Source organism: Nelumbo nucifera, chromosome 5 (assembly GCF_055504915.1).
Source record: "Nelumbo nucifera cultivar China Antique chromosome 5, China Antique-T2T, whole genome shotgun sequence".
In the NCBI taxonomy this organism is placed as follows: Eukaryota; Viridiplantae; Streptophyta; class Magnoliopsida; order Proteales; family Nelumbonaceae; genus Nelumbo; species Nelumbo nucifera.
The window spans coordinates 31,776,171-31,893,472 of record NC_142653.1 but is presented as its reverse complement, the minus strand read 5'-3'; the positions used below and the strand labels follow the sequence as shown (position 1 = coordinate 31,893,472).

Below are 117,302 nucleotides of genomic sequence, written 5' to 3'. Positions count from 1 at the left end.
ATTATAAATGTATTCAATTTTTTCTATAATTTTTAATTTCTATGTGTGTAAAAATAATTTTGTTATTTATACTAGTTTTTTTTGTAAAACTTATGTACTTTTTTCATTTGTGTGTTTTGTATTTTATTAATTGTTATTAATTAATTTTGACATTAAAGGTTAATGCATTTGACCCAAAAGTTGAACTATTGATTTCCACCAAACAGGAAAACAATTTCATTTTTTGTTAGTTTTAGATTATGTATTTCATTTTCATCATTAATAAAAACAATTCTTGTTTATTACACTTATTTTTTTAATTTGATTAATAAAAATATCGTTAATATGTCTAATTTTCTTTACATTTTTGCAATTTTATATATTTATTTCTATTTACAAATTTTATTATCTAACTATGATTTCATGCGTTGATCAAGCTAATTCGGATAGTTGAATTGTTTAGTCATCACTTTGATAAAGCATGGTTTTGTTTTTGAGTGTGGGTTTATATCATTAAAAGCAAAGCATTTGACATAGATCTAATTAGTAGCATTTATTAGTAAAAAATAACTTAGTAGGATTTAATAAGAGAGAATAGGAGTTAATATCTTAAATATAAGGCTTAATGACATGACATTAAATGAGGTGAAAATCATTAATTGAAATTGCATTTTCAACCCTTATAATTAGAGATGGAATAAATACATAAATATGGGCATTTTAGTCAAAAAAAGTTCTACACCCTATTCGTACTTTTAATAATAGATGTTTGCCTTTGTTAAATGTTTGAAATTTGCTATCTATAATGGTTAAAAGCAAATAATAGTGGAGTTGGACCCTAAGATAGCTGTATGTGCAATTAATGGAAAGTGTTCTAATGTGTCATGAGGTTGTTTAGACCATATTGCTATCCATTTATACAAGTTTGACTTCTTAGAATTTACATATGTGAGTATGTAAGGGAATAGGGCTGCGCATGTTATATTTATATCTAATCATGAGATGTAGACCTATTCATTGGCTGTGTTGAATTAGGATCACCTACCAACAAAACAAATTTCTATACCCTACCAACTTGATTTGACACCATACATCTCCCTACAAAATTGGGGCCTACCATAAAAGTGGGGCCCTTCATGTATGAAATGGGCGGTGTCAGATATTGTTGGTAGGGTGTTGGAACATATTTTGTTGGACTCATCTGTGTTTGGGCTTAACTTTTACGAGAATTTGAATGGTATAGTCTAAAGACCTAGCCCCAAGTTCGCCCTTGAAGATAGTTGAGTAACATTTGGCACCATGACAATTTTTTTCTGATTTTTCATTGAGTTTTAATTATTTTTTATTTGCTGATCCAAAGGAAAAAATAATAAACATTGCAGGCTCCTTAATAACTAAAGTGTGTTGGGTTGATTAATATCTATACTCATTTAAAAAGAATGAGACTTTGAAGATTGGAATGAATACCAATACAACTAAGTAGAGTGCAAAGCCTTGTATTTTATATCATTTTGTATGTATTTGTACTGTATATTTTTGCATTTGTATTCTTTCCAAACTGAGCCTTAGGAAGGAGTATAAATACAAATATGTAGAGTACAAAATTTTGTATTTTGTATTATTTTGTATGCTTTTGCACTACACATATTTGTATTTGTACTCCTTCCAAAATAGAAGAAAAAGGATTTGGGTGGAAGTAATAAGAAATGATTTAAGTGTTCATAATTTAACAATGGATATGACAATTAATAAAATAGAATGGCGAAACAGGGTTCATGTAACCAACCCCATATGGTTGAAACGATGCTTAGATGATGATTTAATCATGTATATACAAGTAATAATAAATATGAAAAGATATTGTCTATAATTGTTTTTGTGATTGAAGTTTTACCCTATTTGGTAATTTGTCCTCGTTGTATGGTGAGGACAAAATCTTTATTAACAAATCTCTAGTGGTTGGCATTTTTATCTTTGTTCAAAATAAGCAAATTTTAGTTTTAATTTGTTAAAACACATTTTTGTAACAAGCCACTTACTAATAATGGGTTGGACGATCTCTTGCCTCTTGACCTTCTATTTTATGATGATGACTCAAGTGGTATTAAGCCACTGAAATTCAAGGCTATAAGAAAAAAATTTGCTAGGTCAACGAATCAACTGATTGAATACAATAATAAGAGATTGTAATGTTGCTAGGTTTAGCCACATCAGCAACCTAGATCTGTTGTGAACACATGGGACCCGGCCACATCAGTAAATTTGGCATGTTCACCCATGATCGATTATGTAACCCATTATATGTGACTTTTTTCAGCCAGTGCATGAGAGTTCTACCAATAAAGGGTCTAGGGAGGGAAATATATACGCAACATTAGTCATTTGTAGAAAGGCTATTTCCAAAATTTAAACCTTAGTCACTTACGTTGCAGTGGAGCAATCCCCAAGCAGGTTATAGTGCCACATTAGCCAGAACAAAATGGTGCGAGTCTGGATCTGCTCCTGACAGAGTGCTTCTCACACTGACCTCACAACATGTACCGGCCTCACATTGAGAACATCTCTTGTACTTGCATGTTATGGTGGGATGTGGCTATGAGGTGTTGTAATTTTATTTGAAGTGTGATTCAAAAGTTTAATAAGGTTAGTTTTGTCATTTTAACTTTCTACCTTTTGTCTTTTGTCCTTATTTGCACACACCCACATAAGTTACATGCTGACATAAGCTTTGACAGTTTTACCTTTGCCAAAAATTTGAAAAGTTTGTTTCCCTCCTTTTTTGAGCATAACTTTTGAATCTCCTAGTTTGCTTTTGCTTGAATCCCACATTGGAAAATTACCAGGGAAGTGTTAAGCTTATTACTAGGAGTTGGCACTTCTCTTATGGGGACCCAAATGGGGTACATATACATATGGTCTCATGGCTTGGGGTAGTTGGGGATTTTATTTCACATGCGTGTGCCAAGCTAAGCCAGGCTTGAGAGTGGGTGTGGGTTACCAGCCTACTTTTTTTACTGGCTTTTTTTTTAATTCAAACAGTTGTGTCTTTTATTTTAAACTTGTTTTAATTTCAAATTCAAACAAGTGACTATTCATTTTGTTCTTTCTAATCAAAACTGTTGGTCTTGACTTAGCATTTATTTGTCACAACCTTTAATGGTGTCTCTCAAAAGAACCACCACCTCTTTCTATTGCATTAGAAAATCTATGTATACTCTGCATGTTTTACTCTCAGCATTCATTCATTCTCTATATACTACATTCATTTTACGAGTTGAGAAATTGTTGCAGTTCATGTTACTCAGTATTCCGAGTGCACGGTTATTGAGTGCCTTGAAGGCTATTGAATCCTAGAGTAGAATGTTGAGTTTGTTGTACTGCACCGGACATTATCTAGAGGAGGCAAAATTCTGCTTAATGACAGTGTTACAGACACGCCTCAGCCGATAAGTCTTCGAACTCCATTTACCTTTATATCCTCTACACATTCATAGTAGCATCCACTTTCATGCACAACATCTTAAGCATAATTAGTTCTTTCTTTTTTGTCTATGTTTGCTCTAATTTTACAATGGATGCTACTAGAATTGTAATTCTTGATGTCTCAAAAAGTTGAACCTTTTGATTGGACTCAGTTTATACGTTGGCAACACAACTTTTACTCTCTGTTAGACATCCATGGTGTTCCTTACGTACTTGATGACTCTCCACTACAGGACCTATATGAACCTGCAAAATCCGCATTAACTCAAACCTGGACCCTCACTGATAAGATTTGTTGGCATGCACTTTTGAATTCTATCACAAACCAATTGTTTAATGCTTACTGAATGTACCCCACCGTTGTTGAAATTTGGAATGCCCTTAAAACTAAATTTATTGAGGATGTTGGGGACAAAAAAATATGTCATTAGCAATTTCTTGTCCTTTGCCATGTCTGAGGAGAAATCTATCTCATCACAAATTCATGACTACCATATGATCATAAATGACTTTCAGAATGAAGGAATCACACTCCAAGAACAATTTATTATTGGGGCTCTCATTTAGAAGCTCCCTACATCTTGGAAGCACTACAAAAATAATATGAAAAATAAGCGGAGGAAATGTCACTACAAGAATTGGTAGTTCACATTAGAATTGAAGAAAAGAGTAGGGAAAAGGAATGGGCTGATGTACTTAGTGATATATCCTTGAAGACTAATCTAATTGAAGATAAAGCAGGCAAGAAGCATGAAAGAACCGAAGGGAAAAATGGAGGATAACACCACCAAAACAAGAAATTTGAGCAAAACTTCAATCCCAACTTCAAGAAGAAAGGTGCCTGTCATAGATGCAGAAAGCAGGGACATTGGGCACCACAGTGCAAATTCAATAAGAAAAACTCGAGTAGTGGCAACAATAACAAAAGCTCAGTAAATTTGACTGAATCAAATGTCATTGTTGCAATTATTGTTTTTGAGGTTAACATGGTAGCAGATTCTAAGGAATGGGTCTTGGATACAAGAACCACAAGACATATTTGCAGCAACAGAAGCTATTTCCAATCCTATACGCCCATTGGGGAAGGTGAACAGGTGTTCTTGGGTGATTCTAGGTCTGCTCTTGTTATTGGCAAAGGAAATGTTTTCTTAAAACTGACTTCTGGGAAAATTCTATCCCTTTCTATTGTCCTTCATGTTCCCAACATCCGTAGAAATCTGATCTCGGGCTCCTTACTAAATAAGGTAGGGATAAGACTGTCATTTGAATCAGATAAACTTATACTCAACAAAAATAGGGGCTTCATCGAGAAAGGTTATTGCAATAATGGTTTGTTTGTTCTGAATGTACTTGAAATTATGAATGAAAATGATTCTACTTCCTTTTATATGGTTGACATTTGGCATGGTAGATTAGGACATGTTAGTGTTCCTTACTTAAAGAAAATGAAATAAATAGGGTTAATTTCGGATTTAAAAAAAACAATCTTGGCAAATGTCAAATATGTGTAGAATCAAAGTTCATTAAGAAAAGTTACAAACCAATACAATGGAAAAATGAGTTATTTGGCTTGATACATAGTGATTTAGGGGATATGACAAGCACTTTGTCTAGAAGAGGAAAATCATATTACATAATTTTTATTGATGATTTTTCTCAATTTACCAAAATTTATCTTCTTAGAAATAAAGATGAAGCAGAAGAAATGTTCTACAAGTACAAAAATGAAGTTGAATTGCAATTAGGAAAGAAAATTAAAAGACTTGGAATTGATCGATGAGGAGAATATGATTCTTTTTTCAAGAATTTTTGTGAAAATACAGGAATAATACATGAGACAACCGCTCCCTACTTTCCTAAGTCAAATGGAATTGCAGAAATGAAAAATAGAACTTTAAAGGAAATGATGAATTGCCTGCTAATAAGTTCTAGTCTGTCACAAAATATGTGGGGGGAAGCCATAATAAGTTCTTGTTATCTATAAAATAGGATTCCTCATAAGAAAACAAGAAAAACACCTTTTGAACTATAGAAGGGTTATAAACCAAACCTAAAATTCCTGAAAGTGTGGGGGTGCCTAGAAAAAATTGGAATCCCATAACCTAAAAGGAGGAAAATTTGACCAAGAATAGTAAATTGTACTTTTATTGGATATGCACAAAGTAATGCAGCTTATAGGTTTTTAGTCTTAAAATCTAAAGGCAATATTATAGAGCTTAATACTATCAAGATGTAGAATTCTTTGAAACCATCTTTCCCCATAAAAGGGATGAAACCAATTTTGAAAATAGAATTGATAGACTAATTGAAACACCTAACATCCAAGTACCTAATAACAATTATTAATCAACTTTTGACCTTAGAAGAAGCAAAAGAGCAAGAAAAGAGACTAACTTGGGTGATGGTATGTTTGCATACCTAGTTGATGAAGATCCTAAAACTTATAAGGAAGCCTTAACTTCTTTTGATGCAACCTTTTGGAAAGAGACAACTAATATTGAATTATAGTCTATATTATCAAATCATACTTGGGAATTAGTAGACCTACCAAAAGGAGTTAAACCAATTCAATGTAAATGAATCTTCAAGGAAAAGCTTAAGGCTGATGGAACCATTGATAATTCAAAGCAAGGTTGGTTGCTAAAGGATACAAACAAAGAGAATGTGAAGACTATTGTGATACTTGCTCACCAGTAACCAAAATCTCCAATATTAGAGTACTCCTAGCCATAGCTTCTATACATAATTTGATGATACATCAAATTAATGTAAAAACTACATGAACCAACCTGAAGGTTTTCAGGCTCCAAGACAAGAACATAAGGTATGAAAATTAGTAAAATTCTGACAACTCTGGGGTTATAATATGCCTATATGTTGATGATATGTTAATCATGGGAATTGATTTGTCTATTGTAAAAGATATTAAAAATTTCTTAATGTCTAAATTTGATATGAAAGATTTGGGTGAAGCCGATGTTATTTTAGGGATGAAAATTTATAAAACCAATAAAAATATTTTGTTATCTCAATCACATTATGTTGAGAAAATACTTAGAAGATTTGGTCAGTTTGATAGTATTCCAGTTAAAACTCCTTATGATCCAAGTATTCATTTAATTAAGAACAAAGGGAATGTTGTGTCTCAAGTAGAATACTCTAGGATTGCTGGAAATTTGATATATTTAAAAAATTGCATTCGTCCTGATATTGCATATGTGGTTTGCAGATTAAATAGGTATACTCATTGTCCTAGTAATGATCATTGGCATGCTATTATTAGACTTCTAAAATATCTTAAAAGAACTATGGATTATGGCTTGTTTTATAGTGGGTATCCTTTAGTATTAGAAGGATATAGTGATGCAAATTGAATCTCTAATGTGGAATCCAACTCAACCAATGGTTATATTTTTACATTTGGTGGGGGTGTTGTGTCATGGAACTCATCTAAATAAACCTGCATAGCCAAATCCACCATGGAATCATAATTTATGGCCTTAGAAAAGGATGGGACTAAAGTTGAATGGCTAAAAAATCTCTTAGGTGATATTCCTTTATGTAAAAAACTAGTTCCCTCTATCTCACTACATTGTGATTGCCAGAATACTATTGCTCGAGCAAAAAATAGAACCTATAATGGTAAAAACAAACATATCAGATTGAGACATAATGTAGTGAAAAGATTAATTTCTGATTGGATAATATCCCTTGGTTTTGTATGATCAAAAAAGAACCTAGTAGATCCCCTAACCAAAGCTCTTCCTAGGAAGCTTGTGTTTGAATTTTCGGGAGGTATGGGACTTAGGTCTATTTCAGAGGTTATTAGTGATGGAAACCCAACTTATGCAAGTGGAGATCCCATGAGCTAGGTTCATATGAAAAAAATGAAGTCACCAGATGACCCATTGAGCACAGTTAATTTATTTGTCCCTATATCACTTTAAAGTGCTCGTTGCTTTTAGGTTGAGTTACATACTCTTAATGAATCCTTGCTACTTTCATGATTGTTTATTGTGTGGTTAAGCAGTTCACACTTGTACTTTACTTTTTGGATTCACCTATGTGAGCTTGGAGGTGAGGCTACGTCCTATGAAAACTTAGGCCGGTTTTCTAGTAAGCTCATGAAACCAGGATGGCGTAGGGCTGATTTAGCGCCACAACAATTATAAGATAGTTCTATGGGAAGCGAATCAACATATCTACGACAAAGAAAATTGGTTCATAGGCTTAGTCTACCAGATCTCTATAGATCCTGGCCGTATACCCTAATGTAAGTTCATAGTCCAAAAGACACTTACATCATTGCATTTTTGTCTTAGCATCTCAACTCAGTAATCTCATCATCACATTAAACTTTTGAATCATGTGGGGGATTGTTGAAATTTGTTTGAAGTGTGATTCAAAAGTTTAGTAAGGTTACTTTTGTCATTTTAAATTTTTGTCTTTTGTCTTTATTTGCACACACCCACATAAGTCACATGCTCACATAAGCTTTGACCATTACCAAAATTTTGTTTCCCTCTATTCTTGAGCCTAACTTTTCAATCTCCTTGTTTGCTTGAATCCCACATTGGAAAATTACAAGGAAAGTGTTAAGCTTATTATTGAGAGTTGGCCTTTCCCTTATGGGGACCCAAATGGAGTACATATACATATGGTCTCATGGCTCGGGGTGGTTAAGGATTCTATTTCACACGTGTGCATCGAATCGACCTTTTTTTACTAGGTGTGGGTTACCCGCCTACTTTTTTTATTGGCTTTTTTTTTTAATTTGAACAATTGTGCCTTTCATTTTTAACTTGTTTTAATTTCAAATTCAAACAAGTGACTGTTCATTTTCTTCTTTTTAATCAAAACTTTTGGTCTTGACTTAGCATCTCTTCACCGCAACCTTTAATGGCATCTCTCAGAAGAATCGCCACATCTTTCTCTTGCATTAGAAATTCTATTTATACTCTTCACATTTTACTCTCAACATTCAATCATTATATGCATACTGCATTCATTTTACTCTCAGTATTCCGAGTGCACGACTATTGAGTGCCTTAAAGGTTGTTGAATCCTAGAACAGAACACTGGGTTTCCTATACTGCACCGGACATTATCCAGAGGAGGTGAAATGGGGTTTGATTGATCAATTACATGAAAAACATACCTGCACACGACTTGGAAAATAGTTTTTCTCTTACTAAAACCAATTTTCAACTTGTCCCACATTGGAAAATTACAAAACTTATTATGAGTTTTTAAATGGAGCTTATTTACACTCCTTAGAAATAAAGATGAGAGTATGGAGGCTTGCTACAGCTCAACGCGCATACATGCGCATTTGTGCGGTGCAATGAGGGGCACTTTGCTCGCACCCGCATGGCTAGCGAATGGCAATTTTGACTTTTGGTGTGAGGCTGACTGTTGATGTTTCAATGGTCACAATTCGATCAAGTGTGATCAAGAGGCAGTATTCAAAGTTAACAATCATTAATTGTTAGCTACCTTTTTAATAGTCGAAGTCTGAAAAATCGTAACTATTGAATGAGCCTTTTTTGAACCAACACCTTCCTCTGCTCCATGACTCTTCAAAAATTATTTAAGGAGCGCGAATCAAGCAAATGCACACAGAAGGTTTCTTCGAAAACTCTTCAAATTTGCTGATTGCAGATTCTTGCCCAAGGCTCTGTTGTATCATAGGAACGGATTTTAGTGACCTCAATTTTCCAACAACAACATCCACTTTCACACACAACATGAGTTCAGTGTGAGGAGTGATCTATAAAGAGCATATCCCAATTCTCCCAATTCAAATAGTACATGAACATAACAGCTAAAATGACTTAAGTAAATGACTTATTGCTTCTTATTTTGCAGTTGGATGAAATTGAAATCGGGTCAATTACCATATTCATGCATATTTTACTATTTAATTAGTTTATGCACTAAACAACATGAAAAAAGTTAGGGTAAATTACAAAGACCCCCCTGTACTATGGGGTCTATGACAAAGACCCCCTTGTACTTTGTTTTGCGATAAAGACCCCCCTATACTATGACCGTGAGACAAAGACCCCCTTTTGTTAGCCTTCTGTCCAAAAAAGCCATTACAATATTTTTAATCCCCATACTACCCTTATAATAACTAGGAGAAAAACATTGTTCATCTTCCCCATCCTTCTGATACCACCCTTCTGTTCCTTCACATTTCTCTCTTTTCCTCTCTCTCCTCTCTCTCCCGTGATCTCTCTTCTTGCCCTTCCCCTTAACAGTGTCAGGATTGAACCCATTTAATTCAATCCCGATCTCTCTCTCCATTGAGCTGGGGACAACGTTCCAACGCCTTGTGGAGCCTCTAAAAACCAATGAACAAAATACATCTTTTCATTGCTTCTCTTATGTGAAACCATTTACAGAAGATACATGTTTTTGGCGTATGTAGTCCACGAGTCCAACCACGACGTGATGCCGGCTCCGGCTCGTGGAGTCAACTGATCATTGTAGCCTCAGCTGATCGTTGAATTCCCCCATATTGAATTGTTAAGAGAAAGATTTGCCAAGTTTGTCGATTGTAGCCTCAGCTAATCGCTGAATTGCTAGAATGACTACTGATTGTTCTCCATTTTTCTCCTTTGATGATTCAAAGATATTTGAGCAGAGAGGGAAAGGGAGTCCTGAGATGGAGATAAATAAAAAAAAAAAGAAGAAAAGAGGAACAAAGTAAATGAGGCCGATAATCTAATGAATGTTGGAAGAAGTGAGGATATATAGGAAAGGATAAGAGGATTGAGATGGGAAGGGGAGAGAAATTTCAAGGGTAGAGAGAGGGGGGAGGGAGGAAATAGGTTTTGTTCCGTGTAGATTTGTCAAATCGGATAAAATCAAAAGCTTGGAAAGGAAATCAGCATAGTCTACAGATTTGGTAGTTAGTAAGTAGTCGATGGGCATGATGACGCCAAAACCGCGCATCTTCTGTAAATGGTTTTGGTAATTAGTAACTAGTCGATGGGCGTGATGATGCCAAAACTGCATATCTTCTGTGAATGGTTTTGGTAGTTAATAAGTAGTCCCCGAGTCCAACCACAATGAACACATTTAGATCGGGATGTGATGTTGGCTCCGGTTCCAGCTCCACAAGTGCTACAAGAGGAGTCTTCGATTCCGTTTTGGGAGAGTTGGGAGAGAGAAAGAATGAGAGAGGATGGTGAAAGAGGGGAAAATAAGAGAAGAAAGGGAAAACAATAGGTTTTAAGAGAAAATGGCAAAAAAAGAAAATAGAAAAAGTTTAGTAGGGTATTTTGGTAATTTAACACATCCTGTCATCTGACTTAGCAGTCAATGGGGGTCTTTGTTATAGACCCCATAGTACAAGGGGGGGGGGGTCTTTGTAATTTACCTAAAAAGTTATTCAGTTCACCCACTTCAGTAGTTATCGAACACCTAGATGACCCAACCAGTAGTAAACCTGACTCATTTTAAATTTTCTTCCCCATTTCAACATCTTAAAACTAGGGGTGGCAACGAATCGAGCTTTTCACGAGCTATTCAAGCTCGGCTCGGCTCGGCTCGGCTCGTGAGGCGAATATATATATATTAAATAAAATATTACAATTTTTAATTTTTTATATATAATTTTTATTTTTATAAAGTATTTTTTCTCAAAATCAAATTTGAACCGAACTCGAATTTATGCATTTTTTACTCAAACCACACTCAAGCTCAAGGTTTTGGCTCAAACCAAGCTCAAATTTAAGCTCGAGCCTGGTACTATTCGACTCGACTCGACTTGAATCCACTACTATTAAAACAGAAAGAAACCGCCCGGCAAATCTATACCGTCAAACCAACGCAGTTACGCAGATCTCCCACCCAAAATCCAACCGGACGAAAAACCCAAAGCCCTTCCCCGAAAGATGTAGACGGGGTTCTGTCAATCTATGAAAACAATGAGGGTATTTAGGTAAATGAGATCCCACTTACCACAACTTTTCCGTCAAAATTAATGGAAGCAAAAGACGCGCCTCTTCGTGGGAAACTATAAAATGATTTACCACGTCATCCGACCGCACGTGCGGGGTCCTTCAAAAGAACCAGCTTGAGGCGTCGTCTCCTTTCAGTTCCCTTTCCCTCCTGCTTAAGGGTTCTCTACTTCTCTCCCCCCTCTCTCTCTCCCCTTCCTTCCTCTTTAATTTATTCCTGCAAAAAAGAAAAAAAAAACCAAAAAATATAATAAAAAGGAAAAAAACCGAAAAAAGAAAGCCAGAAGAAACCCTAGTTTTCTATCACCTTTAGTGAGTCATCGTCAATCAAAACTCAAACCTTGAAACCAGATATCTCTGTATCGGTTTGTGTTTGTATCGACTCTTTTTTTGTTTTTTGTTTTCAATCGTATTGTTCAATCTCCGATACTGCAATGGCGTCTGTTCCTCCACCAACGGCGCAGCCAATCCAGCAGCAGTCTCAGCAGCAGCAGCAGCAACCACCGCAAGTACAGACGCCTGTGGCGTTCACCAACGCTTCTCTGTACGTTGGAGATCTCGACCCTTCGGTTGGTGAAGCCCAGCTCTATGATCTGTTCAGTCAGGTTGCCCCAGTTGTTTCGGTTCGTGTTTGCCGAGACCAGATCAGGAGGGTCTCACTTGGCTATGGTTATGTTAATTATAACAACCATCAGGATGGTTAGAACTTCTTGATCCTTCGTTGTATTGTCTTTTGCTTTACCTAGTTTTCTTCTGTTGTGATGATCGTAGCATAGTTTGTATGCTGTTCATGTTGCATGTCTGTATGTTAGGGTTGCAGATTAATCTAGGTTTCCGTGTTGATCGAAATGTGGAATCATCATGATTCATGTTTATACTATTTAGAGATTGTTACATACATTGGGATTTCGCTGGATTATTTGTATTTGTTTGGCCCGTTTTTATGAATTTATTTTCACCGGTTGGTTTATTGTTACTAATAATCTGCAAATTTGCCTATTGTCAATTGATTTTATTCAATCAATCGTTTACTCTTGGATACTTATTATGATTTGAAAGAAAGTTGGTTATTTCTTATTGATAAAAGAGAAATTTATGGCTACTAGTAATTTTGGAACTATTTTCTTGTGATCTCTCATGATTGTGGTCATGGAATGAAGCTGAGCTATTATGACCTGATAATTGGAGTCTTCCTCATAAGTGTCTTATAATGTATTATTTTTCATCACTAAATGGGAAAAATATTATTTTTCATCACTGAATGGGAAATAAGACCAGTGGGTTTCTCACATTCTGAATGTTATCAATTAATTGGTTCATAGAACATTTTGGTTTAGGGCTTTTCTGATTTGTTCTGGTTTTCTTACATGTGTTTGATAGCCATGAGTAATGTGTTTGCGTTTCATTTTAGTTTTGAGCTCATAAAATTATCATAAGGGAGACATCACCGAATAAATAAAGAAAAAAAAAGATTTTATATTTTGAGATTCCAAAATTACTTCATTTCTATTTTTTTCTAATACTTTCCTGTGATAACTTATTTTTAGATATAGATTTATCAATTTGGTGATGATTTAGAAACTGAAATGATCATGTCTTCCCTTTGCGAGTGATGTCCAACGACCAATCTATGTCTGTGATATACTAGTAGATTATTAACCCTTTTATTGCTGAAATTCCTCTGTAATATATACTTTTCTTTTCTTCTTTTCCTAGGACAAAAATAGAGGCTTCACCCCTCTATTCTCTGAAGTTCCTTTTCTTTCTTCCATGTTTTTCATGAATATGTTGATTTTCTATGTTTTAAATGAAGTTTATACATTTTTTTGAATATTATAGGCAAATTAATAGTGAAAGATGGTTGTTGCTGTTATGGAACCTAAGGAATTACCTTAGGATTCATGTTTTTTCTTCCAAATAAAAAAAAAAAGAATCACCTAGGTGACAATTAACAATGAAAAATGGGTTTTGTTCCAAAAAAAAAAATCACCAAGCCTTTGCCTCAACGCCTTGAAGACTATGCCTCTAAGGTCCACTCCCTTGATCAAGGAATACAAAGACAGCTTAACATATGGAGCAATGAGTTCACATGGCCACATCATTCTTTTGATCCTCCTATAAAACATGACATGCAATCAACCAAATGAAAAACCAAACCACCCATCACCCAATGTGTGCTTGCTTGGGTCATTTGGTTTTGATGTGTTCACATGGCACACTAACAAAAAATCAAGTTATCTAATGAGTGCATCTTGTTGTTGCTACCCCAAATGGCACACAAACAACCCACTAATATATGAAAAAATAGAGATTGCCTCTAGGGCCTACTACCTTACTATGACAATTTAGAAACACCAAGGTAGCTTAACATGTTGAACAATGAGTTCACAAAACACAAGCAAGCTATCAATCAAATGAAAAACCAAATCATTGAATGAGTACATGCTTGGGTGATTTGGTTTCAATGAACTTGCATGGTCATAACACTTTCTTGTAACTCTATAAGAAAAATAGAAATATTAACAATCAAATGAAAAATCAAATCACCTAATGACTGCATACCTTTTTCTTACATTAAACGATACAAAACAACCCACTAATATATGAAAAAATAGGGACCTCTAAGGTCTACTACCTTACTATGACAATCAAGAAATGCCAAAGTTGCCTAACATGTGTTGTACATGTTTACATGATTTCTTGTGACCTTCCAATAAAACACTTAACATTTTATCAATTAAAAGAAATACCAAATCACCCATTGAGTGCATGCCTAGGTGACATGCTAATAATCAAATTTAAAACCAAATCACCTTGTGAGTGCATGCCTATGTGATTTGGTTTTGATTAGTCTACATGGTCACAACACTTTTTTGTTGTCTCTACCTCAAGTAGGGGTTTGAATTGGACCGGATTTGGTCCAATCCGATCTGGTCCAATATGAGTCCATTACAATTGGATGAGTTCCAATCCAATCCAATGAACACTTGACCAGTCTGTTCAAATTGGTTTTAACCATCAATGCACTCAATGTTGGTCCAATCTGACCCAATCCAAATATCCAATATAAATCCATTGCTCCATCCAATCCGTCCAAATTGATTTTGTTTTGACTGGGATCCAACCCAAAGCTATTACAGTGAACACCCCTAACCCCAAGTGGTATATGGACTACCCACTATCCTATGATCCACTACCTTACTATAAATCAAGAGATTACTACCTAATTTTGACAATCAGGTGGTACCAAGGTAGCTTAACATGTAGAGTGACACCTAGGCAATAAAGCACTCATGGAGTGTCGTCTCACTTAATCGCCAAACTATTCATTTTGAGTTAAAATACTAGTTTCTTTTTATTATTTTTCTTACTTGTTAGGATTCAGTCAATACGTATACTGTCTTAAACCCTTGAAGAGCTCAAAACCTGAACTGATAAGCATGGATGCACTTAAAACCCCCTCTATCGTAGGTGATGCCTAGGTGCCTGACCAGGCAACTAGGTTACAAGGTGCCCCCCTATCACTAGGCCTGTTCATGGGCTAGGCTTGTTCTTCGCTTTTGCCAAAATTCTAATGGGCCCAGCCTGAAGCCTGAGCCCAAAACAGTGTAAAGTCGACCCCGAAGCCCTGCCTGTGAACATGTCTACCCTTTGCCTAGCCTCACCTCGGCACCTTGAAAACTATGGGTGGTTTGGCCTATTGTGACAATCAGATCTCTCTTCTCCTATAACATCTTTTTTTTTTTTTTTTTTTCAAAAATAGGAAGTCGTTTTGGCAAACTAACATATTGTCTTGTCCACTTCAAGATGGTTGTAACATCAGCATCATTAGAGTTCTTTTTCTTTTTAGTTTTTCTTGTGGCATCTAATAAATCCAAATTTCTTCTTTTTTCCTTTGTGCCCTGAATGGTAAGTTATGCTTAATTTTTCTGAATAAAGTTAGTTGAGCAGTTTGGAACATGATGGTTGCAATTCCTGTTTATTGATTTTTAAGCTATTTTCTATCATTTAGTATCTTCGTCTTGATTTTTTCCAATTATTTATTGCAGCTACTAATGCTTTGGAGCTCTTGAATTTTACACCCATTAATGGGAAGCCTATAAGGATTATGTTCTCACATCGAGATCCTAGTATTCGAAAAAGTGGATATGCCAATGTTTTTATCAAGAACCTTGATACATCAATAGATAACAAAGCATTGCATGATATTTTTGCTTCTTTTGGCACTGTCCTTTCTTGCAAGGTGGCCACTGATAACAATGCTCAATCAAAAGGATATGGATTTGTACAGTTTGACCAGGAGGAGGCTGCACAGAAGGCCATTAAACAGTTAAATGGAATGCTGATAAATGATAAACAAGTATATGTTGGTCTTTTTGTTCGCCGTCAGGAAAGGGATAGAACAAATGGATCATCAAGGTTCACTAATGTATATGTAAAAAATTTATCTGAAGCTATTACAGATGAGGACCTTAAGAAAGTTTTTGGCGCTTATGGTCCTATTACTAGTGCGCTTGTTATGAAGGATTCAAATGGAAAATCGAGAAGCTTTGGTTTTGTGAATTTTCAGAACCCAGATGATGCTGCTTCTGCAGTTGAGAAGCTAAACGGAACTACTTATGATGACAAGGTTTGGTATGTTGGGAAGGCTCAGAAAAAATCCGAGAGAGAAGCTGAGTTAAAGGCTAAATATGAACAGGAAAGAAATGGTAGGCTGGAAAAGCTACAAGGTGCTAACTTGTATCTAAAAAATCTTGATGATACCATTGACGATGAGAAATTGAAGGAGTTATTTTCTGAATTTGGCACAATAACATCCTGCAAGGTATCACGCTTAATGAAGCATTTGGATTTCTTTTGTTGCTGTTTAAAATTCATGTATTTATGGTGTTCTTTTCCATTCAGGTCATGCTTGATCCTCAAGGACTGAGCAAGGGATCAGGTTTTGTGGCATTCTCTACCCCAGAGGAAGCTACCAGAGCTGTAAGCTTCTATTCCCTTTTCTATGCACTTCTTTTAATTAATATATCGGTACATGCACCCTTCTTCCATATATTTGATGTCATTGAAATTTATGCAGGTAAATGAAATGAATGGGAAGATGATTGGACGGAAGCCTCTGTATGTTGCTGTGGCCCAAAGGAAAGAAGAAAGAAAGGCACGGCTTCAGGTGATCTATTGCAAATCTTTGGTGGAAAATAGTTTATTTTAGTTATTGCTCTGTCTCTTGCCTTGCAGAAATCATATTCATGTTTGGTGAGAGAAAATAGTTGGGTAAATAAACCATTTATTACAAGGATGATACTTTCTAATTCTTTGGTGTATTTTATATATGGAAGAATCTATATGCTTCCAGAGAGACATTATTACAAGGTCTTGTGACACCAATTACTTTTGCATATGTTTGATGTATTTGATTCCTGGTTCCAGCTTCTTGTATTCTTAACTACTCATTGAACATGGGATTCTCTTGGTTGATTGAAGTGAACACATCCCTGTATTTAATGCTAATGGAGGTTCAGCTATTTGTTATATTCTATTACAGGCTCACTTTGCTCAAATCCGAGCACCTGGTGGAATGGCACCTGTGCCGTCAGGTATGCCTGGGTTTCATCCTGGTGGCCCTAGGCTAACTCCTCAGCAGCTGTATTTTGGTCAAGGTACTGGTCTGATCCCACCTCAGCCGGCAGGGTATGGGTTCCAGCAACAACTCTTGCCTGGAATCCGACCTGGTGTTGCTCCAAATTTTATTATGCCATACCACCTCCAGAGGCAAGGACAGCCTGGACAACGAATGGGATTAAGGCGAGGCGGAACCCCACAACAGATGCAGCAGCAGGTGCATTATTGTTGTTCTTCACCTTTCATTTGTAGTAAAGATAATTGAGAACGTACTTAGCCCCATGCCCCCAAAAAACAATCTGGTGATTGTGTAATGCATACACCATCTACTGTGTCTGTGTTTGTGCAGGCATCAGTTATTGTCTAAATTGGTGATTTTTTTACTTTTAGTTGATACAGCGTAATGCAAATCAAAGCTTTAGATTCATGCCAAATGCACGGAATGGAGTTGAGCCATCTATGGTACCTCAGGGCCTTATGGGTCCAATGATGCCTTTGCCACTTGATGTTTCTGGGATGCCTGTGTCTCCAATGGATGTGTCACGTCCTGGACCAGTGCCGATAACAACTCTTGCTTCTGCTCTAGCTTCTGCAAGCCCAGAACATCAACGCTTGGTATGTAAATTTTCCATTATAATGCATTGATTGATCTTGTGCTCTTTTGTATTGCTGAAACATATATTTTTTGTTTTTATTTTGCAAAAATTTTAGATGCTTGGTGAACAACTGTTTCCTCTTGTGGAACGTATTGAACACGACCTTGCTGGGAAAGTCACTGGGATGCTGCTGGAGATGGATCAGACGGAGGTCCTCCATCTCATAGAGTCTCCAGATGCACTGAAGAAAAAGGTTGCTGAGGCGTTGGATGTCCTCCGGTTAGCTGCAACTGGCTCGGATGCCTCTGACCAGCTTGGTTCACTGTCATTAAATGACTAAATCAATTTGTTTCTATTGGTGTGTGCATTCCTTTTTGTGTGCTCGGGGCCCAATTTTTTTAAACAGGGCATGGTGAGTTGTCTTTGTTTGGGATTTCCTCCGAACTAATTTTATATATAGGTCTATGGGATTCTTTTTGGTGAGTTTGAGACTGTTCTCCGACATTTGTCAGCGACTTTTAGGATTTTATGGTAATTTGCGATGGATACTTGTTATTATATTATTCCTCTCCCTCCCCGTCTGTTTTTGTGGTAGTTCAAAACTTATGTTTACCTTTATTCAATAAATTGAGTAATTAAATCTATAAATTATCATAATATATTAATATATAGTTTAAAATTCTTATTATAATTTCAACCAAGGTTCAAAATATTGATATGCGGTAGTCGATGTATCGAGCAGTTTTGATAGTATTTTATTTTTTCAGTTTTTTTTTAATCTGGTTTAAAGGGGCTGGTTTAAGGTTTGTTTACCCTCTGAACCGGTTGAGACCTTGAAACACCCCCTGTATCGGGAAGCTCCTGATACGATACGTATTTGAACCTTGATTTAAATTTAATAAATATTACCTTTTAGATTAGTTATTATACACATTAAATTGAAGAAAAGTGACCAAATCACCTAAGGGCCCATTTGGTTCATAAGAATAGGGGTCTAGAATCGAAATCCAAATGGGCTATTCCAATTCCAATTGTTTGGTTGGGTGAAATCAGAATCACATTCCCATTCTTGGTAGAATGGTATTCCAACATTTGAAGGATCCCTTTCTCTTTTGAATGAAATCCCATTCCAATTGATTCTGATTCATGTCTAAACCCAGTAGATTATGGGAGTAGATCATTTTGATTTTAATTCCTAAGGATTTTGATTCCAATTCTAAAACCAAACGGGACCCTTGGCTCCAATTGAAATGGAATCATCTTCCCAAGGGAGGGGGAGGGATTGGCCCATTCCCTCGAATTGGGGAATGCCATTCCACTGAGATTGGCTTCTATTAGGGCACACAAGTACGGAGATATTCTCAATGTAAGGTAGTGAAGGCTGCTCGAACAGGCTTTGCCCTAATTGAAGCCGAACTCCATTCCACTAAGAATGGGAATGGGATTCCAGTTCCACCTAACCAAAATTGGCCTAGGTGGAAGTTAGTTGCTTCTGTACAAGACTGCTTAGGAAACTTTACATATTTCTTTATTGATCAAAAAAATCTACTTCAAGGGCATATAGCCTTATAATTGAGTAGGGATGGCAACTTCCACCCAATCTAGTGGGTAACAACTCCGGGAGGTGGGTTTTGTTTGAAAAATTGATTTTGAGATTTTACAACCCATATGGGTACAAGTAGGATGCAATGTTAGGATAAGCCTGATGCTCCTGATAAATAAATAAATAAATATATATATACATACATATTTGCATGACCAAATTACCCTCAAAGGGCCTATTAATCTTAATAAATATGTTTAGGACAAAATTATCCCTGGCCTGGGCACGGGCCTGCACTAGGCCTACACATTTTAGAGTTGGGCCTGAGCCTAATATTTCAAGCCCAGCCCTGGCCTGACCCATCCCACATATTTAAAATATATGCATAATTGTTAAATATAAGCTATCAGGGGTGATTTTATCATAAAAATATTTAATAAGATTGACTGGCCACTTTAGGGGAGTTTGGTCATATAAAATACTTAAGTGCTTACATGGAAAACTTCTATTAATGCTCACTAAATGGAAATCTAGTAGAATGTGAATTTTGGACAATAAAACTCACTGACAGGGGACTCTCTAGAAGTGGTAAGTTTAAGAGAAATGTGAAAAAGTCATGATGAATTTTAGATAATACCCTTAGTGCTTATAATTAAATTACTAATATACCAAAGGATATTACAAGTTTTAAATTGAAAACCCAAAGCCTTTCTCACCCACCTAGATTTTATGCATTATAAACTTACAATATCGAAATGTTCCAGATGTGTGGCTGAAAGTGGTGTGATCATCCTGTGACTAAATCTGAACTCTATTAACTTATGCATTATGTGTCAAATTTAATAATGTTTTGAATCTTATCACGGATAATTGACAATTTGCATTTTCTACATTTTTCGATCAAATATTTGAAAGATTTGATGTTTGTTCATAGCATCTTGCTTGTTTATTACTTAACAAAAAAAATTGGTGTTAATTCTGAACCTGACCTACGAAGTACCAACCCAACCTGCCCCACCTTCAAATGCAGACACGGTGGGGATCAGGAATGGTTTGGATTTTAAAAATCCAATCTGCTGTGGGTTTCAAGAGGGTATGGGTTGGGAGGTTTGGGGAGATGAGGAGAGTAACATTTACAAAACTCTATCCAAACCCGCCCCATTGTCATTTCTAGGTTTAGGTGATGAAAAAACAAGTATACTTGTGGCTTGTGGCAGGCAATACAATGACTAAACCACTACTTCAAGAAATGCTCATAGTAATGGTGCATGTGACATTTCGCATCAACATTGCACTATAGTACACGCGCATCTGGACTTTAATTCTGGGATTAGGGATTGTCATCATTTCTATTTACCGTGGAACAAACTTACACCTATAAGATTGATTACTAGCTTACTGCGACTAGTCAGTAATTACTGCTCACTTAGTTGTGAATCGCATGTCAGGATTCTATTTAAGTTACTAACGTTGAACTCTTTGGAACAAATGATAAAAGTCCCGATCTGCTTCAACATGGCTGTTTCTCCAGTAGTATACAAGCTGGACAATCACTCAGCTGATGGAAAAAACAGTAAAGCTAAGCAAAACTGTATATATAGAGCAGATCCTGACTCAAAACAATAAACCTGTTCCAACATCTCACCTTCCATGAGCCACAGCAATACAAGGGTAATGGAGAAAATGAACATCAGTCTATAACTCACAATTCACCCATGCCAACTGGTTGATTGCTAAATTTATTTTTATCTATTTAACCCTCTCATTTGGAGGCCAAGCATTCTTTTCTAGCAAACTCCAATCAAACTGAGATGCAGAACATTTCTTACAGGAATTGTTAGTTCTGAAATGAGATTGTGCAAATGGTGCCCTCAGTCAACTCCTGTATCAGATGAAGTTTCGGATGTCCAATGACTTGACGTCAACCATTTCCTCGTCCTTGAACTCCTCCCTGGAATAGGACAAAAATCAATTTATAAATAACAAATCTACAAACATCGTGGTAAATGTAAACATAGCATGATTTGAAATCCAAGCCAAATATGGCTTTTAGTCATTCAAGAAAAGAGGGTGGGCAGTTACGTAAAATATCTTAATTGTTTCTAAGCTATCATGTAACTATGTAAGCATTCAATTGAAATCAATCTATCAGGATAATATGGGGCTTATAAAAGTAAAGTGGATTGTGAATGTACTAGCAAGTGGCATCATACCGTTTCTTCTGAGTTTCCATGGCTTCAAGGGCATCTTTCTTCAGCTCTTCCAACTGGGCTTTAGCAATTTTGAGCTCCAACTGTTCCTCATACTTTGGCAAATCTTCCCTCCGAATGCCAAGCCTAATTATATTGACAAGTAGAGAAAGAGCAGTAAAACTATGTACAGTCATTCTGTTCTATATCCCAGAAACTAGGGAAGCAACAACAAGGACAACAGATGTGATCATTAGTAGTATGGCACCTTTTTTTTTGACAAGTTAGGTGCCTTTCTTGTCATCTAAGTAATTGGACATTAGGCAATGGTAATTTATTGGATATGATTTATGTTGACATGTGCCATATTTTTAATGTATAATTATTTTTGTATTTTGTAATGAAAAACTAAAGAAAGCTTTGTAACTTTTCAAAGACTTTTCTTATACTGACTTCACTAGAGGATGGAGTGCCATAGCTGGTTCCTCATCCTTTTCTCCTATGGTACAGGAAAGTTGGACCCCGCCACGTTGCTTTAGAGTGAAACTGAATTTTGATGGAAGCTTTCCAGGAAACCCAGGCCCCTCAGGTATAGGGGGTGTCTTCAGAGATGAGTGTAGAGTGTTGGCCCTTTACTCAGGTCCTTTAGGGGTTGGAGATTCCTTAAGGGCAAAAGTTTTCGCCTTACCCCAAGGTCTCAGGTTGGCAAAACAATAGGGAATGCAACAGTTAGAAGTGGAGGGAGATTCCAAACTGGTAATAGGCTGGATGCAAGGAAGAAGCTTGGGCATGTGGCTTTTCAGACAACAGATTAGAGAAATCTTGAGATTAGCAAGAGAGATTGGGGTGCAGTTTAAATGGGCAAGAAGTTCAGCAAATGGAATGGCTGATGCTTTAGCTAAGCAAGGAGTTAATAAGCACAGCGAGTTGTTTTGGGCTTGTTTGTAAGTCTGATTTTGTCAAAGGGCTGTCCATCCAGCCTTTGGATGGTGACAGTTGTATCCTATAACTAAAGAAAAGAAAGCTAATAATAATGAATTTTGCATATCACATGTAAGACATTATGTTATTGATTTTTTACTTGGAAAAATCACTTTTAATCATGCCTTTCTGCCTTGCTAAAAGAACAGCCAACCTACTGATATGTACTCAATTGTAAACTGTTATTAGCTCCCCAAAATTTTACTTCCTTCATAATGTCTATATTTCCAAGCACCTAAAATGTTTAGAGGTTCCCTTGGAACCTAATGTAAGATTTATTGGGGTAGATATATGCCACTTTACCATCTTTTGTAAATTTGTAAATTCTGTTTAATATGCTCAATAAAATTTGATTATTACCGATTTAAAAACAAAATTATCCAGGATCATTATCAGTGCATAAGGCATGCCTTGTACTAATGTAAACCTTTCCTTTAAAACATGTGGGGAAGAAATTCACGACAGTATCAAATTCACTACAGGTGCATTTATCCAAAAAAATTCACTATAGGTGCAACAAGTTAAATTATGTCACAAGAACCAAGAAAAAGGGTCAACCAGTAGGATTCAAATTCTGGAGTGAAACTTACTTCTTATTGATTGTATCAAATTCGTTCATAAGAAGAGCCATCCCCTTCTTGTCAGACCTCAGAAGTGGCTTCTTGATCTCTTTCTCAACTTTCTCCAATGCATCCATCATCATAGCCTCTGCACCAAGGTCATCAGTGAGGCCTCTCCTGCAAAAGATGTTAAATAATACATTAGGTGTAACCTTTTTTGTCCCCCTTTTCTTTTTGTGGATCAATTACATGACACAAAACCAGTAATATAAGAAGTCATGAGTTAAGTTTCATTGCAAGCCATATATAGATGTGAAATGCATAATCAAGTCATTCCTTCACTAGTAAATGCAACATCAAATAGAAAAGTAGAAATCGATGGTCTATCCCCAACTTTCAAAAACATTCATAAACAAAAATCTGGTTGGAGAAAGATCATGGTAATAAGAAGAATAATCTAAATAGAAAGTTAATAAACATTAAAAGTCAGATGGATGAGCAAAAACAAAAGTCAGGGGGATATAACAGCACATACTTGATTCGTATCTCCTTCAATGTCAACAGATACGTTCGAGCATCTTGAATACCTTGTGTGCGTGTCTGAATTGTGTGCTGAATCCGTTGGGATTCTGAGAACAAGTCTGCCCTGCAAGTTGGACATGGAAAGGCACGCAAATGTATCACTCAATGGCACAATATTATTGTGACAATAGAAAAGTGCAAATTGTCTAATGCATTGATGCTGAAGTGCCAAGATAAGTGAGTTGACTTGCAGGACATTAGATGAGAAGACACCTATGAACAATTTGCTAATCATAAAAAAAGCCGTGAGAAGACACCTCTGACAAGTCAGCATTTTTTTGTGAAAATTATGGTCTACCCCACCTCACAAATTTCCATTTATTTATTTATTTTTAGTTTATTTTGCAAAATGCCCACTTATCACCCACCTCTGTTTGTAACAGTGAAATTTGGGAGGTGGGGGAATCAATATTTGCCCTATTTTTTTTATCAGCAATAATGATTAATTTATTAAGTAAATATATGTGAGATTACTACAAATTGATGACCAAAGTGTCATCCCCAAAAAACATAACCAATATGACAAAGAGGCCAAGTACAGATGCTGCCTTGCAGCCCCTTGTTTAGCTAAAGTATCTCTGCTAACCCATTTGCACTCCTAATCCACCTGAAATCAACATTTGTATCCTTCGCTAACCTTTCAACTTCCCTGAAAATATGTTTAGAAGTTCATGGAATATGTCTTTACATTTTGCCCAATAAATAAGTACTTTTGAATCCCCTTCCACTTCCACCTGTCAAAAACTCAATTGCTTTGCTAACCAGTCCTTGTAGTAAAGCCAGTAACTCAGCCTTCACTGAGTTTGTAATGCCAATTGGTCCTGTGCATAGAGCCAAAATCTTACTCTCCAAGTTCCTGATTGCTCCACCTATTCCTACCATTCCCGGGTTGCCCAAGGAGCTTCCATCAAAGTTCAACTTTACTTTGCTAACCTCTGGCAGTTTCCACTCTGCTCTTAGTTTATCTTTTTCTCTAGATGACTGTGCTATTTGCTTATTTCCTTCTATGCCCTTGGAATGTCAGTAACTGAGAAAAGCTGAAAGCTGTCTAATGTTTTTATCCACAAGGCAACCCTCGCTTTTATACTGTCAATTACCTCCTCCAAAGTCCTACTCTTTCCAGCAAAAATTCTGTTATTCCTTTTCTCCCACACCACCCAAGCAATAGCTGCCTTAGTGACTCTCCGATTTATTCTTCCTCTCTTCTTTTGTTGCCTCAAGAAGTTTGGATTGAAAATGTCCGTCACCTCTTGGGGAGAGTCCCACATTATTCTTATCCCTACCTATATTCATGGAAAAAATTTTGGCCTAAAAGATGTTGCTACATTTCAAAATAAGCCCTTTCTATGGACAAGTGCAAAATTAAAAAATATAAGTTCAAGTGGCTAATATTAGTTAGGAAACCCACCAATACAAGGTGGGATAATAGAAATGATGTGGAATGTAGGATGAAACTTGTGGCCAATACATAAAGGTCCCTTGCAGGAGAGGACAGTTTGGATCAGAAATTTTATCCACCCACATAGCACTAGTAGTCTAGGCTGTATAGGGAAGCTCCTTACTTGAGCCAGAGATCAAATCTTTTTCCATTTATGCCACATCTATGAGACCCATAATTTAACAATGGATATGGCGCTGAACAGAATGGAATGGTGAAACAGGATGCAAGCTAACCCACATAGTTGGGACAAGGCTTACGTGATGATACCACGTCTCTCAAAGAACCATTCAACCTAAAGGCTTAAGCTATTAGGTGAGGTCCTTGAATAGGTTGATATTATTTAACATGCCCCCTCACACGAAAGCCCATTGGGCTTGAAGAGTGAACAAGCACCAGCCCACCCATACCTTGTGCCGAAACTTAATTAATTATAATAGGGGTAATGAGGATCGAACACTAGACCACTTGGCCAAAGTGGCTCTGATACCATCTCCAAGAACCATTCAACCTAAAGGCTTAAGCTATTAGGTGAGGATAGGTTGATATTTTTTAACAACGTCCAAATCAAGGAAGAAGATGTAACAAAGAAAAAGAATAATGACATATATAAACTATAAAGCAGATAAAATAATGACATGTAAACAGAAGCTTTCATTCCCTCATTTTCGGTCAAACTGAGGCATTTGATGCATAAATGTGGACCAACAGGGGTTAAACATATTCCCCAGGAATTCCTTTTTTATGGTCAAAAAGAATTTATGAACTGATAAGAAAAACTGGTTCATTGGCACCAAGAAAATTGCTGATACCAGTTGCATGATAACTTTGTACGCTGTAGATAACCCATGCTCTGGGATAAATGGTCAAAGCTCTGGATCAATGTGACCGACCAACATGAAATATAGAGACATTTACGAGCACAATGTCAAGTTGTCAACTATATCAAATGAAGATCTACAGCATTTATGTTCACAAAAGATCCCAAGTTCAAATGAAAATGCTTACTTTTCTCTCACAGTCTTCATGACCTTTGCATACTGAGCAACTGCAGCTGGATCATCTGGATCTATTGTGATCTTCTCCTTCCGTAGTACACCCAGGGCTGTATCGAACTTCTTCTTAACCTCCAAGAAGATGTTCTTCAACATCTCTTTTACCCCAAGTGCATGTATAAAAGTCAGGAAAATAGATCATAGAGAAGCTGACATGTAAACAGAAAACCAAAAATGCCACTCACCATCTCCCTTGAGAGCAGGAGGTGCTGCTGGTGCTGCTTGTTTGGCAAAGAAACGGGCTGGAACAATATGGTCCTGTTGTAGAACTATCTGACCAGCATACAACTGTGAAGGCATAATAATCAGACGAGACAGAGCTAGTAACTAGTAAAAGAAAAAAAAGAAGAAGCACAAATTCAAAGAATTAAGCGGAATAGAGTATAAAATGGGACACCGGATACTGGCTATGGACAAATTGAAAGTTGCATCTGAGGCTTAATGCTGCTTAAGAAAATGTTAACCTTTCAATAGAAAAAGGACAAAAAGAAGATAAGAAAAATCAGAAATCAGTAATTCCTTCAGGATTGCAGATATTGACATCAGTATGACATGTTTACTGGCTATTTATAGGCCTTTATATGGTGGAATGGAAAACCAGGATTTATGCAGTTGAGCTATTGTTAGGACTTAGAACCACTTTGGAGTTAAATAATTTTAAGACATAATGAGGCATCATCTGGTAAAATGAAAAAATAATGCCTAAATCCACTCAAATAATCAACCAAGTTGAAGTTTCACAAGTTTATCTTCTTACTACATGTTTTTCTTAAGGGACCATATTTCTTCCAAGTGCTAATATCATTGTTCCTTCTATTTGGACTTGATATTTCCATCTGAAGACTTTTAAGCATTTTAAATTGGATGTAACGAGGTGTTTTAAACATATGGTGCTCAGATGATAAAATCATTGTAATCATCTTTACAATTTTTTTCTATCATACCAGAGACAAGAGAACTTTCATAGGTTAAAGGGCTAAAAGGACTAGGAGAAGGTCAAGTAGGCGAGTTGAAGTTGTAGGAAAAGACCAAAGGACTATGAGTTAACAGCAGCTTTTCTTTCTCTTTCAGTTTTTGATAGGTAAAAATTAATTGTGTTAGCATATAATAGGGGTAAATTGCTAAAACATCCCCTTAGGTTTTGGACCATTTCTGAAACCTCCCCTGAAGTTTGGTAATTGCAAATTTGCAATCACCTCACCTAAACTTTTTGACACAGTTGCAAGTGGACACCCTCTGTTAGAATCCTCTAACAAGAAACATGAAAACGTCCAAAATACCCATGTAGTTACTTTGACCAAAGTGTTTATTTTCCTAATTTTCTATTCATATCAATTGCTACCCCAAGCACTTCCAATCTCTTTTCCAAAATTGATTTAATTTCCAATTTTGCCCTTCATATCAATTGCTCAAAGGTAAAGCTGCAACTTTAAACTCTCTTTTTTTGTTGTTGTTCATAAAGTTTGTATTGTTTTTTACTGTAGAAACCAACCTCAATAGTAATTGCATGGGTATTTTGGACATTTCCATGTCTCTTGTAAGAGGATTTTAACAAAGGGGGTCTACTTGCAACAATGTCAAAAAGTTCAGGGGGTTTCAGCAATGGTGAGAAACTTCAGAGGAGGTTTCAGCAATTTACCCTATAATAGGGGAACATGATTTGTTTAGTAACCCCTGAATAAGGCTCAATTAAGTTATACTGCATCCACGATCCACCATCATTATACTCTTCAAATACTGAAACAAGTGGACTTGTCATGTAGGCCATGAAGAGAAGAGTATCTTAATTGAAAGAAACACATGGAACTATTGAAAACAAAGTACCATGGCTTTCAGACCAAGAGGCTGATCAAGGCAACAATAAAAATCAATTGCCAGCCAAAGTCAATGAATTAATGCAGGAAAAGGTCCTGGATCTTTAAACCCATGGGGAGAGCAATGCAGTGGACCATGAAAACCATAAAGGCTAAAAACTTTTCTCCAAAGGCCCAACTAGATATCATCAAGATGTACCAGCAATCTCTTTTCCAAAATCCACAACAGCTATGCCTAAAACTTTGTACACGATCTCATTGCTTTGGGGTAAAAAGAATGTATAAATAACTTGATTAGTACCCTTGTAGCAAAACAATTCTTAACTTTTTTATGGGTAAAAGTTCATAGTTCCTTTTAGTTGTTAGTACTTAATGGTATTGCATACAATGAGAGTGAAAATTCTGAGTTTAGATTTGTTAGCTTCCATTAGTTTCCATCTATGTTACCTAGATGTGGTTAGGACATGGATGAACGGGGTTTCAGATGATGAGAGTAGGACCCAAGCAGAAATCCTCGAGTTAGTTAAGCTGAAGGCTGCACATTGGGAGAAAACTTTGGATGATTTCAAAGTCTTTTCACTGAATGATATCTTGAAAACTTGGAAAGAGGTGGCACTATCGACTATAGACAAGGCAAGAACAATGTTGGAATGGAAGCCCCCAGCCCCCAATTTTATAAAACTCAACTTTGATGGAAGCTTCATTGGTAATAGGGGATTGGCAGGGGTAAGGAGAGTCTTCAGAGATAAAGAAGGCAGAGTGGAGGCTCTATATTCAGGTCCCTTGGAGCATAGTGACACATTGACAGCTGAACTGGTTAGTGTACTGCAGGGGTTAAGGCTTGCAAAACAAATGGGCTTCCACAACCTACAGGTGGAAGGGGATTCCCAAGTAGTCATCTCATGGACCAGAAATAGCTCCCAGATTCCTTGGGTATTCAGGCATAAATTCAGGGAGGTCGTAAGCCTAACAAGGGAACTAAATGCTTCCTTTAAGTGGGTAAGAAGAATAACAAATGGAATGGCAGATTCTCTGGCTAAACAAGGGGCTGTGAGAAGGCAAATATTTTGGGAAAATCTGTAATCGTTGTCAATTTCGGGTGGAAATCACACCCCAGACCTTGTGATTCCTAATCTTTCATTAATAAAATTCCTTTTCTGCTGATCACAAACAAAAAAGGTTTCAGATAGATGACACCCATGTACAGGTTTATGGGTATCATATATATAGGTTTCCATGACCATGAGACCTTCAGGTATTTGTGTAAAGCCTTATAAGAGGTTTTAAGAAAACTCGATTATAAAGATGAAGATGGTTTTATAATCTTACTTATCTTTTGCCACCAATTCTTTGGCTACAAATCAATGGATTGCTTTCCATTTCAAAGACTGTATTCTAAGGCATCAAGTATGATTTAATAACATGGGCATCTACCATGAAACTGTTCGTTGCATCTCAAGGTGTATGATTTGTGAAATACTTGCTCCTTATGCAATGTAAGTGTAGAATCAGTCTCTCATCTCTTCCTACATTGTCTTTACTCAGCTAAAATCTGGGAGCACTTAAGCTACCTGGTGGTGCCCATTGCCTTAAATTGATTTTCCAGTTTGACTGCATCTTGGCTGTTGAAGGGCCTCGACAAACAAAGCACATTCTTTGAAAACCTTATTTTATTTGCTAAATGTTGGTGTATTTGGAAGGGAAGAAGCAACCTAATCTTTGGAGGAATGGAATGCATGGTGAACCCAAGTAATAGGGATGAAAGAATGTATCAATGTACTATAAGCATCTGTTTTATCTGATACTCAGGAGCTATAGAAGAATTCCCAAATCTTTATAATGACGAGTATGATCTTTGATGGACTCTATAGTTACATCATCATCCAAGCCTTATCCCAAGTTCCCAACTATAATGGGATCGGCTACACAAGTCCTGTTTCGCTATTCTGTTCTGTTGAATGCCATATTCATTGTTAAATTATGGACCCTATAGTTACATAGTTCTATATTTTTGTAGGGAGAGGGGATCTTCCCAAATACATTTGGTGAGATGGAACTATACTTCATTCTATTATAAACCATTTCAATTGGGTGCAATTTTCTATCAACCTCCTCTTTTTTTTTTTTTTGAATATGTGAGGTATTTAGCCTCCATTTTTTTACCAGCTTCCATTTGAATGGGAATTGGAGGAACATTTCAAGATGGAGGAGGAGATCAGTATCAGTTGAATGAATTGATCTTGGTTATTCAAATGGAGAAGGGATAATAGGAAATGAAGGAATATTTAGAAATGGCTAAGTCAAACAATATAGGTGGTTTAATCTAATTCAAGTGTAGGCTATCCAGTCATTCAATGAGATGACAATCGGAGCACTTAAAAAATTGGGTGAAACAAGATTAATTTCGATTGGAGTACTCAATGTGCTTTGAAGGAGCGTATTGAAACAATAAACAAAGAATGCCAAGTTCTTTTCAAACCTTCAAGGGGAAACAGCAGCCAACAAGGGAAATTTTGATCAATTTAGGAAAAATAGAATAGTTTCAGCCTAACATTTTGGCTCATTAGACGGGAAAAAAGAGCATTAAGGACATCACTGAAAGTGGAGGAGCTTCAGTCCATTTCAAGTGGCTTTATAACGCAATACTTATCTTATGATGATAACTGGAGTTTATGGAAATGTTATCATGCAGGATACTAATGCCTCGTGCAAATAATAGAATAAAATAAAAATAAAAATAATATTTTGATACCCATCCGCAGATTTTAGAACTGCAAGTTACTCCATCGATCTCAAACCCAATTACAATCTATAATTAAATAGAAACACAAAGAAGTTTCTCCCATGTATCACCATCTTACCAGAAGTATGAAATTAGAACTGGATTTTTTTCCATAAATTTTAATCAAGTTCCATTTTATTTGCACTAGACGAATCTATCAGCAGAATTTTCCGCCGAAGCTCATCATCATTTTCCAAGTAAACGTAATCCAACAATTGTTTGGTTCACCAAATCAGGAGAAAAACATAATCCATCATCCAGAAAATGGATCTCAAACCCTAAAAAGCAATTGTTGACCATCCACATTTTCTAGTCTCAACCAACAGCATAGACGACAAAATCTTCTGCGGTTAAATACCCTAGCTCTATGTTTTCCTCATGGGGTAATCTTTCGATTTACGCTCAGAGTCTCGTAAACAAAAACCAAAACAAGAAACAAGAAAAAGAGGAAGAAATTAAAACAATGAATGCGTAATCACTTGATGTGGATTGAAGTGGATCACCTGTTTAGATCTCGATAGAATACGAGAAGTGAATGCCATGACCGGAGCTTCTGTTCTCTCGGCTGAACTTCTGTTAGGATCCTAGGTCCGTGCAAGCGAGGAGGTATCTCTCCCGCTGAAGCCCACGGTTTTACAAATTCTTCAATTCGCTGATAGAACGCGCTGTCAATTTCTAAGATCGGCCGTTTGAAAAGTACTACTGAAATGGCTGAATACGACTTAATGACTTATTGCTTTAAAGCTGTGAGCTCCTCAATCAATGGCTGTATCTGAACATGGGTTAATTACTAGAGCCAAGCGGGGGGAGATAGCAATTTCTGACACCGGATCTCCCGCCCACGAGAACATGTATAGTTGAAATAAACGTGGGAAGATTATAGTGGACAGGTTTTGGGAATTAGGGTACGGTATTAAGCTAAATTCAATCATCCTCGCCCACATTGGAAAGCATGTATTAGATGTCAAATTTAATAATATTTTGAATTTGATGTAAATGATCATTGATAGTTTATTATCAAAAAAAATTGTGTTTTTTATATTTTTAATTAAAATAATTGGAAATTTGGTTGTTTGTTTGTGTTATTTTACTTATTTATTGTTTTTATATAACGAGAAATAAAAGAAAATTAGATACGAGTTTTAAACCCAACCCATTTATATGCAGAGAGGAGATCAAATCAGCCCCCCACAAGACTTTGCCCCACAACAACTCCTGACATGTATTGGGAACATCTCCTAATGATGACATCATCATTCCTAGTACTATTATCGGGAGATGTTTCCAATACAGGGGATGTGTTGTGGGGGGCTGATTTGAAGGGTAGGGTCAGGGAGTGTTTTGCATTTGCATGTGCAATGGAGGGTTTGGATTCTCAAAATCCAACACACTACGGGATTTAATGCGAGTACGGGTTGAGAGATTTAAAAAGGTAGATAGCATCTAAAATTTACAAAACCCTCCCCAAACCTGCTTTGTTGTCATCCCTAGAGCCAAGACATGAACAACAAAAACAAAATAAATAAATGAAAAGTCTAATGTAGGAAAATAGATTTATCAAGTAAGAGAAAATAGAAGAGAGATTGGAGAATTTGGGAGTGAAAAAGGAAAAGTTTTGGGAATTATATATTTATATTATAAAAATTAAAGAGAGGTTAGCTCGATTGATCATGTGGTAGAAAAATATATGAGGTTGAAAAAACAAAATTATGAAAAATATTATCATTTTCGGTCTGCCCCCAAAATTCTAGGATTGGGCTAAGGATGGTAAGGGTGGATTGGATGCGACTATTTGCAAGACATGGCTTGAATGGCTCAATTGCTAATCGAACCAAGCTCAAATAATATAAATCTCAGCTACGAAGCTTGCAAGTTTATATATAATATTTTTTATTTTTATATGTATAATAAGAAATAACTTTTATATGTATAATTTTATTTTTCATGTATACAATAAGAAATTATTTTTATATGTCTAATTTTTAATTTTTTATATAAAGCTTGGTTCATTGTCAAGTTCAAGCCAAGCTTAAACTTGAACATATGAGCTTTTTAGTAGAATCGATTTTTAGCTCATTGAGCTCGAACAATATAATTTTTTATTGAGCCAAGCTTGAATAATCTAATATTCGTGTTGGCTCAATTGGAATCCACCCCTAGCTTGGGCCTAGGCTTTAGGCTTAAGCCTAAAAACATGTTAGCTTAGCCTAGTCTAACCTGCTTTGCCACATATTTATACATATATTATATGTGAAAAAGTATATTACAGCCAATTGCAGAATTCTAAATTTCATTGTAACTCTACATAATTTAAAATGACAAACACCCCCACCTTATAAGACTAGTACCTCCCCATGAATTGGTATCAATTCCAAGCTGACACCTACCCCAACTATACGATGGGGCTAAGAATTCTTAGGGTGTGCTAAACAATCATTCTTCCATATTATATGGCATCATCATCATCATCATCATCAAGTCTTATCCCAACCACAGCCAATCAAGAGGCTAAACCATTTTTGTCTCCATATAGTGAGTAAGTGGTTCAATCATAGGTGAAACAAGTTAGACCATGACACATCAGCATTTATGTATTATATATTTGAATAATGTATAATTACATTCTATATACACACACGTACATATATATATATATATATAATAATTTTATATTTAGTTTATACTTATATTTATAAAAAATGCTAAAATGTTGGATTTGAAGCTAAAATAGATTTTTTTTTTGGCAAAAATAATTCAATACATTGCAATGCATATGATCTAAAAAATTACTTAAGAAAAACAACCCAATTGCACAATCAAGCACGAAGTTATGGCCTCCAAAATTATGTGTTGTAAGTTGTAACCCTTAATTGGATGAGCAGATCAAATGGATCAATGGTTCAACCGCTTGAGTTGAATGAATTTTATCCATGGAAAATCTATGATGTGGGAAAGACATAGTATCGAATGAGTTTTGACCAATCAAAACTCACTCATGAATTTTGATAAATAACACCTGATTGACTATCACGTTTATGATTCCAATTGATTGGCCAGACATTTTTCAGATATCATATCTTTTCCATATCATAGTTGAACCCATGACGAGTTGGAAACATTGATCAACTATATGGGATCGGCTACATGAATCATGTTTTGTCATAGTATCCAGAAACGGCCTGGCCCATCATCACTCTATAATGTATCACATGCTTAATTTCACGTCTAAATTGAGTTTTGCATTATTCTAAAACCATGCTGACGATGATTGCGCAGTGGTTATTTGGAATTCCCTCTCTTCAGCAGAAGGCTTGTAATGGTATTATTATTTTGGATTCGGATTCGGATTTGGGGTCCATATTGAAGAGGGCACAAAGAACTAAGGATTCTTGTGTAAACATTGTAGTTTTTTTTTCAACTGCAATAATAAGAAACATTGTAATTCCTTTTTTTTTTTTCAATGAACATTGTAGCTCATTTGCAAGGAAAATTCATCTCAAAAACAGGGATGGCTTCTTTTGGGCTTTCTGACTTGAAAAATGTACATCTGGGTCCAACATAATTAAGATAGCGTTTGTTAATGTTCCATTGGATGTTATGCATAAACATTACAGTGATCCATCACAAAGAGGAGGGAGGGGCATGAATGAGGAAATCTGCATAACAGATGCAGAAGCACATATACTACCTTATAAGGCTATGTTGGTCTCTCTCTGCCTCTCTCTCTCTCTCTCACACACACACACACACACGAGGCTAGAGCTGCAACTCAATAGCTACTTTAACAGAAAGGAATGGATTCCATTGAGCGTCTAATATGGTAATAGAACCGCCAAAGTATACGCATGAGCAATTAAGTAAGAGTTGACCACCACTGAACTCTGTAGTGTATGCATAAGCATGTTCAGTGCAGCTACAAGCATAATGTCCTGGCAAGTGGCAACACTGGAAGTTTCGTAATACAATCATTTGTAAGGATGTTTTAGTTCTACATGTAATTGCCAACCAATCTTTAAACAGTTGATAGGCACTCACCTGATAATTCAATCTAATTTACACAAGTATATCCATCCTATTTTCATTTAATTTTGTTCTTAACATGAGCTTACATCTCAGCAGCAAAGGATTTGCCACAACCACAAGTCTGTGTAGCATTAGGGTTCTTGAATGAGAAACCTCCACCTATAAGTGCATCGCTAAAGTCCAACTGCATTCCATATAGGAAGAGAAGGCTCTTGGGGTCGCAAACTGCAAAATAGAAAGAAGTCACGGGGGAATAACCACATAAAAGAGATGATGCTAGAGATTGAAGTCAAATCTTGCATTAATATGAAAATTGTTATACTTTTAATGAGCAAGGACTACAAAATGATGACTCCATGTTTGAAATCTGGCCATCTCATGATGTTGCATTGATGTGTTAGGCACAAGTCGATACTACCATGTAGATAAACATTGGTTTACCATAAAACACATATTTCCAATTAATATTTGTACATAGTTCTATTTTTTTACAATTTTAAATAAAATCAAAGTATCCTTGATTTCTCTTACTTATATTGAGAAATGATGTATTTACCAGGGTAATTATTTTTTATGAGTATAATTCTTATTTAGTTGATTTAGTGCTTGTAGAGGATTTTTATCTCATTTCCGCTTTCTATTTTTCATTCAGAAACAGCAGAGGGGCTTGATTCCAGAGCACCTTATTAGAGAGGTGAGAGATTAGGCATCTATGATGAATTAAGTAGGAGTTGGGAATCAAGATTCCCTAGCAAAGGTAGCTGGGTAGGGGAGGAGTGGGGAAATCTGAATTGTAGACTCATTCTTCCCTGAGTAGTTTACGTCTATTGTTGTTTATTGCAATTTCTTTTCTCTGGTGAGTTTCCATTTCTGTCTTGCCCAGCTTGCACTGACTACTGCTGCACTTTTACTTTCAACTTAGTGACAAAAAAAGCCACCCCACCCTCAACTTACAATGCAAAACAAATTAAATAAAATCCCCCAACTTCTTGCTGGCTTCTCTCTAAACTGAATAAAGCATCTCCTGACCTATTTTGGTTCTGGATCAGGGAACAAGGGAACAAGATCAACAGAAACTTTGGCCCCATTTGGCGTGTCTTTCTGCATGGGCTACTGGGCTGTCGTCTGTTTAGAAGCCCGGCAGCCCGCGTTTTCATCTTTTCCCATTTGGTTGGGGAAAAATCTAGCCACCAAAAGACTCCACCCCAAAAAGACGCGAGAAACTCGATTTGATCTTATTTCGGGAAGCTAGAAATGAAGCTTCTCACCTTTTATTGTCTCATCTTCGCGCAGAAAGACATGCCTCCAACCAAATGGTCTGTGGGCTGCCAAGATCTTTATGTAAAAGCCCACTATGTCTTTTGGCTGTCAGATCTTTCAAAAAGGACTTGCCAAATGGCACCTTCATTAAAACCAGAAAAGGCAGAGACAGGAAGTATATATAATGGTGACTCTCAAAGGGGAAAAAATGGAACCCCATGCACCAAAAGAATCCTACTACATTAAGATCTGGCCACAGTACATATCACACCTCTGTTACACCACTTCTAGCAAGGTAATCAACTAGCTTATTAGTAGACCTCTGGAGATAGTGGAACAAGATTTTCACCCTTGCAGCCAGAGATCCCAGCTCTAATACAATGGTAATGATAACAAGGACCAGTTTCAGGATTTTTCAGTTTATCTATCTTGTATGCTACATGTACTAGTTTTTTGGAGTATAAGTTGTACAGTTGCCCTGTTAACAATTTTCAATTTCCTGGGCAAGCAATTTAGGTAGGAAATTTCTTTCATCAGTACTCAAATAGAAAATTATTAATATGAACGAAACTGTTCTTTATTTGATATCTAAATTCAGTTTCTAGCAGGACTACTGTATGTTGCTGTTTGGTGGAAAAATTTTGGCATGCCACATTGAGGTACTATATGTCAGTCTTGACAAAGTTGCCTGCCCAAATTTTATAAATGCCTTGTTCAACGATAAAGAGATCCTGGTATTTCAGTACTTATTCCACTCATTCATAGCAGAAAGAAAGTGAAAAAATAAAGAAGATAAAGAGGCATACCAATCACAAAACCATTGTATTCAATGACTGAGTCATCAGGTCTTGTGTTTTCTCTGCTCTCAAACTCCATTGTGTAAGACATGCCAGAGCATCCACCCTGCTTAACACCAATTCTTAGGCACAAGTCCTCATTCCTCTCAGACCTCATCTTATTCAAATGTTTCAATGCATTCTCCGTCAGAGAAATTGCAGGTGCAAAACCCCCAGAGGTTGGTGGTGCTGAAAAATTGAATCCCTTGTAAGCATTATTATGATTATGCACTTACAAACTTAATATCAAGGAAAGTTATCAGGTTTTTCTTTTTCTTTTGAAAGGTGGTAAAGATTTCATTAAGAAGAACAAAGAAGGGGGGAAAGAGAGGATTACAAAGGGAACTACAATAACCACTATCATATCAGATTACAAAATAATCATCCCAAATAACTTTTTCCCAATGCGCATTGTTATGAAATAAATGTGTATTATCACCAGAAACTTGTAGGAAAAATAACAGACATGTTGCACCCTGAATCAAGAATCCAATCTTAGAGCTTGGAAGCTTGATCTAAGGAACTACTAGAAACGAGAAAGGAATATACATAATAACTGAACTTCTGCATTGTCCCAGTGAATCATTTTAAAACAGCTAAACAAGAAATCAAAAGATGCCTAATCTCATTAAACAAATAGGAATGCCTTGAAGGACCTGTCCCAAAGCCCTTGCCCATTATATATTTCTAATTGTTATCATCAATATTTATTGCGTAGATTATTTTTCTATGGCCTAACCATAAAAGAAAAACTATCACAAATTCATCAGAAGTTGATAAGGATATCGGCAAAAGAATAATTATAAATATAAAAATGAACTCTCTCTTTATTGATTTGAAATTTCAAATAGCAAAAGAAAAGTTCTATTTATATAACCATTGCCTACAGAACAAGGATGTGTGACATGTTAAATATACATGGCCAATGACCCATCTCAACATAACCTATTCCAGCCTTCATATGTTATCATGGTGCACCATCCCATTGACATGTATTAGCTATATGGTGCAGCTCTAAAAGAACAGTTTCCCGTATGGTTATGCTTCACCTTCCTCAAAGATCACCCTTTAAGCTAATAATATAAAGCCTAAAAATTGAATGTTCCAAAGAAGAGTATCTTCATCATGTGATAAAAGAAAACCCAGTAAAGATCATTATAGTCGATATCAATTGGTCTTGAAAACTAGAACTGCCGGTCTTCCACCATACATAACCAATATCGGTAAGGATACTTGATTCTGATTTTCCAATTTCTTTCTTTCTTTCTTCTTTTGATTTTATCAACCATGGCATCCTCTTATCTTCAGCTACTTCTAGCAAAAGCAGCACCACTGTGGTTCTGACATCTTAAATAAAGATGACTGATAAGCCATACTCTTAGGGTCTTTGACATTACCATCAGTGATTGTTATTATCTCCTAGGGGTGTGCACCTAAATGATTCTTATTTCCCAACTTCATTCTAGATATATTGAGGGAAAGTAGACTAATGGTTTGGGCACGCTTAGAGAAGACCATCTTTAGCAACAATGAGAAGAAGTTACCTGGTACAAATTGAAGGAGGAAGGGGCTAGAAGAACTAGGGCAGACCAAATAGGGCATGGACTGACATAGTGAGAAATGATTTAAGGACCTATAATTTAACAATGGATAGCTATGGTATTGAACAGAATGAAATGATGGAACAGGACTCGATGTAGCCAATTCCAATATAGATGGGACAAGATAGCTCTTGAACCATCGCTTTAAGTCCATATTATCAATTTAAAAACGGTAAGCAAGATGATTGCCTCCCCCGCTTGAAACTTTTTCCGATAGCTTTTTAATTCTCAGTAGTCTACGTGCGAAAAGAAATTAACAGAGCTACAGTCCTACTACTAGAAATGTTATATAGGAAAACCAAGATGCAAGTAAAATTTTTTCCTTGGAGAATCATTTAATAAAACTAAAGAATTGTGACACGAACTGACCAACCGTCGAAAACACGAATACATGAGGTCTCAAAAACATCAAGAAACTGACAAATTCAATATTTCAAACACAAAAATAAGAGAACATAATTAGAGTCAACAACCCAGAAAAAAAGGGAAAGAAAAGAAAAAGGTACCTGTAACTAAACTTGATCGAATCGAGATTGGTTTCCTATTGAGATTTGAAGGCGAATATCGAAAATAAACGGAATTAGAAGTTCTGGGCACGGGCGAGTATATGGGCAAACGGCAAAAAGATGGACTCTGAATGTTCGCAGAGAACGCCATTAGAGAGATCGCAACAGAAAACAGAAAAAGAGAGTTAGGCAAAGTTCTAAACGAAGAAATGGAGCGAATCGTCAAGTTTTCCTTTTTCTTTTCTTTTCCTCGTTGTTATTTATTTGTTAGTTGTTGTTGTCTGGTTAAGACTTATATAAACAAGAAAATTTGTATGAGATCGGAGAGGCCCACTAATCTACTCCATCTTAAGTACGGGCCCAGTGAATGAAGAATCTGATGGTTAGACCATTATCAGTAGAGACTGTTGTGTGTATTGTTTCGTATTGTAAATAATCTTTTCTGTTTTCTCATCCTCCAGAAAATTTTGAGGTCTACGGCTGCTTAGTAGAAGATACTTTTGTCAGGGGCACAGACGATCTCCACGTGGCTCTTGTCCGTATGTTACACCGTGACACACACGGAATCGTTTTGTTCGAGACTTGAGGAATGTACGATTACTATTAAGGATAAATTGCTGAAGAACCCCCTGAAGTTTATTATCGTTTTTGAAACCTCCCTAAAATTTGGAAGTTGCAATCTTTCCCTATTGTTATTGGAATCCCCATGCATGAAAATGTTCAAAATGGATAGATTGGAAGGATTTGAGGTCAGGTAACAATTAATGTGAAGAGAAATTTAGAAAATAATGAACATTTTTTGTACCTTTTGTTAAAAGATTCTAACAGAAACGTCTACTTGCAAATGTGTTAGAAATTTTAGGAGAGGTAATTGTAATTATCAAATTTTAGGGAGGTTTCAGCAATATATATATAAGAAACCAGCCTCACTTGACCCAGATTAACATGTATCAGCCCCTTCCCTCAAATAAATCCCACAAATACATTAATAATATTAAATAGGTTAAAATAATTATAAATATGGTATAAATAAAAAATGCATATATATATATTTTTTTATAATTTATACAAAGAGAATAAGAGATGCATCACAGTCAACAAATATTAAAAGTCTAAAACATGTAGATACCTGAAATGCTATAGTACTAGAAAGGGACTGACTAAGATACGAGAAAGATATGATATTCTAAAAACTTGTGGTCAATCAACTAGTATCATAAATGAGTTAACCAATCAACTGGTATTTATTAAAATTCATGAGGTGGGCTTTGATTGGTTAAAGCCCTTTCGATACCATATCTTTCCGTAATTATAGATTCTCTCCATATAAAAACTTTATTAATAATACATCAAACTATGTTGGAGCTTCCAATAATATATTAAAAATTCATTACAAAACACATTGAATTGTCGTTAGAGCAATGAGTTTAATAGATCATGGATAGATCCATCTTATAGTTCTCTTAGCATGAGAATCAATTAGTTTATTTTTTCTAAAAAATTAAGAAAAAAGTGCCACGTGCACTTGGAATCCTGAACCTGACCTTTTTCTTTTTTTCTTTTTTTTGTTCAAAGCGGTTGCTCTAGAACTCGACTACAGGGGTGGCAATTTTCCCTACCACCGATGGGTACCCGGGCTCCCCGACCCGATGGGGTTGGGTATGGGGGTACTTTGGCTGGTCAAGGTCAGGGATGGGGCGATCCCTAAATCCCCGATCGGGTTTGGGGATGGGAATGGGGAATGCAATCCCCACCCCGACCTAGTCCCGATTTATATATATATATATATATATATATATATATATATATATATATATATATATATATATATATATATATATATATATATATATAACATATTATATATAACATAATATTATAAATTTATATATAATATTATTCATTTTTAAAATTTTAATTATTAAAACTTAAAAAACAATAAAAGTGAAACACTAAACTAAAACCCTCGATAGAGGGAAGAGAGAAGTCGAGAACTCTCAACTCTGTCTCTAGAATAGCTAAACTAGTGAACCCTAGCTTCGTGCCTTCTCAAGTGATAGAGAAGAGATACTCAAAGAAGAGTTCCAATTGTCAATCCTTCTAACCTTTGTTTATCGTCGTTGACCGCCGTTGTCGTGACACCATTGCCCGTCAGACTCTCTCTCGTCGCCGACCTCAACTCTCCAAACAGTCCTCTCTCTCTCTCTCTCTCAACCTCTCGGTCCGTTGGGGATTCAGATCTCCAATGGGGAATTCATCCCTGTCGGGGTCAAGGATGGAGGGGGGATTCCTTTCCCCGCCGGGGATTAGGGACAGGGACAGAGGGTGATTTGGGGGTTGGGATCGGGGATGGGGAATGTAATCCCTTCCCCAAACCCGTCTCGTTGCCATTCCTACTCGACTATGCATTCTGATGCTCATCAAGATTTACTGCAAAAGACATCCATTTTGATTCAACCTTGACTGGTTAGAGGTCTCAGTCGTCTAATCCTTCGGAATTTGATTTCGTTGGCATTATGTTAGGACTTCTACAAGGGGATTTGCCAATAAAGATTTCGTAAAGAGGTAGTGATCATCAGAAGATTGAGAGCTCTGGTTCGGTGGTCCCCAAGCTTGAATGGTTTAAGTTTCATCATTTTTAGGCAGAGGAGGAGAAAGATAAATTTAAAATTTCCTTTGATGTATAAAGTAGGGATCGAATTTGGGCCATCCATAATCAGATTGGGCATCAAAATATGATAAAGAGGAGGAATATGCGTTGATCCTGGAAAGATCATTCCCATCTACTACTTGTTGGCAACTTGGAATCTAAGTTTCCAAGTTGCCTCTTGCATAAATCCACAACAGAATCAAGATCGAATGAGCCCTTAGCTTCGGGCTTCTAATTCTGTGGCTAAAATGTATGCTTGCAGCAGATGGCTACCATCATTCAATTCTAGTTGTTGACTGGTTGGTGTAGGTATCCATAATAATAATAACAACAACAATAATTAGAAAAATGCATCAAAGTTTATTCTGCAAATTGTTCATACAAAATGGTCCAAGATCAATGTTGATCTGCTAAAACCCTAACATGTAACCACTCTGTACAAGTAATACATCCATTGGAACACTGGGATATATATGATCAATGTTGGGTATCATTCGATGCATAACAGATCAGCGTAATGTTCTCCTTCTGACTCAATACTCCTTTTATCTTCTGTCAAGCCTGTTTTCTGTCCTACCATAAACAATTATGGACTTTAATGCCTCCAAGGCTGCAGAATGTTTGAGCAAAGAAATAGAAATATGGAAGGATATAAAAAAAATGCTTCACTAGTCAATAGGAGATATTTTACCGAAGATTTCCTTGAGACAAATTCCTATAGAAATACATATTTCTGTCAAGCCCAATTAAAGATTGAATTAATATGAGTACAAAATCAGAAACATATTTGATGGTACACTACGTTCATCATCAACCTGCAAGCTTTGAAAGAAGATGATGCATTGAAGATATGTTTTCAGCCTGAATCAAATTCAGGAATTGCTCAATATTAGATTTTATTTTTGATAAACCGAAGACATGACGTAGTTTTGCCTTTCCCACCATCACAAGCTGAGAACAATATGGTATTCAAGGAGTTACTTGCGATGTGACCAACATCTTAAAACCATTCCTGGAATAAAGAGAAAGCAAATGAAACTCCATATTATCCAACCAAATGTATTATTGTAGACAACATCTTAGAATCCCAAGGCTCATTTTTCCCATTTTTTTGATAAGTAAATATGTTTCATTCCAAATATACAAGAACAAGTTTCTCAAATCTCCAATACAGCATAGCTACAAACTACAAATACTGAGATGGAATTGTCCTGAAGTCATAAATAACACCAACTCCAAATATGGAAGTAAAGTTGTTTACCCAATCTGCCAATTATAGTAAAAGTTCCTATCCTATCAAGAACAAAGTGATGAACACACCTAAGCTTTGTAAATTTAGGTTTGCAGAAACAGTCAACCATGCCCAAATATTAGTGAGCCAATTCCCTTTCACCCTGTAAACTATGTTCACATAAAACCTATGAATCCTTCAGCTAATAGTACAATCTGTCACTGATTTTGTCCTGCATATAAAGTAAGGCAATCCTCTCCCATCTTGAAACACCTTAAGAGATCATAGATCAGGATCTTCCACAAAAAACTATGCAAAACATAAATTTCGTGTGGCTCAAGTAGTCCTGTGGGACATCTATTATATTTGCATTCTACACTCAAGTATGTTCTGTGCTTTTTACTTCCTGATTTCTCTGTTGAGCTTAAAAAATATAAATTGCCTTTGTGACTCAAGAGAAAGGGGCTTTTTAATTTCAGTATCAGATAGTCTACCATTATACGGCAATTCATGGCATAGATGAGTAACCAATCAATTATATATAGGACCCAACAGTATTTTCATATAAGATGCCGATCAGTTATTCATGTCTGAAGTTTCTTTCATGAACATCATAATAGATAACCTAGTAACATATTCCTACTTATAAATATAAAGCCTATAGGTGGAAATATCTCCTCTTTGTTTCATAACATGTGAATGCGATCAATGGTCCAACATTACTATCAAATAAAAGCATTAGTGGGCATTTCATACTTGCCTGCTGCCACCATTCAATAACATAAGATATAGTGGATCTTTTGATGAGAGCTGGAAAAGTTGAATGACAATATATGAACAAGTTGTAATGCTGAAAATGGGCAAGAGAAAATATCAGTATTCATTCAAAAAATATATTTCATAGTATATATAAAGTATCTATGGCATTGTAACTTAAATTTTGGACATTCACAAATGTGAAAGAGAAGGAATTTTCTCAAAATCTATTATATAATTAAAAGAAATAGCTAAACCATGAAAGGAAGATTGCTGTGCCTGCCAAAGTTACACTTGAAACCATACTCAACAATAAATAGAAATATTCAAGATAGGAAAAAGAATATGCCAAGTTTATGTTCATCTCATACAACATGTCATAACAAGAAATACCCAAAAAGGAATAAAAAAGGAAATAAGAATGTGACTGAGGGTTCGAGTCTGAGAGTGGCCACTTTGTGCAAGAAATTCCAAAAGTTAGGTTTGTACCCAGTCCATCCCTCTCAAGACCCAAGATAGCTGGGACTAGACCTATTCATGGGCCGGGTAGCCCGACGGCCCGGCCCGCACCCGGCCGGGCTTGGTCATATAATTAGGCCCGCGGGCCTGACCTCGGGCTTAACACAGTAAGCCTGACTGTGTTTCGGGCCGGGCTCGGGATTTGTCAAAAAAGCCCAGCCCGAGCCCGGCCCGGCCCGACTCAGTATTATATATTTTATAAAATATATAATATGTATTTTATATATTATATAAAATATATAAATAATATAATATTTATTAAAATATATATTTATAATTTAATATATATATATATATATTTTATTCTTTTCTTTATAATTTCAATCTATCTCTCTCTTTATTCAGCTGCTTCAACATTAATAATAATAATAATATAGGCTAAATTTCGGGCCCGGGCCCAGGCTCGGGCTTCGGGCTTTTTATGAGGGCCGGGCTCGGGCCCAAATTGTAGGCCCGATGGTCGGGCCGGGCTCGGCCTCGGGCCTTAAAAAAATTTGTTAATACATAGTAAAAGCCCGGCCTGAGCCCGGCCCGGCCCGACCCATGAACAGGTCTAGCTGGGACTACATTAGGTAATGGTCCTTTTATATTTCCATCTGAAAAAGTAAAATATAATTAGTTAATGCTCTCAATAACTTACCTGGGACTAAAAACGATGACTAGTCAAGCTAGGGTTTGAGGCCCCATAACCTAAAACAAGTCTGATATTCAGAGAACGGGGACCATCATTAAGGAGGTCCAAACAAGACTTACTGGGTAAAAGATCAACTTAGAACATGATTGCAACCACATATATTTGTGGCATAAATTTAGCAAGTTGAGAGAACTACTATTGGAACTCTTACAAATCTCAGCAAACAGCATATAAATCTGATGGCCAGGAATAATATGACAATTCTGATTATTGGTGTAAAACCTCTCTTTGGTGAGTGGGTAAAAAATAATAGCAAAAAACTGTATAGATCAAATAAGAGAAGGTTGAGAGACTTAAATAGGCATCTTTCTCTTTGTCTCCCTTTTCTTTTTTTTTTACTCATTTTCTCTTTTAGCCATCTTCTCCTTGCTATGTATGTCATTTACTTGCCATTTTGACTTTTTTTTATTACTATATACATTTTTTTCTTTTGAATTATAGTGATTTAGTAAGTGAATCATATGAAAAATCATCCAATCACTGAATCCCCACTTGCTACTTTGGGAAAAGATTTAAAAAATGATGAATTTAATGAAATATCAAAAAGCTTCTAATAATACTCTAAAGTTTTATGTTGGGCAGTATGGAGCCATAGAATCTTCGGATCTAATTAAGAGGCAATAGAAGTAGTTATTGGCAAGGTGGAGCAGGCAATACAGAGTTGGGCTGGGTGCTCACGCCTTTTTGTGGGGGTGCCAGCTGCTCATTCTCTGAAAGTTGGTTGTCTATTATTTTTTGAGCATATTTTGCATAGGAGCTGAATGAAAATGATCTGTGCATATTGATATAGATGCACTTTTTGTACTTTGGTGAGGATTTCTTGCCCTCTCTCTTTACATCTTTCAAAAAAAATCTAAAATTTTAAAACTTGAATGTGTAGTTTATCAATGAAATTTGAAATATCGCCAACATATCAGCAAAATATTGGAGATATTAGGAAAAACACATTCTTAAAAAAGTTTGCATCACAACCTAGAAAAATGGGAAAATTTCAGGAAAATTTTGCCAAATCTTGCCGATATTGTGAGCCATGAATGGCACATTAAGGGGCCCCAAAATGCAACCATAGATCCTGTAGCTCCAGACCCAAGACGGTCTCTAAAATAATATCAAGATTATAAAATACTATTTTAACATTTTATATATCGGAACATAACACATACACTTCAGAACAGCATGTGAATGTGATCAAGACAACTTTGGAGCAAATATCCATGGAAGATATAGCATGTAAAGGCTTGGGAAGTAAAATAAGGAATTATGGTTTATTCTTATGCTACTTATAAGCTTAAGCCTGAACAGAGGGGAGCCAAGAAACCTTGGAATAATTACAGGGTCAGGTTTGATAGTTGAAGATTTTGTATCATAGATTGTAGTCAATATAAATAGAACAGAGCACATTGCATAATTTTATCTTAATGGCCAGAACTTGATATCCATCAAATGTAACCCATCCAAAGAAAGGATCCCCATTAACATTGTAATATGAAATGCACTGGAGAACTGTATTAGCAGATATATGTAATAACTAAAATTTTGAGTGTTGGACGATTACCTTCCCAAACATATTAATAGAACTATCCAAATGAATGCACCTATCCAACCTGATTCTTTGTAGGCAATCCAAACCTGACATGATAAATTTGTATAGAAGAACACATGTAAGATAGAAATTAGAAAATGGGTGAAAACTATAGTCAGTACTTTATTAGTGAACACATGAATATTCCGAGGTTAAATTCTGATAGAGATAATTTTCTTAAGGCTCTAATTTTCAAGAAAAGTAGAAAACACTATCACATAAATAACTTTTAAACAGAAAGCATGACCCAAGAGAGTAGTGACAACATACTGATATAGCCACAACATTAATATAAAAGTCAACCAGTGTTGCGGCCATCCACCTGCAAAATGATTATCATAATATCAAATTAATTTAACCAAGTGGTAAAGTTGCTGGACTAATAATAGTTATTTCATGACTCTCTATGCTTTACAAAGATGATTCCACAAAAGGAAATGATTTTTGCAAGCCAAACTGACAGTTAAGAAAAAACTAAGGGCAACATAATCTAGTAATACACTAACAATTGGAAAATATGCCAAAATAGTAGGCTGGCTAGAATTCCACTGGTGCTTGGCCAGTTAGCCATGTCATCCCTTCCAAAGTGATATTACAATTTACAAGGCTTCCAGTTGCCTCCAAGATGGTGTCTGTTTTATTTAAAGTCCCTCAGACAAAATATAAAACGTGTATATCAGAGTTGCACCAGTTTATTACCATCCATCTATTCCAACTTCATGGATAAGCTCAAAAATAGAATGTAGTCTGCTGAGATATTCAGGAGAAAATAAAAGAATACATTATAAACATTCTCTAGCCATGTATTGTCCTCTAGTAATGGTCATAAAAGCATTCAGAAGCCCATTAGGTGGAGAAATAGCCAAAGGTTGGTAACTTGCATGAAAAACCTCATATATTGGCATCATTAAATCTTGGAAGCTTGTAAGATTTATGATAAGCCTCATAGTGGTAATGAAGAGGATTAAATGAAGCATCAACTAACTCTCCCTAGACATGTTCAGTTGTCCAAAATTGATATAAATTAACATGAGAAAATCTAGTAACACCAAATTTTTGCTAACCTTCACCATAGCCAGTTAAAACTAGTAAAATAGTTTCAGCTAAATTGGGGTAGGGAGAGGAGGGGAGGGCAACAACATTCTTCATTGCAGTTCCATACATAGTATGTGATAACCTTATTTGAGAATAAAACACCATAAGGTTGGAATTATCGAATTTGCAGATCTTTGAAATGCAACCCAAAGACAACCTAAATGAATTATTTGTCAAAAGAACCATAATACTTCTCTTGGGAACATTGAGAGTTCCAGTTATATGAATATTAGATTCATCAATTTGGTACTGACCACCATGAAAGGACACGGTTTACCATGCAAAATGTAACTTAAAATTTAAAGAGTAAGGAGTCACAAGTGGTGCAATATGATGTAGAAGAGCATAACTTCAGCAATTTCATCTCATCTAGTGAAGATTGAGACTAAGAAGAGCACATCAAGTGAATTAAATTTATCTGGAATACTTATATAACAACTATTTAGATCAAACAGAAATATACCAATTTATATATCCCAATTTGATCAAATAAAACTGCGGTGATAATTAAACATTTAAGAAAGAGAAATTCTTTTTTGGTAAAAAAAATAATAAAAATCCAAATAAAAGAATTTAGTTATGATTTATGGGAATCTATGCTAATTAATAAGCTATTAATGGCAATATGGCAGGCTTGTTCCCCCAAGATATGGGTTCAGAACTTCAGATAAAGTTCTGAAGATTGTACCTTGAGTCTCAGATTGTACCTTTAATCTTTCAATGAATTGTTATTTGTATTAATGAAGAGCAAAGTTCCACGGAAGAAATACTTACGGTGTCAGAAGCTCTTTGCGGAAGGGGAGACCATCAATTAAGAGAGTATAAATCAGAGTTCCCAGCATTAAGCAACCCAATGTGCTAAAAAGAACTCTTGCAGCCACAACAAAGGAAAACTTCCCATTTCTTTCAATATCATCCCTAAAGAAATTTAAATTCACCAAGTGAGTGATTCATACTTAAGGTAGAGATGAAAGATGACCATTTCTGTCTGGGCCTGCATTGCCCAGCACACCCCATCCCAGAAATTTCTGGGCCTGGGCAGAAGTTTTTCCTCCAAGCCCAGCTAGGCATAGCATGGGCCTGCGTCAAGCCCGCCAGGCCTAGTACCTAAAATGTATGTATGTATCTTACCAAAAAAACTGTATGTATGTATATGACAATAAAATTTTGTATATAATTTCTTAATTTTGAACATAAACTTAAATTTAAATTTTCAGTTTCTTTTTAAATAGTTTTGTTAACTTATGTGGGAAAGCCTGGATGCCCAGCCTGGCCCAATGATTATCCCTATCATAAGGAAAAAAGGAAACCAAAAGAAAAAAAAGAAAGATGAGTTATGCATAGTTGTGAGCTTACTTATTTTTGTGCCTCAACAAAATATGGCACATGGGATCTTGTAAAGAATCTTGATGTGAGAGCTTGAAGAGTTGCAGAACAATATAAGTGCAAGTAGTAATGCTGAAAAAGGAATGGAGGAATCAATATTGACAAGTAATCATACTGTCATATACCATATGACTATAAACAAAATAATTATGTGAATGATATAATAGGTAATTCAAGAGTAATTAGGCATTAGTTAGAGATGTACAATTATTATATAGCTCATATAACAAAATTACAAAGTAACAGAATATATTACAATTAATTTTCAAATTGTCCATATTTAAACAGAACCATTTAATACCTCTCTATAATTCTAAAGCAACTGGAAAATGGGAAAAAGTGGAAATGCAACGTGGAAATGAAAAATATGAAGTTTTATATGGTACAAAAGTGTGTTTCTATAAATCAAATATTCCATGACACACTAATCCAGGAAAAACTACATGTAGCAACAAATTGTAATAGCTTACAAATTGATCATAGAGTATGCGGGATACAAGGAGTATGGGTGGCCAGCACTTATCCATTACATAGAATCTTCTCCTGTCTAGTTCTCCAAAGAGTTTTAACATCCCAAAAAGAATGAATACAACAAATAGCTAAAATCATAGAATCAAGTTAATTTTTGTGGCCTCTTGGATTTCTAGGAGGGACTATCAAATGCTTGGTTCTCACCTCCTATATGTGTGTTACAATTATAAAATGCCATCTAGAGACAACAATTAAATGATAATAATCTGGAGCTGCATATACCTAACACTAAGGCAACTGCATATACCTAACACTTAGAGGAAGGTTATGTATCTCCCCTCATGTTTGTCCTCTTTGCCTTGGTGATGGTGAGACAGCTAATTACATTCTTCTCCACTACCCTGTCACAAGGAAGGTTTGGTGTTTCTTCCTAAACTTAGTTGGTTACAGCTGGGTTTTCCCTGAGAAGGTGGTGGACCTCCTGTGGCAGTGGAAAGGCAAAGGTTTAGGAAAAAGAGGAAGGGTATATTGGAGTACGGTGACACATGCAGTCCTTTGGGGTATTTGGGAAGAAAGGAACAACAGAACCTTTGAAAATAAATTTAGAAATGTGGAAGATATAATCTCCTACATAACTTTCCTCCATAACCTTTGGGTGATTAATTCTGAAGCTTTTAAAGGTCTGTCTCTAAATGACCTCCAAAGTAACCTTCCAGCCATCCTGCAGTCCTCTCCTAGATCTGAATCGACCATGAGAAGCCTTGTAGGAAGATGGTGGGATGACCCTAAAACTTTGATGGCAGTGCCCAAGGATCTACCAGCCAAGCAGGAATTGGTGGTGCCTTCCATGGGGAGAGGGTGATCATCTGGGCTTATAGTGGTCCGATTGGGAGGGTTGATGCTACAAAACAGAGGTCTTGTCAGCACTTACAGGAATTCAGCTTGCTAAACAGCTAGGTTTTTGCTCCTTAACTGTAAAAGGGAACTCTGCAAATACTATAGTGTGGCTAAGGGAGAAGGAAGGAGGGCCTTGGAGACTTGCACATCTGCTAGCTGAAGCTTGAGATATCTTAGAGTCAATGAATGTAAATCTGGTCTGGATTCCTAGGGAGGAAAAACACTGTTGCAGACAGCCTTGCAAAATCAGGGGTTTGGTTTTTAGGGAAAGCTTGTATAGTGACTTCTTCTTACCTCTATAATTCTGCCTCAGCTGCTTTATCTTTCAGTACATTCACTCATGTACTTCTTCCTGTTTTAATTCAATAAAAGTTACCCTTGCTAAAAATAAAAACTGCAATAAATGCAGATTTACCAATGTTAAGACAAACCTGAAAAAATTCGAAAATTGCAGATGACCATGAGGGAGAAAAACTAGTCAACATTATCCAACCAAGGTGGAACAATACCCACCATATATACCAGTGTTTTAAAAGGCGTGGGAGGCGTACGCCTGGAGGCACTCCCAAAACGCCCTGAAGCATATGCCAGAGGCGTTGACACCTCTGAGGCGTACACCTCAGGTGCAAGAGGCGTATGCCTCATGCACTTTTTTCATGAGGCGTGCTAGAGGCGTATGCCTTATACCAACATTCTATGCCTTTTTCTTTTCATATAAAAAAGGTTGTCCTTGCCAAATTCAAATGATAAAAGTGAAGAAATCTCACCTGCCAAAACATACTAGCAGAATTATCCAAGCTGCTGCACTAATCCAGTTTGATTCCTTGTATGCAACCCAAGCCTAAAGCATTTAAACAGTGTATAAGAATATCAGGGTTTCTTGATTTTTGAAGAAAAATAAATTTAACAAGAAAATCTTCCTTGGCTATATTGAGAAAACAAGGAACTGTTTTTTTATACACAATACACATATACTGAGCATAGTGCTGCCAAAACTGAGCATGCATATCCAGTTTGATTCCTTGGCAGCATAGTGCTGCCAAAACTGAGATTTCTTCACTTCGACGTATACTGAGCATGCATATGTCGAAGTACTGCAAAAAGTTTTCAGTTGGTTTCTAATTCAACAATTATTTTTTAAATGGTTATAAGGGAAACAATTATATACTGAGCATAGTGCTGGGTAGTCAAAAGAAACATGCCAATAATGAGAATTAGAAATGAACATATTGAAAGGAACTTGGGAGTTAGGAGTAGCCCTGAATCCTGATATGTAATAGAACGAGAAGTAGACTAACATAGTTTGCACACGTGCCTAGAAGACCATCTGTTGCACCAAAATGAAGAAATGGCAAAGTTGAAGGGTCTGTAAGAGCTAGTGGTAGGGCAAAAAGGACATGGACTGAGGCCGTGAGAAATGGTTTCAATGCTCACTAATTCATCATAAATATGGCCATTGACAGACTGGAATTGCAACACAGGATTTGTCTAGCTGAGCCCGTAGATTTAGGATAAGACATCAGATATTTAACTCAATGCATTTGATTTTCTACCTCTAAGACTCACACCTATGATGCCCAAATATGGATACTGTCACAGAAATCTACACAAGAAAGGGGGCATGAATCTCCATTTCCTAAAGCTAAATTTTGCTACTCAATATTTACATCTTGTCAAATTTACTTCTAACATATAGCGATTTTTTGTAGTATGATTTGGTAAAACACCATTTTACACATTTTAGAAGTATTTAGGCTATAAAGCAAACTCTAGAAGAATCCAGGCAGTATATAGTTCATATACTGCATATATCATGTCCAACACTGATAAACTTAGGGGTGCAAGTCAGGTTGGGTTAGGTCAGATTGCAGTCAACCCTCCCAACCCAAGCTGTGGAACCCTCAACTCTAACCCTTCAGGTTGGCCCAGCTTTTCTACTTCCTTTTTGTGAATAAACCCTAGTTGATTCTAGGTCAAAGTAGAGAAGAAGAAAGAAGAAAGAAAAGAGAAAGAAGGAGAGGAGAAGAGTGTTCGGCCAGACTAGAAGAGAGGATGTTCAAAAGTCACTCTCCTAGCTGACCCACTTGACTTTTATTCATAAAACTTGAGTTACAAGAAAGACAATTTTGTCCCTCATAGAAGATGGGGCACATAACTTAAACTCAGATACAATAGACATTTCACTTTCAATAAGATACACCAGAATGACCAAAATACCCCTGACTCGAGCATTCTAACACTCCCCCTCAAGTTGGAGAGTATATATCATATAGTCCCAGCTTGTTACAAATGTAATCTATTCTTCCCAGAGACAATCCTTTTGTGAAGAGATCTGCCCACTGATTTCCTGAGCTCACATGATATGTAGTTATTACCCCACTTATCACTTTCTCTCTCACAAAGTGACAATCCACCTCAATATGTTTAGTTCTTTCATGGAAGACAGGATTGGATGAGATGTGAACAGCAGCTTGGTTATCACCGTATAGTTTCATGGGTTTGCCAATTGAGAAACCCATCTCCTGTAGTAGGTTCTTCAGCCATACTAGTTCACATGTGGTATGGGCCATAGCCTTGTACTCTGCTTCCGCACTACTTCTTGCCACCACTGTTTGCTTCTTGCTCTTCCAAGTTACAAGATTGCCACCCAGGAAGGTACAATACCCTGTGGTTGACCTCCTGTCTGATATAGAACCAGCCCAATCAGCATCTGTGTACCCTACTACCTCAAGAGTTCCTCCATTTTGGTATAACAAACCACGACCTGGAGCACCCTTTAGGTACCTAACAATTCTCAGAACAACTTCCCAGTGAGGAACCCGGGGATGTTGCATAAACTGACTCACCACCTTCTGTATCTTCCAGGATCATCAAACTCTTCACCTGCATCCACACTTAACTTGGCATTGAATTCCATAGGAGTCTCTGCTGGTTTAGCACCTAACAACCCTGTTTCTTCAAGTAGATCAAGAACATATTTCCTCTGACATAGGTTGATCCCCTGTTTTGACCTCGCAACTTCTATTCCTAAGAAATACTTTAGCTTTCCCAGATCTTTCGTATTGAAGTGGTCCTATAAGAATTTTTTCAGCCTGTCAATTCCATTGCTGTCACTTCCAGTTATGACAATATCATCCACATACACGACTAGCAAGATTTTTCCATCTTTTGAGTTATAGCTGAACACAGAATGATCAACCTGACACTGTTTCATCCCAAAGGCCTTCACCACTTCACTGAGCCTGCTGAACCATGCATGAGGAGATTGTTTTAGTCCATAGATTGCCTTTTTGAGCCTGCACACCTTACCAGCCTCCCCCTGAGCAACAAACCCTGGTAGTTGCTCCATATACACCTCCTCAACAAGATCACCATGTAGGAAGGCATTTTTCATGTCAAGTTGTAGGAGAGGCCAATCATACATAGTAGCCAATGAGATCAACACCCGAACTGAACCAATTTTAGCCACAGGAGAGAATGTCTCCATATAGTCCACACCATATAACTGAGAATAACCCTTGGCCACTAACCGTGCCTTCAATCGTTCCACACTGCCATCAAGAAGATGCTTCACTGTATAGACCCATTTACACCCAACAGTGTGCTTACCGGGAGGAAGGGTGGCGAGTTCCCACGTATGATTATGTTGTAGAGCAGAGAGTTCTTCTTCCATGGCTTGCCGCCACCCTAGGGAGGTAAGGGCTTCCTGTACAGTCTTGGGAATGGGAACCGATGAGAGTAATGATATAAACTTGCAATGAGAAGCAGAAATGTGAGTAGTGGAAACATAGTCTGAAATGGGATGAGAAGTACAAGTACGTTTACCTTTCCACAAAGCAATAGGGAGATGAAGATCTGAGGGAGAAGGAGCAGTAGCAGGATCTGTCGACAAGTGCTGAAGTGGAGGAGGAGCCGAAGCACTTCTGCGGGTATACACTTGAGTAATTGGCGGCCTCTCTGTAGTAACAGGCATATGATGTGCATCTGCAGTAGGAATGGGAGCTACGGGAAGGGGGTCCACAACCGGAACAGGAAGAGGAACCACAGAGGGAGAAGAAGAGACCCTGGCATCTGAGAAAAAAGGAACTAATTCAAAGAATGTGACATCAGGGCACACAAACGATTTATGAAACTTAGGGTTATAACACTTGTACCCTTTCTGAGTCCTTGAGTAGCCAAGAAAAATACACTTTGTAGCTCGAGCATCTAGCTTGTCTACTCCATGCCCCAAGTGTTGAACAAAACAAACACAACCAAAGACTCTTGGGGTAAGAGGAAATGGAGACAAAGTGGGGAACAACACGGAGAAAGGGGATTGACTTCCAAGGATTGACATGGGCATCCAATTTATCAGAAAACAGGATGTAAGAACAACATCACTCAAAAAATGCTTTGGGACATGCATATTGATCATCAAGGACCGAGCAGTTTCAAGAATATGTCTATTTTTCCGTTCAGCTACACCGTTTTGTTGCGGGGTGTAGGCACAAGAAGTTTGATGAATTATTCCATGATGTTCTAGGTATTGCTGAAATGGTGAGGAGATGTATTCTTTGGCATTATCGGAGCGAAGTATTTTCATATGAACACCAAATTGAGAGCGTATTTCAGGATGAAATTTCTGAAAAATAGAGAACAATTCACTATGATCTTTCATGAGATAGATCCATGTCATCCTTGAAAAGTCATCAACAAAGATTACAAAATACTTAAACCCATTGTATGACACCATTTTAACTGGACCCCATACATTAGAATGAACTAAAGCAAAAGGACTTGAGACACGACTATCAATTCTTGGACTAAATGAGACTCGATGATGTTTTCCCAACTGACATGATTCACAATCTAATGATGAAAGATGACTCAAGGAAGGAACTAGCAGCTTCAAAGCCTTGAGAGAGGGACAACTAAGTCTGCAGTGCCATTGGAGAGGAGTAAGAGACGATTGAAAATCCACTGGAGGGCCACCACCATCAAGGTAATACAAACCACCGGCTTCATGCCCTCCACCAATCTTCGTCCTCGTCTTGAGATCCTGAAACACACAAGAAGAAGGATAGAAGGTTACAGAACAATTAAGGGACTTGGTTAATCTGCTAACAGACATAAGGTTAAAAGGGAACTTAGGAACATATAAAACAGATGCTAAAGACAATGAGGAGAGATCAACATCACCAACACCACAAATAGGAGATGTAGAACCATTAGCAAGTGTAACTGTCTGAGATGTGGAGGTGCGAGAAAGGGGAGAAAATACATCAAGAGTCCCAGACATATGGTCCGAGGCTCCAAAATCAATGATTTGGAAGCTAAACAAGTCATACCTGAATGGGCAAGTGTAGTTGTGTTCTGCTGAGATGTTTGAAGGAACTGCTCATATATTGCCCGTGGTACACTCACCATTTCTTGCCCAGAAGCACAAGTGGGTGTAGAGGGGATTGGGGCAGTTTGCTGGCTTTTAGTAATTGTGCTACTACTCTTAGACGTAACATGGTTAGCCCAAGTGTTGGGTGGACCACGCAAATCATAGCAGAAATTAACTGTGTGCCCCTCTAAGCCACAATGTGTACATTTTCTCTGAGCATTACCCCTTCCTTTTCCACAGCCTCCCCTTGACTCTCGGCCTCCAGTCCGGCCACTAGCTTGGTTAAACATGTGTCCACCACGGTTGCTTGGAGGGCCACTGCTGCCACCACCACTTCTACTTCCACGGCCACTCCCTTTAGTCACTACCAAACCAGATCTATCAGAGAAGAAAGAATGTTCCACCGGCTCAATGGATGTCCTCTTAAGACGGGCAAAAACTTCTTCAAGTGAGGGGAGAGTTGATCCCCCAATATCTGTACTCTGACAGGCTCATACTCAACCTTCAAGCCCACAAGAAACCTAGTCACATCAAGTTGTTCACGTTGTTGTTGTTGGATTTGGACATCTGATGTTAGAGGGTGATACACATTTAGCTCATTGCGGATGTTCCTCAAACTTGCATAATACTCTTCTTAGCTTTGACTTCCTTGCTTCAAATTGAAGTACTCTTGATATAACTGATATACCCCAGTTGTGTTGTCTTGTCCAGAGTACAACTTTTTAGCATGATCCCAGATCTCTTTGGCTGTATCTAGGAACATGAAGTTCACACTAATCTTTGATTCCATGTTGTTCCAAAGCCATGTCATTATCTGTGCATCATCTTGTTCCCAATCACTGAACCTAGGAGAATCAGAGGAAGATTTCTCCTCCCTCACATGTTTTACTTTCCTCTTGGCCTTCAAGAACACCTCCACAGATTTTGCCCATGGTACATAGTTCTCACCATTCAACTTGATGGATGTCATTTGAACACTTAGATAATCTGAAGAAAGCATGATGCCTGTTTTGTTGTCATTCCCAACTACAGTTGAAGCCATCTCAATTATTTCTCCTTTGAATATACACCACAATCTCACACTCGTCACAAGACTTATCTCACTTATGATACCACCAACCCACTTTCTTCAACTGCACATTACACACTACACTCTAAAGCTGAAATCATTCAGTTAACACATCAAACACTTGAATTGCACACTGTAGGACCATTTACCATCAACACACCACTACTGAAATTACTCAGTCATTTCATTGAACAATTGTTCTTCATACTGCAGAACTGATTACATACAAGGCCTAGGGGTTCACTTTTAAGCATTTAGAATCATAGATATGTCAGCCACCACAACACAATCAACACCACACCACTGCTGTCGTGGACATCAGCAGTCTACTACTCTTCTTTCAGCACACATGCGAGCAAGAAAACACAAAAAAAAAAACATGACTGATATGTGTATCAGTTTCACCCAGCACCACAACAACTAACTTTTGAAGCACACAAAAAAAAAATCAGCATTCACAGTCCATTTCTGAACACATTCTCACCTCCAGGCCCTCAAAACGGCAACTCCTTTTCAGCCCTTTATCGAGTCTTCAATCAGGTCAGCTGTAGGATGATGAAACCTACTGTGAAGCTGGCGGCGAACCCAGGAAGAAGACAGCAGCAAGAAAGAAAAAAAAAACACGAGACCTTAATGCTCTAATACCATGTGAATAAACCCTAGTTGATTCTAGGTCAAAGTAGAGAAGAAGAAAGAAGAAAGAAAAGAGAAAGAAGAAGAAGGAGAGGAGAAGAGTGTTCGGCCAGACTAGAAGAGAGGATGTTCAAAAGTCACTCTCCTAACCGACCCACTTGACTTTTATTCATAAAACTTGAGTTACAAGAAAGACAATTTTGTCCCTCATAGAAGATGGGACACATAACTTAAACTTAGATACAATAGACATTTCAATTTCAATAAGATACACCAGAATGACCAAAATACCCCTGACTCGAGCATTCTAACACTTTTGATAAATGTTCTTATTTCCTAGACTCAAGGGTTGATGTCAATTAGGCTTCAAAAAGAGGGTTGAGATCAATTCAGTTTTAGCATTATTATATGTAAAAGGACATAGTTATCATGCTTTTGAAAAATTTTGCCTTTAAACTTAAAATTATTGACATAACATATAGATAGATAAATACACATTTATTTTTATACATAAATACTTATATATAAATACATGTTTTATAATATTTTTACATACAAATATGAAGCTAGGTTGGGTTCGGGCTGGTCAATGCCTTGACAAATGTTTATATAATATTGGTGCAGCATGTATCAATATACTCTTTCCATTTATCCTCAATAATATATTGGTGCATGCTAGAACAAATTTTAATGCAAGTCAACTCCCAATAAATACTAAAAATTTTGTGAGTTATTCAATGCATCAATCATGTCCACATAGAAAAAAAGGTTCTCTGTAAATTCATCTGTCCATGAAATATGCTCAAACTCTATTTCAGCAGTTTCATACAAAACAGACAAATAACATCTTCAACTTGTGTACATTAGTGTAGAAATCATACCGATAGAGCCACAACATTAATATAGAAATCAACCAGGGTTGCTGCCATCCACCTGCAAATGATTGTAGAACATCAATTTGACCATGTAAATGCATTCTTTTTCTTGTTTAATAGGAAAACGGACTCCTTGAGTAAAGTCAAACCAAAAGAAACACGATCTTATAGTAAATTATTAATACGAATCCAAAGCAAATGAAACCAGGGACGAAAATTTAAAAAATAATAAAGAAACCGTTCCAACAGCTCTCAAAATCATTGAATGAAATTTCAATTTCACTACTATTATTCAATAAATAGAACCACCGAACATAAAAACAAATAACAACAAAGTAAACAATCAAACCCAAGAAAAAAACAAAAAAAACGGCTCTAATGCTTCACTGCTTCTAGTGAGTCCAGTCTGAAAATCATAGTAGTTAAACCTTCAATAAACAAAAACATGTATAAGAAAACCCAGAAACCAGAGAACTGCTTACGGTGTCAATAGCTCTTTGCGGAAAGGAGAACCATCACTGACCAAAGTGTAAATGAGAGTCGCTAGCATCAAGCAACCCAATAAGCTGAACAGAGCTTTTAGTGCATTAACGGTCAAAACCGCCATTGCTGCTTACCGTCACGTTAATATTGGATCTATTAGCACAGAGTCGCAGACTAGTCTGAATTTCTGCCAATCGAAGAGGAAGAAGCAGAACAGCTGAAAACTTGAACTAAACTTTTTTGGCAGGAAGCCAAAAAGTTTTGCGGGTGAGCAAAGTCCACGCCATCAGAAGTCTAGAAGGTCCAAAACTGAGTCCACGTGGCAAAAGTGAGCTGTGCGATCTAGTATTCGTGTCTGATTAGATAAAGCCCGTTCGATTTCATACATTTATGGAAGTGGAACAAAGCAACCGACATGCAAACTGGTCCACTTAATTCAATTCCCAATTTGTCCCTAGTTCTTACAATGCATTGGCGTTTGAGTGCACGCTTTTACAGTTTTGGTCATGAGCTAGTTTCCAACTTTTCATTCTTCAATGCTGGTTTTCCAGGACATGGGTAAGGCTTTCAATTCAATAAATTCATCAAGTAACATAGAGTGAAGAATGATAAGAGCCTTCAAAGGTTCATTAATGCTGTTGGAGAAGGCTGTGATTAACTGATTATAGCGTTCCAATTTGCAAGATAAACAACTTCGCTGCTCTACTGTAAACAAAGCAGAATGAGCATATTCAAAGTCTTTTCTTATCCTATGTGATTTTTGCTGCAACAAACAAATTCAACCCGTCCATGCAGCATTGAAGGCGAAGGTGGGAAAGAGGAAGACTGGAAGAGAACAAAGGCTGAACACATGGTGAGCTGACGAGCAATGAAGATTCTGAAACCAACTTCGTAGTGATGGTGTTGGACTGATGGTCACAACGGCTAGAATTCCTTAATGATAATTTAAAGAAAAATCAACAGGGAAGCCCAAACCCAGAACCCAGAAGATTGGCGCTGCTAAGTGTCCGTTTGAAGGGCTTTCACGCAGCAGCTTCCAATGTTCCATGAGCTGAGAAACCCAGAACGCCACGAAGCTGTGTTTGTTAAAAACCCAAGCTAGAATTACACTTACAGAAACCACAAAATCCACTTTCTGGTGAAGCTATCTCACATAACTGCGGGGCTCGATTAATGTGGCTCAGCCAACACAGAAGCCTTCCCAAATGGGCTTAACACAAATACAGCAGATTCCATTCAGTAGTGTTCTCCGTTGCTAAACAAAGCGTGATGCAGACGTTCACAACCCACACCCACTATGCTGTGATTGAGCATGAGTTTCACGAGATGCATCCATATAGAAAACCCTCAGACTAGACTAGACTAGACTAGACTCCACTCTTAAACAGATTATGATAATCTTTACTCTGAAAGTGAGGGACTTGGATCATCTCTTCATCCACTGTCAAGTCCTTCGACCTATTTGGTTCGGGTCGTGCTTAGCTCTTCGAGTGGAGGAATGTCCTGATAAATGTATTGATGATTGGCTTTCCCTTTGGTAGCAAGGCTTGAGAACATTCCATTCAAGCCCTCATCCATTATTGCTGCCTCGAATGCCCAAACTAAGGAGCTAATTACTCTGAAAGCGAGACATACTTCAGATCGAGCACCAACTTCAGTTATCAGTTGATTCAGTTCCCCGGTGATTTCATGGTGCCCTCCCCCTCACCGTTCATTAAAATTAATGTTGATGGAGACCAAAACCATTCTCAATCCGGGTTGGGTATCATTCTAAGGAATCACAAAGGAGATTTCTTACTTGTTAATGTTTTCTCTAGCCGACCCTGATATCACAGAGGCTCCGAGCAGGTATTCAAATGGCTAAACATTTAAAAATCTCACTAATAGATCATAGGAGATGCTCAAAAGGTAGTAAATTCCCAATTTTCTATGGTCTCTTTTCAGGCCTCGTACAGGCAACAGAGCTGCACATTCAATTGCATAATTTGCTTGTAATATCTCCGGGGCCTTAACTTGGTCTGTCCCGTCAGACTTCCTGATGCCTGTACTGATTGATGACGTTAATGAATGATTTGCCTACGGTCTTTCTCAAGAAAAAAAAAAAGATTTGTGACAATCGCCTCCACTAAAAAAAAAGAAAAAATAATTCATTTTAAATAATGTAGGATCCACAAAGTGGGTTATTATTTATAAATAAAACTTGATTTAATCTCTTAAATTACATAATAAATTTATATATAAAAATATCTAATAAAATAATAACCTAAATTTATAACATAATAAATGGGTATCAAATAAAATTGATCAGAATATATGAATTAAAATGATCAGAATAGCCCCAAAATTAATAAGGTCATTCTCTAGTTTTATTACTATACGTAAACCAAAGCTACGCTTTCCTCGGTGTGTCTCGGCAATCGGCATAATGGTTGTCCCGCATGCGCGGCATGGGTGGAATAGAGGAACCTGCTAAGTCTAAACGGTCACAAAAGCTGCGTAACAATGATACCATCAAAGAGCTGCATTCTGTATTAGGTGAATCAATCCAAATGGGTAAGTTGGAATTTAGGAACCCAAGTTAATCTTGGTAACAGAACTTAACATACAGACTTTCTTACAAAAACAACAGAAGAGGAAACACTAGAACCAGAGTCTCAATGACAATTGCTTAGTGTACATAGGGCTCTGAATGGTAGGTAGTAGATACAAAAGAATGGCTCTGAATCATAAATAAAGAAAAGAAAACGGTGATGATCAAGCAAACCAAAAGGTGGGAAATAAGTAAAAAAAAAATCCTTAACAGCCCATTTCAGCAGGCGCATCCTCCTCCCCTTTGTTCGGTTTCTGAAACAGCCTCTGGAATGCTCTGGAAGTATCTGCAAATGGAGCACCATCTCATATCTCGATCAGATGAATAAAATCCAGTGTATTATTTGCTTTATAGGAAATTCAAATTAATACAAGTATTAATCAATTATTATGAACATAATACTAACTCGAGCCTATTATACCAAAAAGTCAAAAACAAATGCATGCAAAGAAGTATTGCCAAGTACACTGTGAAGAGCAGTAGAAAACCGTCTCGGAAGATCACTGTCCACCAATACAAGTCACTCCTCCCCCCCACCCAAATCCTAGCATCTAGCAAGACCTGATCACAGAAGTGGCAGACCTTCAAATCTATGGAACCAAAATATTCACTCTATAAGCCAAGCCTCCACTCTCTCGATTATGATAGAAAATCATGTTCACCCAACATCTAAGAATCATTCTCCACTTTGACTCTTTCAAAGCTTTCAGAGTACCTCAATCAGACCCTACTGTGACCCTAAACAGTACACAAGATCCAAAATCTCCACATTGATAAAAGTTCTCAACATCGATCAAACCCAAATTGTGGAGGTACAACTTCAACCAATCAAGAAGCTACAACCTAGGTCGGTTTTTGATGTATAACAGATTATTAGGGTGCAGGTTTTCTAGTTAAGTTGTTTAGAGGAACCTAAATGATCCAGGAAACTAGCACATGACAAGTTAGTTTGGGGCTCAAAAGGAGTCATTAAATTCTTCTCATCCTGGATCCATGGAAAATTCTGACGCAAAATACCTTACCAAATATTCTAGATAAGCTCAGTTTCATAGGCAACTTTTAAATTAAAAAATAGAAAAAATTAAAGGGGCCTTATAAATCAGATAAACCTCAAATCTGAGGTTGGAATAGGGCTGATGGGGACTGCAGGATTCAACACATGGTCAATCCAAAATGCTCCCCATCTGCTGATGAATGGTCCATTTTGTCATGATACTCTAAAAGTACCGGTAGTCATTTTATCTGGTATGTTCATTATATTTCCATATGGTATTCAGTACTCAATGAGACAATAGCTCAAAAGTCCATCGCTTTAAGGGAAAATTTCCCAAAATATTAATTTTTTAGCATGCAGAAAGTGTCATATTTATAGACCAAAAAACATCTGAAACAAAGTTAGAAGCAAAAAATCAATAAATGTTAAAATTGGGTAAAAATCAGGTTATCAAAACATGCATACATGTCCTGCTCGTGCTCATTGGCCAGTGCAGTTTTTGCAACACAAAAGAATGCAGCATCAACATTGAGATCCTCTTTTGCTGAGGTCTCAAAGTAAGGTATGTTCCCTCGGGAAGCACACCAATCCCTTGCTTTCTTCTCAGAAACCTGCGCATAAAAATATTTTAGAACCAGATACAAGGAAGAACACCAAAATTTGGGAATTGCTACATAGCCTTACCACTCGGCTGTTTCCACCATCTATGTCGATCTTGTTTCCAAGTAATATAAATGGAAAAGTCTTGGGGTCAGAGGGACTTGCCTGAATACAAAGAAACTGTCTGTCAGCATTATAAAACAGAAAGAAAGTTACACATTATGAAGAAAAAAATGAAGGTAACTTGAAATGAATGTGACTCAAATCTGTTAGAACATATCTCATGACTCTTGTAATGTGGAATTAGAATTACGTTTAGAACAAGATGAATAAACATAAACATAAAAGAAAGAAAATGACGGTAGACTGACAGTGTATACAAAGTTTTTCTAGAACCAAAAGTCAGATACAACCTACAATAACACTTGAAAATTTATTAAGGTAATACTCACAAGAAAAAATGCCATGCATTTTTTTCCAGTCAAATGAATTTTCTTGGGCGTTCATTATATCAAAATGTTCCGTTAACCTAATAATTCTGTAGTGATCTGCACATTAGCTACTGAATCTTTCACTTAGGTCAAGAGACCATTTCTCTCACTGAAGTACTTTCTTTTGAAAAGAAGTACAAAGTTTGCTCCTCTATATCCAAATGGGAACTGGAAAAAACGTAATTAATTGTTTGGGGTTGATTTGAACTCATAAGATCAAAACAGAGAAGTGTTATGTACAGTCTAACCTTCTTCTTGAGTCGGTTTTATGGACAGAAAGAAAGAAAATAAAATAAAAAGACCATGCTGTATATTCTAGGAAACACGGCAGCTTCCACATATTAATAAGAAATAATAAATTCCTGGGCTCAATGATTTGAACAACCGAAAAACAAACTCCACATAAAAGATCATCCCCAATTTCCTGCCACCATCAACGGCAAAGTGGTGCCAGTTTCTCCCTAATCTAATGGAGATGCTTGAGACTAGTCCTTTTGATATCATCATTAACAGTGAGGTGGTTTCAATTATCCTCTATTCAAAATAGAGCCAATAAGTTCTTTTTGGCACCGCCATTGATGGCAAAATGGTTTCTGTTTCTTCTGGGCTTACTGGAGAAGCTAACGAAAATATGTGATTCGAAGAAAAGCCCAATAAGCTAAATATTATAAGATTTTGGGGCCACCTTTTATCTAGATTCAAGTATGCCTTGTTTCTTTTAAGGTTTTTTATTGGTAACCTATCAGAAACTCTTTGACGGTGAAAAAGGAAGGAGAGGAGAAAATAGGAAAAAGGAAGCAGTATACAAGGCCATAGAGAAACATTAAAAGTCAGTTCCACCATGCTATTCGCCTCCAGAAAACACAGAAAATAAAGAACTAAGAAACCCATGTAAGAAAAGCACGGCTAACACTTTCAGGTATGTTATGCATGTTGTTCATAATAAGGTATCTAACAAGCATTGCTGAACATTTAGAAACATAAGCCCTCCACAAGGACTGAGACTTGCAAAGCAGCTTGGGTTCAGCCATCTGGAAGTGGAAGGTGACTTGCAATTAGTGGTAAGCTGGGTGAAAATGAATAATATGGGGGTTTGGATCCATAGACAGGCTAGAAGTAAGGTAAAAAGTTTAGCAAGGGAGATGGGGGTCAATTTCCAATGGATTAGAAGAACAGCAAATGGTTTTGCTGATCTTTTAGCCAAACAGGGAGCATTTATTCCGGGCTAGCCTGTAATGATTTAATTTCTGAAAGGGATCACAACTTCCCTTTGGGTTGTTCAGCTTATTATTGTACTCAATTTATGTCCCTAACCAATAAAGTTCAATGTTTTTTTTTTTTTTTTTTTGAAGGGCTACACCACGGGGGGTAGCCCATCCCCCAACCCAGGTGTTGGTGGGATTTGATCCCAAGTCTCCTCTATGACCAGCAGGAGACCTTACCAAGCAGCTGGTTGGCACCTTGCAATAAAGTTCAATATTTCCTACAAGTAAAAAAAAAAAAAAAAGAGGAAACATTGGGACCTAGAACATAAACCAGGCATTGGACATGTTTCAATCAGTTACAGTATGCCTCTCAACTTTTAGATCATAAATTTTACCTACCTTTCCATATTATTAAGGAAAGCGGAGGAAGAGAAGAAGAGAATAAGCTCTTTGAAAAGGGCTTGTTCACGAATGCACTGTGGGACTGATTACTTTCCTTTGTCACCTTCTCCTTCTTCCTTTCCTGGCCAATTACCTTTATTTCTTGGCTAGTCTTATTGCTAGTATTGCTATGCCTTCCCTGATAACTTGACTGGTGCAGTCTCAGTTCCCGCTCTTACTGCTCTGGTTTAGGTAACTATGGCATACTTTAAACTACCATGCAGGATGGGTCCAAAAAAAGTTCAAAGTATCGACACAGGCCGATACGCCCTTCCAGCGTATCGGCCTGTATCGGTGCGCTTTTTTAAGTTTTATTTTTTATTTTTCAAAACCAGTTCAGATGAGTAGGTTTAAGTCCTGGCTACCCTCTGAACCATGGTCTCACCCGATACAACCCTCGAACCCCTGGAGGGGCGTATCGGGAAGCCATCAGCATGATACATATTGACCGATACATGTCGGTACTTTGAACCTTGGGTCCAAAGCCTTTTCCTAGGATGAGTTTCATGTTTGAACAACTTCTTTGGATTGTGACAATTGTCAGAAGGAAAGCTTGATTTAAAAAACGAAAAAAAGGTATGTGATACAAAACTTATCTGGAAAGTTTGGTTAAAACGGTTGTGCTTTATCAACAAATAGGCAGAGATGAAGCACCTGCTAGAGTCTAAATGCGCTACCTTGACTGCATTCAACAACTCTAGTTTCAGTTCATAAGTACCTTTGAGGTTGGTACAGCTACCATCAACACCTTGGAGAACACTAAAGATATCAAATCAAAATAACCCAAAATTTCGAATAAAAGTTCAAGGAAGTTGAAATAATTATTCAGATTTTTAACATACATAAGGTAGAAATCCAACATGTCCTGCAAGTAGGAGTGTAGGACATTAGTGGACAAAACTAGTTGTTGGTGGAAAATATGATAGTCCACACAAACCCTTAGATGGGAGAGCCTCTACTTCAAGCACCTGGTTAGGCCACAGGAAAACAAATTTTAGTTCAAAAGAAAGATATATTTGGATTGCTATGGGTCCCATGGGCAGCCCAGTGCACAAGGCTCCTGCCAATGCGAGGTCTGGGGAGGGACAGATGTTTGCAGCCTTACCCCTGCACATACAGAGAGGTTATCTCCAAGATTTGAACCTTGGTCACCTAGGTCGCAATGGAGCAACCAAACCATTGTGCCAAGATCTATCCTCAGCTAATATCATTGAATAACAAACTAAATTAAATTTAGCATCCTAACTCAAATAAAAAATTCAGCGCAAAGGCAGAAAGTTAGCTCATATCCCTTACTCATGTTTGCAGCCTTACCCCTGCACATACAGAGAGGTTATCTCCAAGATTTGAACCTTGGTCACCTAGGTCGCAATGGAGCAACCAAACCATTGTGCCAAGATCTATCCTCAGCTAATATCATTGAATAACAAACTAAATTAAATTTAGCATCCTAACTGAAATAAAAAATTCAGCGCAAAGGCAGAAAGTTAGCTCATATCCCTTACTCATAAATCCTATCTAATATACTTTCCTAATTCAAATAAAAAACCTAGTGAAAAGGCTTTCATGACATTATATTAGTGTGGGTTCCATTCTTCTTCTTTTTTTTTGATGAAGGTAAAGTATTGTATTATGAATCAAAACAAAACAAAATAAACCACCAGCCCAGACCCCTGTACAATGAGAATCTGTACTAGAGGAGACCCAACATCCCCAAAATAAACCCAACCAACAAGAAATTACATATAAAACTATCCAAAAAGAAAATCCTTGTCAAAAAAGAGTTTGTGTGTCTAGCTTTGAATAGAGAGTGATTAGCCAACCACGAATAGTGTGGGTTCCATTCTAGATAGAGTAGGTCCTTCAATCTCTTACTCTTTATGGATAAACAAGACAAAACAAAACCAATTTGAGAAGTCTCTTCTTTCTTTTTCCAACAGGAATGTCAATAGAATTTATTAGTGAACAAGCTCCTTCATTCCAAAGGGTTTGAGAAGGTGACTAATACAAAGAAACCATCAGATCTTACCTGTGAAAGAAACATAACAGTCAAAAAAAGGTTACAAGTTCAACCCAATGTTTTGAAACGCGGAGGCGTGGCACAAGGCATTCCACTACCTAGAGGTGTGAGGCGTAGTTCAGAACATAAGAGGCATAAGCCTCCCGAACACAAGCCTCCTTGAGAGGAGGGGGGATGAGGAGGAAGAAGGAGAAGGAGAAGGAAGGGGAGGAGGACGAAGAGGAAGGAGGATCTCATTTTTCTTTATTTTTAATAAAAATCTTTTATATTAAGAAGAATGAAGATGCATATAACCTTTTCTTTTTTGGTAGGAAAAGGGGGGGGGGGGGGGGGGGGGGGCACAAAGGGGGTAGCCCTTTCCCAAACCCCAAACCCCACAGCCCCTGGTTAAGCCAGGACTCAACTCCAAGTCTATGCTACAACCAGCCAGAGACCTTACCAACATGCTACTTGGCACCTTCAATGTTTTCATATCTTCTCATAAATCCTCTGCATTATTACATGTAAACCCTTTAAATATTTTGTTATGGAAAAGCAATGCACAATCCAATCCACCTCCACATTCAAGGGGTCATAACCCAATGTTAGGATGCAACTTGGGTTGGTCTGAGTTAACATTTTACACTGCTTTAGGTTCGGGCCTATGGGTCATGCCCATTCAAATTTTGACAAATTCCCGATCCAAGCCCGCCCAAGTTGCACCCCTACCCAATGTTGGTCCTAACTATCCAGGGTCTTGGAATGAGTGGATTGAATACAGACCTAACCTTTGGCATTTCCTTGCAAGATGTGGCCATTCTCAGTCTCAAACCATGTTGTTACACTTGTCAGATTGAGATTTTACCATTGTACCAAGCAATGACCCCTACCTCCATGACCTTCAATAAGTTTCTAAAAACTAGAACTGACACCCTAACCAGGGAACTCAATACATTCTGTTTGAGTTATGAAAAAAGGTACAGAAGAAACTACAGGAATAACTTGAGAATAAGTGAAAGTAACAAAGAAAGGACCTGTTTGAGAAACTCTTCATGCCAATTGTCAAGAGTGTCAAACGACCTGAGTACATTAACATCATATACTAGAACACAACAATCTGCTCCTCTATAAAATGCAACTCCAAGACTTTGAAATCTTTCCTGCCCTGCTGTGTCCCATATCTGCAAATGGAGAAATAGTTCAAAAAATGTACTCGGTGATAGGGATCTTAAACAAGTAAAAGGCAAATGAACCAGCAAACTACTCTTAGACTATGAACTCACCTGAAGAGTGACAAGTTTATCATCAATCTGAAGCTCCTTGGTGACAAAATCAGCACCAATTGTAGCTTTGTACTGTTGACTGAACTTTTTATGTACGTATCTAGGTAAGCAGTTAACGACGACCCACATATACAAATTTCAAAAATTTTACTCAGTCAAAATGTAGCACTTGAACTAGCATTTAAACATAATTCCAAGAGAAACCTACGAGTTCTAAGTCATCGATTTCCAAACCCAGCGCAATTAATAGGTAAAGTTACAATAACCCTTCTTCCCAACTGACCGGATCAAGAATGATGCACCACTCAATCCTCAATTTCTCAACAGCATAAACGTCATAATTGTAAAGATGGAAAACATATACGGAAAAATGGTCAACTCTTATACCATCAAATCACGATAAAAAAAAAAAAAAAAAATCTCAAACGGAAACAATTCGTAAGAAATAAAAAGCGACTACAGAACAAAATCAGTCTCCAAAACTTCTAATAACAAAACATGTAGCTCAAATTCTGCACAAATAAGGAAAATTGCAATAAAAGATCTAGCAATTGCTCACTGATAGAAGCAACAAGAAATCAAAGAACATATCCATCAGATGAAACCGTCGTCAAAGGATACTGATTCATTAAAGATGTTTTCCCCACCCTGGAATGTAGAAACAACGAAACAAAATTATTCACGAGAAATCACAAGCTTAATTCAAGAAAAAACAAACAATAAACAAAGAAACCCAAATTAAAACTAAAATCATACCCACTGTCGCCGAGAACAATGACCTTCAGCAACGTTCGCCTTCGCACAGACATGGCGAAAAAAATGGTCGATGTTTTGATAAAAGCTTTATTGATTTCTTTTCCTTATTTTCTTCCTTTTCTCTCTCAATCTCCGGTTTTTAGAAGGTGGATTGAAAAGGAGAGAAAACTAAAAAGGGATAGCGGAAGGAAAATATAGCGGAGTCTCCGTTTTCGAGGTATTTCTAGTATCCTCCTTCTCTCCTGTTTTTATTTCTCTCTCCTGTTTGATACGATGCAAACGCCATCGCCATGTGAGCTTGCCGACCAACTATTACATTATACGCGCCAGCGAGGCTTCGTTTTAAAAACCGTGGCCCAAAAGACTCGTGCATCCCTCTTAACTTTTTTTCGTGCAAACAATTTCACGAACACCCCGCGGGATGAATGAAATAGGGTGGACATGAAACTTGCCACGTGGCAAGTTGGCAAAGTAAATGTTCACAAAGATTCTGTTGTCTGAATTTCCCGTCAATGCGGGACTGGGCTCTGAATGTTAGATATGGGTAGCCAAGCCCACTAGCCCAAGTATTCAGCCAGAAGGCTTCCGCCCCGAAAAGAAGTTTTGTTCACTTTTTTTCTTTTTGTTAATTTTTGTTTCAGCCTGTTTTGTTCGTTGATTATCTGTTACAATTATTACAAATGTAAAGCCAGCACATGCTACTATGTATCAGTACAAGTAAGTATCATGATACATATATTTGAATTCAGTTTTTATGACCCACGTGGAATTCAAAGCAAGTATTATAATAGATTTTTATCTAAAAGTGAATAAACTTTTATCTCCCAAAATTAAGGGACCATTTTGGAGGATTGAACTGAAAATCCAAGATGCTTTGGAATGCTCTGAATAAATTATTTAAAGAAGGTTGAAGTGAATAGCCCCTTAGAATGTCTGACATTTGACAGTTGATTTGGGCTTACTAAATATAACTTATAGTCTTTCCATGTGCGATCCATCTCGGAAAAGCCTGAAGTTGTTATGATTCAGACTTCTCAAATAGGCACTACGCACTATGCTTTTGTGCTTTGATTGAAGCTATAAAAGTACATATTAGATCCTGAAGCTCATCTAAATACAGCCTAAATTTTGTCATCTTAGATCCCATTTTAGGTGTCTTTGAGTGCTGGTTATTGGTTTTTTAGAAGTCTGACAGTCTGTATTTTATTCTTTTTCTGTTTGATTGGGAAAAGATTTAGCCGCCAAAAGTTGCAGCCCTCAAAAGATACAGGAAATTCATTTCGATCTATTTTCGAAAAGTTCTAAATAGAGTTTTTTGCTTCTTTTTTTTGTTCAATTCATCTTTGTGCAGAAAGACGCATGGATAAACACGCCTTAACCCAACGGTCTTTAATCTATGATGCAAAAACTTACATTGTCTTTTGACTGTCAAAACTTCCAAAAGGTCTTTCAAAAAAGACTTACTAAACATCCCCTTAGTTATTTCAGATTTCTTTTGAAAGCTATTACATCAGATTTAGATGTTCATAATTTAATGAGCTCGGTTTTATAAATGTAAATCACATATTAAATGTGTGACAAAACTTTAATTAAAGCTGTATTTGGTTTGTGTTGTGAGCGTTGTATAAATCACAAAACTTGAAATGTAAATCACAAAACTTGAATTTAAGGCTGTGTTGTGAAGTAAACCTGAGTGAATTCAAACTTGAAATCCCACCAAGAATCAGGCAACCAATTCTTCTAATTGAGCCCAAACCAAAGCCTCAACGGAAATGGGAAAAAGAATATATGAAAAGAGATATCAGTAGACCCAACTGAAACTCAATAGAATTCAGAAAAAAAGTTTATTGAAGCCAACCCCCTCCCCAATGAATTGGTTTTACCGCAAACAAAGCTTTTGGGGAGAAAGGCTTTTTAGGCTTTTACCAATCGAGTAGTTGTAAATCAGTAGATTGATGGGCCTTTTTTATGTATTTAATTTTCGGTAGGTTGTATTTAATGGGTTATTAGCGGGGCCCATGCTATAGAAGACAAATCGAATCCAACATGATGCTAGAAGGGTTTAAAAGTAAATACGTCATTTGTCCATTATAGTTATTATATGTACAAAAAAACAAATGAAATGATCACCATTACAGGCTACAGCATATATGATGGATAAAAAAGTTAGAATATCCATTTCGGTTATATCTCCTTCCCCTTTTCTTATTTCTTTCCCCTGGTTTGACCATAAAAAGCTGATAACAAATCATACCAATCGACCAATGATTAAATTAATAATTTGATCATTTTTTATTACTAATAATAATAATAATAATAGAGAGAATGACGGTTCAGCCTAGGGTCAGAATTTTTAGGCCCAAAGTACAGTTGGGGTGAGTGACAACTCAGAATGAGATATTTGACATTTTGAATTTTTACAAATCTGCAGTGAAATTCAGATATCTGCATCAGGCCTGTCTGTACTTTTCCCATAATAATATGGTATGTCTTGTATCTATCTTGGTGCATCCAAATGGATATGTTGATACAAAGTCTTTTAAATTATTTAAAATTTTAAAATAATGATGAGACCCTCTAATACCTATAAAATAAAAAAAAAGGTAAAAAAAGAAACAAGGGGTATGAATCGTATTGAGAGTTGAGACACATCGATATTGCTTGTTTTTTATTTTTATTTTTGCTTTAAAGTTTTAAATATTAAAAAAAAAACATTTATATCAATGTATCTATACGTATCTGGATGCACCACTATAGATATAATATATTCGATATGTGGTATATAGTATCAATATTTTAATCCTTGTTCGTAAGTACTCATCTAAATTCCAAATACATAATACAAAGAATGAGGAGGGGTTACAGGATATTAACTAGGGGTGCAAGTTGGATGGGCTAGGCTAGGTTTTAGTTCAATTCAGGCCCATCCTTAAGAATTTGGCTTAAATTTAACTCTTTAAGTTTAAATCTTCTGAACCGATCGAGCAAACCAAAAACTGATTCAAACTGATACATCCTGAACTAGTGATTGGTCGATTTTGGATGACCAATTCTCCAACCCAACTAGATCAGCTCAATTGACCAAACCGCCTACAACCAAACCAAATTGACCCATGAACATACCCCTTAACTGGTTGTTTATTCTTAAACGTAAACGATTTGTTTGCTTCCCTAAAGCCGTAGAGGGATGCTTCAGAGTTCAGATTAAGACATACTTGTTGGGCCTTGGTCTTGATACGCAATGTATTCATTCATGCCTTCTTGTTTTATGTCCATCTTTTACATGGCCATCTACAATGAAATGCTTTTCAATTCAACGCTACTCTTTAAAAGAAAATATTGATATGATTTGAGTGATGAGAACACTAAGTGAGAATGATTTGTACTTGTCACCGGTTGGCTTGGAAATTTCCTAGAACCCTCAAGGCATTGAGCATTTTCCTTTAGTCATCATTCAATGGCAAAACACAATGTGTAGGATTTCTACTTTTTAAACACATTACTCTGCAAAAGTAAGGTGATATGAATGAAGCACTCACATGAGAACGATGCTCATTTTATCACTCTCTGTCTCCAAATCTGAAAAACTTCACAAATAAATTCCCAAGATGTCTATGGATTAAATTGAAATGGGATTGAGGGAGAAGATAATAGGGCCAATTCTTTAGGGTTTTGGATAACTCTAGTTGGGTTGAATTTACTAAAGGGCCAGAAGTTGAGAGCCTCCAATTAGGAATTCAAATGTTTTTTTTTTTTTTTTCCCTTTGGGTACGGCAATGCAAATGTTCTTTAGATGGTGGTATTTGAATTTCATGTACCTAATCAGAAATAGAATATGTATTTTGTATTATTTTGTATGAATTTGCATTGTACATATTTATATTTGTACTCCTTCCGAATTGAGTTTGGTAAGAGGGTAAAAAACATATGTGTTGCATTTGGTAAGAGTGTAAAAAGCATATGTATCAATGTAAATGCAAATCTAATCTAAAAACTCAGTTTGAAAGGAGTACAAATACAAGTATAAAAAGCATATGTATCAATGTAAATGCAAATCTAATCTAAAAACTCAGTTTGAAAGGAGTACAAATACAAGTATGTAGGGTGCAAAACCCTGTATTTTATATGTACGATTTGTATTTGTACTCTTTCCAAACTGAGCTAAAAGTGAAAATGTAAGTTTGATTCGGTTTTGCATTGAAAAAATTTTGTATTGTGTTTGATTGTGATGGATACAAGTATAAAATTGAAGACTAGAATTTATCTTTATTATATTGATAAACTTTTTCTTGATGATTCATTATATTGATTAACTTTGAGTGTAAAAGTCTGCTTCTATATTTTGAAAGCAAACTGCAGTCCAATCTTGAATACAAAAATGCCATTAAAAAAACAAATATACTTTCATACATGTTCTTACCAAAAAACTGCAAAACTGAACCAAAGAACAAATTCTCCTTGGTTTTGCATTTGCATTCTTAGGTTGTGTTTGGGAAAAGTACAAATATAAATATGTTTGGTTCATAAAATGCAAATGTACTGATAATTTTGTATTTTTGCCAAATGATCTGATAGGTAAAAATATGAATTCCTACACTAAAATCCACCTTCTTTACATTGAATAACTTGAATGTAAAAATTTGCATACATTGCTCTCGTTTGTAAACATGTCTTGAAATCCATATATTGATATTATCAATACATAAATACATTCTTATCAAATACTTGCAAAACTGAACCAGAATGCATATATACATTGAATCAATATTTACACTTTTCCAATGCAGCAAGCTGAGATTGTCTTTCAAAAGGTTAAAATGCTTCACTTTGGAAATGTTTGGAACCCATGTATAAATACCACATGTTTTGGTTTAGGGTGTACATTGAACATGGGGTCCTAACTTTTCCCATACCCGAGATTGAACTGCTTGAATCCTCTATGGATGGGGGCAATATTTAGCCAATCATGATATGCTACCCCTATCTAACCCAGTTTAATTTCCTTCAGCGCAACCCTGTTCGAACAGCCTTTATAGTCTTGGCATTGAGAATATCTCCGTATTTATGTGCTTTATTTTATGGAGAGATATTCCCAATGTAAAATTGCAAATGGCTATTCGAATGGTGTGAGCATGGACTTGCATTGACCGAAGCTAAAATCTATCTAATCCATGAGACCCATAAATGTAAAGTTGATGTGAATCATGTGATATACTAAGGGAGCCTGATCTGCTATCAACACAGCTTCCAAACATTGATTTATAGCTGCACATCTCAAAACATATTTCTTATTTGTCTATTGTTATTGATAGAGTCAAACTTCTGAGACTGGCAATAAGGGTTGGGGATGGATCATGATGGAAGCTGCGTTGGTAATCTTGTTGGCAGCTGATTCGGACTCATAATGAGGCTGGCCTTGTAGTATTATGAATGGAATTATAGAAACTCTACATATTGAATTGAAGGGGTTTATTATTTTCCCAAAGGGTTTATGAATTGGGCTTGGGCTGGATCATCTTGCTTGGGCTTAACACCAATCCAACCTTCATAAAATTGGATCGGCATGAGGAGTTTACCTTCTATCTAATGGGCAATAGGGATTTTTTTCCCCATCAAGTTTGCTTTTGATGAGACCAACAGTTCTAGCAAGTATACACAATAAGCACTATAAACTAGGGCTGGTTAAATGATAAATCTTAGGGCAAGTATACACAATAAGCACTATAGACGGTTGTGGGGCCTTAAAACTTGTCAACCATCCAATCTCATTTGGTAGGGTCCTACTTATTAGTAGGGGTGCAAATGGATGGGATCCGAGATCCGATCTTATTTGGTCGAATACCCCAGATCTTCGGATCAGATAATAGGGTCCGATCAGAAATGGGACTGGATTCAGATCACCCTATCCGATCTGAGAGAGATCCAATCCGATCTTATTTATTTTTTTTATAAAAAACATGTATATGTATGATGAAAATAATTAAAAAATACTTGTATTTTTTGTTTTTACTTTATTTAAATTAATATATTTTATTTTTTTAAATAATTTATTAATTTTAAAAAAATATAAGTTGGACTGGATCAGATCTGAAGATCCAACTTATCGATAGAATTTGAATTCAAATCGAGACCTATCAAATTCGATCGAATTGAATCCAACATGAACAATATCGGGTCAGATTCGAATATACTCTGATTTAAATGCGATCCAATCAATTTGCATCCCTACTTAGATCACTTGGAACTACCGAGAATGCACAGAAAATAGTATTAGAATTACATGGTTCTGATTTAATAGGAGTAGGCTCAAGTGACTTTCTACTTGAGGATCTTTTAGTCAATACATCTTAAAAAGGGACAACAAACCAGGGAGCTCTGGTAAATAAAAGCACTTGTTGTTTAATCCTTTTTTCCTGGATGTCATTCTGTTTTCCCCACCCAGTTGTTCTTTTCCTCTATTAAAGTGTTCTGCAGTTTTGGAGCAAGTGACAATCTGCTGGGCTGGATTGGGCCACTAGGATTCTAAGTTGTCCCTGCCACTAGACATCACATGAAAGCCCAAAGCCCACGTCAGCTCACTGTGGGAACTGGCTTGATCAACGATACTATTAACCACTTGACTGGACCTTTATAATTATAATATAGTTTTTGTAAGAAATTATGTGTGTTCCAATAAACAAGTAGGCACTAACTGAAGCCATGCACGTAGTAGACATATACAATGATAATACACACATCTTTTGGGCGAAATGGGCCTAACTGGGCTTTGAGAATTAGAGGAAGACTAGCTCAGCCTTTAATTTGGGCGGGCTGGGCTCACTATTGCCACCATATCTAGCTTAATCCCTTGAGCCCTAAGCTCAAGTTCTCCTCTTGCGACTAGAGAAACCACAGATTTCCTAACTCAGAAATGGAATCGTTCTGACCACTGGTTTCTGGGTCAATGGTTTGACTGTTCAGTTCAAACAGATGGTCCGTTCTGACAGAAAAATTAAAAAATAATAAAAAAATAAAAAACGGTTAAAAACCATTGAACGAGTCGATGGTTTGACCACCTGAGTCAATAGTTTATTGACTTTTTCAACAGTTTTTGACCAGATTCCGGGTTTTAGGTAAAACAGAATCGATTGCCTAGATAATTCTCGAGCCGAATGATCTGACCGTTCGGAACAACGGCGGTTCGAAAACGTTGGTTAGAACTTTCAAGATTGGTTAGTGTGTCTCGTTTTTATATTGATTAGTGTTTTCTGGCAGTTTATCCCATGCTTCTTCCTTATTCCTTTTGGTTCTTTTTTTCCCTTTTCCAGTGTACCCACAAATCCACCATGACTTCTATATATCTAATAGATTTTTAATTCTAATAACGTTATTTACAACGTATTTCATTATCATCATTGTCATCATTTAAACTTTACTCTAACTATAGAGATCGGTTACATGAATCCTATTTCACCATAATTATAAACCCTTAATTCATTTTATCATTTACAGTCTATTTGCGACATAAAATTCAACTCAACAAAGCACATGGAATTTTATTTTAATCCTATCTTACTCCTTGTTGAACTAATACTGTAAAAAGTAAACCCAATCAGCCTGTTGAACTGGGTTCAACTAGGATCAATCCCTTGATGCATGTTCGGTTGAAAATCTGTTCCAAAGAATCATTATTGGAAAATTGATTTTTGAGCAAGAAATGATTCTTTTCTGAAACCAACTTTTTTAGTTCTGAATCCCCCAAAAAAAAAGTCGGTGTGAATGAGATTAATTTAGAATGAGAAACAGGAACTTCACTAGATTTTATTCTCTGAAAATACATTTTTTTTTTTTTTTTTGTACCGAAGACCAAACTGAGCTGAAAGTACAAAAAAAAAAAAAATAAAATAAAATAAAAAATGCAACGAGAACTGCTCATTTTGCAAGGTATTCAATTAAGTATTCGTCAAATATATATGAGTCGATTTTGATTTTCAGTGTTGGCTTACTCAACCCTGACGCATCTCTAGAGTACGAGAATGAGTACTTACAAAATTGATTAATTAATCTAAATTAATCAAATATTCAAGGCCAACGAATTAGCAATAGAAAACTGGAGTTTATCTCGGGGGAACTCACTGACAACAAAACATGATAAGACCTTCTGACATTTGTATTTACTATTAATTAGGACAGCTTGAACTTGTCCATTTTCCGCGCTCTTCAAGGGGAGAGCCAAAGATGATCACCAGAAGCTTCCCAGTCAGTAAATCAGGATACCATATTTTAATCTCCCTTTTGATCCTTAATTAATTCAAAATCTCTCTCTCTCTCCACTGTTTTTCTTTGGGTCTCTCTCTAACTGTTGAATCCAGGTTTATTATCTTAATCCTAACTTGGATGGATGGGTGACAGTTGCCATTCAGATCAGAATCCTGGGTTTGAACCGAACTTGAACTCCAGTTGAGTTAAAACAATGAACAGATGAGATGAGATTGTGCCGCCCATGTGATTCAACCGAGATTTCCTTGGTTGATAAGGCTCCTCTCATCCAGGGCTCCAGATTTTTTCTTCATATGTTCTAAATTTTCCTGGCCAGTCAATATGCCATTATAGGAATTTATGAAGAATTTACAAGCAGCAAGCAAGGTATCATCGATTAGCAAAGTACAGCTTTTGCATTGACACCAACCAACCAACTTTTGTTCCTTCAAGTAGCCCCTCAAAGACTCTCTCATGTCTGCACAAAATAAAACCTCTGGTTGACTTGATTGATTACTTGAGTTAGGGTTAGGGTTAAGAAAAGCAAACCCAATACTTACAAACACAGAACTCTTCATCTAATTCATGGTCAATGGATTTAGAATTTTATAAAACAAAATATGAATTGGATTCAATTTATTGTTCTTAATCAACGAGCTGAGCTCCACAATGTCATCACATCCCATTCTACACTCATACAAGTCAGTGGGAGGATTCCTGAGATGAGAGAGAGTGCCATCATTCTATACCCCACACCACGCAACGTTTGCGCCTAACTTCATTCTGATAATTAAATGCTTTCCGTCCTGAGTAGGGAACACTAGAGACAAGATTTCTGTGTTTGATAAAGACGTTATCATCCAAAGACCGACCAAAACGGTTTATATATAGGTTTCAGAAATAGACCAAAACGGTTTACCTCACTGGTTTTACATACTGACAAATTGACTCATTCACTTCAGCTGTAAAGGTGGTGGCCATTGCCATCACTGAAGCTTCCTCCAATTGTCTGTCATCAGCACTTTGAGACTTGTTGTTTGAGCCAAATTTTCACCATTTTACCCGTTTCCTTGAACCTTCTTGATTGAATCACCTCCAGTTCCAGAAAGATGTAACCAAGAAATTGGGGAAAAGGATTAGGTCTCAGTTAGAACTTAGAAGCCTTCACAGATGCTGCTGCGAATCAATGGAACTAATCTTTATTAGTTGTTGTTTAATTACTTCACTTCCAGCTGGAAACCCACAATGATAAAATTAAACAAGATCGTCTGATACCCGGGTGGTCCATATATATGCTCTTCTGCTTTGACATCAAAGACTTTTGTGAAGAAAACCATGGTAGCTACTACTTTACGTCAAATTGACTAGTATTAATCAAGGTGCATGGGCGATGCCATGTGACCATCAGTGTGTGTTGTAAATTGTAAGGAATGACCCAGATTGTGACCGACGTCGGGTCGTTTATTCGGGTTATGTAAGTTGCCAAACCCAAAGTCTAAACCGGGTTCTAGTTTTGTACCTGTTGGCTGTTGCCGTCCATATTGGGGGGCAGCCTGCCCAACTCATGCGGCGGACCGACGGTTTAAAATGTTTTCTCTTTGACAATAATTTAATCAACAAAGCTTATAAGCTAGGCTTGAATAATGGAGTTTTAACTAAAGTTACTTTCTCTCTCTCTCTCTCCCTCTCAAACACATACATCAGTCATGGTCCCAATAAGGCCTGTTTGTTTTCATCATGTGATATTTATCTAACTAGATTCTATTATTTGTGTTCTTTTTTGTCCAAGATTTTTCTGTTTTTATTTTTATCCTTATGGATTTTTGTTTTTAGTGCGCTTTTTTTTATTAAATTTTAGCAACTTTTCTTCTAAGTAAGAAAGTAATTTGCCCACTTGAGAGAAGGGTAATACTTTTCTAGACTAGTTGTTAAAAAGGGGAAAAGTTATTTTACCTAAATCCCACGCCAGCCATAGGCTAAGGTTCTATCCAAGGATAGAGGTGTAAAGTGGGTTGTGTCGGGCCCATGGGCTGTTCGCACAAAGTGTAGGCTGTGACATGTTGGCCTGCGGGCCATCACGGGCGGTCCGTGCAAAGTGCGGGCTGGGCTGGCCCGTGGACCAAAACTATTTATTTAAAAAAAGTTGACAAAAAACTTAAAATTTTAATTTGATATGAATTTTGTGTATAAAATTGATTATATATGCAATGATTAAATAAATTAGTATAATAAAATAAAAAAAATATTTATTTTATTAATATATTATTATATAATTATAATTTATATAATATTATATAACTATATATAAAATATATAAATATATATAATATATATGGGCTGGGTTGTGCCATGCCGGCCCGTGGACCTGAAACCCCAGGCCCAACACGGCTTACAGACCGTTGTGCTGGACCAGTCCAAGTTCGTGTTAAGTCACGAGTGGCATAGCCCGATTTACACCTCTATCCAAGGATCAAAATATTGATATGTTCAATACCAAATTTGGGTATCACGTATTGGTGTGTATAGATATGACTGGTACTCCATTTTTTATTTTTATTTTTATTTTCAATTTATAACAATTATAGGCATGGGATCTATCTCCGACAGTTTAAATTTTTTTAAAAGATATATGTTTAAGTGCATCCATGTGTATCTAAGTGCATAATACGGATTCAATATTTTGATCATTGATTCCACCAACAAATGTATGGGGTGATCAAAAGCAAAAAATGATATATTGGATAGATGTTAGGGATAAAATTCACCTAGGGAATGTTCAGTTGGAGGAATCAACCCGATGATTCTGATTTATAAGGTTAGTCCCAATTTTCATGATTTGAGGTGATTATAAACAAGTTGAAGAGAGAATTTCAATAACCAGGGGGTGATTTTCAAATTGATTTATGACATGGTTTTTGGAGAAATCACCTTATTGGTATTATTTCTTTTAAACTCATTCTATTGGCGAAATCACTGCTTCTAAAAGGAAATTATTTTGATAAATCAATTCCTCCTAGGGGGTGTCCATTGCTTCATAGCCAATGGTTAGGGGTTGGTTGTATTCATGGATTGTTTTAGGGTCGAATGGTGAAATCTCAGTTTGACAAGTGTGCGAAAAAGGGTTGAAAGCAATTATTTTGTACAAAGATATGCCAAATGTTAGGTCTATATTCAGTTTACCTCTCCCAAAATTCCGGATAATTGGGACCAACTTTGAGTGATGACCCTTTCATCTTGTTTCCTGTTTGAAGATACATACATTTAGAAATTAACCTAGAAGGATATCAGCCCATGTTTGGAAGACAAGATATGTGGGACGTTGGCATATATGAGATCATTCTCTCTTTGCTAAGTGTGATGGGCATTTGATGTTTCCTTCATAATTTAATATTGTCTTTAGCCATAGTGCATGCTACATGGATAAACAAAGGCCACCCATTTAAGGCTTATTTGTAAATTCCTTAGTCTAAGGTGGCTTAGCACATAAGGTTTGGTTTTCAACTTTAGATGGTAAAATTAATACGTATGCTTATTTTTATATAAGGATCAAAATACCATTTTTCAATAAATTTTTTCTTGCAATCACACTATTACAAAATCAGAAAATTAATCTGTTTGATGTGGCATTAACAGATGCAAAAATGCAAGGTTTTTAAAATCGATTCGGAGAATAAACCGGTCAGCCCGTTCTAGCAAAAGATAAAAAAATAAAACGATCAAAACTGTTCAAACGATTAATCACCTGGGTCAGCGGTTTGCTGATCAAAGTCAACGGTTTTTGAGAAAAATCCAATTTTAGAGAAAAATAGAACCGATTTTTCCTCATGCGGTACTGCACTTTGTGACTAAGGGTGCAACCAAGAGTATAAATTTCCTACTCACAAGAACTCTGCCTACATCTACCCACATAATATGTCATAGTCACACATGAAAAATATCTCATCCTCCTATATATGTACGGGAAAGTGTATTGTGGGCAAAAATCCCTAGTCTACAAACAACCCTTGTATGAACTATGAACAAAAAAGCTCACTTCTCTCCTATATATCACTCAACAGATTGACACTGTTGGAATATATCATGTAGGCATTATAAGACATAGATGTCACTGTGCGAATCTATAACTAGGCTTTCTGGACAAGATTATTCTTAGGCTATAATTAATAGGACCTACAGTTGTACCCCTTCATGAACCAGCAGTAGCTAAATGTTCAATGTTCATGGTGGTGACCTTTTGAATGTGTCATTGTCGCAATGCCAAACTGAATGTGACACATCTATCGGTTGGTTAATAGATTGGTTAACTGATGCCGATCGAGTTACAGCCACCGCCAACTCTCTCCACCGCAGCCGCTAGAGGACGCGCGCAGCTTGAATCAATCTCTTGGTCACCAACACATCTAACCTCTCTCTCATCTTTAATAGTCCATAGTCCATCCAATGGTCAATTTGATTTTCTTTCCTTTTTTTCTTCTTCATTCTTCTATGGTTTCTATATATGTCAAACCCTTATAAAGACCGAGGCGGGGAACAGGAAACACAGAAGAAACGAAGAAAGACAAAAAAAAAAAAAAAAAAAAAAAAATGAAGGAAAGAAAGAATTTTGTTACGTGCTGGAGTGTTACGGGGTCGGATTTGGTGAAGATGTGTGTGTCTGCTTTTAGATAGCCGTAGAAATTAGTCTGTGATTTTGACTGAACGTATATAATTTTGAAAAATACATTAGGTGTATTTGCAACAATGGTGGAGATAACAAATTTCTGATTAATTCAAGCCACAAATCTTTGGGAGCAAACGTGTTAGTGGGGCTTGTGTCTATTCCAATGTCATAGCCATCAAATAGGTGATTCACATCAATTGTCCTCGTGTGGAATCAGAACTGTGTATTTTTTTACTTTTTTTTTTATTTTTTTCAAAATCGGTTAGGGACCTGTTTAAGGCTCCTCCACCCCCTGAACCCGTCAGAATTCCGATACACCCTCTGTAAGAGCATATCGGGGTGCTCCTGATATGATATGTATCAATCGATACGAGTCAATATATGTTAATATTTTGAACATTTTTCAACTAATTAAGGGTGTTAATGGATTGGTTTTGGTTTGGACTCCATCAAAATCAAAATCAATTTGGACGGATTGGATGGATCAATAAGACATAATGAATTGGATTGGTTCAGACTTAGTGGTCTAAAATATTTATTGTATTGGATTGGACCTGGCCCATTCATAATGAGTTTATATTGGATTGAGCTAATGTCTGATCCATTGATAGAAGATAAGAATACGTGTGTCAATAGACCAAGTTTGTGTTGGAACTAATCTAAATTAAAATGAATTTGAATAGATTGGATGGTCCGGACATTGTATTAGACCAAACCAAAATGGACTAAAATATTTATTTGACTGGATTGGACCAGGTCAATTTACAATGGACATACGTTGGACTGGACCAGATTGGACCAAATCCAATCCAATTGACACTCCTAGTTCCAACTATATGGGGATTAGCTACATGAATCCTATTTCACCATTCTGTTCAGTTCAATGCTATTTCTGGTTGTCAATTTTTTTTTCAATTATACATTAATGAAAGAAAGAAAATACAAGAGAGAAGGTCCTTCCAAGATGCTAACTAGGAGTGCCTACCACAAATAGGGGTGGATTTGAGTCGAGCCAAGCTGAATAATACGAGGCTCGAGATCGGCTCAAGACTGTTCTATAATAATTAATAATTATAATATTTTTATTATATATATATATATATATATTATTTTCTATAATTTTATTGTATATATATATATATATATTTGAGCCGGCTCACGAGTTGATTTCTAGTGAGCTCGTTTAATAATCGAGCCAGTGAATTGGGCTTGAACTTAAGCTCGGCTGACCGAGCTCAAACAACTCATGAAAAGCTCGGCTCATTACCACCCGTAACCACAGATCCCTATAGCAAAAAAGCCCACACCAAGGCCAAAAAAACCAACACCACTGATAACATCCAACTAAGATGCTGAGACTACTAACATAAACCTAAAACCAAAAGCCAAAAATCCAAACCCATGGGCACTTAAAATCATTTTTTTATTACTTTCACCAAATCATTTTTATCTGCCTAGCTCTTTTTAACGTGTAGCAGATCACTTTTTCTAATTTTGTATACAATGTATAAAGATTCAAATAAAGGTTTTATTGATATAATACGTTCTATATCAAGCGTATTTGGTTCTAAAACACATGTTTACAGTGTTTTCAGGAACCTTTTTTTAATAAAAAAATACATATAAAAATATATATAAAAACCAACTTTTGAAAATAATTAAAAAGATATAAAAATGCATAGTTTTTAAGTACCAAACACCAGAAATCACCGTCATAATTAAATCACTCCCCTGAAGTACAGTTTAGAGTTGTATGATGCATGTGCATCTCCAATCGCACGCACACCTGCTGATCTTTGACACCCAGAATATATATATATATATATAATTATATGCCATGGCTTGAAAATGTATATGCCTTGAGATATCCATTTTCCACTCTCTGCGCTCTATTGATCATCTACCCCTCTCCCCCTCTCCCTAATGTTTTAAAGGCAAAGATTTTTTAGTGTATATATAGGATCTTCCTTTTGGTAAAAATTGGCCAATTTGAAGCATAAGAATAAGTGAGCTTTTTTTTTTTTTTTTTTTCTTTTCTGAAAAAAAAAGAAGTGAAGTAACTGAGTAACTGGACCAACCCGAATTTAACCTGATGTAATTGGACTAGAGAGTTGGGGTTTCAACAATTTGGGTTGAGTTAGGATCGATTGACCTAATCTCGCTTGACTTTGCATCCTATATACAAAACATTTTACAATTATTTATAAAACCTAAGAACTGCTTTAAGTTATCTTTCAGAAAATAAACAGCAATTAAAATTTTGAATATATTCTATAGTATGAAAAGTCAGACAAGCATTGTATGAAATAATGGATTGGAGAGATCAAGTACTTTTTGTTGCAGACTGAGAGTCGATTCACTTCAATCAGAAATAACAAGTTAACAACCAACAAAATAAAAGAAAGACATGCTTGTCTAACCAATTCAATAAATTGTCGTTTTCTTTTGACATGTAGTTGTTTAGTTTTTGTCAGAACAGAGAAAGAAAGAATAGTAGTTTTATTCTTGTTCTTTTTCTGAAAATAAAAGTACTTGAGTCTATTTCATAGTGAGATTCTTTACTGACAGTGGCCATTACTTGGTGTAATGGTGAAATTTTGAGCTGAGAATACAAGTTTGAATTTGAGGGTCAAAACCCTTTTGTTTTTTTAACTTTTTTCACCAAAATGTGCATCTCATTTGATTTCCCCATAATCAATTTCTGAAAACTGATTTTATTAGTTCAACAAGGAAAAAAGTCATTTTAGTAAAATAGACTTTTGCATTTTTAGAACCTTTATAAGTGTTTCTAGCCTTTTGCTGTTCTTTTTTATTAATAAAAATACAACTTCTGTGATGGGTATCTTCAAGTCATACATCTTATCACAAGGTTTTTCTGGATTTTTTTTTATTGTATTATTTAACATGATCTTTTAATTTAAACTCTCTTAACAGATATCAATACGTACTCTTAAATTATACAAATTACTTTTATATTAACTACTTGTCTTGCCTGTCTGAAAAGCTAAATCAGTATATTTTAATAGAATATAGTGTGAATACTTGTGAACGGTGGTTGTTTAAATGCTTTAATCTTTAAATCTTATCATTGAGTCAAGACATTTAAAAAAATATAAAAAAAATCAAAATCTAAATGTCTTTTCATCTTTTATCCTTTCATCATCACTTACACGTGCCCTTAAGCTAATTGATTTTATATGAAACAAGTTGAATGCATATCAACTGACTTAAATCTTTAATTTAAATGTATCTTTGGAGTTTTCATTTCAATGGAGGATAATAAAGCCTGTGTATGAAAATCTTAATATTTATCATGATATGGTTTTTATAATAATATCGATTATGAAAGGAGCATTTTCTCTTTTTTTTTTTTTTCTTTTTTTTTAAGGCGCAGTTTGAAAAAAGTATAAATACAAATATGTAGACTACAAAATCATTTTATTTTGTATGTATTTATATGGTATATATTTATATTTATGCTCTTTCCAAGTTCCTAGATGGAGTATAAATACAAATACGTATATGTAAATATATACAAAATAGAAGATTTTGCATTCTACAAATTTGTATTTATACTCCTACCAAATTGAGTCTGTAAAGAGTATAAATACAAATATGTTCAGTACAAATACATACAAAATAATGCAAAATATAAGGTTTTGCACTCTACATATTTGCATTTGTACTCCTTCCAAACTGAGCTTAAGACTGCGTTTGAAAACGATGCAAATAAGTGTGAATGCAAATATATAGTGTAAAACAGTTCATATAAATTGCAAAGTTGGGTTAGTTTTGCACTAACAAATTTACCTTCTTACCAAACAAGCTGTAATGGATGCAAACACGAATTCTAATAAAACATATGCCTTTTTTTTATCAAAAGTCCATTTGAATGCAAATTTACTTCTTTTTTTATTAATGTACTTTTACATCTTATTATCAATGTAAATATGCATTGAAAAATGTGTTTTCTGTCATTTGTCAATGCATAAATGTAATGTTGCCAAACACAAGCAAAAGTGAACCACAATACAAATTTACCCTAAACTGGGATTTACACTATCTGCATCATTTCAAAATGCAGCCTAAGGCTTGGTTTGGAAGGAGTACAAAAAGCAAATATGTAGTGCAAAATCTTGTATTTTGTATTATTTTGCTTGTATTTGTACTGTACATATTTACATTTGTACTCCTTCCAAATTAAGGCTAAGTTTGGAAAGAGTACAAATACAAATTTATAGAATGCAAAGCTTTATATTTTATATTATTTTGTATGCATTTGCACTGTACATATTTATATTTATACTCTTTCCAAACTGAGCCTAAGGAACGAAAGTGAATTACATTAAGAAAACAATTGGTACACTTCGAATGGATTTGTCAAGAATGATTCATATATATGTTTAGTTGCTTTCATTTGACTTTTGGTGAAGACATCTTATCAAGGTAGGTCCAATTTGTTCGGTTCTGAAATCCTTTGAGGAAGATATGGGGTGCCAACTTGTACCAAGTGTTCAGTGTCCCATACATATTTCTTCATAGACCTATATATTTATAAATGAATAAAATGCGGCTAGAGGTGAAATGCATTTTTTTTTCTTTTTTATTAAAGAATGGTAATAAGGTGATGGGGTTTGTTTGCCCACATAAGAGTGACATAGCAAATTTGGTATCCTAATGACTTAATTTTGACCAAGAGCACAAATATATCCATCCAAATGGTCCTCAAAACTGGCCAAAAGTGTTGCACCATTATATTAATCATCTACTCTTTGATCTCTGTGGGAGATTAGTGTTGTAATCTCATGGTTGATGAATGGAGTTAGATAGTTTAAGGGCATCCCTAAAAAACCCATCTAATCAATGGGCAAAAGTAACGTTGACACAATTACAGCATGTTTGGACAGTAGTGCAAATTCATGTATTGGTGCAAGAAAATTATGGTAGACAAGCAGCTAGCAGTACTGGATTATTAATTAGACCAACCGACACAATCACACAAGTAAGAAAATAAATGTGAATCCTTTTGAGGTCAACTGATGCAATCATATTCATCTGCATATAGTTTCAAAGCGATTTCACTTTACCTCTCTCTTTTTGTTTTATATTCTAAAGCAAGGCTTTGCCCAAGAAGAGGGACCCAAAAGGTGATTCTCAACTGCCTAAGAAAAAGCTTTAATTTTCTTTTTTCTTTTCTTTCCAATTAGGAAGCGGCTAAGTTGCTTGGGAAATTAAAAAACATCCAGCTCTGCTTCTCTCCTACCTTCAACAGGTAAAAACACCTACCTTTCTCCTCTCCCACCTCATAAGACAGAGTGGGCGTCGTCAACAAACCAACTACACTGATAGGACGCACATTCCATTACTATTCCCACAACTACTTGTTAAGTCGCTTGCCCCATATTCACATATTTTGCCAGATGGCAACATTTTGCTTCGCTTGTACACACAATCCTATTATCCCATGTTTTTCTTTCTTCTAAATGACATGTCCTAATAACTGCTGGTGTAGTCAATATAGATCACAGACTAGTCGGCGACTAATCTATATAAAAAAAAAGATTTAGTTGGTGGGTACTCTCTTCTCTTGATTTGTCATCTTCTCAATTCTCATATGAAAAGTCCACCTCAATTTAAACCGTCTTATATGGGTTATTCTCCTATTGTATATCCATCTCTCTCTCTCTACATACACAAAAGTTGAAATTATCAAGCTGAGAAAGGATCAGAGGAGACATTTGCTACAAATTAATGCAAGAAAGCTGTAATTAGATCTCAAACTTGCCACAGAAGGATACTGACATGCACAAATGCGAGACCTTCTAGCACCTGTAAAACGTCAGGTCTACTATATATAATATATGTAAGTGCCAGTCTGAAAATTTGAATTTAATTTGTTCATAAGGCTCAGTTTGGAAAGAGTATATAAATACAAATATGTAGAGTGAAAAACCTCATATTTTTTATTATTTGGTATTCATTTGTATGTATATATTTGTATTTGTATTCCTTCCAAACTGAGCCGAGTACAAATGCAAATATGTAGAGTACAAAATCTTATATTTTATATTATTTTGTATACATTTGCACTGTATATATTTGCTTTTATACTTTTTCTAAACCAAACCTCAGTTTGGAAGGAATATAAATACAAATATATACAGTGTAAATACATACAAAATATAGGATTTTGTACTGTACTTATTTGTATTTGTACTCCTTCCAAACAGAGCCTAAATATTGATCGGGTCACTATGTAACTGCCAGTCTGCCATGCAAATACGAAGCAAACAACTAGTATTTTATATGCATTAATCCGCGGTGCTAATTTGACTACAAAATTTGCACTTGCGAGTTTCCTGTTCTTGGTAATCAAGGAATTAGGTAGCTATATTTTGTATTAACTGAGAATTAGGTAACCAGTTCATATATTAATCATAATTGCTAATAGAATATTATTTTATCAGCTATATGAGGCACGTGCCTTGGTGCGTTTAACAATAATATATCCAGATCATCACTAAGTAGTAAACAATATCAGGCTCAGAACTATGTTAATGCCATGCTCCCAAGAAGCTGGCCCTATCAGTCATTCTTTGAAAATATTCGATTCGAATCATGGCGGGCCCTCCGCCAACAATCCATGGCCTGAATGGGTGGACACATCTGAATGATGGAAGCACTGAATCAGCTTCCAATATTAAAAAAACAAGGCAAAGGAAGCAAAGCAAAAACCCACCGTTGCAGCCTTTAATTTCAAAGTGGTTAATTGTGGGCTTATTTTATCATTCTATTTACTTTCAAAAGTGTTCAACCATGGAATTGATTAATTTATCAATTTGAAAAGTGCTTTTGAATATGATTTGGATAGGTATCCACAAACATCAAAAGAAAGGTCTTTTCAAGCTTCAAATTCAGTGTATTTTGATGAGAACTAGATCACCATAAACTGAACAACATAGTAAATTAATGGGATTCTTTTACTTGTAATTAAATTACTCCATATATATATATATATATATATATGTATGAGTTTCTGCTGCCAAATAGACCAATATAATTTATAGAAATATAGAACCGATGAATAGATAAGAGTGCCCACCTATACAAATTGAAACTTAGACTGTAATCAATTAGGATATGTTTGGTTTGAAGGAAAATATAGGGAAAGGTAGAGAAAGGTAGGAAAATCTTTACAAACCTTGTATTGGTTATCTTGTCTTTCCCTACCTTTTCCTTCAAGCCAAACATAACCTTAAGTTCTCATTTGTTTTTTGGTACCTAGGTAATATGCTTACGTGGGTATGTGATTCCCAAACAAAAGTGGGGAAATTGATCAATTACCCAATTGACCGACTTACCCCCGTGAAATACCGGAAAGCAAACAAGGCCTAATAAGCAAATAGGAACAATCTTTAATTAATTGATTTAATTATATATAGGGCAACAACTCTAGCATACAAACTTCTTGTATCTCTTCATGATTTTTTTGACAAGCTAGTATTTGTGTATGTGTGACACGTGACAAATTTTGTGATGATGATAGTATATAATATATTTCCAATTTTTTTTACAATATTTTTATATTTCTACATCTATAAAATAATTCTTATTTATCACATTTATTATGGTTCATTAATATAAAGATAATGTCCAAATAAAATTCTTGCAAAGGTAATGAGAATTAATAAAATTCTTATTATTCTTATTTATTATGGTTCATTAATAAAATTAATAAAATTAATTTTTTTTATCAATTACCTTTGTCAGAATTTTATTTGAATTCTTGTTATCTCTGCTAAAATTAACTTCTATATGATAAATCCAGATTCAGCTCCTTCAACCATTGAAAACCTTACAATGAACTACTATAAAAAAATATCAATTACTCTTGCAGATATCTTGCCATCCAATGATGTGGGATTTAAGGTAATGGAAATGAAAAAATAACCCACCATATGGTGGGAATAAAGAAGAGAAAACCATCTACTATCTTAATGATCAAGAACTGAATCAATGAAAATAGGTTAAAAATATTTTAAAAAAGCAAGAAAATAGTTTAAAGAATAAATTGCTCATCTATTTGCATTGGAAGCCTCTTCATGGTGGTTAATGTGGACCAACATTGGCTATCGAGAACATAAGATGTACTTTAAGTTTTTTTTTTTTTAATTTAAATAAATGAAGGGGTAAATTATTAAAATCTCTAGTAAAAGTTTGATCATTGCTGAACCCCCCTAAAATTTGGTAAATGCAGCCACCTCCCATGAACATTTTGACACAATTGCAAGTAGACCTCTGTTAGAATCTTCTACCAAAAAGCACAAAAATGTCCAAAATACCCATGTAGTTACTTTTGACCAAAACTTTTCTTCATATCAATCACTATCACAATCCCTTATAATATCTTTTTTGGAATTGATGCATTTTCCAACTTTGCCCTTCATATCAATTACATGGGTATTTTGGACATTTCCATGCCTCTTGTTAGGGTATTTTACAAAGGGGGTCTACTTGCAATTGTGTCAAGAAGTTTAGGGGAGGTGATTGCAATTACCAAACTTTAAGGGAGGTTTCAACAATTACCATGGTTTGTTTTTCAATTATTGAACAAAAGAGGAATTTTTGTGTATTTTCCCTCACAATCATTAAATGGGAATGTTAAATAACATTTTTGCCATTGACTTGTTTTACAATTATTATGAACAAAAATAATGGAGTTTTGTGTTTTTTTGCAATAAGCATTAGATGGGAAAGAAAAGTCATTTCCTAATAAAGATTATATAAGGAAACAAAATTATACATTTACCATTGCTCGTTCTCTTATTCAAACCTTAGAAATGGAGCATTTTAGTTTAGTGAAAATTTCATAAGCAACTCATATCTTTACGTACTTTTATAGATATATAGTATAAATTTAGAAGAAAAAAAAAAGATATGATCATCATTTCTCTTGACTATTAATATTTGACATTAAAATTTCAGAATATGTACCCACTCATTTGATGGACAAAAAAAATCTTATTATATAAAGTTTATATAACTTCATTTTGATCTTGCCCTGCAATTTCTCCATGCATGTAACTTCTGGGGTGTGAGCTCAAATGGATTAAAATGAAACACAAGTCTGATCCAGTATACATTCAGCCTAACACGGTTTGAAAGTGTAATAAGTTGTATGCTGATGTGTGGACAAACTCATCATGAAACACACACGTCTAGCCCTTCACATGGCAAAGAAACCCCGACAAGCTTCAGGGTTCAGGGTCTGAAAAGAAAAATACTACTTGAAGAACATAGAGAATTGGCCAGTTTTTCAGCCAAGTACAAATTGTAGAATTTTGGGGTTTGCTTTCAAGTTAAAAATCCCTATAAATTAAATAATCTAGCAAAGGTATGTTACTGCAGCTTGCTGGTTGCTGCTACACATGAATTGCATGTGTCCTGCTGCCAGTGTTTAACTTTTATGCTGATCGTGTTTAACGTTGAGCTGCTGTCATGTGCACCATTCAGCTTCTATTCTTGTTTAAAAGTTTTTGGCTCTTAATAATTAAACAAGTAGAGTAGTACGTAGTATTCAACTACAGCTCAATCTTACGTACCCATGGCGCAGCCGTGTCCGTCTTGTAAGTCAATAAAATAATTTCTTACTTGAAGCCCAACTAATATTAGAGTAAGAAAGTGATTAAACTAACTAAATTAAATTAGAATTGGTTTCACGATTGATCCATAGAGTTTGGTAGGTTACCATCAGCTTAGGAATTAATTAGAGTGGTCCTAAGCAAACAGATATAGGGGGCGGCTTCCCCTGTTTATTCTAGCTTATTGCGTTGCTACAATCTGGTTGTTCAGATGGGAAATGGTCTTATTAATTCTAGGGTTTGGTTCGGCTAATAACCTCATTGGCCATTTTTATTTTGTCTCGATCTCTCTCTTCTTGTTGAATTTTCTAATCAATTGATTGGTGTACGTCTGCCAGCCCTATATTCTAGGGTTTTAAGCAGGTTTCCCACATACGGACACAGAGACGAACCATTAACCACAAAATTACAGAAATGAGACAAGGTTGTATTTTGGTGTAAATTAAATGCATATATATACTATATATAGTTGAATTAATAATCACATATAACTAGCTAGAGGTCCACCCTAAAAGTCCATCCCACATGTTCAGAATAAGCCCTTTTTGAGCAATTATTATATTAGAAAATAGCAACTTTTAATTTGAGAGCTAATATTATTCAGAGAAGGTGGAGGGGATAAGGTTGAGGTAGATTGAATGACAGAGACTAGGTAGTGGGCAATTCAGAGAGTCCTCTGTACTGTGTGGATGGTCAAGAATCAAGATTGACCATAATATATACTCCATGAGGGCAGAAATTTGCTAGGTTGAATAGAGAAAGAAACCTAATTGGTAACACATGCATATATAGTCCTGTCCTGCCATGTTTTCTCTCTATCCCTCTCTCATTTTAATTAATTTGTTTCTGGTTAAGGAAATGAAAATGGTCATCAGTCATCACCAATTCACCATTGGTAACAGTCTATACTACTTATTTTATCCAGTCAAAGGCTGGTTGTATATGTTGTGTGTTTATATATATATAGCCAAAATTGTCACGTGGAAGATGATGTGGTCAATCTAGCCCACCTTTTAAGTCTATTTTGGCTACTTCTTCAATGATCGTTAATTACTCCAAGTCAGCTTTACATGTTATCTCTGATTCTTCCCTCCCAATTAGCTAATCACAGTGAAGCTAAGCCTTTAATTAATGGTCAAAATCATCATCGATCTGCTAGAATAGTATATATTCTAACTTTTGCAGCATTAAATTTAAGCATCCCAGTGGAATACAATATAATACAAACCTGGGTCGTCATTGTGGTTAAGTCTCTGTGAGCCCAAAAGAGCCAAATATTTTTATCTTGAGTCTTGCTTGGTGGTCTCTCCCCCCCAAACCTGGGTCATTCTGGTTCTGTTTTTTACCACGTGGCAAGGGTTAAACAGACGGTGGACTAGTGTGAACACCGGAATACCCTCGTAGAAAAGCTGCAATTTGGGAAGCTTCTTTGCTAGAGGATTGATGCTTATGTGAACTTGTAAATCCAATCCAAAGCTATTAAATTAATATAAAGAAATCACGTCAAATCTCTAGTCCTATATTAATCTATAGATGAATCCATACCCACTTTCCCCCCTTTTCTTCTATATGATTTTACCGAATTTTCTTTGTCAAATAGTTAATTAACTAAACGATTCCAGTTCCAGCCATCTCAAATCAGTACACCCCAGAGCCCAAAACAGCTGATTGTCCGACCCAAAAAGGAGAGGAATTCCAAATGGGGCCATAATTCCAGAAAACCAAAGTTTGGAATAACAGAATAAGATTGACAAGAGTGAAACTAAACACAGTAAACAAAACAAAACCAGGAGATGAAGGATAAAGCTTTTTATTGCACCAAGCTGTACCGAATCATACTGGACTGAATCCACCAAATAGTCGCACCGATGATAAAAGGTGTCATAAAACGACAAACCCATCTGAGTGGTCCAAAGAAAAAAAAAAAAACGTGCGTCACCTTGATAACGTAGGGTGGGTCCACCTTCCACATCAAGGCATGACACGTGGACCAATGGAGAACGATCACCACATCCCTCCACGAAGGTATCCACGAAAGCGCCCCAAAGAGAGAGATAATATTTAATCCAAGCACAATGCACGCTTATTATGCACCAAATAATCAAAACCCCAAAGCCAAAGCGTACCCCATCCGAACTCTCCTTCTTCACCTCCACCTTCCGCCATGTCCGACTCCACTTTCCTGGCAACAGACTTCCTTCCTGCAGACCCCAATTTCAACCCTAATCCGATGCTCAATTATAATTATTTAGTGGATTATCATGGCCAGCAGGAGTTCGAACTTTCTGATTATCTGGCTCTCGAAGACGGATCGGAAGAAGATTCGACGTCAAACCACCTTATCGGATGTCACTCGGCGAACCCAGTTTTGCCGGAAAAGATTATCGATGGCTCAGTCCGGTACACCGACGACTCGGTTCGGAACGTGGCACCGACACCCAGAAGTAGTAGCATGCAAGTGATAGCTACTTGATTTTACTGTGAAAGCTAGATGGGTTTTTGAATAATTAAACATGATTTTCACTCTCCTGGTTGTTTGTTCATGTGGTTGCAGAAAATGCAAAGGTGGGCTGAAGAAAATTAAGACGGATGCAGGCTTCAGGATTGCATTTAGAACCAAATCCGAGCTTGAAATCATGGATGATGGATTCAAGTGGAGGAAATACGGGAAGAAGACGGTCAAGAACAGTCCAAATCCGAGGTAACAGCGAAACCCGAAACCGCTATACGACTATGTATATACTTGTGATGATTCTAACTGTTTGTATGTGTCTAAACCTACCGATCTTTGGTTAGAGCAAAGTTGGACAATTAAGCTGTTGGTTGATGATGCTAATGGTGATGACTTGAACAGGGATCTGCTTATTTTGAGCTGCCTATGTTATAGATATTTCTGAGTTGCTTTAACCAAGTATAGTTCGCCTATTGTGGGTTTGGATGCTATTGCCTATCAATTGTAGGACTAGGTTTTACTAATGTCTTGGATTTACCTTCTCAGTTCTAATTTGTTATAAAGTGTGTGTGTGTGTGTGTAGAGAGAGAGAGAGAGGGAGAGAGCAGTTCTCTGATTGAGGAACACTAGGCAGAGAAGTAATCTTGTCACATACTACCTCCTGTACTAGGTCTGATCAATTATCAATTATGGCAACGACGACTATCTCATAGTCTTCCTTTTGGATCCTTCACGTCCCCAAGAGAACGTAAGGTGTGTTGAATAGTTGGTGTGTGGATTCTACTAGGAAACTTAACCATATTTTCAAGGGGGGCGGCTCCTTCATTCTGATTTCTGTCCTTCATCAACTGGGTCATTGTTAAAATACTGCTAACAGCAGTACTTAGTTATGCAAGGAAGATTAGGAAGTAGTACTTGTAGTTTAATTAAATTCCATTTTTATGTACTAATTAATCACTTCAAAACTGCATAGATAGATAGGTCATTTTGATGAACTCATCATCAACTGTGTATAGACTGAGGGGAGGTGAGGTCACTTGGGCCGCTAGCTGGCTCCTTTTTATTAAAAGGTGGAAGAGTAGGCTCCTTCCTCTCCTCCCTTTGATGATGGATAACATGGGCGACGTGGCTCTTCTATCCACAGCAGAAAGGAGCCTTTCCTCCCAATATAAATGAAGCAAAAGTTTAATTTTTGATATAGAATAGTACTATAGATCTATTGATAATATTAGTTGATACTCTTAGACATTGTTCCTATCTAACCCGTGTTCTGTGCTCTCTTCTTTCTAGTGTGTGTGTGTGTTTGTCTCTATGTATGTGTAATGTATGTGCATATGCATACCCATCTCACCCCTTATAGATCGATCATACAAGCAAGTTCACGAGTGAGAATAAAAGAGCTAGGACACAATAAAAGCGTCACCATTGAGACAAGGTGGAGCCAAATACTCAGCTACTTTGTTTGTCTTTCTCTCCAGTCTCCACTGGTGATGCATATTCGATCCAGTCCTGGAAATTTGTCGATAATAGCTTAGATATATGATCAGAGAAAACATTGCCGACAGCAATCCAAGTTTGCTACATGTCAGCTCTAGCTACCAGTATTGTTAATTTATTTATTTATTTACATCTTTTGTAAGATTCAGCTTGTGAAACCTGAGAGGGTTCACACTTCATATATACTACTTGAAGCTGATCAAGAATCGTCTCACACCATACACCCCATAACACAAATATCCTTGCTCAAGTAGAAGAATTGAAGTGAACTTGTTATTTGATAATTAAGCTGATAGTGGTGTCTAGATACCATGGAGGATGATTTGATCGATGCTGTTTAATTACCCAGGAATTACTATCGTTGCTCAAGTGGAGGGTGCAATGTGAAGAAGAGAGTGGAGAGGGACCGAGAAGATTCGAGCTACGTGATAACGACTTATGAGGGTGTCCACAACCATGAAAGCCCGTGTGTGGTTTACTACAATGAAATGCCGCTAATGGTTCCTAGTGGCTGGACTCTGCAAGCTTCGAATTCATCTTCCTCTTGAAGCTGCTCGCATTAATCAGATTCTAACGACGATGGGGACACAGTGGGAAGGCAGTGATGTAAAGTAATTAATGTTGTATCTGTAGCTAGTAACATAAGATTCTTATATCTAATAAAACATTATATTTGGTCTTTAGTTGGCATTTATTACTTAAGCTTCTCTCTCTCTCTCTCTCTCTCTCACACACACACACACACAAAGGAGATAGCCATGCAACAAGATTGGTAGGTTGGACCAGCTATCCTCTAGCTCTGGAGTACTGTTTTCAGTCTGATCCTATAGATTGGGGTTGTTACTTGTTAGTCAGCCAGATGAAGAATTGAACAGGATTCGATGATCGTTTAATTAAACCAGTAAAAACCCATCAGACTCAGACATTTAATTAATCTGGCAGGGGGTCTAGTTGTTCTTTTAGTATTTCAGCTAAGTATTTAGAGATAAAGGAGATGGCACAAGATCAACCGGCCGGTGATACTGCAACTCTGATGGGCCAACAAGTTAGTCGAAGCAGTAATGCTGCACGTACGTTTTTACTTCATTGGGTCAATCTAATAGATCATCGATTAAAAAGAAGAACCAACTTTGTTGAAATTCAATAAATCTGATCGTATAAAACTGGTAGGGGTTTAATTGACCAACGTACATAATGGAGTTAACTCGGAACAATTGCCACTGATTATTAATTATGATATCTCTACAATAGGAAGGTTTCAAATTCTTGTTTATATTGAGAAAATCTTGAATTAAATGGCCATTACTTAGTTTCTTTCCTTTAATCTTTCTTTTTCCATGAACAAAATAAAAAGAAAAGAGAAAAAAAGGCATCACGTTTCTTGAAATTTATATCTTATTTACTGTTTTTGGTAGAACTAAATCTGGGTTTTTGAAAAAAATGATCCATTGTTAAAAACAGTGAAATGGTGCACAACATAGAACATATATATACATATAATTATTAAAAATAAGAACACTTCTTGGAATTTTGTGCTCTTTTCAGAGACCATATTTTTATTTCTAAAACAAGTTTAATGTACAGGATTCGTGTAGTTGTGTGATCACCAAGGTTTTAAAAAGCTAAAGGCATAGCTGAGGTGTATGCATCAAAAAATTAAAAAAATATATATATTGTTTAAAGTTTGTAAACAGTAAGAAGAAAATATGATAAACTAAGATAGAATGATAATACTTGCAAGCATTCATAAAACAGGAGTTATAAGTAACAAATTCTTGGTTTTTAGCACTCAACAAAATAATAACCAATCAACTAGCAACCACAAACCTTTTATATTTCAAGTTTCAAAACCCAAATTTGGCAACTTATTGTTCAAATAACCAATCATATGTTTTAGATTACCAAAATTAAACTCCATATCACCAATGTTTCTCTATCACTAATGAAATCTTCTAACAAATTACTCATATAATTGATATATACTAAATTTCTGGTTACCCAACATTTTAGAAGAAAGTAAACAACTTAGTTGGTTTAAACTATGTAATAAAGAATAAAACAAAAAGAAATCCATTATGAAGAGAATTGAGTGGCAAAAATCGAAAAAAATGGCAAACTTAAGATGCTCGATTTGTAATCATCCAAAAGTGTAGGATAATAAAAAAAAAAAAAAAATCTGACTTGATTTGACCAAGAATGAAGAGAGTATGGTGAAGGTTATCTTTGGTCCTTGGTGCATTGAACTCCTCTAAAACCCTAAGAGAAACCATAAATTCTATTTGCTCTAATAGCTTTTCCTTTTAATCTTCTTTTGTCCATAATTAGCAAAATGTCCTATAATTTCCATATGTTTAAACTTAGAAATAAAAACATAAAACAACATTTTATGTATTAAATAACTAAACTGTTGTAGGTTCTTGAGGCTTATGCCTCTTTTTGACAAAGGCATAAATGTCAGACCAAAGTTATGAGCCTTAAGCCTTAAGGCTATGTTTGGTTTGAAGGGAAGTGTAGGGAAAGGAAGGGAAAGATAGGAAAACCTTTATAAACCTTGTATTGGTTTTCCTGTCTTTCCCTTCCTTTCCCTACCTTTTCCTTCAAACCAAACATAGCTTAAGGGAAAATTTGAGAGTTTCGCCTCAAAGGAAATCTTTTAAAATCATGGATGGGACAAGACTTTGGATGATGATAATGATGATGAGAATCAAAGTTTGATGTGTCCCTTCATATTTCTCATAATACATTAATATTCCCACCTAATTTAGGGGACTGAAATGCTCATCAAAAAATGAAAATAAGAATAGTGCCAATTTGGCAGATATTAGCTAGGCTTCTGCAGCTCCAACTTTGACTAGCTTATTAAAATGGAAATGAATAAAGCCAATAAGATAAAGTCATTTCTAGAAATTATTTCTAATGATATTTGTAAATGTGATATACATATTGTACTGAAAGGTTGGCAGTATATTGAAAGTTGTTCAATTTGACATCTGGAAATCACAACAATAGAAAAGACATTATTGAGTTGCAATTATTTGATTTCAGTTTGTTTGTTGATATGTAATATCAACAACTTTTACTTGATAATGTCAAGATAACCTGATCCCTTTATGAATCCTAGTTCACATTTGTGATTTGGCCCTTATTGGTAGCTGCCTTCAGCATGATTTGTATATAGCCACAAAAAGATGAGGAGAAAAAACACCATAAGACAGTGTTTGGTTTGATAAAAAAAAAATAGGAGAGAAATTATTTCTCAATTATTTTTCTATTAAACCAAAAACATAGCCTAATTGTGCAATATACTCATGTTGCAGCACATAGAGAAGTCTAGTGAGACACTGTGACACATGCATGGAATCAGGTTATTGCCATGTTAGCAAATATTTGACAAGAAGTTTTTTTTTTTTTAAAAAAAAAGCTACTTTTCTTTGTTTTTCAAAATAAGGAATATTCCCCGGGTACCGATATGTCAGTTTTCACAAATTAATCAGAACAAAAGCTCCATTTTTGCAAATGCATATTTGCAATTTCTCTCTGATTAGTTGTTTCTAAATTTGGAGTAAGAGAAACCAAATAATTAAACCATGGTGGCAAACACCCCCTAAATTAGAAACTAAAGCAGAATGCTCATCTACTAGCTAAAATTTGATTAAAAACAGATTAAGCTACCCATTTTCACCATCATTAATTATATGTCATTTCATTTATATTTTGATTTCAATGTTCCTAACAAAATGGCAACAAAGCTCATCATCTCTTCATTTGTACAAACAATTTCTCAAACTAGGATCAATGAATGGATATGGCTCTACTCCCTTTTGATGAAATTAATTGAAGGAGAGCAGAATTGAATCACTTTGTATATATATAGATGTATGACAACATCAAGATGTCTGTATCTCTAGTTTTCTTTTTGTTTACGATAGTGAGACATCAAAATAACTCATGTGAGAGTGCTTTTCAGTGGATTGTCCACAGATGGAATTGAAGACAATACAAGTAGGGAACAAGTGTTCAAATATTGATTCGGCATGAAGCAAAGGAGTCTTCTCGTCATGGAATAATTTTCGTTTTATTCCTTTTAGCTTATTCGAAGAAGGGAATGTTGGACCACTCTTACCGCTCATAGGACAAATTTATCAGATATCCCTAGCTACTTCCTCTACAAATTTGTTGTATTGTCCTCTTTAGCTCTTGTGTGTAAAGGATTATATATGATGTAAGCCCTCTACACCATAGTCCATATGTATGTATGATCTATAGTTAAACTTACGAGAAAATAAGCAAACAACACAAATTTATACTTTAATTTTGATTTGTTAGCTCTGATTCATTTTTGTATATATGTTATACAGTGTGTCAGCCCCAAGCTAAGCCCCCAGATAATTAGAAGAGTATATATATAGTGTGTTGTGTCATGTTGGTGGCTGACAAAAAAAAAATGTTTGAAACTAGCTTGTTGAGAAATAAAAAAAGTTTTTTTTTTCAAATTTCTGTTTCTCTCTTCTTTTTTAAAATTTTTATCCAACCAAACACAACCTTACCAAATTCAATATGAATATGAATCCTGAATCGTTGGGATTAAGTGTCAGTTTAGTTGGTCCCATTTCTAAAGATGACAAGCTTATTAAATTTCTGATATGATCTCTTCTACTACGTACATATCATACCATTACATGCATCAGTGATTTATTTATTTATTGCTAATAGTATTGTTGATGTTTCAAATTTGGTATTTTATCGTTTTGAAGAGATGGAAACTCAAAAAGGATTTAAGGCTATATTTGTTTTAGTAGAGAACAAAAAGCTTAAGGAAAAGTTTTTCGAAGGAAACCTTAAGCTCAGTTTGGAAAGAGTATAAATACAAATATATACAGTGCAAATGCATACAAAATAATATAAAATATAAGGTTTTATACTCTACATATTTGCATTTGTACTCCTTTTAAACTGAGTATTAAGGTCAATTTGGAAGGAGTATAAATACAAATATGTACAGTATCAATACATACAAAATACAAGGTTTTGCACTCTACAAATTTGCATTTGTACTCCTTCCAAACTGAGCCTTAGACTCAGTTTGGAAGGAGTAAAAATGCATACAAATACATAATTTTGCACTCTGTATACTTGTATTTGTACTCCTTCCAAACTGATTCTTGGAAAGAATACAAAATACAAATATGCCAGGAGGGGAGCTAGGATTTTTCATTAGGAGGGCCAATAATACATATTGAATTTGGACGTGGTAAGGGTGACGCTACCATTGAATGGGAGCTAGGATTTTTCATTAGGAGGGCCAATAATACATATTTGTACTCCCTCCAAACTAAACCTCAGTGGAATTTTATTTGGATTAATATAAATACATAAAAATGCAAATAAAAAGAATGCAATTCTAGTTTATTTCTGCTTTTGGGTTTTATGTTGTTTTTTGTTGCAAGTATATTTTACTCAGTCAACAATGCAAACAAATAAAAAGCAGCAGAAGCTGAAACAAAAATAAAACAGAATTTACGCACTCCCCCAATTTTGGGGTAAATGAAATTGCAATTCAAACAAACTATGTCTTATATAATAACTTAATTTCCTTCAATTTTCATGAATTCATCACATGATACTGATTTGATTGATTATATAATTTGACAATGGATATGACACCGAAAAGAGTGGAATAACTAAACACGACTCATATATTGGAATTAGGGGTGTCAATGGACCGGTTTTGGGTTGGACTCCGTCTTAATCAAAATCCATTTGGACAGATTGGAGGGACCAATAATACATATTGAATTTGGACAGATTGGATAGACCAATAAGACATATTAGATTAGACATGGTCTATCCATAAGGAATTTATATTGGATTGAGCCAATATCTAATCCATTGGTAGAAGATAAGAATATAGGTGTCAATGGACCGGTTTGAGTTGAAACCAATCTAAATTAACAGGAATTTGAACAGATTGGACAGTTTCTAAATCCGTTCAAAATATTCATTGGACTGGATTAGACCAGGTCCATTTGTAATGATAGACTCACATTGGACTGGACCGGATTAGACCAAATCCAGTCCAACTGACACCCCTAATCGAAACCTATGGGAACTCACATTGGGGTTGATACTGATTTATCAATGGGCCCCAATGGGAACTCACACTTAAAACTTTTAGGCCCACATTCGAATATAATCATATGGGAATTTCTGAATCTAAATTCACAAGGGTTATAATAGTGGCAGTGGAGCTCCACATACATAATCCTACGAGGAGAGGAGATAGATAAATTATAATCCAACAGTTTTATTTTATTTATTTATTTACTATTATTATTATTATTTTTTGTTTCATGAGACTATACAACGGCCAACGGGGTAGTCCATCCCCCGAAAGTGTCTAATAGTCAAACATGCCAAGCATGTAGTACAATATGTAGAAAAACATTTGGGATCTGTTTGGTTTATTGGAATAGGGGTCAGAAATCAAAATAGTGAAATGGGCTATTTCAATTTCAGCTGTTTGGTTGGGTAGAATGAGATTTCAATTCTCATATCCTCATTTGAGGGAATGGCCATTCCATCCCCTTAAGAATGGGAATTTCATTCCAGCTGGCCAAAAAAAACAATTGACTTAAAAACCTCCTCAAACCCTATTTCTTTTTATCTTGTGCAAAACCCTCCCTAAGAATCATGTATATCTTAGAGAATCTGATTCTGATTCTTGTCTGAATCAAACATGAATTAAAATATTATATCCAGGGGCTTTCCGCTTTCATACCGATTTCGACTGCGAATCAAATTGAGACAGGATCACCTACCAACAAAAGCATCCCAACCCCCTACCAACATGATCTGACACCGCACATCTCATTATGAGACGGGCTTTCATATCAATTTTGACTGCAAACCAAACTGAGAAAGAAACACCTGACAATAAAATGCATTCCAACCCCTTACTAACATGATCTGATACTGCATATCTCATTGTAAGGCTGGGACCCACCCTGTATGAGATGTGTGGTGTAAGATTAGGTTGGAACATGTTTTGTTGGCAGGTGATCCGGACTCAACCAAACCCACCCTGAATTTCATTTGCAGAATGGTAATGGATTATTCGTAGGTTACGTTGGACTTAACATGTCAGCCGTGGTAAGGGTGACGCTACCATTGAATGGGCTTGTAGTAGACTGGTCTTACAGTCTAGAGATTGATCTATAAAACGGTCATAGAGGTCCAATAATGATACACCTGATACGTCAGTAGGGGTGTATCGGGCAAAACGATACCTTGTTTTTTACTTTCTTTTTTCCAAAACTGGTTCAAGGGGTTGGTTTAGGACTCCTTCACCCCCTGAATCGGTCAGACCCCCAATACATCCACTGTAGGTGCGTATCGGAAGGGTCCCAGAACAATACGTATTAACCAGTACGGGCCAATACGTATTGATACTTTGAACCTTACATGGAGGATATATTCAGAGTTTCATACTCATTCTTCCATTGAGAGAGAAAACAAAGATGAAACAGCGATGTTCTTCTTGCATTCGTTCAGACAGTACAAATCATCTTTCCAATTCTTGGAAACCCTCAAAAAGATACCTAAATATCATTTTCATCTACTTTTCATCACTTAGGCTGTGTTTGACTGTTTGGTCTGACACAGAAAATAAGAGAAACAGTTCTTAATTAAGGAATTCGACCCACAAGTTTTGTTTGATTAAGATCAACTTAAATGGAAAATAGATTAAGACTGATTAAGATCATCTAACTACTTGGCTACTTTCATGGGCAGAATTCAGGCTTAGCTTTTGACAAAATTTGAATAGGCCCGACATAAAGCCTAAACCAAAGCAGTGTAAAATGTTCATTAGCCGAGCCCAAAGCCTGGCCCATGAACAGGTTCAGATATGTACAAGTATTATAGAAGATAGCATAATTGGTTGTCTAAGGATTGGATATGGAATGAACTCAAGCCACATAGCAAATTAATGCCCATTTTTTTATTCAAACTAGTGAATGACCTTGTACTAAGTACGGGGAATCAGTAATGTTAAATTTATATTATGGAATCAATACTATTAAATTTATATTTATTAATAATTTAAATAATTATTAAAATTTCAAGAAATATTTATTTCAAAAAATAGCTTTTCAATAATTATTAGAATATGGATAGTTTTCTTTTGTTATAATATAATGATTAATGAGATTGATAGAATGTAGGCAAAAGTGGTTGTGGATAACCACTTTTGCATTTTCTTCATTTTTTTTTATGAATGGATTGAAAATGGTGGTAGTGGGTTATGGGCTTTAGCAACAACTTTTCAGAAAATGCCATGTGTTTAGCTTTCCAGAAAAATGAGAATGCCATGTGTGAATGGTGGGGAGTTATAGCTTAGTAATGGGTTGTAGGCTTTAGAAAGAATTTCTCAGAAATTGCCATGTGTCTAGCCTTCTAGAAAATGAGAAGGCCACTTGTCTAAATGATGATAGTGGGCTGTGGACTTTAACAACTTTTCAAAAAAAATGCCATGTGTCTAAATTTAAAAAAATCACGTGTCTAAACTTGTGAGGCTCAAAAAGTAATAGGGTCAATCTAAGCCCAACCCATCATAATCCTAAACCTTAGGTAATCCAACAAAGCCAACCCAAGAGCTTTAGTCATGACAACCAAGAGATTTCACTCTAAGGTAAAAAATGAGATAAGTCCTTAAAATAAGGAATGCCAAATGTAGAAATCCTTCTCAAGTGGAAGGTGGAGGTTTCTAGTTTACTTCTCCAGGCTTGAATCTGGTAGTCCATACTGCGGGTATGATAAAAGAGTCAGGATGAATTTTGTTTTTCTTTTCTTGGTTCTGCTTCGTTGTGTCTGGCTCTCTTGGTTTGTTTAGTGAATGGATACCATTTAACGAACTGCTTAGGGTGGGCTGAGGTTTAACCTTTATGCTATGTTTGATGAAAAAACAGATATAAAAACGTTGAGAGAAAGTTCTTATTGGTTCAGTTTGGAAGGAGTATATACTATAAATACAAATATGTAGAGTGCAAAACCTTGGTGTCTTTCCGTTTGGTTAAGGCACGTCTTTTCGCATGTCTTTCCGTGCGAAGACGCAATGAAAAAAGTCGAAAAACTCCATTTGGAGCTTCTTGAAAATAGCCCAAAATAGGCTTTGTATGTCTTTTCAGAGAGGCATCTTTTGACAGTTAGATCTTTCTCCAACCAAACGGGAAAAGACCAAAACGTAGGCTATCGGACTTCTAAACAACTGACAGCTCGCACAGAAAGATGCATCAAAGAGACCCTTGTATTTTGCATTATTTTGTATGTATTTGTATCGTATATATTTATATTTGTATTCTTTCCAAACTAGCCTAAGGCTCTGTTTATTTACAGTGCAAATATGACTCGAATACAAATTTTGTACGTAGTTCAGTTTTACATCTGTTTATTTGTAATAATGATTTGTACTCTCATCTGATGCTAAATTTGTACTGTTTGTTTTATTTGCACTCAATGACAGTAAAACTTTTGCATCTTAGAAACTAGTGCAAAATTTGCAGCCACCTTCCTCTCTCATGTAAATCGAGGACCACAACATCTTGCTTCCTAGTTTCTACCTCACTCAAAAACAAATAACCCTCCTATCTCTATTCTCCCTCATTTTGTGTAGCTATACTGCTAATTAGATTGAACTTCAACACAAAGCAGGGCCCCCATAAAAAAGGACATGGGCTTCCAGGTCTTTTATTAGTGCTTTTGGAAATAGGTTTTCTGTTTGATTAGTGGATAGAATTCTTTTGCACATCATATTCACTTTTATACAATGAGATGATGACAAATGGTGATAAATAATATCCATAGACAATTTTTTTTTTCTGTATAAAAGAGGAGTAAGTACACCTATTAGGTAATATATTCTACTCTTTTCTTATTGTTTCATCTATTCATTTATTTATTGATTGGATGTGGAGGTGGTAGATTACAAGTATTGGATATTGGTTTTGAGAGAAGTGGTTATGCTGATAATAATTTAGTTTAGTAAAAAGAGAAGAGGGGGGAGTAGCGACATTATGGAGCTTTGATTGCCACTAAGGCTGAATTTGATTTGATAAGAAATAAGAGAAACAGAAATTTGAGGGAAAGATCTTAGGCTTAGTTCTGGAAGAGTATACATACAAATATATGCAGTGTAAATTCTTGTATATTGTATTTTTAAACCTTATATTTTGCACTGTGTATTTATACTCTTCTCAAAGTAAGCCTATTGTGCTTGGTTGTAGTGTAAATTTATCTGTACCAGTACAAATATATTTGAGTGCAAATGAAGAAAATGCAAATTCTGATTTAATTTTGTTTTGGGTTTTACCTTATTCCACTTCAGGTCTTATTTTACTTCATTTGTAATGCAATAAAACAAAATAGGGTAGAATTTGAAACAAAAATAAGTCAAAATTTGCACTTCCATAATTTTACATTAGTATAAATAAATTTGCACTGCAACCAAACACAGCCTAAAAAGTTTTGTCGGAATTCTTTCTTTTAACTTTCTTATTTTCTCTTATTTTTCTATCAGATAAACCATAGCTTAAATGTGTTGCCTTGGATTTTTTGTCCTTTGGTTTTGAGTCTGGATCCACTAGTCTACTACTAACATTTGCTACTGAGACAACTGGTGTGTGCCCGCCTACCCTGAACATGTGCATGGGATTGCACTTGTGCAAAAATCCCTCTGTGTAATGCATCTTCTTTACTACAGGTGGCACATAGTGGTTGTATTAGTAGCCAGTGTTAATAGCAGGTCTAAAATCCAATTAAAGAAAGTGGTACACAGATCTGAAGTAGTGCAGCCATCCCTAAGAATCTTTAAATGAGATGGTCTCAAATGATTTATGGTACGTTTGATTTACAGTCAGAATTTGAATTGGAATCGGAATTGAAATTTTTTGGAATTGGAATTAGAATGGTATATTCTAATAGTCTGTTTGGTTCAGACAGAAATGAGAATGGAATTGTAATAAGAAAGAATGAGATTTGATTCCCAAGAAAGGGACAGAGAATGATCATTCCCTCGTATGGGGATGTCATTCCAACAGGAATGGAAATAAAATTTTGATTCCATTCAATCAAAGAATTGGAATCGAAATAACCCATTCCAATTCTGATTCTAGACCCTTATTCCCACGAAACAAACGAGGCCTTAATCTCCCCTTTCTTCCTATGGAGTCTGTATCCCCATCTTTGAGTTCTCTGCCTCTATTGTTCCATGAAATCAGACATTTGATTGACTTCTTGAAAGATGTAAAATGTTTTAGTTTCTAATTCAGCCAAAGATAAGATCTTAAAAGAGTATCCAAGAATGTTTCACTTAAAATCCCTTTCAAGTCAATTCATTCTCTCCAGCCTTATCTCTTGTTACAATTGTTGATTCTCTAATTTGCTTTTGTATTTGCATTTGTATGAAGTATGAACTATTGCTTTTTTGGGTGTTATGTAAGTAGTAGAGATTTTCTTGGGTGAGTGAATACGGAGAAATTTATACCGTCCATTGGTGGAAGGGACCTTGTTGGCCATGCATGCATGCTTCCACATTAGGGGTGTCAATGGGCCACGGCTTTGGGTGGGACACTGTCCAAATCAGAATGACAGATTGGATGGACCAATAAGACTTAAGACATATTGAATTGGACCAGTCCAGATTTAATGGTTCAAAGTATTTAATGGATCTAGTCCATCCATTATTGGATTGAGTCAGATTGGACCAATATCCAATCTGTTGATAAAAGATAAGAGTACAGGTGTCAATGGACCACCTTTGGATTAGAACAAATCTAAATTGAAACCAATTTGAATAGATTGGATGGTCTAGACACTGAATGGTATCCATCCAAAATGGTTCAAAGTACTCATTGGATTCGACCTAGTCCACTTGTAATGGATTCATATTGGACCAAATCTGGTCCAATTGACACTCCTCTCATAGCTTTGCTATAACCTAAAGGTCATGACTCAATGTTGGTCCTAGCTACTGGATCATGATCTAATCCGAATTCAAATCTTATCAGATATTTGGTAAAATGAATGGAATTGAATTTGAATCAAGGAAAAATAGAGAATCCAATGGATTCGAATTCATATGAAATTTCAATTTAAAAAGTCCTATACAATGTTTTTTTTTTTTTTCTCTCTTGACACACTGGAGCTACAAGGAAGTGGGGAATCCACATGGATTCTTCAAAAAAAAAAAGTGTAGATAACCCAGGAGCTTTACCAAATTCTTTTTTTTTTGCACTTTTTTAAGAGAGGGATGGGCGCTTAGATTCTCCTGCCGACAGTCCAAAGCGCAACTGCATCTCAAATTGGCAATTGCAGCCAAGAGTTTGGTTGACTTCATTTTGAGTGGCCCCCATCATGAAGTGGCTTCATCTAATTCAATATGGGGGCCATGGTAACAAATCAAAGGTTTTAATTGAGTTGTCATAGACTCATAGCAAATGTTGGTTGGTGTGAGCCGTGAGGGTTGTCACTAAAACACTCCTACAGGCTGTATTTTAATTTTATTTGGCATAGCAACATTACTAAATCTTCTCAAGGGTGGTGAAAACCGAAACTGGGGCTTGAAACCGCATCTTGTTTCGGATTACTCAGTTTACGTACCAATTAAGTCACTACTTTGATACTATCCGTTTATTTATTTAGTATCATATTTCCATTTTATAACTGAAAATTAGAATGTCCCAAGGGTCCAGGTTTTACCAATTTGCCCCAAATGCTTTAAAAACCGATTCAGAACCAGAATCATTTTGATCATCGATTTCTGGATCAGCATTTTGACAATCCAGTTTAAATGGATGTTCATTTTAATTTAAAAATATAAAAATAATTAAAACAAAAATCATTGTCAGTAGGTTGCTTACTAAATCAATGGTTTTTCAGGGTGAAACAGAATCAATTGTCTGAATGATTTTCGGGCCAAACAGTCCAACCGTGTGAGTGAATGACGTTTCAAAAATCATGGTTTGCCCATTCAACCCATAAAGAAACCCATCAAAACCGTCGTTTAATAAAAATAATATTTTCAATTTTATTATTGAATTGTTGTAGGTATACAATGGAATAGAGGTGGAACGCAGTCTATTTATCCCTTTATTTACTTTTATTTTTCTGATTAAATTAATTCAAACGGAATCAAAATTGTCATTTACCAGTTACCACTTCTGTATAATGGAAGGTCGAATAAGGAAATTCACTGCAAACTATATAAAGGGGTGTTTTAATAAAAGCTGTAAAAAGGATATTTTAATAAATGACCATCAAATTCATAAATTGTATTTATAAACAACTATAAGCAGAATTAGATATTCACCTCTAAAGTTAATACAATCAAATTGATCCAAATCATCCTACTCGTTAAGACTACAATGCTTCTCTCATTTTTGCTGGGTCGTTATGATTTCAAATGCCTTTTCTTTCTTTCTCAGCCATTAAAGAAATTGAAAACCATCACCCATTTTGGTTCAATTCAATAAAAACAAGCAATTTCATGCGTAGGCGTTGAGAGCGGGAAAAGATGGTTAATTTCTTTCTTTCTTTTTTTTCTGTCCTCTTTGTAACCAAGAACTGATATGCAAGTTGCAAGATATGCAGGGAATGAGGGATTAACGGTTTTTCATCTTCTTTGTTTTCATTTTTACCTTCTTAGCTTCAAACACTTGTCACATTCGTTAATGAATAACACATTAATGAATAACACATTAATGAATAACACATTAATGAATAACCTCTGACCCACTTAGCGCGCCAAAAGAATAAGAAGGGAGAATGACCGATAAATCATGCTCCAAAAGACTTACACGATTTTTGGGTGTTTCCTTCGATGAATAGAAGAAGTTTTTCCACCAATTGATTGGTGTCAGATGAGACATGGCAATATAAGATGGGTATGATTGTTTAGTAGATTCCAGTTTGACGTCAAGGAAGTCCCTGAAGTGCGGAATCCTCATTGCATTTGCCCCGTTTTCTTTTTCCTTGTTCAAGCTTTCACTTCGACTTCTCTAATAAAGAACAACCTGTAATCACATTAATTTTTGCTACAGATTCCTCTGCTTGTATTATTAAACAGGTCGATCCAGATGAAGGGAATTGCGTTCAATTGAGAGAATTACAGTCTACGGTGTCGTCTCAGATCTCTCTCGTTTTCTAATTGATATGGAATGCTGAATACAGTTTTAGAGGGACCCATTTCGTATTTTCCGTCGCTGGGTGATAATTTCCGTTCCTTTTATTGTGAAATTGGTTCTTGACGAGACCCATTTCGGATTTTGATGTTAGATCTCTGAGGTTGTGTGGGTTTTTAATTCTGAAATCGGGACGATTGTTTGATCTCTGGAAAAGGATTTTAGAGTCTTACTCATGATGTACTGCATGGGGTTGTCGAATTTTATATTAGATCTTGGCCTGGTTTTCCCCTGATATGGATTGCAGAGCGGATCTGGGAGTACTCTTCTTCAGAATATGTTATTTTTTGTGGGAACTGTGTATGTTTGCGGGGACTTGATTGATGTAAGACTGTAGAAGGAATTCGCGCGCTTTTGTTTCCGATCTTATCTGGAGGTGATCTTGGTAAAACTGTTAAGACAAAAAGCATGTTTTGGAAGGAACGTGAAAGAGAGAACAAAGAATCCAATGGCTCTCCTCCTCCTCCTTGTGGGCAGGTTCGGGTACTTGTTGTTGGAGACTCAGGTATGCTGTTATTTTCCCTTTCCTTTTATGGATGTTGAGTTTAACCTTGGAGGCTTACTGTGCGTTAGAATGTTTGATGTTAGTTTTCTACGGTGAAACTTGATCTGTGTATGACTATGGGATCTAGAACATGCTTATTTTTGTTAATCCAAGTTGATTCAACCTAGTTGGGTTTTCTATTAGAGCGAATCAAGTTGTGAGTTGGTCAGGATGCTCATTGGAACCAGTTGAGTTCTGCTTTACAAAGCCGGTGCAACTTTGATTCTTGAAAATTCCACTTAGATTGTGCATTATCGGGGGTAGTAGAGTATGCAGTCTGATGGCATTAACATAAAGCACGGCCATAAATATGAAATTACATTTTCAAGAAGACTTGAACGTGGGTCTTGGAATGTCAATCGATTACCAGTGGTTCTTGCATGAAGTACTATGGTAAATTGGTAATTGACTTGAACGTGGATCTTGGAATGTCAATCGATTACCAGTGGTTCTTGCATGAAGTAATATGGTAAATTGGTAATTGACATATACGAGTACTTGAGGAAGTAGAGAAAGGTTGTGAGGGGTTTTGATTGGTTTGAAATTCCATTACAACTTACTTTTATATTTAAAAAACTTGAAATTTTTTTTTTTTGAGAGAGAAAGGTAATGTATTATAAAAGGCAAAAACAAGATATACAAAGCCCTGCTCAAAAAGAAATTGAAACAGGGGAAGGAGACTGAAAAGCTGATTACACTGCTGATCTAGAAAAAAACTTGAAAAGTGAGCAAGAGTTTCGATGAATTTTATAGATTCCACCTGAAAATTTTTTCATTTACAATAGTTTAACACAATTCACAAAAACTCTACAAGACTTTTGAGGAACTTATCAATTTTTTCTTAAACTTTAAAAATTCCAAACCTCTTGACTTCTAACATGAACATCCTACTGACAATGTAACAAGAAAACTCTATTTACTGAAAACCGGGCATATCAAACAATATCTCATGTTCGTGTACTTATTGTTTAGGGAAAACTTGGTCTGGCTTAGTCTTATCACTTGAATGCTCAAGTTCTATTCTTTGTACATGCTTTTTATATTGAACGTTTAGCTTAAATAAATGATTTGCACTGGATTTTTCTGGGGTATTTCCTTTTATGTAAAAATTATATGAGCTTATGGATGTTTCTAGTTTTTGAATTCATCTCAAGAGTCAAGACCTTGTATGTGTGCCAGACACTACCAGGAAATGAAGAAACCCTTGTAGCTTTTATAGGCATAATATGCATATAGTAGGTTGTGATCCACTGCACAATTTCTCCTAGCCTGGAATCTCTTAGGATAAAACAATACTGATTGTATGATTTTACATGCAGATTTTTTTTTGCCATTTTCTTTTGGATTTTCACCATTTCATTTTTTATCATAAAGTTAATGATTGTTGGATTTATTTTTGGTGTAAGTGATGTCTTAATTGTGGACAATCAAAGGTTAGTCTCTACAACTGTATGTGCTTAGACTTGAAGTGTATAATAAATGCACCAAACATGGACTTGTTTGTCCTTTCCGTCTTGATTCATGTTGTCTAGTTCTCCTCATAATTCTAACAAGAATAATTGGTTTCCTTTTATCTTTCTTGTTTCAATTTATTTCTCAGCTACAGTGTAAAACAATTCTTAGCTTTATTGTCAGATATTAAACTTCAAATTCAACCATCTGCTGGTAGGTGTTGGAAAAACTTCACTTGTTCATCTGATTGTTAAAGGTTCTTCCATTGCTCGCCCTCCTCAAACAATTGGATGTACAGTTAGTGTAAAGGTGAGGATTTACTTTCTTTCACTTTGTTAAGGCAATTTGGAGCTATACCTGAAACCTAGAAATCATGATTATTTTTTCCTGATTCTCTGTCCAGCACATCACTTATGGAATTTCAGGTAGTTCATCTAATAGCATTAAAGGTGATACAGAGAGAGATTTCTTTGTTGAACTTTGGGATGTATCAGGGCATGAGCGGTACAAGGACTGCCGGTCTCTTTTCTATGCACAAATTAATGGTGAGTCAACAGATTGCTTTTTTCTTCCCTTGATGTGCCATATGTCCTAATTGAATCTTCACAAGTAATTAGATGTTGCAAGATAAAGGTTAAAGTTTTCTTCTTATATACACAACTCTTACATAAAAGTTGGGTGGAGTAATGCATAGGCATTTTATAAACAAAGGATGGCGCTTCATTGATCTTTTACTATTTGTGTCAAACCATATGATCAAGTCCACAAACTTTGGTGCAACATTCAATGAATATATCTAGCTGAAAAGAAGAATTTTCTATTACTATGTCAGAATACCTGTACATATTTAGCATATCGAAAGTTTAAAACTTATCAATCTTTATAAATTTGCATATGTATGTTTTATAAAACCTGGCAAATATAAGTACAATCAGATTCAAGAAGTATAAATGAGCATGGTATAAGCATATTAAATGGGGTACCTGCACCTGTATTTGTGTCCATAATTTGAGGAAATGGAGTCCTATGTCAATATCAGTGTATGCATCTGAGCATCATAGTATTTAACACATTTGGTGGGTGGAGTGGAGCTAGAATACTTAATAGGTCAATCTTGTACATATCATTCCTGAAACTAACCAAATTGAATGACTGGTACATTGCTTTAGATGGCCAAAAGATAAGTATGAACTGTATGGATTGTTATGGGCATTTGATTTTCAAGATGTTGTTTTCGAATGTGATGGATCTAAAACTCCCCACATGTATCACTTTAACACAGGCAAGAGGATGTATTTTTCCTGTTATCAAGTTCTAATGTGAGCATGCCTTTATTTAGTTAATCTGTTTTCAAGTTCTAACATAAGCAATCTGTCATTTTTTTAGTGCCTGTTGCAATTTGGACCTCTGCATTGTTCAGTGTAGTAAAATTATTAAATTGCAGTTTTCTTTTGGTTGTGATTCACTTTAGGTGTTATTTTTGTTCATAATCTCTCCCAAAAAAGGACAAAAACAAGCTTGCAGAAGTGGGCAGCTGAGGTTGCAGCCACTGGAACGTTCTCGACTCCTCTTGGATCTGGTGGCCCTGGTGGTCTTCCTGTCCCATATATAGTTGTTGGTAACAAAGCAGATATTGTATCAAAGGAGGGCCAAAGAGGGAGTGGTAGTAATCTTGTTGATGCTGCTCGCTTGTGGGTTGAAAAGCAGGGCTTGCTTCCATCCAGTGAGGAACTTCCACTGATAGAGAGCTTTCCAGGCAGTGGAGGCCTTATTGCAGTGAGAACTCTTAATTTTAACCTTTAATTTTCTCTAATGTTATTCTATGAAAGTTATATCGTGTGATGAAGTTAACTGTTGTAGATACAAATGTGTTATTTCATCCTGTAAATTACTGAATGCATTTTTCTTATTGATTATTTTATATCTAGATATCCAAGATGCAGAGATGACTAGGAACCATTTGTATATATTTTGTAAAGTTTCAGTTATCCATTTAATAAAAAATAATTAACTACCATGCAGATTCGACTTGGGATGAATGTTATCTTTTCATGGTATGTTATGAAAATATAGTTCATATCTGCTTACCAATCAAAGAAGATACAGTTTTTGCTATTTCCAGCAAGCTAAGAGTGTAAAATTTGATTGATCTTGATTCAGAAAGAAAATCTTGGCTAATGACTAATTTGAGGCTTCAGTTTGATCTTCTGCTTCTTATTGGCATTTTCAGGATAAAAGAGAAGGTTTTATTTTAAGAGATGGGGTCCATGTTGAACATTTATAGAATCTACAGAATTAAGTTACTGTTGCTACTATTATTCAGGTTTTTAGCTTAGTTGTTTGGGATTCTAATTCCTTGCATTGTTCTAGACTTCTGAAATGGAATACTAGCTTTGGCATGGGCAGCTACTTATGATAGGAACGGAGGTCCTTTTTCTGTTAGTGTTTTGGAATCTTTTTTGTCAAGTGTGGGTTACCTGCTGCCATTAGTCAATTATACTTTTCTAATTTAGTAACCCTATAGTTAAGTGAATGATATAGTCATAGAAATCTTCTTGGTTATTTAGGCCTTCAGATCATGACATCAACTCGTGTGCTTTACTCTAAAATATATGGTGTTCTAATGAATTACTGTACGAAATCATTTGAATTGATCCCTAGATATGCAGATTTCTTGACTCTCTGAGGAAAGGAACTAATAGGTATTATCTATATTGGGGAGATGACTTGAAGGGTAGACAACTGCAATATTGCAACTGCCAAATGGGCTATCATGAACTTACTTTGTTATTGATAAAAAGGAATTGATACAAAGTATTAGTAACAGGAGATCAGGAGATCTTTGCTTTTTATTAGAAATGATGGTAGGAGTCCTTTTGGTGACTACAAATTGTGTGCAATAATAGCTTTTCCTTTCTCCATCTATTCTTGCTAATCAGCATTCTAGACTTTCTAGTAATCAGTTTCTATTAAATGATAAATTTGTTCTTTCAGTTTTATTTGGTAAGAGTTTAGTTCATAGCTAAGTAATTTCTTGATCCTGTTCTTTGGTAGTATGCAATTCATATACAATATGAATTTTCATTTATGTTCAACATCTGCAGGCTGCCAAAGAAGCAAGATATGATAAGGAATCTCTGATGAAATTCTTCCGTATGGTCCGTCTTTTGGCTTTAACCCACCCCCCCCCCCCGGCCAAATACACACACAACCACAAGTTCAAGTTCACACATACACAAACAACAAAAGAAAAATAAAGTAACTTTCTTTGTGCATTTTTCATTGCTGTTGCTGTCTGACATTACTAGATCCATTTTTCCAGTTGATCAGGAGGAGATATTTTTCAGATGAGTTACCTGCAGCAAATCCATGGTCTATAACACTAGCACAGAAACCCTTCCATCGTTCAGGCGAAAACTTGAGTGATAATGATCACTTCCAGAATAATACAAGGTTTATACTATTGCTCAACAACCATATTTCAAATGTTTTTACCCAAGAGGCTGTTTTTTTTCTCTTTATTATCAGGGGCAGACTTTATTTGTGGGGTGGATGGGGGTAAGGGGCATGGGCACCTAAAAATTTGGAAACACTATATATATATATATATATATATATATCAAGGTTCAAAATATCAATATGCCCGATATGCCAGTATGGGCGTATCGGGTGAATCGATACTCATTTTGGTGGTTTTTTTTTTTTTCGCCAACTGGTTCAAGGGAGCCGGTTTAGGTCTTTGCCACACCCTGAACCAGTCAGACCACCGATACACCCACTGTAGGGGTGTATCGGTGGGGTGCCGGAATGATATGTATTGGCTGATACGTGTCGATACTTTGAACCTTGATATATATATATATATATATATATATACATATATATAAGTTGGGGTGAGAATAGGGGAGGGGGCACCCTAATAGAGAGCTCCTCCACCTTAAAAAATGATGCAACAGTGGTCTCCCAAAAGAGGAATTGTGGCTCCTCCCTTGATTTATGTACTACTCTTAAATGGCATGGATGTTGATTTTATGGTTCTAGACCTTTTCCTTATCATGTATTTATCCATATTTGCAAATCACTAGGGCTCAGATAAAAAAGAAGTTTGGAACCATGGGTTTCATCTGGAAATTATCAGTAGTATTGGAATTTTGCTGTTTTATGCTCTCTTTGTTTGCATAAATCACGTTTTGGACCTTCTTGAGTCAGCTGACTTTATGAAAAAGTACGACATTAAACAAATTTTACTCATCCTAATTATGTCCTTGATTTTTTTCTTCCATGTATGCCATTGAGTGTTTTATTTGTACTTAAGGGATATGCATATGCTTTCATCCATTGCTATTTTACAAGGTTGTTTGATTAGAAAATGTGTAGTATGTGTGTGCACGAGCGCACATGCATGTAATTGTCTGCTGCTCTTGTAAAGTTGTAATATCTCTATTTTCCACTAAACTTACCAGATTTTCTCATTAATTGCAGTTTAATTGGTGACCCTTATAAATACAGTGTAGTACCTCCCCTTCCAGCTCAGCGAACTCTCGCTCCACCTCCCACACTTTATCCTCAGCAGCCAGTATCTGTATCAGACAATTACAGCCTCCCAAGATTTGTTCTGAATGGATCCCCAGAGATTGGCAACACCAGATCAAAGCGAACAGATATTAATGTCTGATTTCTCAGTCTTGCCTATATTGTCTTGGAGAAAGCCCGAGTTCAACCAACTTTCCCTACACTGATTGGGGTTGAAAAGAGGGGAATATATGTGTAATTTTGATTATTTTTTATTCATTTGTAAGTTGTCCATTTGGTTAATATCTGTAATTTAAAAGTTGCATTAAGATTTGGTTGGATGTATAATGATTGATTACTATAACTGAAAGTAAAGGCCATTTTCTCAACAATCAACTCCTGTTTTGCTTTTCTTCTTCAATGTGGAAGTAAAATAGTGCTGCAGCAGCATTACAGAAAAAAGAAGACAGTATCTGCCTAACAGAGTTCCCGAGTATTGCTTTAAGGGTGCCTTGAAATACAGCATAGAGGAAAGCCAAAAATATGCACATAAACAATTTCAATAGGTGAACTTTTGGCCCCTTGTGGGAGGATTTTGGGCTCTGTAGATTAACTTTCGGTCTCTCTCTTCCTGTTCTTTGAAGACAGATTATATTCCTACAGTAACAGCACAAAATTGATGTCTATACTCAACCCCCCCCCCCCCGGCAAACTTCTGGACTTCAGCATTACCCTAATGGGGTTGATGGTGAAGGTAAAATTATCAAATTGCCCTTGAGATTTGATGGGCTGAGAGAAAAAAACTATCAAATGACAAGAATGGGCATGCTAATGCACAATATTTTCTTTTTTGTTTTTTTGGATTGAGCTATCGTGGTTCCAAACCCTTGCTAAAGAAGAAACCCATTTTTGTCATTTTGATAGCTTCTTTTTCTCTCAGCCCATCAAATCTTGAATTGGCAATTTTGTAATTTTACCTTCACCGTCTATTTCATGATAGAATAGGGGTAAAGTGCTGAGACACAGAAGTTCAAAGGGTCTTTGTTGCAAAACAAAATTCAGGGGGCTAAGTGTCACCATCCCCTACAGAGTAGCAGTCTGTAATGTATCATCATCTATTGTGAACTAAGGGACTGTTTTGTATCGATGGCATTTAACTGATAAACGTTTTATACGAAGTTTCT

The 117,302-nt window shown here is 36.1% G+C and overlaps 7 protein-coding genes across 14 annotated transcripts; 3 read left to right on the top strand and 4 right to left on the bottom strand.

Annotated features, from left to right (window-relative positions):
- Positions 1–11,568: 11,568 nt before the first annotated feature.
- Positions 11,569–18,208, top strand: LOC104600166 (polyadenylate-binding protein 3). Of its 2 annotated transcripts, none has more exons than XM_019198247.2 (7): positions 11,569–12,131; positions 15,482–16,257; positions 16,338–16,415; positions 16,513–16,602; positions 16,978–17,271; positions 17,454–17,669; positions 17,766–18,208. In XM_019198247.2, exons 1-7 carry the CDS (start codon positions 11,867–11,869, stop codon positions 17,988–17,990), a joined length of 1,944 nt encoding a protein of 647 aa, XP_019053792.1. In that variant the 5' UTR covers positions 11,569–11,866; the 3' UTR covers positions 17,991–18,208. The 2 variants fall into 2 exon arrangements, with proteins under 2 accessions (XP_019053792.1, XP_019053791.1); XM_019198246.2 differs by having other exon boundaries at positions 17,445–17,669.
- Positions 18,209–20,767: 2,559 nt separating this feature from the next.
- LOC104599984 (putative ATP synthase 24 kDa subunit, mitochondrial) lies at positions 20,768–31,448 on the bottom strand. The gene is made up of 7 exons (XM_010262760.3): positions 31,098–31,448; positions 26,184–26,286; positions 25,952–26,096; positions 23,459–23,569; positions 22,954–23,100; positions 21,407–21,529; positions 20,768–21,144 (listed from the first exon to the last, which is right to left on the bottom strand). Exons 1-7 carry the CDS (start codon positions 31,134–31,136, stop codon positions 21,081–21,083), a joined length of 732 nt encoding a protein of 243 aa, XP_010261062.1. The 5' UTR covers positions 31,137–31,448; the 3' UTR covers positions 20,768–21,080.
- A 2,999-nt stretch (positions 31,449–34,447) lies between these two features.
- CPISCA (chloroplast-localized ISCA-like protein) lies at positions 34,448–39,090 on the bottom strand. 2 transcript variants are annotated; one of them, XM_010262761.2, is made up of 4 exons: positions 38,821–39,090; positions 36,684–36,902; positions 34,704–34,842; positions 34,448–34,523 (listed from the first exon to the last, which is right to left on the bottom strand). In XM_010262761.2, exons 1-4 carry the CDS (start codon positions 38,969–38,971, stop codon positions 34,508–34,510), a joined length of 525 nt encoding a protein of 174 aa, XP_010261063.1. In that variant the 5' UTR covers positions 38,972–39,090; the 3' UTR covers positions 34,448–34,507. The 2 variants fall into 2 exon arrangements, with proteins under 2 accessions (XP_010261063.1, XP_088743407.1); XM_088887281.1 differs by having other exon boundaries at positions 34,448–34,842; positions 38,821–39,089.
- A 2,684-nt stretch (positions 39,091–41,774) lies between these two features.
- Positions 41,775–60,413, bottom strand: LOC104599986 (uncharacterized). Of its 5 annotated transcripts, none has more exons than XM_088887426.1 (10): positions 58,529–60,413; positions 58,053–58,104; positions 50,869–50,942; positions 48,704–48,805; positions 48,122–48,265; positions 46,523–46,574; positions 46,226–46,299; positions 43,462–43,551; positions 42,162–42,203; positions 41,775–42,038 (listed from the first exon to the last, which is right to left on the bottom strand). In XM_088887426.1, the coding sequence occupies exons 1-10, from the start codon at positions 58,651–58,653 to the stop codon at positions 42,026–42,028; spliced, it is 768 nt and encodes a 255-aa protein (XP_088743552.1). In that variant the 5' UTR covers positions 58,654–60,413; the 3' UTR covers positions 41,775–42,025. The 5 variants fall into 5 exon arrangements, with proteins under 5 accessions (XP_088743552.1, XP_088743554.1, XP_088743556.1 ...); XM_088887428.1 differs by having other exon boundaries at positions 43,458–43,551; positions 58,529–60,405; XM_088887430.1 differs by lacking the exon at positions 42,162–42,203 and having other exon boundaries at positions 58,529–60,402.
- A 622-nt stretch (positions 60,414–61,035) lies between these two features.
- Positions 61,036–69,191, bottom strand: LOC148791367 (ras-related protein Rab7-like). The gene is made up of 7 exons (XM_010262767.3): positions 68,889–69,191; positions 68,754–68,780; positions 68,133–68,232; positions 67,884–68,030; positions 62,798–62,878; positions 62,579–62,724; positions 61,036–61,405 (listed from the first exon to the last, which is right to left on the bottom strand). The coding sequence occupies exons 1-7, from the start codon at positions 68,939–68,941 to the stop codon at positions 61,339–61,341; spliced, it is 621 nt and encodes a 206-aa protein (XP_010261069.1). The 5' UTR covers positions 68,942–69,191; the 3' UTR covers positions 61,036–61,338.
- Positions 69,192–93,514: 24,323 nt separating this feature from the next.
- LOC104599987 (putative WRKY transcription factor 51) lies at positions 93,515–96,066 on the top strand. Its single transcript, XM_010262768.3, has 3 exons — positions 93,515–93,881; positions 93,982–94,128; positions 95,726–96,066. Exons 1-3 carry the CDS (start codon positions 93,592–93,594, stop codon positions 95,922–95,924), a joined length of 636 nt encoding a protein of 211 aa, XP_010261070.1. The 5' UTR covers positions 93,515–93,591; the 3' UTR covers positions 95,925–96,066.
- A 13,177-nt stretch (positions 96,067–109,243) lies between these two features.
- LOC104599988 (small GTPase LIP1-like) lies at positions 109,244–116,510 on the top strand. 2 transcript variants are annotated; one of them, XM_010262769.3, is made up of 7 exons: positions 109,244–110,115; positions 111,824–111,915; positions 112,010–112,151; positions 113,078–113,382; positions 114,711–114,764; positions 114,929–115,059; positions 116,089–116,510. In XM_010262769.3, the coding sequence occupies exons 1-7, from the start codon at positions 110,019–110,021 to the stop codon at positions 116,279–116,281; spliced, it is 1,014 nt and encodes a 337-aa protein (XP_010261071.1). In that variant the 5' UTR covers positions 109,244–110,018; the 3' UTR covers positions 116,282–116,510. The 2 variants fall into 2 exon arrangements, with proteins under 2 accessions (XP_010261071.1, XP_010261072.1); XM_010262770.3 differs by having other exon boundaries at positions 109,422–110,115; positions 111,790–111,915.
- The last annotated feature ends 792 nt before the right edge of the window (positions 116,511–117,302 follow it).

Excerpts from the sequence above, each read along its gene's own strand:
- LOC104600166 (XM_019198246.2), top strand. The coding sequence starts at position 11,867 with ATGGCGTCTGTTCCTCCACCAACGGCGCAGCCAATCCAGCAGCAGTCT. Across the intron at positions 17,272-17,444 it reads CACAACAGATGCAGCAGCAG|TTGATACAGCGTAATGCAAA; the intron begins GTGCATTATTGT and ends TTTTACTTTTAG. Across the intron at positions 17,670-17,765 it reads GCCCAGAACATCAACGCTTG|ATGCTTGGTGAACAACTGTT; the intron begins GTATGTAAATTT and ends CAAAAATTTTAG.
- LOC104599984 (XM_010262760.3), bottom strand. The coding sequence starts at position 31,136 with ATGGCATTCACTTCTCGTATTCTATCGAGATCTAAACAG. Across the intron at positions 26,287-31,097 it reads TTCTATCGAGATCTAAACAG|TTGTATGCTGGTCAGATAGT; the intron begins GTGATCCACTTC and ends ATGCCTTCACAG. Across the intron at positions 21,530-22,953 it reads TTTGATACAATCAATAAGAA|GCTTGGCATTCGGAGGGAAG; the intron begins GTAAGTTTCACT and ends CAATATAATTAG.
- CPISCA (XM_010262761.2), bottom strand. The coding sequence starts at position 38,971 with ATGGCGTTCTCTGCGAACATTCAGAGTCCATCTTTTTGCCGTTTGCCC. Across the intron at positions 36,903-38,820 it reads TCGATCAAGTTTAGTTACAG|CACCACCAACCTCTGGGGGT; the intron begins GTACCTTTTTCT and ends TCAATTTTTCAG. Across the intron at positions 34,843-36,683 it reads ATACAATGGTTTTGTGATTG|TTTGCGACCCCAAGAGCCTT; the intron begins GTATGCCTCTTT and ends TCTATTTTGCAG.
- LOC104599986 (XM_088887426.1), bottom strand. The coding sequence starts at position 58,653 with ATGGCGGTTTTGACCGTTAATGCACTAAAAGCTCTGTTCAGCTTATTG. Across the intron at positions 50,943-58,052 it reads TTAATGTTGTGGCTCTATCG|GCTTGGGTTGCATACAAGGA; the intron begins GTATGATTTCTA and ends TAAATGCTTTAG. Across the intron at positions 48,266-48,703 it reads TTGTTGAGGCACAAAAATAA|GGATGATATTGAAAGAAATG; the intron begins GTAAGCTCACAA and ends AAATTTCTTTAG.
- LOC148791367 (XM_010262767.3), bottom strand. The coding sequence starts at position 68,941 with ATGTCTGTGCGAAGGCGAACGTTGCTGAAGGTCATTGTTCTCGGCGAC. Across the intron at positions 62,725-62,797 it reads ATGGTGGAAACAGCCGAGTG|GTTTCTGAGAAGAAAGCAAG; the intron begins GTAAGGCTATGT and ends TTTTATGCGCAG. Across the intron at positions 61,406-62,578 it reads AATGAGCACGAGCAGGACAT|ATACTTCCAGAGCATTCCAG; the intron begins GTATGCATGTTT and ends CTCCATTTGCAG.
- LOC104599987 (XM_010262768.3), top strand. The coding sequence starts at position 93,592 with ATGTCCGACTCCACTTTCCTGGCAACAGACTTCCTTCCTGCAGACCCC. Across the intron at positions 93,882-93,981 it reads ACACCCAGAAGTAGTAGCAT|AAAATGCAAAGGTGGGCTGA; the intron begins GCAAGTGATAGC and ends ATGTGGTTGCAG. Across the intron at positions 94,129-95,725 it reads AAGAACAGTCCAAATCCGAG|GAATTACTATCGTTGCTCAA; the intron begins GTAACAGCGAAA and ends TTAATTACCCAG.
- LOC104599988 (XM_010262769.3), top strand. The coding sequence starts at position 110,019 with ATGTTTTGGAAGGAACGTGAAAGAGAGAACAAAGAATCCAATGGCTCT. Across the intron at positions 111,916-112,009 it reads GATGTACAGTTAGTGTAAAG|CACATCACTTATGGAATTTC; the intron begins GTGAGGATTTAC and ends TTCTCTGTCCAG. Across the intron at positions 114,765-114,928 it reads TGATGAAATTCTTCCGTATG|TTGATCAGGAGGAGATATTT; the intron begins GTCCGTCTTTTG and ends CCATTTTTCCAG.